This window comes from Corythoichthys intestinalis, chromosome 11, assembly GCF_030265065.1.
Source record: "Corythoichthys intestinalis isolate RoL2023-P3 chromosome 11, ASM3026506v1, whole genome shotgun sequence".
In the NCBI taxonomy this organism is placed as follows: domain Eukaryota; kingdom Metazoa; phylum Chordata; class Actinopteri; order Syngnathiformes; family Syngnathidae; genus Corythoichthys; species Corythoichthys intestinalis.
Genome location: NC_080405.1, coordinates 3,987,365 through 4,101,148, shown reverse-complemented (window position 1 = coordinate 4,101,148; position 113,784 = coordinate 3,987,365). Strand labels below are relative to the sequence as shown.

The 113,784-nt window shown below is 40.1% G+C and overlaps 1 protein-coding gene across 3 annotated transcripts; it reads left to right on the top strand.

Moving 5' to 3' along the window:
- Positions 1-2,925: 2,925 nt before the first annotated feature.
- On the top strand, positions 2,926-98,346 carry uvssa (UV-stimulated scaffold protein A). 3 transcript variants are annotated; one of them, XM_057849509.1, is made up of 16 exons: positions 2,926-2,998; positions 3,117-3,230; positions 4,425-4,549; positions 13,916-14,069; positions 14,161-14,337; positions 18,855-18,975; positions 23,055-23,525; positions 37,341-37,450; positions 39,893-40,021; positions 62,949-63,060; positions 69,325-69,526; positions 79,603-79,731; positions 79,825-80,008; positions 90,270-90,384; positions 94,400-94,577; positions 94,659-98,345. In XM_057849509.1, the coding sequence occupies exons 3-16, from the start codon at positions 4,440-4,442 to the stop codon at positions 94,750-94,752; spliced, it is 2,286 nt and encodes a 761-aa protein (XP_057705492.1). In that variant the 5' UTR covers positions 2,926-2,998; positions 3,117-3,230; positions 4,425-4,439; the 3' UTR covers positions 94,753-98,345. The 3 variants fall into 3 exon arrangements, with proteins under 3 accessions (XP_057705492.1, XP_057705493.1, XP_057705491.1); XM_057849510.1 differs by having other exon boundaries at positions 2,941-3,230; positions 79,606-79,731; positions 94,659-98,346; XM_057849508.1 differs by having other exon boundaries at positions 2,942-3,230.
- The last annotated feature ends 15,438 nt before the right edge of the window (positions 98,347-113,784 follow it).

Here is a 113,784-nt window from a genome sequence, read left to right as displayed (position 1 = left end):
GGCAGACTTCACTCCCTGCCCTTGAACACAGTAAAGTGAATCACTTTATCGGTGCTCATGAGGGGGAAAAGGAAAGATGGTACTGTTTCTCGTAGGCACCGTGTAACTGTTTGCATTACTCGAACACACGTAATATAATTAATCAAGGGATAGTATCATTTCTCATATTTACTGTAGGATTGCACTACTCTAACAAACCTAATGTAAAATAAATAGCACACCATAGTTTAAAGAAACAGAATAGATACACAACGCCATCTTATCACAGAAGCCCAACGTGTGCGTCACGAGAAAGATTGACGCACCAACTCTGGCAATCAGTTCTCCCGACAACGAACAAGGACAAAGACCAGCGCGCTTTGTCCTAAAACAAGTAGCGCCAGCCCGGATAAAAAAGTTGATAGCGGGCGCTTGTGACGTCAAGACCAGCGTCGGTCGCTGTGGCAACCACGTCCCATCCATGCATGAACCTAAATTGGCCACAGAGAGAAGGTCCCAAAAGCAATGCCCGGACACACCTTCGGCCCGGCTTCCTGCACCACGGACTTAAAAAACACTGGACACTGAGATAGGACAGACTTGCTGCTCAGAAACATTTTCGATGTAGCCTTGTTTTGGATCCAGAATTGTCCCTCCGTCGTCTGTTTTTGCCTTGTTTTTTGACCATTGTCGACAAATAAATTGTCAACCTGCTTTCGGTGAGTCTTCTTCAAAGTTTTGGAACATGGAGTCAGTACAAAGGGTTAACACAGGAACGCGCGGAGTTTTGTTTCTTCCCGGTTTGGCTCGCCTGGGCGGTAAACAGCGGAGCAACATTTCCGTTTGGCTGCCGCCGTTTCTGTGCAGCTTTGGCCGGGGGGACTGAATTCCAACAATTTATATATATATATATATATATAATTTTTAAATCTAAATCCAAAATTATAAATCTAAATATATACGTGTATGTATGTATGTATGTATATAGGGCTGTCAAAATTATCGCGTTAACGGGCTGTAATTAATTTTTTAATCACGTTAAAATGTTTGACGCATTTAACGCACTTGCCCCACTCAAACAGATTAAAATGACAGCACAGTGTCATGCCCACTTGTTAATTGTGTTTTTTGGTGATTTGTCGCCCTTTGCTGGCACTTGGATGCGACTGATTTTATGGGTTTCAGCACCATGAGCATTGTGTAACTATTGACATCAACAATGGCGAGCTACTAGTTTATTTTTTGATTGAAAATCTTACAAATTTTATTAAAACGAAAACATTAAGAGGGGTTTTAATATAAAATTTCTAGAACTTGTACTAACATTTATCTTTTAAGAAACACAAGTCTTTCTATCCATGGATCGCATTAACAGGATGTTAATAATGTTAATGCCATCTTGTTGATTTATTGTTATAATAAACAAATACAGTACTTATGTACAGTATGTTGAATGTGGATATCCGTCTTGTGTCTTATATTTCCATTCCAACAATAATTTACAGAAAAATACATATGTATGTATGCATGTATGTATGTAAGTATATATATATATATATATATATCTTTGCATTTAGCATTATATGCATTTAGCATTAGCGACAAACACAAGCTTGACCCGCCTCGCCACAATTGCTAACGTCATGAATATTAATGACCATTGTATGCCATTGTTTGCCAGGAAGCTGCTAGCAGTAGAGCGAGAATAGCACGGGGGTAATATGTGGACGTCTGGATGGCTGTACCAGTAAAAACTTGAGCAGCAGCATTCTGAACAAGTTGCAGAAGAGAAATAGAGGACCTGGAAAGACAAAAAAAGTGCATTGCAGTTGTCCAGTCTTGAGCTTATAAAGGCATGAATTGATTTTTCACTGTCATGGCGACTAAGAAAAGGCTTCACTTTAGCCAAGAGGCGGAGTTTAACTTTTTTTTGACAAATAAAGACATTAAATTTGAAAAACAAATACAATGTTTTGAGCGATTGGATTTATTTTTTTACTTTGATATGTAGACATGATATATAAAACTATTTCTTTTTTTAAAGGCGATTAAATGAGGTTTTGTTTTGGAGGATTTGCACTTCTGAACAGAGGTGGTTACTTAAGTAAATGTAGCGTTATTTCTAAATAATATTGCTCAAGTAAAAGTAAAATTAGTCATCCAAAAAAATACTCAAGAGAAGTACAATGTCTTTTTATTTTCAGCACAACTTCCTTTATGTGAACTGTTATTATACCGTACTATATAACCTAATACTTGGCCATATTAGGCCAAAAAGACGACACAAAAATCATCGAATTCAGACCAGACCAACACATGAAACTTCATCCGTCTAAAGAGCATGAGCGCACTCTAGTGGAGAAAAACATTGTTACCGCTGATGGTTATTGTCGCGACGTCTCATTTGTGAAACAGACAGCCACTGTTGACATCTCTGACAAAAAGTCACTATGTTGAATAAAGAGGAAAATAAAATAATATTATTCCTTTCAGACTCCATCAAATGATACAAAGCAAAACAAACAAACAAAGCATTTTCAAAATGAAAAGCAAAGACAGATAGGCTAAACCATTTTCCAAATTTAGACTACAGATAGCTTGCCAAAATTTATGGTAAGAGTCACATTTCTAGAACAGATGAACCAATGTTTGAGCGTCACAGAAAGCACATTTGAGGTTAATGTCATTTCTGATATTTACGAAAAAAAATATGATTCTGAAAGAAACTTCTTATTTCCCCAAAAACATTTCTGTGGGAGGGACCACACCTTCTCAAGGTTTCTCTACTGCAGCACAACATGAATGATTTTCTCCACCAAAAAGGCTCAACTCGCCGAATTCGACCATCGTGTTATGTTTATCAAATGGCACAGTGGGCACCGACGCAAAATGGCCAATGAGTGACGACGACGACGACTACCTCAATTGGCTCACAGCGCGCAAGGGACATCTAGTATTATATACGTGATATCTATGCCGGCGCTTCCTGGTCGGATGACGTTTTCCAACAAGGTTGTAGGTAATGTTTCGTAGAGTTTAGACTTTCTGAAAAAGAATTCCGATAAATATGTGGCCTTTCCGATCACTCGTATTTTCCTTTCCCCCCACTTAAAAAACGGCGGCGCCCTGGACGACAGAGAAGAACGAATAGAAGAAGAGCGACAAGGCCAAGAATTATGGACTGTAAAAAAAATAATCCCACTGAAATCGATATCTGAAACGAGGTTTAGACGCTGACTAGCTCCCACTTGGTAAGTGAAGTGAATAACTACGTAATGTCTGCGTTAACCCCACAGGTAAGTCGGAACACTAGCCTATTTGAACAGGCTGTATATGTTGTAGGTACAGTGGCGTTCCTAGCCTACATTGTGCCCCTGGCGACAACACGCTTTAGCGGCCCCCCCCCCCTCAAAACCCTTTAGATACTCCTAAATACCCCCTAAATCTCAAAATAACTTTCCCAAAACATGTATTATACGTCGTTGTACTGTCCTCACCAAGACGCTGGAGCCAGGTCCAAGCTAGACAGTGAGCTAAGCTCTGAAATGACGATGTCAGACGTCCGTGTGGTTTGCTGACTTTATTCACCTGCTCAAGACATCAACAGTTGCAGAATGAAACTAAAATTTAAAGAATGAAATTAAATCAGTTTCATCTTCATTAACAGCAATTCAAATTTGGGTTTTTAACTACCTGTTATACAGCCATAACAATCCACACAAACGATTAGCATGTATCCGTTAGCGTCCAAACATCAAAAATAATCACATGAACTCACCCCAAGTATTCGACTACAATTGAAAATTCAAAATAAACAGTACAAAAGGTGTTCTATACAGGTGTTGCCTGTACAGGTGGATGCTTCACAAGCAACAAAGGTGCGCGCAGGCTTGCTGCTGTAATCTATCCTCTCACTCGGTTGCGCAACTTCTTCGTGGGAGCAAACGCGCTCTTCCTCGTGTGTGCCTGTGCGCTCTTCGTGTGCGCAAGTACCTTCTTGTGTACATGGTGAATAACATACAGACATTTGCACGCTATCCCCCTTCAATAGGTGTAGCCGATAAAATCCAAGCTAACAACTACGGAATTTACGAGTGTGAACGATTTTAATAAAATGGTCACAAAAACACATATAGTATGGAGTACAATTACTAACCAGTACAAGTGAGGTTTCCCTTATTTTTTACTTCTAGAGAGTTGGCAACCCTACACTTAAGTGACTAGACTTGTGATGTATTAAATAAAATTGATGAAACACATGTCAACATGACTACAGTACATGAGCATGTCAATGATCACTCATTGATCAGGTTAAGTATGGCAGTGCCAGCCTGTGGTAACACATCTTAAATTGCAGTCGGGTTTTAGTTTTGGAGACAAGGTGAGAAGTGAGGAAAAGAAATCACATGGTTAACTCCAACACACATGTATATGCTTCTCCCCAGGAGTTATTGTGAAGAATGGAGTTGTCTCAAAGAGACAGGCTTTCAGAACTTGTGGAGGAGCTTACCACCTCTGGACAGCTGCAACTCTGCAAGGAAAAAACAAAGGAAATCAAGAAGATATGCAAGTAAGTCTAATCCTGAAAGTCACAAATCCACTGTTTAAATGGACTGTCACTGTTTGACATTGTTTAATACGAGACGGAGCAGTCTCCGACCAAATGTTCAATGTCTAGGTAAATTGCTGGCAACCACACCAACTCACAGCACCTTTGCTTGAACTTAAACCACTCCCAGGTGGCCGTCATGTGCCATCACCAGCACAAGAGCACGTTAGGATGGTTGGAATGACTGCACAGAGTCCCCTTGACACACACGTATCTACCCATCAGGACAACTCATGCTTAACTTTGGCAAATGGTTTCAGCTCCTCTGGAAACTGGGCTGGCCAGACAATTCTAATATATGTGCTGAGCTTGCTCAAAATTGAATCCTTATGTGATTTGGCTTGCAATTCCTCAAGCGTGACAGTAGGCTGCGGAGATATTTACAATGTCTGTATGAGGATCACTTTCACGTCCTCTGCTGGACGAGACAAGTTTGGTGGGATAGAAGGCTTTGAGGCTGCGATTGAACGAGAGAGGATGCCAGCTACTACATTGTCTCTTCCCTGGGATGAAGACAAAATCATATTTTCACTGCCGGAGGCGATTGCCCCAACGGTAGTGTTGTAGCGGCTTGTGTCCTGTGCCTGAGATGGCAAGATCTGAAGTTAGGGCTTGATGGTCTGTTGTGAGGGTGCAGTGTTCGCATGCTCCGTCACAGAAAGAGCACGAGATGCAAAGGCAGTTGGCCTCTCCACCCCATCCTGCAACTGGGAAAGGACAGCACCAACTGTAGCCACAGAGGCATGACAGGACAGGAGAGTGGGGCTGTTAATATCAAAATTAGCAAGGGGATGTCAGCAGAGAATGTCAGTGCAGAGAATGCATCAGAGCATTGTGAAGACGATTGGGTCATTCGCCATCAGTAAGCGGCGCAAGAGTGCTGTTGTGTCTGAGTAATTGGGTAGGAAACACATGTAATCAGCCGCCATCCCCAGAAATGAAGCAATATTGGATGCAGAAGTCGGCCCAAGAATGCGTTTCACTGCCCCATCACTGGACGACAGGTCCCCTCGCTGAAAGGCAGAAAACGAGGAAGTCCACAGACTCTGCTGTAAATAGGCATTTGTCTGCATTCAGAGTGACATGATGTTATCCTAGGGGTCCAATACACTGTGCAGGCGAGAACCATGGTTGGCCTGGTCCACTGCTTGGACCATTACGGTATATCATCTTTATAGACAGCTGTTCCTTGAAGCCCCACCTAAATGGTTAACATGATTTTCTGAAAGCAACTGGGTGCTGAGCTCAAAGCAAACGGCATATGTGTGTATCTGAAGACCCCTGAGTGTGCCACAAATGCAGTGAGGTCCCGACTGGTTGGCTGGAGAGGCACTTGGAGGTAGCCTTGCCGCAGATTGCGTTTTGAAAAAATTGTTGTGCCATGAAAAAGGGCTGTGAGCTCCTCCACTGTGGGCAACGGGTACTTGGAATAATGGCCTTGGTCAAGGTCTACTCTTATTCCAAGCCCCTCAGTCTTCTTTTTTGGCGACCACCAAATTGGAGACCCATGGCGAAGTGTCCATGCGCTCAATGATGCTGTCCTGTAACATAGAGGACAATTCGGCTGAGACCCCATCTCTGAGCGCAATCGGCAACTGCCTGAGAGAATGTTGAGAATTCTGTGGCAATTTTTTTTAAGAGAACGACATGGATGTGCTTGTCTTACTTTATGAACAAAATGCAGCAAATGCTATACAGATAATTAGTTATACATTTTTATTGAGAAACAACAGATATCCCAAAGTGTTTGGCTTTAAGGTTTAAGTGGGAGGCAATGCTTGTGCCATGTACCTGGTTGATTAAATTACCTGTTACTGGGGATGTCCCAACTGCATATTTTGGCACCCAAGTCTGAGTGCCCTGTTTTTAAGAATCTGCCAATACTGATTCCCGATCCGGTAGCGAAAAACTTTTTTTCCAACAAAAGTTCCAAACATGTTACTGTCCCACTGTGCTGCCTTCATTATATGAATTAAAACAAGAATAATGTAGAAAAATGTGTGTTTTTATTAAAGAGAACCTCTGACTTAGACTTGTTGGCTCTAATAAGCCATAATTGTTCTTTTTCACTAAAATATGTTACTATAAACACATAAAATATTACCATCGATTTAAAAATCTATAATATTTAGTCCATGTTTTGACCTACGGAGGGCGCCATGTTTTATGAGCGCAATGGACGCTTGCGGTGATGACGTAGTTTGTCCCTGTCACTACAAGAACCGATGTTCTGTAATACGCGTCAAGACGTCAAACACATGCGCACATCGGTTAAAAGTGGCGAGCACTTAGTATTTGTGCTTTTATTGAGTCTTGCACTTTTTGCATGTTTTTCCCTCTCATACTATAAAGCATTGTCTGTTCTTGTGGTAGCTTTAAAACAGATTGTTGATCTGTTGACCACATTAGTCACGTAGCGTGTTTAAACCACCCTTATTTGATATTACTAGTATTTTCTTAAGGCATCTTTAGTATGTTATGTCGTTATGCATCAAAACAAAACAAGCTGAAAGCGCACGGTAGTAGTTTGGGTGTCAGATTCGCCTCTTTTAGGACGTTTCACCGGTGTAGCACATTTTGGCAGAACACCAGTTTTGTCGTACTCTCGTCTCGTCTAATCTCGTCCTTCCTTTTCATTTGGCTTTGGCTGCTCGTTTTGTGAAATATCGACAGTGCTGTCATTCTCATTAATGTTACACTTGGTTTCAAATTAAAAGGGTTGCACAGATGACATGCTTATGTCACTAGAGTCATACTTTGGAAGCCCGGCAGCGTAACCCAGTGACGTCAACGCCCTGCGACGTCAACAACAATGGCAACCTACTAGTTGAACTAATTTAAAAAATTGTATAAAACAAATACATCAAGAGTTTTAATATCAAATTATTTTAACTAATAATACAGTGAGCCCTTTTTTTTTCGCGGTTAATGGTGACCAGAAGCCGCCGCAATAAGTGCAAGTAGTGCCCCCCCCCAAAAAAGTGTGTTCAATATATTTATTCAGATTTAGCATTGGAAATATATATGTATGACATGTTTTTTCACTTTTTTCCGCAAAGTATAATTAAAAAAAAACTTAATGTATATACAGTATATATTTTAATAAATTGTTTTTAAGCGCTTCAAATGTAATAATTATGATAAGTTTTAAACATGTTACTGTCCTACCGAATTACTTTTAAACAACAATAAAGCAGATGCTAATGCAAATGCTTGGCTTTACTAACTCATTTGCTCCCAAAAACGTATAAAAACATTATATTTTTAATTGTTTCAGTGTCCCAAAAACGTATTTTATACGTCTTTTACGTTTTTTTTCACAAGAGACATCTCTAGGTTCTGATGCAAGTTCGCTCCAAAGCACAACGCTCAAAATCTATTTTAAAGCAATAAAACTGACCACTGGAGGGCAGTAGCGCATTTGGTAAGAACTCGTATCGGAGCATGAAAGGAAATTAATGAGGAGAAACGGAAGTTGGAGGAAGTAAGAAGCGTGAGAAAAATGTGGAGAACATGCCCCACACAAGTTCCCTAGGTGAATTCTGTTATCAGGTACTGGTCACTCCAAAAGAAAGATTCAAAAAAATTTATCTTGATGAGACAGACAGGCAGTGATGAGGGAAAAATTTACCCCATCTGACGATACAGCCGCAGCCACAACAGCGTCATCTCTCAGTTCAATAGTTTAATTATGTGGAAAAAAAAATGTTACTTTGCTATCAAAAGCTCTATTTGTCTTGTTGTTTATGTTATTTTGTAGAAGGAAAACATTATTCAGATGTTTGGGATATCACAAAAGCAAAAAATAGCCGTGTTAAAGTCATGTTTGAAATGTATGCTTTTACAAAAAGCTCAATTTCTGTTTTTTCAGCAGAAATTGGAAAATTGCTCAAAGTTATTTTCTAATGCTGTTATCTAAAGAATGGAAAAAGATATTAACTTACTTTTTTTCCTGCTGAAAGAAGAGAGTCTACTCTTTCTTTTGGTGGGTTCCATGTTTATATAGCAATAGAACAGGATTTTCTGTGAGCCTTGCAACATCATTCAAAATCCAGTAAAACGGCCAGGAGCGAAGGGCCTTGCTCCGGTGAAAATGGCTGGGAGTGAATGAGTTAAATCCTATATTTAGTGAGTCCACTCAAATCTGCTCAAGCTGCTCACTTACACACAATGAGTTGCCACAACAACTGTTTAAAAAGTTACACGATGATTGACTGGCTTGGCTTCTCTGGCAAGCTCAAACATTGAACATCTATCAATCATCGTTAACTTTAAATAAGCAACTCCAGTGCACTCACTGCCTGACCAACAAAAAGAGCAGAGAGAGGGAGGGAGAGTGAGACTACGCGATCGGCTCGGAACAGCTCACCTGTATTTTTATTTTTATTTTTTTTAATTACAAAAAAAAATCCGCGATGGACTGAGGGAACGAAGTAGCTAGGGATCACTGTAACATTTATCCTTTAAGAACTACAAGTCTTTCTATCCGTGGATCCTTTTAAATGTTTCATTGAGTGAGTCCACACAAATCCACTCACGCTTTGATGCGCACGCTGGTGAAAACAGACTGAACCCCCACCTCTTCAATCTCTGCAGCAATGCTGACAGCACTCCTGTAACGAGTCGCATGACATTTTGGAGGGAAAATGACGAGCAGTATTCAATTTCAACATTTAGGGATGTACGTTTTTTTAAAAGGGGTGTACCCACTTTTGTTGCCAGGGGTTTGGATATTAATGGCCATATTTTGAGGGGGAAATGAATTAACTCTATTATATAAGCTATGCACAGACTACTTTTCATTGTGTCAAAGTGTCATTTTGTCAGTGGTGTCACATGAAAAGATATACCGTATTGGCCCGAATATAAGACAGTGTTTTTTGCATTGAAATAACACTGAAAAAGAAGGGGTCGTCTGATATTCGCGGTCTAGACATTATACCCATTAACGACGCTAGATGGCGCCAGATATCATTGAAGCGATGTTCTGTCATGACAGATCTCAGCTACTCTCCCCATTCACGATGCTAGATGGCGCCAGATATCATTGAAGCGATGTTCTGTCATGACAGATGTCAGCTACTCTTTTTAGTTTAACCAGTTTGCATTATTTTATTGCAATGTTTTTCCTTATTGAGATTTGTTTCAAGACTACAGTTACAGTTAGACTTCACTTTGATGGTTAATGCAGTTATTGCAATTTTGTTGTTTTATCACAGTATTTATTTACATTTAAAATTTTATTTTATATTCTATTTTTCTTATTTTATATACCCACAAGGTTTATTTACATTTCAAAAACCATAAGCCATTCATTTACGAATGTGATTGCACTTTAGTTTACATATTTAAATGTTCAGATATTAGGATTTGAACGAGGCAAAATAATATGCTTTTTCTCTCAAATATATTGTTATAATCATTTATTTCGAATGTACTGTAATTATATTCTGTATAAAAATTAATTTGGTGTTCAAAAAGTCTTTTTTCAAACTTGAGTCTTGAAAAAGAGGGGGTCATCTTATAATCAGGGCCGTCTTATATTCGGGCCAATACGGTACTTAAATATCTGCAGAAATGCGAGGGGTGTACTCACTTTTGTGATACACTGTACCTGTTACTCTTCATATTATATTATACAGTGTGGCAAATAAGTATTTAGTCAACCACTAATTGTACAAGTTCTCCCACTTGAAAATATTAGAAAAGCCTGTAATTAGAGGTGTGCATCGGCACTGCCCTCACGATTCGATTCGATTACGATGTGGAGGGCCACGATTCGATTCGATTCAGAGGGTCACGATTCGATTCGGTTCGATTCGGCAATACATCGCGATGCATTAAGCCTAGGGTGCATTAAAATTCTAAAGCAAAGCATATTTTTCGTGAATCACGAGGCAACACAAGCGGTCAGACATTAAACAACTTTTTATTGGCTCTTGTGTCACTCCTGGTTGAAGTCAAATGAAAATAGTATACTTTCAGGTATATACACTAAAAAAAGAAAAGAAAAAAAAAACATCACAGCATTTAATTTGTGCTTTGAATGAGACCAGGGCTTTCTCTTTTTGTTTTACACACAGTAGCACTCCCTCTTTTGCCGCTTGAGCCATTGTTATGTTATATCCTATCTCTCTGCTCTCTCGATTGCAACTGCGTATGTCTGTGACGTTACTCCGGTGAGGAAGCGGATTTGGGTTCCTCGTCCCCCCTGCATTGCTTTGAATGTAAAGTAGCTTCCTCTACAGGTAAACATGAGAATAATAATACAAATGGGGAAACCAAATCCGTTGCATCACCGGAATTGCGCAGGAAAGATTTTTGAACGTACCTATATTAGAGCCTTGTTCGGGCGTAAAAAATCCAGCCCGACCCGACCCGGCCCGGCCCGGCCCGCGCGTATTAAAACCCGACCCGGCCCGAGCAATTACTTACCTTGCAGGCCCGGGCTCGAAAAACCCCGAAATGTCATTTTTTATTTGTATGCACGAGCCCAAAACCCCCCCCGAAATTTTACGTTTTATTTGTAGGCCCGCACCCGGAACCCCCCCGAAAATGTACATTTTATTCGTAGGCACGAGCCCGTTTTATTTGTGAGGACTCAGGTGGGGGAGGAAATGCGGGAATGCGATGCGTGGTTGCGTTTTTTGTGACGATGCCATGTGCATAATGATAACAAATTAAAGCCCGTCTTTTGTAACAAATTCTCCCAGTTAAACAAGACTGTAAAGATGCATATTCAGTAAACATTTATAGCTTTTATATTTTTGTGTCTGTTCTATCAGGTGGATAGTTCATGCGTCATTTCCTCGGCAAAATGCAATAGACATTTATTTTAATTTCTTCGATTTGGCAGAAAAAACAAGTTATCTTAATGTTTAAATAGTCTACCTATTTTTCTGATCATTATAAATGCATTTACACAACAAAATAACGCTGGAAAGGTTTGTTAAATATATTTCTTTGTGGGATATTTTGCTCACTACGCGTCTCTATGAAAATGAGAGGAACAGCAGCATATACAAAAATAAACTAAAATACTTTTAAACAACATTCTTTATTTGAATGACTCGCATTAGAACACACAAAAGAACAACCTGCCTTAAGGAAAATGCCTGCTCAGCGTCAAGGTGCCAGTCTTTCTGCTCTCGTACGAGAGCGAAGCGCCACATTTGTTGCATTCGGCAAGGCCGACACGGTTTTCTGTAGCATCTTCCACTATCGATTTAAATCCTTTCCACACACCACTCATGGATTCTTGACTTTTCAATCCCCCCGTCTTTAGTTTGCTTTTCACCTCTTGCTGCTCTATATCGAAATTCGAAAAGGAAATACGAGGATGCAGTTGCAAACTCGCGGAGAGGCCAAAGCGCAAGGGGAAGATTAAAAGGAGGGCGGGGCCACGTCGTCACAATGCACTGGCTCTGCTGCGGCTCATGTTTGGGATTACCAAAGCGCCTTCTCTCTGTTTTATCCAATTTATTCATTTTTATAACAAATATTCCTTAGTTTAATACCCATACATCGTTTTAGTATACAAATATATATTTATTAAAAAGAAAAAAAAAAAAGCGAGCGAGAAGTCCGGCCTGACACGACCAGAACGTAAATCATTGACATTTTGGGCCCGACTCGGCCTGAAATTCGGGTCGGGTTGGGTCGTGTTCGGGCTCAAGATCTAGGCTATTAGTCTTATATATTTTAAAATGCGCTGAATCGATTCGGCTTGTTGCCCAAATCGAATTGTCCATGCCCCGCATAGGGATGCATTGCCGCATCGATTGTTGTTGACACCAGTACCTGTAATTGTCAACATGGGTAAACCTCAACCATGAGAGACAGAATGTGGAAAAAAAAACAGAAAATCGCAATGTTTGATTTTTAAAGAATTTATTTGCAAATCATTGGTGGAAAATAAGTATTTGGTCAATACCAAAAGTTCATCTCAATACTTTGTACTTTGTTATGTACCCTTTGTTGGCAATAACAGAGGCCAAACATTTTCTGTAACTCTTCACAAGCTTTTCATACACTGTTGCTGGTATTTTGGCCTATTCCTCCATGCAGATCTCCTCTAGAGCAGTGATGTTTTGGGGCTGTCGCTGGGCAACACGGACTTTTAACTCTCTCCACAGATTTTCTATGGGGCTGAGATCTGGAGACTGGCTAGGCCACTCCAGGACCTTGAAAGGCTTCTTACAAAACCTTACCTTTGTTGCCCTGGCTGTGTGTTTGGGATCATTGTCATGCTGAAAGACCCAGCCACGTCTCGTCTTCAATGCCCTTGCTGATGGAAGGAGATTTTCACTCAAAATCTCTCGATACATGGCACCATTCGTTCTTTCCTTTACACAGATCAGTCATCCTGGTCCCTTTGCAGAAAAAAATCCCCAAGCATGATGTTTCCACCCCCATGCTTCACAGTGGGTATGTTGTTCTTCGGATGTAATTCAGTATTCTTTCCCCTCCAAACACGAGAACCTGCGTTTCTACCAAAAAGTTCTATTTTTGTTTCATCTGACCATAACACATTCTCCCAGTCCTCTTCTGGATCATCCAAATGCTCTCTAGCGAACCGCTGACGGGCCTGGACGTGTACTTTCTTCAGCAGGGGAACACGTCTTGCAGTGCAGGATTTGAGTCTCTGGCGGCGCATTGTGTTACTGATAGTAGCCTTTGTTACTGTGGTCACAGCTCTCTGTAAGTCATTCACTAGGTCCGCCCGTGTGGTTCTGGGATTTTTGCTTACCGTTCTTGTTATCATTTTGACGCCACGGGGTGAGGTCTTGCATGGAGCCCCAGATCGAGGGAGATTATCAGTGGTCTTGTATGTCTTCCATTTTCTAATAATTGCTCCCACATTGCATATTGCATATTCAGTCTTCCCAGCCTGGTGCAGGTCTACAATTTTGTCTCTGGTGTCCTTCGACAGCTCTTTGGTCTTGGCCATACTGGAGTTTGGAGTGTGACTGACTGAGTTGTGGACAGGTGTCTTTTATACCGATAATGAGTTAAAACAGGTGCCATTAATACAGGCAACGAATGGAGCCTCGTTAGAAGAAGTTAGACCTCTTTGAAAGCCAGAAATTTTGCTTGTTTGTAGGTGACCAAATACTTATTCAATCAAACAATGTGATCTTCAGTTTTTTTTCCACATTCTGTCTCTCATGGTTGTGGTTTACCCATGTTGACAATTACAGGCCTCTCTAATCTTTTCAAGTAGAAGAACTTGTACAATTGGTGGTTGACTAAATACTTATTTGCCCCACTGTATCTGTGAAAAACTTTTGTACTCTCAATTAATTTTTTTTTTTTTTTTTTCCGTAGGGAGTCTATCGACTGCATAAATCATGCATACCACTCAATAATGTCCCAGCTCAACCAGGACCATGCTGAAATCCGTCTGGCAGCCTTCCATTTGGCAAGTGAGCTTTTCCCTAAATCACATCACTTCAGAACACTCCTGGTGGACAACTTCCAGGTACTGATGATCGTGGTACCTAAATCATGCTTTGTCCAGTCCCATCACGGCAGCATCTTACGTAGACTTTGTTTTGCTTCCTCTTTGATAGGAGTTCTTGGAGTTAACAGTTGAGACTAACTTCGAGCGGCCTCTACCCCCGCCTCAACCCGTCGCCAGAAAACTTCGGTCGCTCGCTGTCCAGACTATCCAGTCCTGGCAATCCTCTTATGGGTCGGCTTATAAGAAGTTGGAGCTGGGATTTCACTTCCTCAAACAGTTCAAAAAGGTAAGCAGTTTGATGAACAGTGCATAAAAGTATTGGGAAACTTAAAAATGTGCAAGTTCACCTGTTTAAAAAGTTAAGGGCTTTTCATCATAGATGAAACACATCACGCGTGAGTGACAGATTGTAAAAAGGATGAAAATCACATTGTATGATTTTTAAACAATCTATTTCTGAAAATGGCTGGCTAATAAGTAATATGCTGCCAGAAAAGGTTACTTGTAGTACTTTGTAATGTAGCCTTGGTTGGCAATGATGGGGTCAAAGAGATGCTATAGTTTTTGACCAGGTTTACACACACACACACTTTAGTTGGTATTTTATACCCATGCACTCCTCTGCACAGATCCACTCTTGAACTGTGATGTTTGAAGGCAACAAGCAGTTTCAACTCTCTCCACAGGTTTTTGACTGGGTTGGGGTCTGGAGATTGGTTAGGCCATTCCTGAATTTTGATATGCTTTTTACAGAGCCATTCCTCCCGGCCAAAGGGGAAAAAAAAACTTGTTAACAAGCCTCCAAATTTGAATGTATAAAAACATTGCTAATTACAGTGCCATGAAAAAGTATTTGCCCTCTTCTTGAGTTCTGTTTTTTTTTTTCATATGTATCAAACACAATTGTTTCAGTTCAATCAAAACTGTTTTGATAGCACAGTTCACACAGACAACCCAACAAAATACAAAATGCAGTTTCTAAACTAGAGGAGCACTATGACAGAGCAGACCTCCGCCAAGGCAACCAAATTGAAAGCATTGCGTGGGCATTCCCTTTAAGTGCCTTTTAACATTGCCAAAATGTCATGACTTTTTCCTCTTCTCATCATTATCACATTCCCTGTGAATTTGATATACTAAATCAGTACTTCTCAAATAGTGGGGCGCGCCCCCCTGGGGGGGCGCAGAGCGATGCCAGGGGGGGCGCATGTGACCTCGGGGAACATGTTTTTTTTTTTTTTTTTTTTTTTTTTTTTTTTGCCGTACTGGAATAAAGTGTACTTGCACATCCACTCAGTAGGTGGTAGTGGCGCTCTCATTTTCAGAGTGCGCGCAGTATTTTTGAACTAAGGAAGAGCACTCAGCACACACAGACAACAGATATGAAGAGCAGTGTGCCACCGCCGTTTTCGAAAGCCGTTTTCCGACCGGACTCACTCACGCAGCGACCCACTGTCTTGTCCGGTTCTCACGTCGCCGCCCGAGAAGTGCCATTTTCGGCTTGGGATCGTCACGACGACCGCCCTCACCTACGGTTCTACCTCGGCCGCCGTGAATGTGCTTTTTTCGTGCCGTTTGCCTTTTAGCTTTGACTTTTAATACAGTGGGTGATGATGAAAGACCACTGTTTACTGTGTCAAAAAATAATTATAGCAGACAGCCAGAAGCCAAATCAATTAAGACGCCACTTAAAGACATTAGACCCCAATCTCATTGTTAAGCCGCTAGATTTTTTCAGTGAAAACGTGCCGAATATTGCCAACAATCGTCCTGCTTTGTCAGTGTTATATCAGTAAACCAGTAGCATTGTTAGCATGCTAATTGCAAAATAACTCCACACCATTGCAAAGGAGGTAAATACTGTGAGCAGCAAAAATAAAAACTCTCCTGTCCAAGGACATTTTTTTTTTCTCTTTTATTCAGATTTGTTTTTTCGGTCAAATTTTTTGGCACATTGTCCTCATGAGTGAATGTTTCTAATCAATTTTAATTTGTTATTATTTACTGATTTTATTACATTTTATTTTTCTGTATCAAATGGTCAAAAATGTACCTTGAGTGTATTTTTTAGTTTGGATGTGAATTTTTTTTAAAAATTCAGGCAAATTGATGCACGTGAAGTCTTCTCTGTTACAAACAAAACAATGTTAATAAAGTTATACTTTATTATAAGTTGATCTATGTTACTTTTTTTCTTTATTAGAAAAAAAGGACACAATGTTAGGCAGATGCGTATTTATAATAGTAATTTTATAGACAAATGATACTATTTACAGTGGTGGCAGAGAGTTTGGGGGGGCGCGAAACATTTTTCTTCTTCCTTGGGGGGGCGTGACAGAAAATAATTGAGAAGCACTGTACTAAATAGACTGTTGGCATTTGAAAGCGCTGCGTGTTCATGTTGTCGTAACCACTAAGGCTGCAACCAATCGATTAAATAAACTGATTCTAATTATTTGGTAAACTCCAATAAACTTTTGTTCCAATTGCTACATAATAATTATAATATTTACATACTCAATCATTTTTGTACTGGTTTTTGTGGAATATCTCTCTTGACATAAGTGGTGGTACCCATAACCTAATGCAGTATTTTGTTGCACAACCCTTTGGCAACCTGGCACACCATATTTGTTATTTAAGTTTTTTTTTTTTTTTTTTGTAATGTACCACTATTGTTAAAAGAGCAATGACAGAATGTTGACATTTTCTATTTTGAAACATCATACACTGCTGGCCAAAAGTATTAGCACCCCTGTAATTCTGTCAGATAATTCTCAATTTTTCCCAGAAAAAGATTGCAATTACAAATGCTTTGGTAGTAATATCTTCATTTATTTTGCTTGCAAAGAAAAAACACAGAAGAGAATGGAAAAAGAAAAATCATTAACATTTTACACAAAACTCCAAAAATGGGCCGGACAAAAGTATTGGTACCATTTGAAAAATCATGTGATGCTTCTCTAATTTGTGTAATTAACAGCACCTGTTACTTACTTGTGGCACATAACAGGTGGTGGCGAAAAATAAATCACACTTGCAGCCAGTTAAAATGGATTAAAGTTGACTCAACCTCTGTCCTGTGTCCTTGTGTGTACCACATTGAGCATGGAGAAAAGAAAGAAGACCAAGGAACTGTATGAGGACTTGAGAAGCAAAATTGTGAGGAAGCGTAGTGTCATCAATAAGTTATTTCAACGAAAGATTGTGCGGATGGTGGATAAAGAACCTCGAATAACATCCAAACAAGTGCAAGCTGTCCTGCAGTCCGAGGGTACAACAGTGTCAACCCATACTATCGGTCGGCGTCTGAATGAAAAGGGACTCTATGGTACGATACCCAGGTAGACCCCACTTCAGACCCCAAGACATAAAAAAGCCAGGCTGGAGTTTGCCAAAACCTAACTGAGGAAGCCAAAAATGTTTTGGAAGAATGTTCTATGGTCAGATGAGACAAAAGTACAGCTTTTTGGGAAAGGCATCAACATAGAGTTTTACATGAAACAAAATGAGGCCTTCAAAAAAAGGAACACGGTCCCCACAGTCAAACATGGCTGATGTTTTGGAGTTGATTTGCTTGTCTGAAGACGACCAACAAATTTTGCAGCATAGTATAGGGCCCAGTGTGAGAAAGCTGGGTCTCCCTCAGAGGTCATGTGTCTTCCTGCAGGACAATGACCCAAATCACACTTCAAAAAGCCCTAGAAAATGGTTTGAGAGAACGCACTGGAGACTTCTACAGTGGTCAGCAGTGAGTCCAGACTTGAATCCCATAGAACACCTGTGGAGAGATCTGAAAATGGCACCCTTCAAATCTCAGGGTATGTTTACATGGTGACTCTCCGAGAATCCGAAAAATTTCAAATTTGCATTTGCGTCTCCATTTGAACAATGTCGCAATTCCTCATGAAAACGATGTAGTATTCATGCCAGGCCCTAGGGGGCAGTGCAGATTTACTGGGCGACGGAGAATGATGCACTTTGACCCCACCAAGTGCCCTCAGCCCGGAAAAAAATATGCCCGCCCACTCAAAGCAATGTCATTTTTCCTTTGTTCAAAAAGACACAAAAATTGAAACGTTCAACATATTTAATTTAAAAATATTAATAAAACAGTAAATTAAAGCCGACATTCCGCCATATTTGGTGTTTTTAATGTTTAGTAGCACCGCTGCGCAGAGTGCTCACACCCAATGTGACGTGTACGAGTGCTGACTTTAACGGCGCGGACTCGCGCTGCAGGAGCCTTTGTTATGCATGCCGAGGAAGCCCCCCTCAACGCCCCACAATCGGATTCTTCCACTTTGGAGGCAGGATTCAGAATTTTTAGTCTTCGCCTTCCGTTTTCGCCGACACCATATGTACGCGAGGCGAGTCCGCTACTCAGTCATTGCGTCTTTGTGTCGCAGAGTCGCCATGTAAACTGCCCCTCAGAGACCTGGAGCAGTTGGCCAAAGAAGAATGGTCCAAATTCCAGCAGAGCATTGTGAGAAACTTAGTGATGGATCCTGGAATGGTTGTTCGCAGTTATTTTGTCTAAAGGTTGTGCTACCAAGTATTAGGCTGAGGATTCCAATACTTTACCCCTTTACCCCTTTTTGGAATTTAGTATAAAATGATAATGATTTTTTTTTCATTGTCTTTTGTGTTTTTTTATTGCATGCAAAATAAATGAAGATATTACTACCAAAGCATTTGTAATTGCCATCACTTTCTGTGAGAAATTGAGCATTGTCGGACAGAATTGCAGAGGTGTCAATACTTTTGGCCAGCAGTGTAATATCTACATTTGTTTTTGTTAAGGTGGACTTTCAGGATGCTGAGGCCAGGACAATAGCAGAGCGGGCAAGAGAGGCAGAGCGACAAAGGAAAATGGAGAGGATATACAAAGAAAGACTGGAAGCAGCAATTAGAGACCTGGAAGGTAAATACCAAGCACACTACTCCAAAAAAGATATTTCATTTTTGATAACATTTCAAGTTGGATTAATAATGTACTATACCGTAACCTTTAGAGTTGACCTTAATGGGTTCTTATGCTGCCTAAATGTGGTGTCGTAATTATGGTAAATACAACTTGTCGAGTGTAAAATTACATGTGACCACCCCTCAAGTTGTATTTTCTACTGAAAAACTGGGATTTTACTATGATACCAGAACTTCTGAGATGTGTGGAGATTTTAGTTTTCAAAATGGTGGAGCGTGAACAAAAAGTTGTGAATGGTAAGAAACTTGGAAGTTTTTTTAAAATAATGTATCGTCAATTTGCACATATTTACGCCAGCATAATAATGTAGTGTACACATTTTAAAAACTTTCTTTTTTTTTTTGGAAACCAAGTGTTTGCTAAAATGTTGTTAAAAACAAAAAAACTATCATTTGAATTCTGATGATGCATTCTCTTCCTTTTGTAGTAGATGTATCAAAAGTTTTGCCTGCGCAACAATCCAAAATGAAGTCTGTGTCTGCTGTGTTTTTTGCTATGACAACAAAAGCAAGTGAACAAGACATACTCATAATGATCAACTAGGAATGGGTGAGGATAATCTTTCCCGAAGCATGTCAAGGCAGCATTAGCGCAGAATGGTTTGACATCACATGTGCCGGAAGGTTTACTGTTCACCTTTTGTGGTGTTGATTTGGTGCCGCCGGTACTGTTCATATTCACTTGATAGTTTTTTTCCCTGTTCCAAAAGTGGCACAAACAACTTAAAGCGTAAGTTAAGGATTTTTGACATTAGGCTTAATCTTCGAGTTAGCAGTGGAGTGGATTTCAACAAATTCCGTTTCGTTTGCAAGTTATTTGTTAGTTTCAGGGCTCCGGAGTGGCTAAGCTAGTCAGATAGTCAATGGCACCATTATAGCATGCCAATAAAAAAAAAAAACGATACAGATCTACGAACAGATTCAACATAGTCAGATAGATTCAAAAACAGATCATTGTTTCAAAATACTCATGCGGCCAAAACAATGTCACACCAAACTGCCGTAATTCATTGCACTCTGCAGGAGTATTTTTTTAGCGTAGTACAACCCCAGTAAAGAAGATTGCTTCGGTCAGTCGTTCTCACGCTGCGTTCGAGGAAGGTGGGAAGTCGGACTTAATCCCGCTTGGAGGGTGCCAGTTGCGACCTTAACTCATCTGCTCCCAAAAACATATAAATACATTCTATTTTTAATTGCTTCAGTGTCCTAAAAATGTATTTATACATCTTTTACATTTTTTTCACAATCAGCATCTACAGGTTCCTATGTACAGTATCTTAGATAGACTGCTCAAAGCTCAAAACCCATTTTAAAGCAATAAATCTGGCCACTGGAGGGCAGTAGCGCATTTGGTAAGACCCCCCCAACTCGATTCAACCAGTACAGCGTAGTTGTGACCGTGTTGCTCGCCGAGCAGAGACCGCTCTGCAGGCTCGCTGCTCGCGTCCCCCGCACCCTCCAGTGTCCTGCACGGAAACGCGTACTGCCAAACCAGTTCCCCCCAGGAACACAAGTTCCCCAGGTGAACGAGGCAGTGGTGACCACTTCCTCGTTCACCTGGGGAACTTGTGTTCACCACAAAAGAAAGACAAAAAAAAATCCCATCTTTACGAAACAGAGGCGGCAATGAGGGAAAAGTTTAACCCGCTGTCGCTGCCACCAAGCGTCATCTCTCAGTTATGTGTGAATAAATTGTTACTTTGCTATCAAAAGCTCTATTTGTCTGGTTGTTTATGTTATTTTGTAAAAGGAAAACATTATTCAGATGTTTGGGATGTAACTAAAGCAAAAAATAGCTGTTTTAAAGTCAGTTATGTTTGAAATGTATGCGTTTACAAAGATCTCATTTTCTCCGTTTTTTCATCAGAAATTGTAAAATTGCTCAAACTCAGCTATTTTCGAATGCTGATTCCTAAAGAATGGAAAAATATATGAACTTACTTTTTTCTGCTGAAAGAAGAGAGTCTAATCTTTCTTTTGGTGGCTTCCATGTTTATATAGAAATAGAACAGAATTTTCTGTGGGCCTTGCAAAATCAGTCAAAATCCAGTAAAAGGGCCGGGAGCGAAGGGCCTTGCTCTGGTGAAAATGGCTGGGAGTGAATGAGTTAAAGTACTCTAAGCGAACGTAAACAGCAAAGATGGCTGATCGCCACAAGTTGTTTTTTTATTTTGGCCTTCAAAAGGCATTTTGACCTGACTTCTCATAAGCGATCAAATAGTGGAGGCGTACTAATGATATTTTTCCAGATCAGAGGTTGTACACACTGACTTCCCACCTTCCTCGAATGCAGCATCGGTCTGCTGAGCGAACTCATGGCCGGCGACATGGCGAAATGTGCATTTAGAGGCTCTGGAAACATACAGAAGGAGCAGGCAAAGGACATTTTCCACAAATTCCTTATGAAGAACGAGGAAAAATATAAACTGGTCAATTGTTGCTGGCTTCGACATAAAAAAAAAAAACAATGTGATATCACTCTGCCCTGCTCCTCTGCACAGCTTCTGGATTACAAATGTTGCTGTTCATACCGCAATTGTTGACATGCAATGGTAAGTTTAAATAACTTTGTCCTGAAAATATAGCCAGTACTATTGATTGCATGGGTCATCGATGATTTTCATGTGTGCCTACAGTGGGGAGAACAAGTATTTGATACACTGCCAATGGGAAAACCCATTGGCAGTGTATCAAATACTCAATGCTGTTTTTTATTGGCATGCTATGATGGTCCAATTGACTCGCGCTATCTTAGCCACTCCGGAGCCCTGAAACTAACAATAACTTGCAAATGAATTGGAATTTGTTGAAATCCACTCCACCAACTAACTAAACCCCTGCTAACTCGAAGATTACCGTAAGCCTAATGTCAAAAATCCTGAACTTCCGCTTTAACTAACATTGATGTGTTCCAGTTTGCACATCGTCATTCTCAATGTGATTTCCTAGCTATGTTGAACTCAAGTTGAAGATCATCAGCAAAGCCAATCCTCACCACTAAACAACTGTCCACCCCACAGCTGTCGTTGCACCGAATGAACATTGAACGAAAATACACAGGAATATAATAACATGCTGTTATTGTGCACTGTTCCTATTCATAAAGAAGAATTCTTGCTCTTTCATCTATTTTTTTCCCGCCCTTCATATATATTTTCATAAAGTATTTGATATACAGTGATACCTCAAGATACAAAATTAATTCGTTCTGGAGTAGCTTTGGTATCATGATTTTTTTGTTTAATTAATCATGCTTTACATGTAATTCGCCTAATTTGTTCCAAGTTATACTAAAAACACCACATTAAATTTGCTTTCATTTGTTTTCATGTCACTGATTGCCTGTCTTTTTTTTTTTTTTTTTTTAACGTGCTTTGTAGCCCACTAGTGGCACTTAAGTGTAACTAGTTTGTTAGGTTCTAGTTTATTCTACATACGTTAGCGCATGACTACTTGAGCCTACTCTGCCTATTCATTTTGGGAGATTTCTGGGTCACTTCCTTTTCTGTAACCCCAAAAATAAACTGGAAATAACCCATAAGTTCCCCAAAATCAACAGGAAGTGACTAATAATCAACAGCAAATGGCCTGAAATGCCCCCAAATTAAACTCATTGGTTGCCATTGACGTCCAATCCGTTCATACACGTCTACTAGTGATAATCTCACAGCAGAAGGATGAAAATAGCTTGTTTTTCTGTTTATAAGTTGTTTTGTAGAATATCCTACAGTGATTTCCTGACCAATGTATTGCTAACCGTTGGATTGCCATATTGTGAGATCATCGTTATTGTGATCTTTGTATCGAAAATCGCATCGTATCGTGAGATACCAAGAGGTTCCCACTCCTACTGTAGCTTTATTATAATTCATTTACCTGCACACTTCATCAGTTTTCCCTTTGATCTGAGCTGCTGTTTTTATTTAAATTGTGTTGTGCCCAGTGATAATAACAGTGAAGTATTAGTGAAGAACTCTGATCTCTACAGTGCTAATTTGAACTTTCTTTCCTTTCCAGACTCCAGCACAGATATCGAAGTGGCCTTGAAAGAATTAGACTCCTGTTTGATGCTGCTTCTCCCTCAGTTTTCCCTTCTCGACAGCCACACAGTTAACCTACCCACACAAACTAGCGCTGGATGTTTGTTAGAAGATGAGCACCCTTGCTGTAGCAAAAACTTGATGAATGACACAACAGATCAGATAAAAGAGAGCAAGGAGATGAGGAGAAAAGGAGAAAGTGACAGTAACAATGGAGAAGAATTGGAGAGAAAAAAGAAGAAAAACAAGTGCAAGAGAAGTGAAATTAAAGAGCTAAACAGTAGGGATAAACCTGAGATGGTAATGGGACAAAGGTATAAAATGAAACGCAATGAGAACGAGGGTAGATGTAAGGCAGAAGAGGAGGATCCTCTCCATGGAGACTCATTTATCCGACACTCTGGCCTTATCTCCCGTTCATATTGTCTGGACTTGGACCTTAGTGATGGTAAGTGCAATTTTCAAATACTGCAATGTCGTGGTGCGCGATATGGGAAAATCGTTTATCGTAAAGTGTTTAATTGTAAACACTTTAGGAAAGCTGTTACAGGTAGTGCCCGGGTTATGAACGAGTTCTGCTCCTTTGCTGGCGACGTTACCTGATTTTCTGTGTAAATAGGAAGTAACCCTTTAAATTTTGAAAATAACCACCCAAAAGTCCTAAAGTATTGTATTTTGTGTAAAGGGACCCTCGATCTTAAAGACATGTAATTCCTAAACGATAAATGTTATTATGAGTTATAATAATTTGATATTAAAACCCCTCTTAATGTTTTAGTTTTAATAACATTTGTAAAATTATTTTAACTGATATGTCGCCATTCTTGTTGACGTCGCAGTGTGGTGACGTAACATGGCCCGCTGCCGAACTTTCAGCTTGTCACGCGTTAAAAAAAAAAAAAAGTGTGTCACTTGTTAGCTACCCCAACATGTCGTCGGTTCTGCCCTTCCAATTTGAACCAGAGCGGAAAAGTGAGCAGCAGGACAGCACTGTCGGTCGTTCACAAGACGAGCAGCAAAGGCAAAATGCAGAGCAGGAAATACCTGATGAGACAAGAGTCGGGCAAAACTGGTGTACTTGCAGCAAGTGCGTCTCAATGACAACGAAGCGAGAGAGTATATGCTGTCGAGAACTCCGGTTTTTGTTAGCAGATCTTCAAGGTGAGCTACTGCGTGATCAAACTTATTCCAATATAATTATGTAGATTGTTAGCATCCAGAGCTGTCGTGTGCTTTACATACAGTACAGGCCAAAAGTTTGAACACTTTGTCATTCGTGCATTTTTATTTTCATGACTCTTGACATTATAAACTCTCACTTTAGGTAATAAAACTATGAATGCACACGTGTGATAGTCAGGATCGGAATTGTTTCGTGTCCTCATTAAATTTGTCATCTGATGGGAACAAATCCTGGGATTGAGGGCGCCTCATGTATTGTACATCCAACTCACGTTTAGCTTTGTAAGGGTGGTCCATATTAAGTGTTTGGCGCGCATCAGCTGGCCACTGTACCCCTGCACTGGATGTGTCTGGATCAGTTTGAGTGGCAGCATCTCTCATATTAGGTGACTACTGAACAGACACACTTATTACCTGATGAACTGACAGTAGAGGGTGAATTTTTAGCTTCCTCTGTGACTAGCGGTACGCCCGAAACGGCCAGAGTTTCTTGTCTTTAGCGCTTTATCTCACTCGCTATCCGAGCTCGTTGAGGCTTCTTGTGAGGGAAAATAGTTGGAACAACATTTGATTTTAGTCTCTGCTTATATCCAGCTGCTTCGGTGAGCTCTTTCATAAGCCTCGAATGTGGTAGGAGAAGAATGGCGAGAACAAAGCCTTGGGTTTTTGGGAAGTTTTGTCAGTCTACAGGCTTTTTCCCAAACCTTTCTCCTCTTGTCAATAGGAAGTCTGTAGAGACTCACATCACTCCCTTTGTTTCCATTTGACTGGAAATTGCATCCAAAAGCAGCACATCGTGGCATTTTACTTAGTGAGTTTAGGCAGCTATACACAATTGTTGTACACAATTGGAAACCTCCCATTTACGTCATCACTCCGAGCCCGCAAAACATGGCGCCAAATATCGGTCAAGATATGTACTAAATATTATAAAATATTGCCATTGATTTAACATTTTATGTGTTTCTAACAACATATTTTAGTACAAGAGAACAATTGTGATTTATTAGAGCCGACATGCATTTAAGATCAAAGATACCTTTAATGATGGAGGATACACTGCGCTCTAGTGACTGTCACCTTGTATGACTCAGGAGCAGACTCGGATGTATCTGAAGCTTTTGGAATTTCTCACATTTCTACATAAAATCACCATCAAATGTGACCTGATCTTTGTCAAAAATCACAAAGATGAAAAAACTGTCTGCTCTAACTAAAACCACCCAAACATTTATAGGTTTTGATATTTTAATGACGATAGCATGCAAACAATGACGGGAGAAAAATAAGTAAGTGAACCATCTCATTTAATATTTTGTGACCCCCGCCCCTCTTTGGCAGCAATAACTTCAACCAGACACGTCCTGTAGCTGCAGATCAGTCTGACACATCGTTCAGGACTAATCTTGGCCCATTGTTCTCTACAAAACAGCTGTGGTTTAAACAGATTCCTGGGATGTCTGGCATGAATCGCTGTCTTTAGGTCATGCCACAGTATCTCAATGGGGTTCAAGTCTGGACTTTGACTTGGCTACCCCAGAACGTATATTTTGTTCTTCTGAAACCATTCTGAAGTTGTTTTGGTTTTGGATCATTGTCTTATTGCAACACCCATTTTCCTTTTAGCTTCAACTGTCTGACAGACGGCCTCAGGTTTTCCTGCAAAAAATCGTGATAAAGTTTTGAATTCATTCTTCCATTCATGATTGCAAGTTGTCCGGGCCCTGAGGATGCAAAACAGCCCCAAATCATAATGTTCCCTCCACCATGCTTCACGGTGGTTAGGGTTAGGGTTTGGGTTAGGGTTAGGGTTGAGATGTTGATGTTGGTGAGCTGTTCCATTTTTCCTCCACACTTGACATTGTGTGTTACACCCAAACAATTCAACTTTGTTTTCATCAGTCCACAAAATATTTCGCCCAAAGTTCTGTGAAAGTGCCTTTTTGCGAACATTAAATGAGCAACAATGTTTTTTTTTTTGTTTTTTTTTTTTGACAGCAGTGGCTTCCTCCCAGGAGTCCTCCCATGAACACCATTCTTGGTCATAGTTTTACATATAGTTGATGTGTGCACAGAGATATTGGGCTGTGCCAGTGCTTTCTGTAAGTCTTCAGCAGACACTCTAGGGTTCTTTTTTACCTCTCTGAGTATTCTGCGCTGAACTCTTGGCATCATCTTTGGTGGACGGCCACTCCTTGGGAGAGAAGCAATAGTGCCAAACTCTCTCCATTTGTAGACAACTTCTCTGACTGTCGAATGATTAACATCCAGACTTTTAGAGATGGTTTTGTATCCTTTCCCAGCTTTATACAAATCAACAATCCTTGACAGTAGCCACGTTTACATGCTGACTTTTATTCATACCGATTCAAATCATTCCGAATGGAAATTTCACATCAGCTGTTTACATGTCACTTCATCTATTCCGATCCAGCGTTTACATGTGACTGCCTTTATTCCGAAAGGACGTTTGACAACTGCCGTCTGACATGCGCAGATTAATCAAAACAAAGCGTCACGTTGCAAAACATGGAGATCGATCGTCAGATCAGCTGCTGTTTTAACTTTTCGAGTGGAAACAAAACTTCAGAATGATACGCCGTTCATTTAAAAAGTTGTGTGGGTGCGCTGTTCGTGTGCTTGGAAGCCATGTTGCAAGTGACGTCACTTACGTCACCAAGTGACGTCACCACGTCAGTACGGAGCATGCGCAGAAAGAACGCAACCAGACACCATTCCGCTTCCCTGTTTACATGATATAATTTTACTTCTAATCGGTTTGGGAAAAAGAATATTCCACCCCTGTGAATCGGAATGAAATTCCATTCAGTTTGGGCCTGTTCATTCCAAATGAGGTGTTTATATGGAACACATTTATTCGGTTTGAACAAATATTCCGATTGTAATTGGAATATTTGGCTCCATGTAAACGTGGCAAGTGTTGGGCACGTTACTTTAAAAAAGTAATTAGTTACATTACTCACTACTTCTTCCAAAAAGTAACTGAGTTAGTAACTGAATTACTCTGTAGTAAAAGTAACTAGTTATCAGGGAAAGTAACTATTTCCGTTACTTTAAAAAGAACTTGTTGTATGTCAAAGAATTTGAAATTTTCTGAGCAGTATTCGAGTCAGTGGAATAGAGAAGAACAGACAGGTAGTTAACTTGTTAGGTGCTTCAGCAGATTTGAATTGCTTACCACAGATGTTGACAAAAGCTTTGCCCCGGGACATAAATTACACATCACATGCAGGTTCTTGCCTTTAATTTCGACAAACTTGAAATAGTGTCTATATCTCCACCTCTTAAAGGACAATTTTTCTTCTGAATGCTCTGCCATCCCAAGTCTGTGCATCTGTTTTGCGTGTGTGTATTTGCCGCACGAGCTGTTTTGGTTTGATTGTGAAATCACCGGCTCTGATTGGCTTACCACGACACATGACTCTAACCCTCAGCCAATCACAATCACTTCCATCGCATCTCTCGAGGGGCTGCATTCAGGTAGGCTCGTTTCCCGACAATTCACGTCAAAGCGTCTGCCGTCTTCAAGATGGAAGCAGAATTATTGCTGGCTGACAGTGGGAGATGGGATTGAGGCTAGCATCAGGTGTAGCAAACACAGAAACGTTACCAAACTTTGGAAAGCTTTGTCTAATTGAATGATTAGGGACAAGCAGCTTGCAGTCAGAAGTACGTGCGCTATTTTCGAAACTGAACGCACCCCAAGTCTTGGATGACAAATCAACAGAGCAGTGAGTCGACTCGACATGGCTGGTAGTTTCTTCAATTTATTCAGAGTAAGTAATGCAACCGCTTTTGACCGTCAGTAACGGTAACGGCGGGAAAATTTAGTTAGATTACCCCGTTACTGAAAAAATAACGCCGTCACGTAACGGCGTTATTTACTCCCAACACTGATCCTTGATCGCATCTCTTAAGACAGCTCTTTTGAACGAGCCATGATGCACATCAGACAATTCTTCTCATCAAGACAATTCTTACCAGGTCTGTGTTTATAGTGGGCAGGGCAGCTTTAAACCAGTCAAATAGAGCTGAAACGAATACTCGAGCAACTCGAGTAACTCGAGTTTAAAAACTGATCTGAGTAATTTTATTCACCTCGTGGAATCATTTTATTTTGCCAGCTCTAAGCATCACATTTTGCCCGGACTACTTTTAATGTGGGACAAGGCGCTGATTTCACGTGCGTAGAGGAAGAAGCAATAAAATAAAAAATAAAAAAACATACTCCAGCCGACAGCCGCTACAAACTACGCCGACGTTGCTAAAAACTACCCCTTCATTATGCTACGGTGGTAGCAGGTAGCGTCTGATGTGTCTCATAGACATGTATGTTGAACTACATGCGAAATGACAGAGTCAGCGGCGTTAGTAAATAGCCGCCATCTTAAAGCAGTAGACTTCTCAGCGCTAATAAATAAGATTAACGTTACTGTTTCTCGCTCACATGACATTAGCGCTGCGGAGTGCTAGGTTTCTATTAATTACGACCACTGTCGATGCGTGGCTGACGTGTCTTACATACAGACTTTATTTTGTGAAAACCTAGCGCTGTAGTGTGATGAGGGTATAAAATAAAAACTTAATAATACTGCCAATTTTACCTCAATGGTCATTGCTGGAGAAAACACCAAGTAGCACTGGTCTCTAAAGTGCTCCAACACAGGAGGTATCATACTGTAACATTGTCAAAGAGTCACGCGCTTCGTTAAGTTGCAATAATTTATTTTTTGGGAAGAACGACAACAACAGGAAGGTACGTCTCTCGCTCTCCCGCACCTCCCTCACCCTCACACGTCACGCGGTGCATTCAGGAACGCATGCAAATATCCCCGCCATATTAGTATAGACCCCACTCACCAACGTCACACAATGACGTGTTGCTGTATCCGGCCGCCATATTGTCCGTCATTGTTTATCCGTTTTCTTAATGGTTTCAATTTGTCGTGCAATTTATAGTGCAATTCACGGAAGCCCTGGTGCTTTCAGACGCTGTAAACATATGGGATGCGTTGCATAAAAGGTTTTATGTGGAAAAGCTTCAGTCTATTCATTCGCCAGATCCATATTTGATGCCTAAATCGATATTTTTCGACCCGCTGTCTTCGCCGTCTCTGCCTGACATCTGCTACCCTGATGTCTACAACTATCTTGTCCACAGAAACTCAGCCTATTCTCACGAAACTTTGAAAAACTCTCAGAGCAGCACTCTAAGCAACATTACCCCGTGTGACCCTTTACTTCCAATTTTCTAAAATGGTGACAATCAAAAAAAAAAAAAAGTTGACTGCGATGGCCGACGCTTCAAGGATAGGTGGATATTGGACTATTTCTTCAATAAAATACGCAACAACTGTGTCTGCCTCATTTGCAAAGAGACAGTCGCTGTTTTCAAAGAGTTCGATGTGACGCGATATTACCAAACAAGACACGCTGACATGTACAACATTACAGGGAAGATACGCAGCGAGAAATTATGGCAACTTGAAGCTAGTTTAATTTCACAGCAGCAGTATTTCGCCATAATAGGAGGAATTTACGTAGCGGTAATGCATAAACACGACGAGCTGACGGACAATATGGCGCGGAGGCGTGGTTGTGACGTCATGTGAGTGGGGTCTATAACCTGGTATGGGAAGTTTTGATGACTCGCGGCGCGAGATCGTTTGCAAAGACTCGCCTCATGCGAAGAGCAGCTATTGCACAGGTATGCCGGGGGAGCCTGGCAGCGTGAAGCGGTGTGAAAGAAGTCCGCCATTGCCAACGGGTTTCGAGGGGCCAGTCTGCTGCGTGACGAGGAGGACGACATGGGCTCAGGAGTGAATTTGCCTTATTATGGGAGACATTGAAGGCGACAGCGAAGGAGAGACTGAGTAGGTGCGTGGTGAAGTGTATCTGAGCTAGGGCCTAGTTCGGGCCTAAAAAATCCAGCCCGACCCGACACGGCCCGCTGGTATTGAGGCCCGACCCGGCCCGATCTATTAACTAGATTTGCAGGCCCGAGCCCGAAAAACACGATTTTTTTGGAGGGAGTGACGCGGAAAAAAAAAAAATGCAGCAGCAGCAATTTATTTTCATTTATTTGAGTTGGCAGAAAAACGCAAGTTTTCTTAATGTTTAAATAGTCTACATATTTTTTAATGATCATTATAAACGCATTTACACAACGAAATAACGCTAGGAAAGTTTAATATTAAAAAAAAGCGGTTTTGCAGACACACAGAGGAGAAGATTCAAAAGGATCACATGTTGCCTTTGTGTGCATAGATAAAAGTGTCTTTCATAACGAATTCACAGTTGTCAGAAAAAAAATGCAAGTTTACTCAATATTTAAATAGTCTACATATTTTTTGGAGAATTATAAAAGCATTTACACAACGAAATAACGCTATGAAAGTTTGTTAAATATATTTCTGAGTGTGTGGGATATTGTTCTCACATGGACGCGCCTCTCTGACAAGGAGAGGGAACAGCAGCCAAAAAAAAAAAAAAAAAAACTGCAAATGCTTTGAAATAAAAAATCTTTATTGTAATGACAACAATACCAAAAATAAATTTTAAAAAATTAAAAATAAAATAAAAGCTTTTAAACTGCGGGCTGGCCTTGGCTGCAGTCTGCAACTTGCGGCCTCATGTCCTGCTCTTTATTCCCGTGAAATAAGGGAAATAATTGGACCGGCTCAGACTAAAAATGGCGATTCGAACAGCAGGATATTATGGCTTACTTACAGTGTTTATATTTTTTGGTTGTCGTCGTGCAGGAATAAGATTGCGTCCACCGTGACAGGTTTCATTGACGTTCTCTGCTGATCTATTGTGCGGCCTGCAGCGCTGAAAACTCTCTCACTGCTGCTGCTGCTGCTTGCAGGGATGCACAACACTTTGACTTTGTTGACCCAACATTAATCAGTTCTTGGGGCAGACTTTTGAAACCTTCGCTGTTTACCACTGAAAATGGTCTTAGGTCCTTGCAACAAAAGTCAACGCACTTCTCCGTTATGTTGTGCTTTGCACGAAGAGGTGCGGCCCTCGAAACAAAGGATAACAAAAAGATGTTTGACCAGTTTCTTTTTGGCGCGTACAGTTTTTAAGATGCCTGCTCAGCATCGAGGTGCTAGTGTTTTTGCTGTCGTACGAGAACAATGTGCCGCATTTGTTGCATTCGATGAAGTTTTTTGTTGCATCTTCCACGATCAATTGAAATTCTTTCCACACCTCACTCCTACCGGTGCATTCTTGCGTCTTCCATTCCCCCATCTTCAGTTTGTTTTTAACTTCTCGCTGCTAGTTATTGAAAAAGAAGTACCACGAGGATGAGGAGTTGTGGAGTTGGAAGGCGCCAGAGCAGGAGAAAATGAAAAAGAGGGCGGCGCCTCGGACGTGCGCAAGTGCTACAGCGGGAGGACAAGAAGAAAAAGCGGGTGGCGCCACGGCGTTCATGTGCGTGCGTGCACAAGCAAAAGCGCAATATAGAGAGCCTGCTCTCCATTTTAAAAAAATACAAATAATTTATTAGTCCGGCACGGCGGCCCGACCCGAACGTGAATGCTTAACATTCGGGTCGAGTCGGGTTCGGGTTCGGGCAAAAGATCTAACCTCTAATCTGAGCGTCTTCATATATGACACTGAGGGTGAAGACTTCCATGGTTTAAGTGCACAGGAGGAAGATGAAGATTGCTAACGAAGACTTTTATGTTTTTAATGACCAGCCCAATTAGTGCTGTACCGCGTGTTGATGCTATGTAACTTCCGTACCGCTGCTATATAACTGCCGTGTTTGCTGGCGCTGTTTGGAACGAAAAGTTAAGGTGTGTTATTAAAATTTTGAAAACTGTGTATTTCTTTGTCAATATCTCTTGTTACTAAGTGGGCACACTCTGCTTATAGGCAGGAGAGGCTTATGTATGTACAAAATGGTTTTTCCTTTAAAAATGTAATGGGTGAGGTTTGTAATCTGGGGCGCCCAATAGTCCAGAAATTACGGTAAATAAAGACAGATTTTCTGGCATTGTGTAATGGTAAACTTTTGGCAACAATTACTGACAGAGTAAATGCCTAAGTTGTACAAAAATGCATTTAAAAGTAAGCCATTCCTAACATACAGTGCCCTCCATAATTATTGGCACCCCTGAAAAAGATGTGTTTTTTAGCTTCTAATATATATATTTTTTAATTCAAATAATATGGGACCTTAATGGAAAAAAAGAGAAAAATTCAACCTTCAATACAAGTGCATTCATTCAGTGGGGAAAAAAATCCCACATAAAGAAAAAATTATTTGACATCAAATAATGTGTGTCACAATTATTAGAACCCCTGGTGTTAATACTTTGTACAACCCCCTCTTGCCAACAAAACAAGGTCTGGGGACTGAGATGGCCATGGGAGGAGCTTGATTTTGTGTCTGGTGAACCATTTCTGTATAGATTTGGCCATATGTTTAGGGTCATTGTCTTGCTGAAAGACACAGTGACGACCCATCTTCAGCTTTCGGGCAGAGGGCAACAGATTTTGATTTAAAATATCCTGGTATTTCAAAGCATTCATGATGCCATGCACCCTAACAAGGTTCTCAGGGCCTTTGGAAGCGAAACAGCCCCACAGCATCACTGACCCACCCCCAAACTTCACAGTGTCAGTGGAAAATCCCACAAATCCCCCAAGCTATTAGATGCTTTTAATGTTTTGTGCATTAGTTACAAAAATTGTATAAAAAGCCTCTCAAGTTTAAATAAACGACTATTTCAGTTTCAAGTTAACATTTTAAAAAAGTAAATAAACTACTCAAGTCCCCATTCTGTATCAGCAGCTTTAAACTACATTCAATTAATTCAATTTTGCGAATCAACTGTTAAAGTTGTTAAAATTGCTCCCGTTATTCCATAATTTCCCTTCTGTCTACTTTTGACATGTGAAAGTTTTAAAACTGTTTTGAAGATGGATTCAAGTCAAGAATTTGCCGATTTAGGAGTATTTTAGATAAAAAGTTAATTAGGTTCGCTTGGAAGGTTCACAACAACAGCCTACAAGGGAAGTCTCCTGCTTTAAGATGGCGACTGTTTACTAACGCACCTAGTTTTCAATGCATTTGTTGCTAACGCTGTCCAGTCTGTCATTGTGCATTTAGTTCTACATACATATGATATCTATTAGACAAGCGTGATGTTTACCCTCGGGACGCAATGCGGTCCGTTTCTGATTGCGTCCCGAAGACCCCGCTGTGTATTAGTTCCGCTTTACTTGACATATTTCAATAATCGGAATTTGGATGTTTGTGAATCGTTCTCGAATCTTCCATGGCAGAATCGCTCAAGGATGTAATGACGTCTGGGCATATTGTACCGTGGTTCTAATGCTGCGTTCCAGAAAAGTGGGATGTCGGACTTTTCCGACCTCCGACTAGGAAAATATAATTGGAACACCACTCGAACTGGGAGGTACACGTCGCGAAGTCGGAGAAAAAATAACTACCCCGACTTCCAAGTTGTTTCAATCTGACGTCACTGGACAAAATGGCGCTCAAGAAAACGAATGATAACACAATAATGAAGTAATTCAAGTTTATTTGAGACGCCATGTATTTTTTTCCTCATACAGTGAATTATCTTTGTTGTGCTATGTTTTTATATTGACGATCAGCAAAGGATGTAACTAAAAAAAGGCAGTTTACAGTGTGGGCTATAACGCAGCCGTCGTTTTTCCTCTACTATTTGATCGCTTATAGGAAGGCAGGTTCGCTGGAGGTCAAAATGTCTTTGGATGGCCAAAATAAAAAACACCATGTCGCGATCAGCCATCTTTGTTGTTTACATTTGCTTGGAACGCTTTGAGGTCGGAACTGGTACCATCCGAGTGGAATAAATCCGACTTCCCACTTCTCTGGAATGCAGCATAATGTGTTGGATGGTGCATCTTTACTCAAGAGAGATAATGGCTCGTCATCCAGAATGAATTCTTGATTCTTCTTCTTGCAATGAATTCTTGCAATGACTCTTGTTATTCCCTGGGCTTTGGGACTGTCGAGTGCCAGTTTGTCACGCATAGCAAAAGTTTCTGCCAGTGTTAGTTGCGTAGGACCTTTCTTTTTGTCTGCGGTTTTCTTAAAATACTCCTTATATTGTTTGTGGTGGTATGTCGCTAAATGCTTGATTAGGTTGGTTTGTATTAAAACTTCTTACAGCTTTACCACCACGCTTGACTTTGTGGCATATGTTGCACTCTGCCTCTTCGTCTTTGTTGTCCTTTAAGGTGAAATGATCCCACACAGCTGACATTTTTACCGATAAAGTCTCTCGGTAAATTGGGAGACGGTAATGTAGTGTGTTGAAGGTGTGCCATAAAATGCGGACCGGATTTTAGGGAAACCGAAGCAAAAACCGGAATGGATTATGTATACCGGGGCGCTGGAAAACCCGGACCGGATTTTCAAAAAAAAGTGGATCGGAAGTCTGGATCGGAATTTTTCCGTGTCTGCCGATCCGATACCGATGCGCATTTTTTTGCCCATGTCGGCGTCCGATCCAATCCAAATATCGGATCGGGACATCTCTAGTTTTAATTTCAAATTATTGTAACTCGTAGTAACATTTATCTTTTAAGAACTACATGTCTTTCTATCCAAGGTACCTTTTAACACCACTTGTTTTATTTTTAAAATGCGTGTCGTTTTGAACATAAGTGTGCATATGTATGTTACAGCTTTATAAATTGTCAAAAGTGAAGGAAGTAAAATGTTTCAAAAAGCACAATTGCTTTTTTCGCTGTCTGTAACTGAACAACTTCACGATTCGTGAGGAAAGAACACGTCATATTAATAAAGTAAAAATTAAGATACTGTGAAGTGACATAAGGTACTGTTTATGCGACAAAAAAAAAAAAAAAATACTGAAGACAAAATGGTGGAAGAGAGTCCGACATTGTAAAGTCGAAATCGCGTAAGTCGAGTACGTCATAAGCTGGGAACTACCTGTATTTCTAAATCAAAATGAATAACAAATTATCCTAATAGCACTAGTTGTTCATATACAGTGGTACCTCGACATCTGACGACATGCTCTAAATACGAGGATCTATGACAGCACCGCAATTTCTTTGTTTTTCCGCAAGACAGAGGCACGGCATATTTTCTTGTGAGAGAAAACAACATGGGTTTCAACAATGTTAGTGCAGGTGGTGAAAAAAAAAAGGAAAAAGGTGATGCTTACCATTGACATAAAGATGGATATGATACAAAAATATGATTCAACAATACAGCATGACTGTCTATTTTGGCGGTCCTCCTTCATTCGCCAGTCTTTATAAGTTAAGGTTACAATTATTATTGTGGTAACATCACCAAAGAAATCGCCAGCTTTGTCAGGTTTCTAATCATTTATTCCATCAACTTGTGCGACACAACAAACCTAGTGTCCCCCGCAGCAAGTAAACAAAATGAAAGTAAAAAGTAGTGCTGCAGCTATCAATTATTTTAGTACTCGATTAATCGATGAACTAGTTAATTCGAATAATGGAGTAATTGGATAAGGAACATAAAAAATTAAAATACCTGATGTGAGCCTCAAACGGTATTAAAAAAAAAAAGAGGATATATGTACAACAAAAGTACAATTGGCTAATTTACATAACAAAAGTCTGCAAGCTTAAATTCTGTAAAATGCCAACATTTTTTACAATGCTCTTAACATATAGTTTAAACACATATTCCCACAAAAACCAGCTAAATATACACCTTTAAACTAAATTATGAATGCATTGGAAAAAAAAAAAACATTAGCTCAAACAAAAACTTGGGTTATGTTGGTCTTAACAGCGAGCCGCTGCATTCAGCCATGTGAAATGAGGCAGACTAGAGGGCAGTGTATCCACCCAAATTAATAAAACTAAATGCAAACACTTTCAAAACAAACCATTACAACGCCACTTTAATTAAACCAATACTCGAAGCAGCAAAATTAAATTTGAATATTTTTTTTCTAATCGAATACTCGAGTTAATCGATTAATCGTTTCAGCACTGGTAAAAAGGCTCACTCCATCAAGTCAGCCACGCGATGTGTTCAGGTACACCACTCAAACACATTCGTCGCATTCGAACCCAGTATGTTTCATTATTACAGGTATTATTATTACTATTATATGATTATTATTCCAATTTTTATTCCTAATTTATTTGTTTTGCTCTTTGTAATTAATATTTGCAATAGTATTTAGGACTGCAGCTATCATTTATTTTAGTAGTCGATTAATCGATGAACTAGTTAGTTCGACTCATCGAGCAATCGGATAAGAAACATGAAAAATTCAAATACCTGAGCTGAGCCTCAAACGGTATTAAAAAAAAAAAAAAAAGGACCTACGTACAACAAAAGACCAATTGGCTAACTACGTAGCATAAGGCCGCTAGCTCAAATGCTGTAAAACGCTCTTTTTTTTTTTTTTTTTTTTTACAATGTCCCTAACAAATGGTTCAGACACATATTCCTACAAAAAACGGCTCAATATACGTATAAACTAAATAACGAATGCATTAAAAAAACATTAGCTCAAACTAAAACTTGGCTTATTTTGGTCTTAAAATGGAGCAGCTGGATTCAGCCATGTGAAATGAGGCATACTAGAAGGCAGCGTATTCACCCAAATCAATAAAACTAAATACAAACACTTTCAAAATTAACCATTACAACGCGGCTTTAAATAAACGAACACTCGAAGCAGCAAAATTTTAGTCGAATCTTTTTTTCTAATCGAATACTCGAGTTAATTGATTAATCGTTGCAGCACTAATAGTAACATCAGTATTTATTAAGAATTTAGTGTAGGTCTTTGGGTTGTGGAACAAATTAATGCAATTATAATGTATTCTTGTGGGAAAATTCCGTTCGACATAGGACCATTTCGACTTACAAACAAGGTCCTAGAATGAATTAACTTTGTATGTAGTGGTACCACTGTAATATGGCCATTTCATGAATAATTGAAGTGCAAATCCTACATTGTGCACCCTTAATTGTTGTTTTACGTAAAAAAATCCAACAGTACGTATTTTGATCATTTACACACAGGTTTTCATGTCGAGGAGACGGAGGATAATGAAGCTGTAGTTTCTACATTGTTAGATCTTCAAAGACTACTCATGACAAAGCACCTACCGGCTGTGCGTCGTTGGGTTCAGGTTTGTACAAAGTTTCGAGTCCCTGCATTTAATAGGTTGTATGTTAATATAAATAATATGAATTTATCATTACAAAAACTATTAAAATAAAATACTTTTCACAAAAATCATGATATGAATTGAAAATTTTGTTTGTTTTTATGTGATAATTTCAGTTTTGTTATGACACTTGACTCTGCTTAAAATTTTGAGTTAATGACGGGCCATTTTTTCGTCATTGTTTGTGGAAGTGAATGTAAGCTAGAGGTGCAACAATCGATTAATCAACACACTAATCGGTTAGCAAATTAGTCGACTATTTTGCTAACCAGTTAATCGTTTCGGACCTTGTTAACATTAAACTAGGGCTGTCAAAATTAAAGCGTTAACGCGCGGTAATTAATTTTTTTAATTAATCACGTTAAAATATTTGACGCTATTAACGCACATGTCCCGCTCAGACAGTATTCTGCCTTTTGGTAAGTTTTACAGCAAGGCTTTTTGCGCTGTTTAACAGCGAACTCTTGTGGTCGTTTTGCGACATGGTTTATTGATTTCTTGCCAGTTCAATATGGCTGCACGACGTCTCTGTTGTGCTTATATGATCCTTGGACAAGATTTGCCCGTAAGTATGGTTGTTGTAAAGAATGTACATATTATGTTAGTAAGCGAAATGTTATATTTTTTGTATGAGACGTTTTTTGTTCATGTTTAGTTAACCTGTATAGCGTGCTAAGCTAACGTTGTTGCTAATGCAGTGCTTGTGTACTTTTTTGGGTTGTTTTAAGACTGTCTAAAGAGGACAATGGTTTGAGGCCATTTTATTAATAAATCAGATGAAAAAGGAAGAAGTCTGATTATTAAGGCGTCGTTCACTAGCTGTCTAGCTGTGGAAAAAGTAGACGCTTCGGAGTGAGGACAGCATAGACAGATTTAAATGACAGTAGAGTGAAATGCCCACTACAGTCCTTATGTACCGTATGTTGAATGTATATATCCATCTTGTGTCTTATCTTTCCATTCCAACAATTTATTTTACAGAATATATATATACAATTCACAGAAAAATATGGCATATTTTATAGATGGTTTGAATTGCTATTAATTGCGATTAATTACGATTAATTAATTTTTAAGCTGTAATTATCTCGATTAAAAATTTTAATCGTTTGACAGCCCTACATTAAACCTGTCTAAATGATTGAAATTACAACATACAGTGCTGGCCAAAAATTTATACGGAGACTTGATTACACACAGGTGGATTCTATTTATCATCATCGGTCATTTAGGACAACATTGGATCATTCAGAGATCCTCACTGAACTTCTGGAGTGAGTTTGCTGCACTGAAAGTAAAGGGGCCGAATAATATTGCACGCCCCACTTTTCAGTTTTTTATTTGTTAAAAAAGTTTAAATGATCCAATAAATGTTGTTCCACCGCACGATTGTGTCCCACTTGTTGTTGATTCTTGACAAAAAAATTAAATTTCATATCTTTATGTTTGAAGCCTGAAATGTGGCAAAAGGTTGCAAGATTCAAGGGGACCGAATACTTTTGCAAGGCACTGTAATTCCTTTAAGGAACATGTTGATATGCCGTATTTTTCAGACTATAAGTCGCACCAGCCATAAAATGCCCAACAAAGTGGAAAAAAACATATATAAGTCACACTGGAGTATAAGTCGTATTTTGAGGGGAAATTTACTTTAGAAAATCCAACACATAGAACAGATATGTCATCTTGAAAGGCAATTTAACATAAAATTAGAGAACAACATGCTGAATAAGTGTACAGTTTGATAATGTTACATGTTGCATGAACAACAAAATGCGAACGTGGCCGGTATGTTATCGTAACTTAGCTATTAAGAATTATCCAGATAACTACAGCATAAAGAACATGGTAACAAGTTTACCAAACCATCAGTGTCACTCCAAAACACCAAACTAAACAACAACAAATAACATAAAATGATATAATAATGTGTTAATAATTTCACACATAAATCACTCCACGGTATAAGTCGCAGCCCCAGGCATACTATGGAGAAAAAAAACCTGCGACTTAAAGTCCAAAAAATACGGTAATACTATGTTGGAAGAAACATAATTAGCCTTTTAAAGTACAGCCAAAAGTTGTCTACGGGTCACAAGTGATTTTTTTCCTTGAAAATTTGCAAAAAGCAGGATAAGTGAAAAGTCCTACTGTCTAAAATAGTGGCCTCCAGGGATTTTTTTCTCTATGCATAGCATCCATCAGGCAAATTGTTGAAATAACCCAATCAGGTTGAGTTCATTCAGCAACTAAGCCAGGAAAATACAGTGACTGAAAATGTGATCAACCAAATGGTTTAGCAGAACATTTTCATATTGAGTGCTGTAGTGTGATTTCATCTGGAGTTATCTGAGGACCACAATTGTTTTTGTGTTTATTGTTACTGTGTTTGTGTATTCATAGATCTTCACTAGGTCAGGAGCTGAACAACATTTGTTGACAAGATCACTGGATATAAAAAACTCTCTCGAAGCATCCCTGCTAAAATTGAGCGAGTTGAACATTAAATCCAAGAGGGGCATTAAGAAAATGGTAAGTTAAGATCATTTTATGGACGACACTTTGATATGTAAAATGTAAATCAAATATTAAGTTTATTTTTTTGTGACTAACTGATGAGTTCATAATTTTATTTTATTTGAATAATTGTAGCTTTCAACTGTTAAATTAAGTGCTTACACACAACTGTTCAGGCCAATTTTAAAATTTTGTAGTGGAAGTTGGCCAAACAATTCATCTTACATATAAGAAATTTAATCCCAAAATATGTATTTACTTGATTATTGCTATTCTTGTTAAAGCACAAGACAACACCAAGTACAAATTACCTTGATGTAAACGGCAGTTGCTCAAAGAATCGCGAATCGCAAATTTGCTTAAACCTCTGACAGCACACAAAATTTGAAAAGTAGGCATTGCCGCTTTGTGACAAATGTGACTTCAGTCCTTTGTGCTGGAGGTAACTGCCAACCAGACTGTGGACTGATTCTAATTTTTTGGTACATTTAAACTGTAGTGCCTATCGCTACATTATAATAATAATATTTACACTCTCAATCCTTTTTACTGGTTTTGTGCAGTACATCTCTGGACATAAATGGTGGTACCCATAACTTAATATTTTGTTGCACAACCCTTTGGTAACCTGGCACGCCATATTGGTTGTTTCATGTGTAACTGGTGCAAGAGTGGGCGTTGCATACTGTGGATACAATACTTGTACGTGGCACGACTCTTTTTGTCACATTTTTTCCCGCGACTTTCTCACCCCCTCTGCCAGTTGCCATTTAATCTGGCCGGGAGTTACTTTGCTCGGCTTCGTCGCTGCTAGAACTTGGACCACCCGCCTGGCTTTCGCTCGATTCCACTTGTTTCAAAAGAAAACACCCAGTCTTCTTTTAAGGAGCAGGAAAGATTGTAAAAGCCTAGTAAAGAGTTTTACTAGTTTCGGCGAAAACGGAATTTTGTTTTGAACTACAGTTTCAGACAAATGTACATCGAGATCTCATTTAGCTTAGCAACTGGAGGCGTGAGATATTGATCGGAAATTAATAAAATAAAAATAATATTAAATAATATAATAAATCAAAATGATATATGATTATATAACTATATAAAATTAAATATTAAGTTAAAATTAAAGAATTATATGCATGTGTATTTTTTGGCCTTCCAGTTTCGGTTTTCAGGCCAGATGTTTCCAATATTCGGTTTTGGCCTAGAATTTTGCTTTCGGTTCATCCCTAGTTTTGACCGTTCCCCAACTCCCACAGTTGCTAGCTGATGGAGGGGCAGGTGCTCATAGCTCAAAAGGGGCACATGAACAAAAATTTAATACACCCAAGAACAACGTAACTTCCAGTTTAACCAGCTTTACAGTATAATTGGCTGTGACTATGACAGACTTTAATTAAGAGGGGGGGGGGCAGTGAATAGAAATCAACACTGTCATCAACACGTTCTGGCTGTGACTCAGTCTTTGCCTCTTTTCTTTCTTCAACCTCTATATCAAAATTTTCTTACTCAACTTATTGTTCATCTGAGCACAAACCAAACTAGATTTTCACTTAGCCCGCATCAGCACAGTTTTTTCAAAACTATTATTTCATTATTAGAGAACTTATAGATGTGTATCTTTCTAGGTAATGTTGTGAAGACAACGGACAAATGTGGTTGCCTGTAGAGAGTAGAGACACACGGGTCGAAATAGCCTTGGGGAGAGGGGTAATTCAATAAAGTAGAAAACTAAATAAGAGAATTTATTTATTTATTTATTTTTTTTAAAGATCCCCACAATAAACCTGGTGTAAGAATTTTCATTACAGTATTTGCTCGAACACTGTTTAATAGGGTAACACCGTTTGTTTTCAACCACCAGATGTCCTCAGACTTCTCACCACCCACCCAGGTTGTGGAGGAACAGCGTGCGGGGGGGGGGGATGATGCGCTGGCTTATCGGCACACAGACGGCTTAAAAAAAAAATTAAGGTGTTTTCGAGGTTCCAATAAAGTACTCGGTGGCGTGCCTGCACAGTCGGGCAGCAAACACATATGCACAAAAAAAAAAAAAAAAAAAGCCCATTCAAAAGGAGCACTTTGGGCATGTAGAGGCATAGGGTCTGGTACTCAAGCACCCCCCCCGCACGTGCTTGGTTGCTAGGGTGCAGTTCGTTTACATTACGGAAACACTATATGAGTATCTTTTAAAAAAAAATTTTTTTTTTTCATTTTCACATTCATAATTTCTTCCATTTAAAATGTTAGCTGTTGTTTTTATACTCATTTGCAATTCCTACAGAAGTCTTGCTTTCAGGTGCATGGAATTGAGGTGCCTTAGCAGTATACTTTGGTCATTGTCTGTATTCCTGTGGTGATGCCTCATCTCCATACAGATGGAGCAGCAGTATCTGTCAAAGGTCAATGTTTGCATATGAGCAGTTGATTTTTGCTTGGTATCTTGCCTGTATTTTATCCTGTTGAAAGTTTCCCCGTTCACTCAAAGGGCTCAACATTTAAATATAATAATGCATGTGGCCAGTAGATGGTAGCATTGTACAACAAATACCACAAAATGTTTTGCAAGTTACGGAACATTATTCTGTGATACCTTTGATTTTAACTGAATCTATAAGTGGTATAAATTCATTCTATACACGTGCAAATACGCTAACGCGCACACTTTAATGTCAAGCTGAGGCACAGGTACCATCATATTTACAACTATTGTAAGAAAAGGCAACAACTTGAGTATAGAAGTCCTTCATTGATCAGTTAGACTACTGTGACTCCCAGTCGATGTTGTCTAGATATTTCAGTGTTTTGTAGTCCAGTGTAATGACAGGTAGTAAATCTACTTCTTTGTCGATCCCAAAAATATAAATATAAAATATAGGATTACAAAAAAACAAAACCATGTATGTTATATTCCGGCCTGAGGAGGATGTTCTGAGAAAGTCTACTGGATTTTAAGCTGTATAACTGCACTGCGAACTACTGGCTGGCATTAGTTGAACTAAATACTGTAGTGTTCACTTGATATACGGTGCTGTTTGGATGGTGATTAAATTGAACCTCTAGTCTTGTTAACATATCCATACTCATTTTCAACTCCATAGAGGGAATATTAGATTGCAGCTTCTCCGTGTAAACAAAGCCGTCAAATTAATCAAAATTTTCAAGAATCACATCCAGCATACAGTTGCATTTACCTGTTACCGCAGTGCAGCAAGAGGTTGAAATACACAATTTTGCCAAAAATGATTCACTCGCAGACCGTGACTCGCTTATGAATTTAAAGAGCATACGACAGGAGAAAAAAAGTCTTAATTAGCATAATTATGTGAATTAGAATCATATTTTGAGACGATTCGACTATATACAACAATTTAGCAAAGCGCAGATGACGAGAAATTAGTCTTTTAATTTGCTGGTTAGCCACGCCAACTATTATAGGGCTCTAGCGTGCCCAACAGGTGGATGACGTCAGCGGGAGAATGGGCTCATCGGTTTTACTATTCAGCCCATTGAGGGGGAATTATTCAGAACGAGGAAAACGCGACAAAGAGAGCCGCAAAATGTCATTGTTTCAGTCTCTCTACTCCAATATTTTTACAGGATATTCTTTTTATCCAAGTATTTTTCCCCAATAGCTAAATAAATGGCTTGAGAAGGACCAGTCAGCCCGTCGATGGGGAACTATTCATAACGAAGAAAACGCGACGAAGAGAGTTGCAAAATGTCATTGTTTCTGTCTCTCTACTACAATATTTTTACAGGATATTCTTTTTATCCAAGTATGACAAATAAGTCTTGTGCTAAATGGAATATGAAATAATAAAAATGCACTTATTCAGTACGACATGGCAAAATTACTCCGTAATGGTAAAAACTGTCGACTTCACCTTTACTGTCGCACCTCCTGAACGATATTTTATGACACCTAAATCGGACATATGTCATTTCCCTTCCCCGGCTTCGGAGAATGTAAACAAACCAAGAGGCGTGACAGCTAGCCGACATGCCCGAACCGAGTGATGTTTTTAAATCTTCGAAGCGGAAAATCACACATAACTAGCCCGGATTATTTGACATGACGACTGGGTTGTCGATTGTCTTTGCGGATCGGCAAACCGCCCGGCGGAGAGCAATTTACAGTTCGTTCACCGGAGGAGGGCGGCTGCAGTTGTTGTGCAGCTAACGTGCAGTTAATGTGCACGAGGAAAGCTTTTTACATGCCTATCAATAATCAAACGTAAGTAGTCCTTTATTTAAAGAAAGTTTGTAGTGTTTACTTTGTAATCACTGTATTAATATTTGACATAATACAAAACAAGATGTTTACTCACTTCCTCGTAAGTCCAATGGTCCCACAGTAGTAGGGCTTGGCCAATATCCACGGTGAATGGGAACCTTTTGAAACTCCAAAAAGCCGCTCACGCCTCTCCCTCATAAAGCAAGATTTTTCTGCAGCCGTTTGGCTGGCGTGATGCGAAAAATAAACGTATTAATCCGCAAAATCAGCTGAATCCTTAGTCCTCATACACAACAGTACGGCTGTTTAGTAAAGAGGATGCCTTCTACCGTACACGTCACAGCGCCCTCCTCCTCAATGCAAGACCGAAGCCGGAAGTCGCTCATTTTCATGGCGCGGGATTCAAAAAACTAAATAAATAGAGCGATCGCTTCCACACACATCCAAGCGGTCCATATCATTCAGGAGCATAAAATACCGCGTGTATTATGAAATAAACATGCTTTTTCGTGTCACATGCACTTTAATTGACATTCCATCCCTAATCCATAGGGTTTTATATGATGTTTGGTCTCCTCCTCAGCAATAAGAGCTTCAACTTTTCTGGGGAGGATTTTCACATGGATTAGGAGCGTGTTTATAGGAACTTTTGACCATTCCTTCAGAAGTGAATTTGTGAGGTCAAACACTGATTTGGATGACGTGACCTGGCTCTTCTTTTTTTGTGTTCTAATTGAAGCTAAATATTTTCTATAGGGTGGGGGTAAAGACTTTTCAAAGAACAGTCAGGTTCATTGACACTAAAGCCTTTTTTAGACATGCTCTGAAGTCCGGTAATGTCCACCGCCTCGTGACCTAGTTACAAGTCATGAACATTGATGTCGGCGTGATTTCTGATGCTGCGTTCAGACCGGCTGCGTTTTTTTTTTTTCTCGTCGCGCAATGGGTTGCCGTACAAAGTCAGTGTCATCGTGCGTATAAGGGCGACAAGCAGCTTCGCGACAGGCGTTGTCGCCATTTGACCAGATTGGCTGCAGAGGAGTGGCCGGGTTGATGGCTGCGACAGATTTCTGCGACGACAAGGGAGCAGCCAATCAAATATGCTTTCTCATTCACATGACTTCAGTTGCTAAAGTTGGAACCTTCCTCAACATCCAGTTAACAAAAATCCAAAAGAATAAATAAAAATAGGACTTTGAAAATGGTCCAAAAATTGGAGGAGATTAAAGTCGCAAGATTGGAGAATCAGTGGTGGAAGAAGTACCCACTTTTTTTTACTTAAGTAAAAGTACAGATACAGATGCAAAACAATACTTATGTAAAAGTAAAAGTATCTGAGAAAAAAAATTACTCAAGTAAAAGTACAAAAGTACTTGCTTGAAAATTGTCTTGATGCAAAAATGTAATATACATATGGATCATCCGTCCGTCCATCCGTCCGTCCATGGTCAGGAGCAGAAGTATTTGCACCCCTTGTGATTTTGCAATTCCACCCACTTAGAAAATAGGTAGAGGTCTGAAACTTCAATCATAGATACATTTCCACTCATAGAGAAATAATTTTTTTTAAAAATCCGGAAATCACATTGTATGATTTAAAAAAAAAAAAAAAATCATTTGTAGTATTTGTACCCCTGAGAATCAGCAATAATTATGAAACTCAAAGAGTTGTCAATCGACTCAAAACAAAAAAAGTCCACCTTTAACCCATAAGTAACCAACCACCACACGTTTGAGCTCAATATTGTCACCTGTGCATCCCACAGTCAGTCACAATCCAACTGTTACGGTGGGCAAGACCAGAGAGCTTTCGAAAGACACCATAGAAAAAAATTGTTGAGCTCCCAAGCTGGGAAAGGCTATGGGACAATTGGAAAGCAGCTTGGTCAGAATAAATCAACAGGTGCAGCAAACGTTTTTGTGTGTCTGTATGTGGAGTGAAACAATTTAGACAATTGCTTCAAGCATAGTCAAAATATTTTTAAAAAATCAAAATATTGTCTGGTCACAGTCTCCTATCATTTGCTGACAATGTGTATTGATTTTTTTGTCCATCGGTTAATGACAATTGTTTTTAATGAACCAAATCGGAGTTTGTTTGGTCTGGTTGTTGTCTATTGGTTTAGTTTTTTGGGAGTTTCTTGTTTTTTTTTTCTTCTCTCGCTTTCATTGTGTGAACAGGCGTATCCAATGAAATAAGGATGCTGGACATTGAGATCAGAGGTGGAGTTGAATAAGTTTTCTTCTTCCCACTCCCTTCGAGTGCAAATTGTTATTTTGAATTATACTGTATTTCTGTTTCTTTTGTGCATGCTCGAAATAAAAAAGCTTCATCATCATCATCATCATCATATATATACGGATATATGTAGTGTATATATAATATGAGCTATGCAGAATGGAAAAAAACAAGCAGTGTAAACAGAAGCGTAACAAGCTCAAAAACTCCCAAAGTATAGCTTAATGGCGGATTTCAAGCAACTATCAGGTTCATACCACCACCTACTGTTCAAGAGTGTGCTGGTTTTAATTGGTCAATATGTTATCGCTTTTGTGAAGCACTTTGAGGACCTTTCAGGTTTTTGTAAAGGGCTATAAAAATAATGTGTTCACCTACCCAATCTTGCTTGCTGCCTCTAGTGCAGGGGTGCCCAAGTCCAGCCCTCGAGAGCCCCTATCCAGCTTGTTTTCCATGTCTCCCTCCTCCAATACATTTGAATCAAATAATCATGATCGTTATCATGCTCCTGCAGAGCTTGCTGATGAGGTGATCATTTGATTCAGGTGTGTTGGAGGAGGGAGACATGGAAAACAAGCTGGATAGGGGCTCTCGAGGACCGGACTTGGGCACCCCTGCCCTAGTGCTTAGTTACGGTATCGTTGCACGGCTTATTGATTGTGCCGGAGGCATGAAAACAAAACTATCAATTCGCATTGAGGAAAAAAACAAAACAAAACAAAAAGTAACGTGTAACGCAAGTGACAATTTGAAAATTAGTGGTGTAAAAAGTGCAGATACCTGCAGTAAAATGTAGTGAAGTAAAACTAAGAATACGTCATATTTGTACTCGAGTAAAGTACAGCTACACAAAAATGTACTTAAGCACAGTAACGAAGTACTTCGTTACATTCCACCACTGGGGGAATTGGGTCATACGTCGTAATATTACAAGAGAAAAGTTGTAATATTACACGAATCAAGTCATACATTTTAATCTTACATGAGTAAAATTACGAGATCAGACTCGTTATATTACTTATTTTTACGTTACGTAAGCCGGAAGTTGTTAGGGTACACAGACTTCTATTATTGGCGACGTTTAAGGTCCATTTGAACTAGTTTTTCGACAATATAACGTTTGACGATATATCACCATATGAAACGTCACAGTTTAAATTGTGTTTGAAAATATTTGATCACAATATATACTGGACTGTCTCAGAAAATTAGAATACACAATATTCTAATTTTCTGAGACAGTCCTGTATATTGTTCTATGTAAAGGATGTCAGCCAAGGTCGGCCCCCCACATTTTTACCACGCCAAATCTGGTCCCCTTTGCAAAAAGTTTGGACACCCCTGCTTTAAATGGTGGATTAATGTACAGGACTGTCTCAGAAAATTAGAATATTGTGTATTCTAATTTTCTGAGACAGTCCAGTATAGAATAGATGCACCGTCAATTGTAGGATTATTTTTATAATCGATTTGTCGGACGATTATTTAACGGGGTTTCCCCTATGATTTTTTGAAGCTGTGGAGGTGGTGGGCTGCAATGGAGTTGGACAGCGTGCTGCGGTGAAATTGTTTCATATCATGACAAATAAGATTTGTTTTTGCAACATTATATTTTTTCCAAGAAGAACTATAACAATGACCTATTTGACCTGTATAACAGTTTACAGTTTGAATGGGAGCTTGTGTTGAGGAGACTCGAATCTGTTAAATGAATGGGTTTATGTGTGTGGTTTCTTAATAACATGAAATGAGACAACTTTACTATCTAACAATAACTGAAGTGCTAATACGCCTCTCCAAAACACAATTCAAATGGACACTTCAGACATTGATTAGCATAATCGCTAAGTAGCTTAGCACTCCGAGCTAAGTAGTAAAGTCTAATCAACTTAGAATACAAACAATGCAATTGGCTTCATTTACTCACTTCTGACTGTGGCACACCGGATCGAACAACACAAAAGAAAATCTAACTCTCAACACTTTGCAATCTAACTTGAGTGTAGCAGTGAACTCTCTCTCTCTTGCTTTAATCACTGGCCTGTGCGCTGCCTCAAATTACACGCAAACAAAAGCCCAAACAGAACTGATCATAGCTGCCAGCAAAAATCGATTATTAAATTTGTTGAGATCTAATTCATTAATCCATTTTAATCAATTTAATCAATTAGTTGTTGCAGCCTTAAATTTGAAAAATATGAATATGCTGTTTGTAGGTAATTTTTCTCTAGGGATCTCTGTACTTTATTGTGAGTTGATCTATATATAACTTTTTTTCTTTAATGTTAACAAGGACAAAATGTTATGCGAGGGGTACTTGTAATAATTATACAGTATAGACAAATGATAGAGAGTTGGAGGGGGGCACGAAATGTTTACTTATTCCTTGGGGGGCGTAACACTAAATAATGGAGAAGCACTGCATTAACCAATGGCAGTCTTCTCCAAAACGCAAAAGGTGACACTTCAAACATGAAAACAAATGATGCAAAAAACAAAACAAAAAAAAAAAGTGGCTTAACGCTCACTTCCGGTGAACATTCCAAAGTATAATGTCATGTTCAACATGTAAATGCAGTTGACTTCAGTTACTCTCACATATTTCTGATTGTACATTAAGGTAGCTTTTAAATGACACCCCCTTTGAAAAATCACCTCCGTGAAGTTGGCCCCCCATCAGATGCAAATTTATATTAAAGTGATGTCAATCGTTTGTGCCATGTTTGTACTTGTTTGTGCTGTAAAAATTTTCGTTTGTGGTGCTGTCATTTTATAGATATTGTGATATTAATTTCGTGTTGACGGAGCGTACCAACTCTCTCAATAACAGAGGGGTGTCCCAATAACTAGCGCAAACATAGCACAAACAAATGGCACTCCTTGGGGTACATTTTGCAGGAAATAGGGGGCTTCAGCTGTTAATTTTGAGTGATGACGTGACTCGCACCCCCCCATTTACTGCAAATGGACTTGAAGGGGTGCCGTTTGGCTGTTGGATATGGAAAAGCTGTGAGTGACATCATCACTTGAAATTAATATCTCAATACTTTTAAAACAATAGCAGCACAAATTACTTTTTTTACAACACAAACGTAACATAAACGAATTGCACCATTTCGGGTCCATTTTGCAATAAATGGGGGGGCTGCATGACATCATCACTCGAAATTGATATCTCATAAACAATAGCAGCAGAGATTTTTATAGCTCAAACCACAAACGTAGCACAAACGATTGACACCATTTTTGGCCATTTTAAATCAAACTGGGAGGCTTGTTGACCTCAGATTGACCTATGAAAGAATTGTTAGCATCTCAAAAGCGATAGCAGCACAAACAAACAAAAATTCAGCACAAGCGAGCACAAACCTAGCACAAACAAATGACAATTTTTTTTATTGATTTGCGTCTGATGGAAATAATTTGGCTTCAAATTTTTATAACCTGTGCACCTTGCAAGTCAAAATAGATGACAGTCATTTTAGATCAAATCAACAGTTTTAAAGGGCTCTAATTGGCAGAGAACAAAAATTGCTTTAGGTTTCTCACCTATTTCATGTTCTGCACTAAGCAAGCTTTCAAATGATACTTTACTTTTTATATGTAATTATTTTTAATATACACTAAAACGCACCCATTTAAATGCTATAAATGTTTATTCTTAAATAGGGCTGTCAAAATTATCGCGTTAATGGGCGGTAATTAATTTTTTAAATTAACCCTTGAGAGTCGAAGGACGCGCCGGCGCGTCCTCAGCGCACGTCGTCTTTGAAGCGCCCTCACGTTTTAATTACGTCACCCACATGCCGTTGGTTGGTCTCGTTTTAAAGTGCGGAAGTTGCGGTTTACTCTCGTTATTATTTGAAGTCAATCGACCAACTAAAACGTGAGATATTGTCATTTAAGTTTTATAGTTTTATTGTCCTCTCAAAAAAACATTAAAACGCTGCATGGATCATTTGTTTATGTCTATATTTCCATCATTTCTTGTCCTTTTTCAAAACGGAAGCTCCATGAAAAAAACACAAATCAAACGAACCCTTTCGAAGTCACAGTGGAAGCACAAAATGCGTTTTTTTAAATAAATATAACGGCCGTGCGAGGTTCCACCGAACGAGAGGGAGGAGTGTTCTGAAGCAGCGAGGTGGCGAGCGACGGCCGTTTGATTCGAGCGAGCAACTTTGTGTGACTTAGAGAATGAACAGAAAACTAAATTTAGCACAAGCAATTGTGCTTTTTGATCAACTTGAGGAAGAGGATGGTCCAAATTCGTCATCATCGTCTTCTTCGGAAGAGTCCGTGAGTGAATATAGTGACGGATTTGAACACGTGGGTGACGCCATCGACGAGCAGAGGTAAGCCAACTCACTTTTTTTTTTTTAATGCTGAAAACGTTTCTTTTGAAAGTTTCTTTTGATATTCCAAGACAAAGTTAATTTTGATGCAATATAAGTGTGTGTTTGTGTATATAATAATAAAATGTGCATATCAGATCAAAGTCGTACGTGCACGGTGTGTATCCCAGGCAGGAATTTATAATTTGTGGTGTTCTTCTTTCTATATGAAGATTAGGGATGTAGCACATATTCAGCTATGGTATTCTATTCGAGGCCTCAACTAAGCCAAAGCAGCAATGCACAATCCATGTGCCAGTCACCATCTGTGACGGGTCAAAAGAGAGAAGCAAAGCAACTCAAGGCCGGAGGAAATGCCAGCAGTGGGCAAAGGGTGGAAAGAGGACCGACACCCCATGGAAGTGTGGGCTGTGGGATGTAGCCCTGTGTCTAATTCCAGGACGAAACTGCTTTTCGGAGTGGCAAAAAAAAAAAAAAAAACTTGTTTATTGTAAATATTTTTGAAAATACTTTTTTTCCCAATGTTATATATTTTTTTTCCCCACAATCAGTCTTCTCAATTTGTGTATATAAATGTGTGTTCAAGAAGCTTGATTGTGTGTACATAGTTTTCATCAGGTGATGGGCCGCAATACCTAAACTCATAAAGAGATGGCCTCCAAACACTTTTTGTGTTAGATGGTATATATTTTTTCACTGTTCTTCACTGTTTGGTCTGCTGTATATAACCTGTTTTGACTAGAGCATGTATAAAGGCAAAAAACGCCTGTGGCTATACCTGTTGTTTATGTTGAATTGTCAAATATAAGACTATTTCTTCTAAATTTTTTTGGTTGAATGTTCATCCTAACATGTTGAATAAATATTATAAAGTTTCAAAATGGTTCGTTACGCATGTTTGGTTGTCAATTGGACATCAATATTAAAAATTTTGACAAAACGATTTTGGAATTTTTGGTCTTTTTGGGCCCAAAATGATGATTTATAATTGGTCAGTGAAGGAAACAACAGTTTGGACATGAAGTTCAAGGTGTCACAAAAAAAGGGACCAAACCAGGCCATCGTAAACAAATCTTTCTTTGAAATATAAAGGCAACTTCAAAGGCATGCAAAATCAGACAAAATAGGCCCAGACCTTAAAGGGTTAATCACATTAAAATATTTGACCCATTTAACGCTCATGCCCCACTTAAACAGATTAAAATGACAGCACAGTGTCATGTCAACTTGTTACTTGTGTTTTTATGGTGTTTTGTCACCCTCTGCTGGCGCTTGGGTGCAACTGATTTTATGGGTTTCAGCACCATGAGCATTGTGCAATTATTGACATCAACAATGGCGAGGTACTGGTTTATTTTTTGATTGAAAATTTTACAAATTTTTTTAAAACGAAAACATTAAGAGGGGTTTTAATATAAAATTTCTTTAACTTGTACTAACATTTATCTTTTAAGAACTACAAGTCTTTCTATCCATGGATCGCTTTGACAGAATGTTAATGTTAATGCCATCTTGTTGATTTATTATTATAATAAATAAATACAGTACTTATGTACAGTATGTTGAATGTATATATCCGTCTTGTCTTATCTTTCCATTCCAACAATAATTTACAGAAAAATATCGCATATTTTAGAGATGGTTTGAATTGGGATTAATTACGATTAATTAATTTTTTTAGCTGTGATTAACTCGATTAAAAATTTTAATCGTTTGACAGCACTTTTCTTAAATAAAACACACAGAAAACATGTTTTTGACAATAATATCACATCTCAGGAATAATTTATGAGACATTGTACCGCCGACATACTATAATTTGTAACCGCGACAGGCCTACTCTTTATAGTTTGTCATCTCTGATAAGCCTGATGACCTTTTACAAAACACATTTTTAAATTATTTCCTCATAATGGAACTTTGAATCAATTAAAGGACATGTTCATGGAACATTCAATAAGCCAATATTGTATTTGACCTAGTGAAACAAAATTTTTCAGGGTCCATCTTTGCCATTTCTAACTCATTTTGCTATCCCATGATCCTTATGATATGGGTCCTAGGCCCTGCAAACCAATATTACTTTTTGTAAGGTTGGTCCTTCCAGAATCATGATTTTTGTGTCTTCAGGTAGTTCAATGTGTCCCATGTAAAATAAAGAAGCGGGGAGTCTAATTTCATGATCGGAATGGTGAGAATGTACGATGACATTTTTATGGCCATCTGGACAAGATAGAATGGGGTAGTTAACTAGACAGCTGAGAAAACTCTCCTTGACAGAAAATGGTTTGGGAAGCTGCTTGGTTGGCTAATAGACCTGCCACAGAAGATTAGTGATATAAAGATGTCACTTTACAGATCATATGAGCTGACGACTCCCTTGAGGCAAAGGAGCCATGTGTGTTTAAGCTGGAGAAGTACAATTCAACAGTGAAATCAAGTGTAGCTAGGACAGACTGGGAAGGAAGCTTTTTCCCCCTCATTAGTGTCGGATGAATTTCTTGGCGGACAAACGGAAATTAATATGAAAAGGGTAGAATGACGTTATTTTGGTGATCAATTCTTACTATGCATAAAGAATGGCCCTTGTTCATTTCTGCCCTGTGCAGAATTTTCATGTTGTTCATTGTTTTATCTGGATTCCAGTCACCTTAATTTCATCGTCTAAATAAACATGACCCTCAACCTATGGACAACACATACGAGCAAATGTATATTTGTGGGAATTAATAAAAATGTGTGTACAGATAGTGTACTAGTTGTGTTTCTCGCATGTGTACGAGCATACCAAGAGCTGAGTCACAAACTGTAATCTTTCCCCATGATTCACGGGGCACACAGATATCACTATTCACCAGAGGTGGGTTGTAATATTTCTACTTGAGTAAAATTTTTGGCTACTCCTCCCACCTCTCCTATTCACATACCTGGAGGAAACGCATGCGAGCACAATGAGAATATGCATACCATCCAAACCCATCAACTTTGACTGTGAGTAGGAATATCAAAATATTCACAACTCACTTGGAATGTTGTGATCAGGGTTGTGTGCTGCTGATTCTCATACAGATCTTCGATCCCCGCGTGGGCCAGCGTGGCTCAGTGGTAGAGTACTTGTAGTCGTTCCCCACCCCAACAGTTCCAGGTTTGATTCCCCACCCTGATAATCTTGTCTATGTATGCTTGTGCAAGGTGCTGAACCCCACGTTGCTCCTGATGCTGCATCATCATCAGTGTTGTTAATCTTACTTTTAATAAAAGTAATTAGTTACGGTTACAAACTACCGTAATTTTCGTACTATAAGGCACACCTGACTATAAGCCGCGACCCACCAAATTTGACACGAAAAGGGCATTTGTTCATAGATAAGTCGCACCGCACTATAAGCCGCAGTTGTCCTCGCTGTATTATGAGATTTTTACACCCAAAGATATTAACCGGTAACACTTTATTTAACAGCGGCATCATAAGACTGTCATAAGACCAAATGAAGTACCATGAACCAATTGGCTGCAAAGCTTCATTGCTTCAAGAAGCTTGATTTGGCCATCACTGCTCCCTTGGGGGAGACAGTCAACCTCTGCTTCCACCTGCTGTCGACACTGTTGTTGTCCAACACGCCTCCTAGTATGCATTGAAGCGCCACAGATGTAAATGAATGCTTACGACACATGTCATTTTGTGTCATCCGACAAATTATCTCTTTTGAATGGATGTAAAGATCCGAGCTGGACATAAATGGATTAAGCGACATAATTCACAATGTCATTAATGCCCATCCGCTGTCAAATACAATTTTTGGTAATAAAAAAAAAACATGTTCGATTGTAGCATCTACAAGGACAACGCCAACTTGGTGATGATAATCCATACTAAACAGGAAAACAGTCCATTATTTTCAAGTCATGGTATCTACCTGGATGCCATGCAAAAAAGAGTTGCCCTAGAGTATAAAATGATGCTCGCCACTCTAAATGCTAATGCTAACGAGAACGCGAATGCTATGCCAACGCACTGAGCCACCTAGCATCACGTTTGCAATTATCATTATCAGGCTATTGGAAAGCCTGCTAATGAGTTGATCTTAGATACATATACATATTGACTGAGTTTTGGTGGCCTTTAATGGTTGCCGCTATTACTGGTGGTTTGAACTCACCTCAGTAGCAGCCCAGCGTCAGTCAATGTAAACAGTAACTTAGCTGCTGCTGGCAATGTGCTGCGGGCGGCACACCTCAGCAATGGGGGATGGAATACTTCCTGTCGTTTTGCTCTAATTAGTTAAATAAATACCTACTTAAAAGCTTCTCCCATCTTTCTGCTTCCCATCACATGCAACGCGCTCAATCACACTGTTGTGCATCATGTATGTGTGTCCCATAGAGCACCACAGGGTGGGGGTGGGGGGGTGCCGCTCAGTTATACTAAAGGGCGAAACATTTGACAATACTGTACGCCATAAATGATAAGTTAATTAGAAAATAAGGCTAACGGATCAAATTAAACCACATTGTCACCAGCAACTCATGTTGGTATGCTCTGAAGACCAGCTAGCTTTTAGCTACGGTAGCTATCAGCAATGGCTGTTAAAAGCCAGGGATAAAATATACTCAAATATTTTTACGACAGGGCTTAGTAATTTAACACGCAGCATACCAGGATTTTTAATGTTTTTGCATTGTCCATTTTATAAGAAACAGTAACTTACCTGCTACTAAACAATGCCATCCAAGTTGCAGTGTCCCGCCAAATGAAATGTTTTCGTTGGCGCAATATTTTTGGGTAGATATTGTCTTGTTTGTTCAAGTTGAAGTTATTACTGATTAAAATTAGGTAAAGAGAGTTAATTAATTTAATACAGTTATATTGCTCACCTAAATACCTTAAGTATAATTGATACAATTTAAATCAAATGTACTACCCACAAAAATAATTTATTATAGTGTAGTGTCAACGTGCTTTGAGTACCTTGAAGGTATAAAAACGCTATACATGTGTAGGTCCATTCATCGTGCTGATCATGATACCATTGCGGATGGTGCGGATTAGCTCTGCTGTGCGTGAGGGCGATGTTGCCTTTTATTTATGGCGAGTGCTGTTGCCAAAATCATCTGGGAGAAACGGAAACAATAAAGCATAATTAAGACAAAAGCTTAGGTATGGTTTTTTTTTTTTTTTTTTTTTTTTTCAAAAGAACACGGGGGCCGCTCCACAGAATGTGACTATTACACTCCAGTGATGTAAAGTCGAAATCACTGAAGTTGAGTACGTCATAACCCAGGTACTACCTTTATAGTATTTTATTCATTCATTACACAGAGACGGACATATTGCAAGTATTTATTTTGATATAAATCTTTCTTTTTTCTTCTAGATGATGTATTTTTTTGGGCCAGCACCAGTAAATGGTAATTCCTTGCAAGCACAATACAGCAACTATTCCATCAAACTAAATAACTCGAAGAACCTATATCTTTAACATGGTATATGGATAAAAAACCAGTGGTACCTCAAGATACAAAATTAATTCGTTCCAGAGTGGCTTCCGTATCATGATTTTTTTCGTATAATGTACCACGTTTTAAATGCAGGGTTCATACCCTGCATTTAAAATGTACCCTAACCCTGAATTTCCTTGAAAATTCTTGGATTTTACTGTTGTGTTTTCAAGGTTTGAAAAAGGCTTGAATTTTCCACATCCTGTCCTTGAAAATGCTTGGAAGTGTTACGCACACAATATTTCTCAGCACCTTGTATAAAAATATAATTTGTAAAATGAAGGAAAATAAAATGAATTTCCTTCATCGCTGCTCCACGCTCGTTCTGTCATTGCTTTCCCTTGATGTCCCACATCACATCGTTGCTCCAAAGACTACAGTGCATTTCAGTTAGTGCATAAGTAGTTTGAAGTTTAATCAAGCATACAGTAGACAAACAAAGCAGCATTTAAATGCATACATGTGCATTTGCTGTGGTTTAGTACAATACTTTCATTGCACAACCAGTTCCTCTTTTTGTCACATTTTTATTCCGGCTGGGAGCCACTTCGCTTGGCTTAGAGCTGGTAGTGCTTTAGACTGCTGTTGTCTGATAATGACTTTTTAACCCAAAGCCGATATCCAGATATAGTCCAACTCTAAAAATCCGATACTAATATCAAACCGATACCGATATATGCAGTTGTGGACTTAACATATTATGGCTAATTGTGATGCCCCACTGTATGCTTTAATAATGATAAATGTCACAACTTCAAGATTTTCCAAATAAACATTCTGTGAAAAATAAAGGATAAACTTCAAATGAAGTCATGGGAAAAGTGCCTGCAGAATATTGCACCAATAGATTTATTGTTGAAATCAAAATAGTGCCAACATCAGTTTTTTTTTTTTAGATTAAGTGCAAAGTGCCAATAAGGCACTTATTCTGTCCTCAATGTATGTGTGGGTACAGAAATCGAGAGATTGTAAACAACTCAGGCTTTAATGAGAAGTCAGTCGCTGAATTAAAGTTGAATGACGTACCGCACGCAACATGTCACTTTTGTTCATTAATATTTAGCCATTGTTGCTAGGCGGGTCAAGCTCGCGTTTGTCCCTGATGCTAAATGCAGGGAAATAGTGTTTGAACAAGATGTTTACTGAACTAAACCTACCAGTTCTGTCCGAAAATGATGTCCCTGGTGCCAAATTCACTGGTAAAGATGTAGAAGAACATACAAATGTTCAGTTAAAAAGATGGCTTGAGTGTTGAGGCCTGAAAAAGAGTAGACCTGATCCAGAGGTAGCTTTTTTGTCGACACCTTTTTGTTGTGTGCTTTGCCTTACGCCACTGACAATGACATTCTCCTGTATCAACAGTCTATCTTTTACCAACATATGTCTGTCTTTCTTATATATTATATCCTCTGGTTGTCTTACGTCTCTGACCGTTCTTGGGGGTAATTTACATTGCTATTTTTGTGTAGTGATCGCAAATGTTATCAGTGATAGCCAACGAACATTTTTTGTTTGTTCATTAATGACAAATCTTAATTAAATAATTTATTTACACTTCCCCCTTACTAAAGTTTTTATATATTTTTTAACAGAAAATGTAACAACAGTGTCAGTCAGATACCATTTTGATTTTTTTCAGGTCATTCATCGTCAGACAGAAGCAGCACGGCAAAGCGCCACGCTAAAAAATAAGTAAAAATATCAAAAGGACTTACCTCTTCGTCCTTTGTAGGACCATGGCCAACAAAAAAATGTATTGCATGGGAAGGTGAAAGGCTTCACCTTGCTGGCGTTAAACTGGTCTTTTGGACGTCTGCACAAGTTGATCCATTGTTCACATTTTTTCCTTTTTTTTTTTTTGGCTTCGGGAAACATATGAAGAAAACATCCTTCTTATGTTGTAATGTTGAGGGTCGTTTCTACAAGTTCCATAGCAGCAGTGTTCACTCGACATGTTCTTTTTTGAAAAATTACCGGCAGAAATCAAGCAGTAATAACATGAGTTGTATGCGAGGGCGTGTCTATTTTGACCCACTTCTGAGTTACGATGGCGACGTCACACTCTAAAAATATCATTCGTGCGATACGCTATTGTATTTACTGTGGTCATCTTTCTCTTGACAAAGGCACGGAGACTTTTTTGAATAACTGAAAACAACAAAACATTGTGTCAATAATATGACATAAAGTCACAAAATAAATCAAAGTGTACACCACGTGTCAATTTGAAAAGCAACTGGTAGTACAGCTTGCAAGCAATAAAACAATGTAACCACATTTTACCACAAATGCAAAAAAAAAAATACACACATCTGCAATATACTACAACCTGCTCATGAATATAAAACAAAGGAAGATTATAACATAGATGTGATGCTTCTATGAGGCACAAACAATGTGGTGAGATGGCAAGAATTGCTATGGTCCACTGGCTGCAGACATTAGTGCGCGATATTATAGACCACCCGATAATACCGGACAACTCTAGTTTAGGCTTCGGCATGTGAAGAAAAAAACTTATATACACGTGAGGAAGAACTCATTTAGCACGCAAAGTAGTCACATAGAAGAGAGATTGAGAAAAAAAATACTGTTTCTAGCCTACGCACGCCTTTTAATGATTTTAAAACATCTGCAGAAGAAACGCCTGTATGTACCATGCTTTACATTGTTCGCCGTGTGTTTTCACTCATAATCAGACACTAAAAGCGACTTATGTAGTTGTTTTGGACGATGTGCGGAGGGTAGATAATGCATTATATCCGTATGTATCGATCTTATTGTTGTTTTAGCAGCTGATTATGATCGCAGATTTACGTTGCTGTGAACATGTCTGTCATTGAGGAAGAGACAGATTTATTTGATTTTCATTTTTGTTTCACTAGGCAAAGTGTTGGTGTTAGGAACAGCTCAATAAAGGCAGCAAAACACAGAGACTTCTGTCATCACCCTGTCAGAGTGTAGCTCGCTGTCAACTGAGCACAAACGTGTTAGTGAGGACAGTGCAGGTGCATTTATGGCGCGACTTTGAAAATATTCTGTGAGGGGAAATTACATATCTTCTACAGTATGTAATATCTTTCGTGTTTTGAATATGTTTTCGTAATATGCAACAACAACAAAAATGTTGAAAAACATTTTGCCAATTGAACATTTTGGTTACAGCAGCGTTCCTGTATCAATTTGTTTGTAACTGAGCAGCATTTGACCTCAATTCAGGGCATTTTAACTGAGTCAAAAATCCTGGGCATATTAAACTGCAGCATCGTGTCAATGTGTGAAAAGCAACATGTGCTGAAGCTGGCGCCTTGCCTCAGTGTGGCAGAGATGGGAGTAAAGTACCAAAAGGGCATGTGTTTGAGAAGCAGGAGTGCTAAAAACATTACAAATTGTGATGGAGGTGGCGAGAATGAAGGGAAATGTAGAAGTAGTGGCAGACGTGGTGAAGGGGGGCAGAGCGACTCGGGGCATAGCGTCCGGAGTTGCTCCACGGGCCTTAGTTTGTTAACTAGGATTGTCCTGATCCAGTCACGTGACCAAAAATAAGGCCGATCAAGCAATTGGGTTTTTATTTTATGCTATGTATAATTTAAAAATAAACTATTGTGTTGGCTGGAGTCACCATGGTTTAGAACCAGTTAACATTTTACAGTATGTTACTGCTACCTTGTGGTCATAATAATTCACTGCATTCATCGTGCAATGCTGTTTGGAACACATGCAATCAATTTTACAGTACACAGCCTGTCGGTCGCATTGATGATGTTGAGTGCTTTGTTACGTCTTTGCCTTGGAAACTATATGTATTTTACATCTATATCGACCTGTGAGTATGCAAAAGACTGTCTCAAAAAATTAGAATATTGTGTATTCTAATTTCCTGAGACAGTCCAGTATGTGTTTATGGGGAAAGCTGTATGAAAGAAATTTGTTAATAATTCCTGCTCACCTATACTTATAGCTTGTAGCTCAAGTGAAGTGTGGTGTCTACATGGTATTTATATACCGGTGTGTATTGTGCAGTTGGTTTGAAAGCATGCATGTTTCTTTGTTGCAGCTTCACAAACTTAAAACTAATTACTCCATATAAAAACAGAAAAGACCAAGCCTTGTGTTTTATTGGAGAACAGACATTGTTAGCGGGTACACTGGTATAGGCAGTACACTTACATACTTTTTTTTAAGAGATAAAAATTATTAAAATAATCCAGAAACACAATGGCATTGCCAAAAGTATATCTATATATAAATATATATATATAATATGTTTTATCCCCCACCACACTCCCAAAAAAAGAAGAGGAGGAAGTACTCCAAACAGTACAGTACTGTAACATGTTTGGAACTTTTGTTTAAATAATAAAGAAATTGGTATTGGATCGGGACTCTGTATCGGCACAGTCTCAAAATCAGGTGACTCGGACTCCTGTGCAAAAGTATGCCATTGGGACAACCATATTGAACACCCATGCATTAAAACCATATTTTCGCTCAACTAAGTCTTGAAAGCTAAAATCACAACTTGACTGTTCAAACCACTGTAGTTGTTCATGCTAAATCATTTTTTCCACTTTCTTCCTCATCCTTTCCCCCTCTTTGTTTGCCCTATTAAGTGGTATGATAACCCCACACACCGACTATATTGTACCTCCTCCACCCTTTCTCTTTCTTTTGCTTTTTTGCTTTCTCTCTCATCCACACCCCCTAGTCTCCCATTCCTAGGCAGTAATCATTTGCAAGACCTTGGCAGGCCAATTTCACATTAGCATATAAATAGCCAGTGCACAGAATGCCCATCACAATCTAGTACATTAAAATCTCAGGTCATAAGATTGAATGGGTTTTTAAATATAGCCCCATCTAACTTGTCCAGAGACAATTTAAGTCAGGGTAGCAGTTGTCCAATACAGCACAAAATTGTTTCTTGTTTCCAAAAACGGCACATCATTTGACTTTAAAAGTGCTATTTTTTGTGATTGGGTGGCAGGTGTACAGTGCATGTATGTGCGTATCAACGTACATAGGCACGCACATACATGCAACATAGAACATAGATACAACATGGAACATAAATACAACATAGATATATCTACTTCATACTTACATAGATTTACCCAGTACAAACAGTACATACATGAATATGTATGTACATGTACTAGACGTCGACTGATAAGGGATTTTCAAATGTCGCTGCCAATACCGATATCTAAAAACATTTTCATTCATTTTTTTAAATCATGTCATGCATGTGTGTATGAAAAAGTATCTGAACCTTTTGGAATGTCTCACATTTCTGCATAAAATCACCATCAAATGTGATCTGACCTTTGTCAAAATGACACAGATGTAAAAACAGTGTCTGCTTTAATGAAAGCCACCCAAACATTTATAGGTTTTCACATTTTAATGAGTATAGCATGCAAACAATGACAGAAGGGGGGGAGATAGGTAAGTGAACCTTCTGCCTAAGGAGACTTAAAGAGCAATAGAAACCAATTTTTACCAAACAATTTAAGTCAGGTGTGTGCCCAATCCCTGACGAGTGGTTTAAAGCTGCCCTGCCCACTATAAAACACACACCTGGTAAGAATTGTTTTGATGAGAAGCATTTTCTGATTGGCATCATGGCTCTGTCAAAAGAGCTGTCTGAAGACCTGCTATGAAGGATTGTTGTTGGTTTAAGGCAAGTGTGTCAAACGTACGGCCCACGAGTAGTTTTCCCACACTGTACTTTCTACTTTACTTGAGTAGATTTGTGAAGACAAAAAACTACTCTTATTCCGCGATTTTGGTCTACACTACATTCGTTAGTTTGCCTCTTCATTCTATATATTAGATTTGACTTAATTTTTGCCAGAGATGCCCACAGTGGCTCTAGCAGTTTCACCATTGAAATGTCTCAACAATAATCACATGACTCAATTATACCAATCACACGTAACAATACAGTCACATGACCACTCACAAGGTTGCAGTTAGAAGTCCTATGATCATGCCGGCCTTTGTATTCACAATCAATAACCCCCCCCCCCCCCCCCCCCCAATAATCGGCAAAAGCTGCTAAATACACAAAATAAAAAGAATATCCCCTACAAATCATAAACGCACACACACCAAAAAAAAAAAAATCACAAAAAAATTGTCAATTTATTCGATATTTTAATTTTGCCTGCCATTGACAGTGCTAGACATCCAATGAACACGCGCCCTCCTAGTCGACATGGACTGGACATCTAGTCCTGTTTTTGGTAGCGATTAAGTTAACAAAGAAGTGACCCTAGCATGCTGCAAAATTTTTACGAACCATGGGAGAAGGGGCAAAGCATGCCCACTCAATTTCTCTTGTAATTGCATATTTTAGTTATTGAAATACAATTACACTGAGAACTTCATTATATTACAGTATGTCCAATTAATGAAACTATCCTAATTTAACTGAATTAAGTACTTCAGATACCACCTCGGCAATATGATCTGCTCCAATGTTTAATCTTGGCATTGTTTAAAACAAAGTTTCAGTCAAAAGATATTTTTTCACTTTAATCCATGTAAATGTTGTGTTACATTTCCTTATTGCATTTAAATGTTCTAAACACATTTCCCTCCTACATTAAGGCTTCACCATTTGAAGAAGGTGATGATGATGACACCGATGAAGATTTCATTGAAGTATCAGAAAAAGAAGGATATGAGTCACATGTCCCTACAAATCTACAAGTGAAAGATGGTTAGTTTAACACACGCGTTCCACATACACAAACACTATTCACTTATTCATTTTGCATGTATTGATCATTTAAAGAGGTCAGGAAATCCGGGTAATTAAATTCCTATGATATGAGCATTTCGCATATTAGTAAATGGGGGAAAACACAGACATGGCTGAGAAAGCAGTTTCTGCTCTTGCAGCCCTCTTTAAAAGAAACTGCTTTATTTTAAGCTAAAAGAACTGTTGTGTTTGATAGAACAATATGCCTATATGCTGCCATCGCAAATTCATGGCGCATTAAGCCCCCGAACAATTTTTAATTTGTCCATTTTACCCCGGAGACACCCATTTACAGACGTCACGCAACCGCTTTTGTTTCAATCCAGCCATAAAAGGAAGGTAAGTACCGTATTGGCCCGAATAAAAGACGGCCCTGTTTATAAGACGACCCCCTCTTTTTCAAGACTCAAGTTTGAAAAAAAACGTTTTGAACACCAAATTAAATTTTATACAGAAAATAATTACAGTACATCTGAAACAAATGATTATAACAATGTATTATAGAGAAAAAGCATGTTATTTTGCCTCATTCATATCTTAATATCTTAACATTTAAATATGTAAACTAAAGTGCAATCACATTCGTAAATGAATGGCTTCTGGTTTTTGAAATGTAAATAAACCAATCTATTGTGATAAAACAACAAAATTGCAATGACTGCATTAACCATCAAAGTGAAGTCTAACTGTAACTGTAGTCTTGAAACAAATCTGAATAAGGAAAAACATTGCAATAAAATAATGCAAACTGGTTAAACTTGAGAGTAGCTGAGATCTATCATGACAGAACATCGCTTCAATGATATTCAATTCAATTCAATTCAATTCAATTGTATTTGTATAGCCCTGGATCACGACAACATTGTCTCAAAGGGCTTTGCAGAGGCAATATGATACACAATCAGAAACAGCAAACGAAGCAACAAAGATGAATAAATAAATTCAAGTCCTGGGTATCCCCCATCCTTAGACCCTCCATGTCGGCAAGGAAAAACTCCAAAAACTCCAGAGTCTTCGGGAGAAAACGAGAAACCTTGGGGAGTACCACAGTCAGGAGAGATCCACTCCTAGGACGGATAGACAGGACCGCTAATGGGAATTAGCAGGCGAAGTTACAGTCCCAAAAAATGCGGTGGAGTAAAGGAACAAGAAGAGGTCCATCTAGCCAGATGAGATGGGGGTAGCAACGAGGACGTCCATCCAGCTTGGGGTCCGGACAGTCCGGAGGCTGCAGCTGAAAAATAGCCCCTCCCCAGAGGGGAGGGGGGAAAGGGGACACCGGGTGACTAGTGATGAAGAGACTAGACAACTAGATATTAGCATTGGAAAATAGAAATAAAGTAAGGTAATTGGTAGGTCGAGTGAGAAAAAGGAGATAGAACTCAGTGGCTGTATTTCCCCCAGCTTTATAGCTTCTAGTGCAGCTTAGACTAAACTTTGAGTCTACTCCGACTTCAACTAGCCTGACCATAAGCTTTGTTGAATAGGAACGTTTTTAATCTAATCTTAAATGTGCCGACTTTCTCAGCTTCTTTAATATTACCTGGAAGCTGATTCCATAAAACAGGGCTAAAGTGGCTAAAGGCTCTAGCCCCGACAGTACTTTTAGAAACCCTGGGAACTACCAGTAGACCTGCATTCTGAGAGCGGAGTGTTCTGTTGGGGCGGTATGGAACCAGAGCATCGGAGAGATAAGATGGCCCCAACCCATTGATGGTCTTAAATGTAAGAAGGAGGATTTTAAATTTAATTCTAAACTCGACTGGAAGCCAGTGAAGGGCCTGGAGCACAGGGGTGATGTGCTCTCTTCTATTGGTTCCTGTTAAAAGTCTTGCTGCTGCGTTTTGGACAGGCTGAAGACCTTTTAGGGAACTTTTAGGACAAGCTGCAAGTAGGGAGTTACAGTAATCCAATCTCGATGTAACGAACGCGTGAATTAATTTTTCTGCATCGCTTTTAGATAAAATATTTCTAAATTTTGGCTATGTTGGGCAGGTGAAAGAAGGCCGTTCTGCAGGTTTGTTTAATGTGAGCTTTAAATGATAAGTCAGGGTTGAATAAAACTCCTAGGTTTTTAACTGTGGTGCTGGAGGCTACACTTACATTGTCCAGAGTGACTATCTGGGCAGCTAAAGAGTCTCTCACACTTTTCTGGCCTATTAAAAGGACTTCTGTCTTTTCAGGATAAAGTAGAAGATAGTTAGTGCTCATCCAGGTATTTATATCTCGGACGCAGGTGCTTAGTTAGTCTACTTGCCTGATCTGCTCAGGTTTAATTGATAAATACAGTTGTGTGTCGTCAGCGTAACAATGAAAGTTAATGCTATCTTTTCTGATGATATTACCTAGAGGAAGCATATACAGCGTAAACAAGATGGGCCAGAGGACCGATCCTTGCGGCACACCATAACTAACTCTAGAGTACGGTGATGATTGCTGGTTTACATTGACAAACTGGTACCTATTAGATAAATATGATTTAAGCCAGCAGAGGGCTGCTCCTCTAATGCCTATGTCACATTCTAATGTCTGCAATAAGATATTATGGTCGATTGTGTCAAAGGCTGCACTCAGGTCCAACAGAACCAGGATCGAGACTAATCCAACGTCAGCGGCTAGTAACAAGTCATTAGTTACTTTGACTAATGCAGTTTCAGTGCTACGATGAGCTCGAAAGCTAGACTGGAAATGTGCAAATAAACTATTGTCCTGTAGGTGCTGACAGAGCAGCTTTAATTACCACTTTTTCAAGGACTTTGGAGAGAAATGGTAAATTAGAGATAGGTCTATAATTGGCCAATATATCAGGATCAAGAGTGGGTTTTTTCAAAAGCGGTTTAATAACTGCATATTTAAAGGACTGCGGCACGTGGCCAGTAACTAATGAGGTATTTATTATATTTAAGATAATATCAATCGTTAGAGGCAGGGTCTCTTTAAAAAGTTTGGTTGGGATCGGGTCTAGGAGGCATGTTGATGGTTTGGAGGACATTATAATTGAATTACATCAATTTGGTCTACAGTGGTAAAGTTATTTAATATTTTAGAGGGGTTTATAGGAGATTCTGATTTTTTTGTCTGCACTTTATCAGACCTAATAGTTGGAAGTAATTCATTTATTTTATTTCTAATAGTTGCGATTTTATTGTTAAAAAATTTTAGGAAGTCATCACTGCTAAGGGTAGTTGGGATACAAGGTTCTATTGAGCTGTGACTATTTGTCAGCCTTGCTACAGTGCTGAACAGAAACCTAGGATTATTTTTGTTTTCATCTATTAAGGATGAGTAATATCTGGTTTTAGTCGTACGCAAGGCTTGTTTATAGGTCACTAAACTGTGTTTCCAGGCAGAGAGAGTGTGCTCTGTGTTGGAACGGCGCCAAAGTCTTTCTAATTTACGTGCCGATTGTTTAAGAGAGCGTGTTTCAGCATTATACCAGGGAGAGGCTCGTCTCGGCTTGACAAACTTTAATTTGGGGGGAGCGACAATATCGAGTGTAGTACGAAGAGTAAACGTAAAACTATCAACAAACTCGTCATTAACAGCAGGGCCGGACATTATTCCTTCATAATCAGATGACATGGAGGCAAATATTGGCTGGATTATCTGTTTATACTCTGAAACAGAGCGATCACATAATGTCCTTTTCATCTGAGTTCTAGTCACTAGTGACGGATTAACTTGAAGCACAAACTGAAAGGTAATTAGAAAATGATCAGAAAGTACAGGGTTATGGGGATGGACACTAAGATCACTAATCTCCGTACCGTAGGTTAAAATCAGGTCAAGAGTGTGCTTGTGACTATGAGTTGGGTTATTTACATTTTGAATGAAGCCAGTCCCATCTAGTTGGTCATTAAAAGCCTTACCAAGAGAGTCGCCGTCATCATCAGCATGTATATTAAAATCCCCTACAATTATAATTCTTTCCCAGCTTAGCAAAATACTGGATAAAAAGTCAGAGAAATCTAACAAAAACTGTAAGTAGGGACCAGGGGGACGGTAAACCACTATGAAAAGAACTGGTTTTTGGTTCTTCGAGTTAGCATCTATAATTGATAGTACTAGACTTTCAAAGGAGTTATAAATGTAATTAGCTTTACTTTTTGGGCTCATACCTAATCAAGAGTGTGATATTACTGCCACCCCCCCTCCGCGGCCCGTGCTTCTAGCTGTGTGAAAATTCACGTGACTTGGGGGTGTGGATTCATTAAGTCTAACAAAGTCATACTGCTGAAGCCAAGTTTCACTCAGGGCCAAAATATGAATATTATAATCCCCAATTATGTCATTAACTACCAGAGATTTAGGCGAGATTGACCTGATGTTTAATAATCCACATTTTATATATTAAGTTATTTTATTTTCACTGCTATCAGGGGCTATATGTATTAAATTCTTTGGTCTCGTTCTTATAGTACTCTGTTTTCTTCTGTTCACTATACGAGGCACGGACACAGTGCCTCTGCCACAGTGATATCTGGCGCCATCTAGCGTCGTGAATGGGTATTACATCTGCACCGTGAATATAATACGACCCCCACTTTTTCAGTCTTATTTCAATGCAAAAAACACCGAATTCGGGCCAATACGTTAATTATATTTATTATTTGAAATGTCTGTCATTTTTAGCTTAGAATCATTAATTGATGTCAAATATTTAGTTAAAAAAAAAGACTTTAAAAAATTATTCACTCACATAATTTAAACTTTTAAACAAATTACATCACAATGAAAAAAATTGTGTCCGTAAATGAGTCATGGATATCTACCTCTTAATTATTGATTAAATGTTTTTTTTTTTGTTGTTGTTGCTGTCGCATTTTCCCCAATATTGTAGATGATAAATAATCAATACAAACAAACAAAAAAATGTTTAAAAGGGTAAATTTATGAAAAAGAAAATCTGGACCACTCCTTGATGTCTGCGATTTCTGCATCACGACCCTTTTTATATTACCATGTTTCACCCATAAAATCCCCCAAAATCCAGCTGTGGTCATTCACAGCTGTTTCTTGACACTCGGTGATACATGCTACATGAAGTTTTTGGATCGAAAAGAGGTAAGTACGTGATAGTATCTCGTTAAAATCATGGCGTTTTTAATTATGCTTACGCGTACTCTCACCTCCAGTTAGGATTTTGCTGTTTTTTTTTGTTTTTTTTTAAATGCCCTCCTGTTCAAAATTTTTCATCCCCCACAAAATTGAGATTTTAAGCTTTCCAATGATATATCACACATGCAGAGAGGACAGTTTTGAAATTTGGCCAAATTAGGGGTCTCAACTTCAAGTCACCTGACTGTTTTCCGCCATATTTATATAAATCCAATATAAGCGTGCCAAAAATGAAAATTATTGCACTAATGTTAATTTTACATGTAGAAACTAATCTGGCACTCAAATCTACCTGATGAAGTTGGCCCCCCATCAGAAGGAACTTTATAGACAAACTATGTCATTTGTTTGTGCTTGGTTTGTGCTCGTTTGTGCTGCTTAAGTTTTTGAGATGTTTACAATTCTTTTATACGTCAACCTGAGGTCAACCAGCCCCACATTTTGATTAAAAATGGCTCAAATTTGTGTCAATCGCTTGTGCTGGTTTGAGCTGTAAAAATTTTTGTTCGTGCTGCTGTCGTTTTTTAAATTTTGAGATATTAATTTCGAGTGATGACATCAATAGCTTTTTTTTTTTTTACCATTCCATAGTAATTCCGCCCAAAACAATGGACCAGGGAACACCCACTTTACCTCAGCAATTCTGGTTGCAAAATCACAACCAGAATTTACGATCGTTTCTAGATTTCTAGTGTTATGCTAGCTAGTACATGATGACAGAATGACAGAAAGGTCTCATGGCAATTAGAGAATACAAAGCTTATTAGTAGCATGCAGGAGACTGCAGAAATCTGCGGCTCTTTCTGGGTGTGACATTATCTTTTGTTTGGAATTTTCCGTGGGCGGGGCCGAGGCAGCTGAGAAAGGAAGACTAATTATGATCTAATTTAATTATTGAGCCTTTTCTGTCACTGTTTGGATTGATTTGTGTCCAAAATGGTGTCTGCTATTATTATGAGGTCACTTGCTGTAGTATTTCATCGCACCTTAAAGAATGGAGGTGTGTAATTAAAAGTTCTTTCAGTGATTAGGTTCTGGCATACTGATAATAATTTGGAAGGCAAAACGGATATTCATTTAAACTTCGCCATGTTTTGCTGCCAGGTTTGAGTCCCTCTTCATCCACTCTGACGGCATCACAGCGTACCACTACAAACATAGCAGAAACATCTTCCCCTGGTTCCCAAGCTTCCACCTCCTACTACAAGAGACTGAAAAGACTGAAAGAAGATGAGAGGGATCCAACTTGTGCCGCTGCAACACTCCACCTCCTCCGAAATAAACTTTCTTTAACTGCAGCACCCAGGTGAAAAAGACTTTCAATTTTATGCTGCAAAGTAGATATTATTACTAGGGCTGTCAAAATTATCGCGTTAACGCGCGGTAATTAATTTTTTAAATTAATCACGTTAAAATATTTGACGCAATTAACGCACATGTCCCGCTCAGACAGTATTCTGCCTTTTGGTAAGTTTTACAGCAAGCTTTTTTGTGCTGTCTAACAGCAAACTCTTGTGGTTGCTTTGCGACATGGTTTATTGCTTTCTTGCCAGTTCAATAGGGCTGCACGACGTCTCGGGCTGACGCCTACGTTGTAATGTTGTGCTTATATGATCCTTGGACAAGATTTGTCCGTTAAGTATGATTGTTGTAAAGAATGTACATATTATGTTAGTAAGCGAAATGTTATATTTTCTGTATGAGACGCTTTTTGTTTATGTTTAGTGAACCTGTATAGCGTGCTAAGCTAATGTTGTTGCTAATGCAATGCTTGTGTACTTTTTTTTGTAGTTTCACTACGGTCTAAAGAGGACAGTGGTTTGAGGCCATTTTATTAATAAATCAGATGAAAAAGGAAGAAGTCTGATTATTAAGGCGCCGTTCACTAGCTGTCTAGCTTTGGAAAAAGTAGACGCTTCGGAGTGAGGACAGCATAGACAGATTTAAATGACAGTAGAGTGAAATGCCCACTACAGTCCTTAGTCCTCAGTATGTTGAATGTATATATCCATTTTGTGTCTTATCTTTCCATTCCAACAAATTATTTTACAGAATATATATATAATTTACTGAAAAATATGGCATATTTTATAGATGGTTTGAATTGCGATTAATTGCGATTAATTACGATTAATTAATTTTTAAGCTGTAATTAACTCGATTAAAAATTTTAATCGTTTGACAGCCCTAATTATTACAATTAAAGCCTGCGCATTGACTAGTGTGAGGAATTTATTGTATATATAGAAATTCAGAGTTTTTAACACCTGAATACTGACTGCTCCAATCAATTTATAAATATAAGAAAAAAACACTTGGCTGAGAAGATTGCGGCCTTTGGGAGGAAAAAGAACCACATATGAGGTCCCCAAACTCAACCCTCTCAACGGCTATGTTGCACCACGATTTGTTGTTCTTAACCTTGGTAAAGATACCCAACCCCACAAGTTTTACATACACTGCTGGCCAAAAGTATTGGCACCCCTGGAATTCTGTCAGATAATGCTCAATTTCTCCCAGAAAATGATTGCAATTACAAATGCTTTGGTCATCATAGCTTCATTTATTTTGCTTGCAATGAAAAAAACACAAAAGAGAATGGGGGAAAAAAATCATTATTATTTTACACAAAACTCCAAAAAGGGGCCGGACAAAAGTATTGGCATCCTCAGCCTAATACTTGGTAGCACAACCTTTAGACAAAGTAACTGCAAACAACCATTCCGGGATCTATCACTAAGTTTCTCACAATGCTCTGCTGGAATTTAGACCATTCTTCTCTGGCCAACTGCTCCAGGTCTCTGAGATTTGAAGGGTGCCATTTTCAGATCTCTCAACAGGTGTTTTATAGGATTTAGGTGTGGACTCATTGCTGGCCACTTTAGAAATCTCCCATGCTTTGGCTCAAACCATTTTCTTCTACTTTTTGAAGTGTGTTTTGGGTCATTGTCCTGCTGGAAGACCCATGACCTCTGAGGGAGACCCAGACTGTGGGGACTGTTTTCTTTTGTTTGAAGGCCTCGTTTTTTTCCCCCTGTAAACTTGATGTTCCCGAAAAGCTCTACTTTTGTCTCATCTGACCAGAGAACATTCTTCCAAAACATTTTTGGCTTTCTCAGGTAAGGTTTGGCAAACTCCAACCTGGCTTTATTTAATCTCTGGGTCAAAAGTGGGGTCTTCCTGGGTATCCTACCATAGAGTTCCTTTTCATTCAGACGACGACGAATAGTACGGGTTGACACTGTTGTACTCTTGGACTGCAGGACAGCTTGAACTTGTTTGGATGTTAGTTGAGGTTCTATATCCACCATCTGCTCAATCTTTCGTTGTCCGTCCACATCTAGGGAGGTTAGCCACTGTGCCATGGGCTTTAAACTTATTGATGACACTGTGCACGGTAGACACAGGAACATTCAGGTCATTCTCAATTTTGCTTCTCAAGTCCTCAGACAGTTCTTTGGTCTTCTTTCTTTTTTTCCATGCTCAATGTGGTACACACAAGGACAGGACAGAGGCTGAGTCAACTTTAATCCATTTTGACTGGCTGCAAGTGTGATTTAGTTATTGCCACAGGTGCTTTTATTACACAAATTAGAGAAGCATCAGATGATTTTTCAAAGGATGCCAATACTTTTGTCCGGCCCATTTTTGGAGTATTGTGTAAAATGATAATGATTACATTTTTTTTTCATTCTCTTTTGGGTTTTGCATTGCAAGCAAAATAAATGATGATATTACTACCAAAGCATTTGTAATTCCAATCATTTTCTGAGAGAAATTGAGCATTATTTTAACGAATTGGAGGGGTGCCAATAATTTTGGCCAGCAGTGTATGTAAAGCCCTCTGCGTGTCTCAACATTCGCTGAACCCCTTATATCCAACCCTCAGAGTGACTTCAACCCCAGAGATAGGAGAGCCCGCTCTACATTTTAATGGGAAGGTGTGTCCATAGAGGTGAGGAGGTCTTCCAAGTGTTTGGCCCACCGACTCACAACATCCGAGTCGAGGTCGGCAGTGCCCATCTCCACTATATACAGTGTTGATGGTGGCATTGAGTCCAAGTGGACCGTGTTTGACCGCTGCTGGAGCTTTGTTTGCACCTCCACATTGAGAGGAGTAAGGAGAGTGTCAGACCGAGACAACGAGGTGGACTCAGTTGCGGAGTTTTGGACAAAAAAACTTTTATTTTGAAAACAGAGGTTCTTCCGCTGACATGCGGGGATGAGAAAAAGTACAAACAGAAAGCGCTCCAACGGAGGAATGAGTCAGAATGACTAGAATCAAAATAAGGTTTCAAACACAAAGCACTCCAAAAGGGAGATGAGGCAAAAACATAAAGCGCTTCTGATGGAGGAAAAAGTCAAGCTGTCTAGGATCAAAAATTACAAAAACAAAGCGCTCCAAATGGAGGATAATGCACAGAATAACTATGATACAGTAGCTATGGCGAGAGGCTGACATGACTGACCTTAGATGAAAGACACTTCTGCACACGTCAAATGGAAACTAAGGCAATATATACACAGGGGGTAATGGGGAACAGGTGGAAACAATAGGTGATTAGGTGACCAGAGGAAGGGCAAGTACGCAGACACGAGGAGGGTGAAGCCTTCAAAATAAAACAGGAAATGACATGACATGACAGAACCCCCCCCTCTAGGACCGGCTACCAGACGGTCCAGGCTGGTCGGGGTGGTCCCTGTGGAAGTCCCTGATCAACGAGGGGTCCAGGATGAACCGCGTGGGAACCCATTGTCTCTCCTCCGGGCCGTAGCTCACCCAGTCCACTAGGTATTGACGGCCATGACCTCGGGGTCGCACCGCCAGCAACCTCCTGACCCGATAGGCAGGGCCGCCGTCGATGTCCAGAGGAGGTGGAGGGCGTGGCATAGGCACCATGGAGCTCTCCACCACAGGCTTGACTTGGCTGACGTGGAAGGTGGGGTGGACTCTCAGGGAGCGTGAAAGACGTAGACGTACCGCTGCTGGGCCTACAACCTTCGATACAGGAAATGGACCCACAAAGCGGGGGGCCAACTTCCGGCAGGTGGCCCGGAGGGGAAGGTTTCGTGCGCTTAGCCACACTCGCTGTCCTGCCTGGTAGGCAGGTGCTGGGCGTCGGTGGCGGTCTGCAGCCCTTTTAACTCGATCCCCTTGGCGGACGAGGACTTGGCGAGCTGCTTCCCATATGCGTCTGCTACGGCGGACCAAGGCATGGGCAGACGGGACCGAGACCTCTCGCTCCTGTGCAGCAAACAAAGGCGGATCGTAGCCATGGACGCATTTAAAGGGTGACATACCTGTGGTGGAGGTGGGAAATGTGTTGTGGGCATATTCGACCCAGACCAGGTGGTTGTTCCATGTGGATGGGTTCTGGGATACCAAACACCGGAGGCCGGTCTCCAACTGTTGGTTGAGGCGCTCGGTCTGGCCATTGGACTCCGGATGGTATCCTGACGTGAGACTGGCCTTAGCCCCGATGAGGCGGCAGAATTCCCTCCAAAAGAGTGACACAAACTGTGGCCCCCGGTCCGAGACAATGTCCCGAGGGAAGCCATGAATGCGGAATACCTCCCGCATCATGATCCCTGCAGTGTCTTAGGCAGAGGGCAAGGCAGGCAGGGCTATGAAGTGGGCCATCTCGGAGAAGCGGTCAACTACGGTCAGGATTGTGGTGTTTCCCTGGGATACAGGAAGCCCCTTGACAAAGTCCAAGGAAATTTCAGCCCATGGTCTGGAGGGAATCGGGAGGGGTTGAAGAAGGCCCATGCGTGGTCTGGTGGACGTCTTGTTTTGGGTGCAGACCGAGCAAGCCTCGACATACTCCCGGACCTCCGGCTCCATGCCTGGCCACCAGAACCTCCGGGAGATGGCGTGCATGGTGCGCCTGACTCCCGGATGACAGGAAAGCGGCGTGGAGTGGGCCCATTGGATCACCCGGGGGCGTAGGTCAGCCGGGACGAATAGTCGGTTCTCAGGGCACCCCCGAGGTGTCCGGACCCCCCCTAATGCCTGCTTAACCTCCGTTTCTATTTGCCAAGTTACCGCCCCTACCACACAATTCAGTTGCAGGATGGTTTCAGGTTCCTTGGCTACAGGCTCGGGGTCGTAGAGGCGTGAGAGGGCGTCTGCTTTGATGTTCTGGGACCCCGGCCTGTAAGAGATAGAGAAGGAAAATCTGTCAAAAAAGAGCGCCCACCTGGCCTGGCGAGAATTGAGTCGCTTAGCTGTCTTTAGATACTCAAGATTGCGATGATCAGTCCAGACTATGAAGGGCTGCTCTGCCCCCTCGAGCCAATGCCGCCACTCCTCCAGAGCGGTTTTGATGGCGAGTAGTTCTCGGTCGCCAACGCTGTAGTTCCGCTCCGCTGGCGACAGGCGGCGGGAAAGGAAGGCGCAGGGATGCATCTTCCCATCATGCTCAGCTCGTTGGAACAGTATTGCCCCAATGCCCTCACAGGAGGCGTCGACCTCCACCACGAACTGACGATGGGGATCAGACATGGTCAGGATGGGGGCTGTGGTGAAGCGGGTCTTCAAGGCCAGGAACGCTGCTTCAGCCGCAGGGGTCCATTCGAATTGCACCTTGGTGGAAGTAAGAGCGTGGAGAGGGCCTGCAATTTTACTAAAACCGCGGATAAACCGCCTGTAAAAGTTGGCGAACCCGAGGAACTGCTGAAGCTTTTTTCGACTGCCCGGTGTTGGCCAGTTAACTACTGTTTCTACTTTTGCAGGGTCCATCTGGACACCCCCAGGAGTTACTATAAAGCCCAAAAACGAAATTGGGCTAACATGAAATTCACTTTTCTCAGCTTTGACAAAAAGATCGTTGGCAAGAAGACGCTTTAAAACAGATTCAACATGGTGCTTGTGGGTAGTTATATCTGGGGAGTAAATAAGGATGTCATCTAGATAAACAAAAACAAAACGGTCAAGAAAGTCTCGGAGAACGTCATTGATCAACGCCTGGAAGAACGCGGGGGCGTTAGTGAGGCTGAAGGGCATAACTAGATACTCATAGTGGCCATCTGGGGTGTTAAAGGCCGTCTTCCACTCATCTCCCTCCCTAATGCGGACTAAGTGGTAGGCGTTGCGTAGATCTAATTTAGTGAAGACCTTGGCCTGCTGCAATTGGTCGAATACCGAAGACATGAGGGGGAGTGGATAGCGATTCTTGATGGTGATGTCGTTGAGCTGGCGGTAGTCTATGGTGGGACAGAGTGACCCATCCTTCTTTCCTACAAAAAAGAAGCCCGCCCCAGCAGCGGACGAGGAAGGACGGATGAGCCCTGCTTTCAGGGAGGCTTGAATGTATTCACGCATGGCGACTTTTTCAGGACCGGAGATAGGATAAAGGCGCCCCCTAGGGATAGTGGAGCCCAGGATAAGATCAATAGCACAGTCATAGGGACGGTGGGGTGGCAGAGACTGGGCTCGGGTCTTGTCAAAAACCTGGCGTAAATGGTGATAGCACTCTGGGATGGTGCTCAAGTCGATTTCCGGTTCTGGAGTGACAGAGAGAGAAAACTTGTTAATTGCAGTCTCACCATTAACATGACCTTTGACCCCAGGGTTCTTTTCTCCCAGACAACGTCCCCTGCAGTCCACACCCCACCCCAGTATGGACCCGGAGTTCCACTCAATGTGGGGTTGGTGTTTGCGAAGCCATGAGAGTCCCAAAACTATTGACTGAGCTTGAGCAGGAAACAAATGGAATGACATGGTCTCAGTGTGTCCTTGGACTGTGATTTCTACAGGTTCGCAGGAATGGGTGATGGTAAACAGTTTCTCTCCATTGAGGGATCTGGCCACCAGGTGTCGGTCAAGTGGGACAGCCTGTAGACCCAGGAGGTTGCAAACCCCCCATGGCATCAGACAGTCATCAGCGCCGGAGTCAATGAGGGTGGGGAGTGTATGTGAGGAGGACCCGTGCTTTACTTGAATGGTGGTCGTAGAGCGAGGAGTCGCACACACAGGTTGACTGTTATGGCTGGGCTTAGCTCTGCGGGCGGCGCAAACTGCCACCAGGTGTCCCGAGCTCCCACAGTAGAAGCACAGTCTCTCCTGGTGTCGGCGTCTGCGCTCCTCTGGGGATGTACGTGTGGGTCTGAGTTGTATGGGTACGGTATCGTTATGGTCCCTATGAGGTGCGAACGGCGGGGTGTGAGCGCGGCGAGGTCCGGACCGCTCCAGCGACTCGGGAGGCGGTCTCACAGCGTGGATAGGTTGGCTTTTGCTAAGCTCCTCAAGACGGTGGTCAGTGCGTATGGCTTGGGCGATGAGGTCGTCCAACCCCTGCGGAAGGTCGAGCGGTATGAGTCGATCCCGGATAGTAGGAGAGAGTCCCTTGAAAAAAGTGTCATACAGGGCAGTGTGGCACCAGCCACAACCCGTGGTCAGGGTACGGAACTGAATAGCATAGTCGTTGACTGAGTCTTTACCTTGATGCAAGCTGCTGAGTTCTCGGGCTCGGTCTCTCTCAGAACAAACAGGGTCAAACGTCTTCTTTAGGGTGTCTTTAAATGAGGACAAGACATGGCAAGATAGTGAATCGTGCTCCCACTCCGCCATGGCCCAGGTCCGGGCCCGTCCCGACATATGGGATACCATGAAGGCGATACGAGAGCGATCCGAGGTGAAATCGTGAGGCGAACAATCAAAGTGCAAGCTGCATTCAGTAATAAAAGCTTGGCTTGTACCTGGATCCCCACAAAACCGCTGCGGCGGCGCTAACCTAGGTCCTCTTCCAGAGACTGTGGGGGAGGAAGCAGGAGAGGGGCAGGCGGGGGATCCGGTAGTGGGGGCTGAGTGTGCTGAGAGCAGCTGGGCTGTGAGCTCCATCATCTGCTTGTTCATGTGGACCAGCTGTGCAGCCATCGCGGCCTGGAAGTCCTCCTGGCGGGTGAGGCGAGCCGCTTGCTCTCGCAGCGTGGCAAAGAATTCAAAAAACTCCGCTGGGTCCATTTCTGGCAGAAGTGTTCTGTCAGACCGAGACAACGAGGTGGACTCAGTTGCGGAGTTTTGGACAAAAAAACTTTTATTTTGAAAACAGAGGTTCTTCCGCTGACATGCGGGGATGAGAAAAAGTACAAACAGAAAGCGCTCCAACGGAGGAATGAGTCAGAATGACTAGAATCAAAATAAGGTTTCAAACACAAAGCACTCCAAAAGGGAGATGAGGCAAAAACATAAAGCGCTCCTGATGGAGGAAAAAGTCAAGCTGTCTAGGATCAAAAATTACAAAAACAAAGCGCTCCAAATGGAGGATAATGCACAGAATAACTATGATACAGTAGCTATGGCGAGAGGCTGACGTGACTGACCTTAGATGAAAGACACTTCTGCACACGTCAAATGGAAACTAAGGCAATATATACACAGGTGGTAATGGGGAACAGGTGGAAACAATAGGTGATTAGGTGACCAGAGGAAGGGCAAGTATGCAGACACGAGGAGGGTGAAGCCTTCAAAATAAAACAGGAAATGACATGACATGACAGAGAGGTGGATTGGGCATCTGGACCAGATTCCTCCTGGTCGCCTCCCTTGTGGGATTTGTTCTGCGCACATCCCGCTGCGAAGTGGCCCCGAGAAAGACCAAAGACACGCTGGAGGGACTATATCTCTCAGTTTGCCTGGAGATGCCCCCAGAAGAGCTGGAGGAAGTGTTGTGGACAAAGAAGTCTCGGCATCGCTGCTCAGACTTTTGCCATTGCAACCCACCCCGGATGAAGCGGTAGAGGTAGAGATGATCGATGAATGGATGGGTGGATCGATAGGTGGGTTGTTTGGGTGGGTGGAATTGCCCGACTCCCACAGCTGATGACGGTGCTTGACACCTTATCAGGGTGCCCAATGGAACTACATGGTAGGCTTCTGTTAGTATGGGCGTAATTTATATGTGTGGATGTATGTATTTTCTAGTCTATTGAGATTAAAGGCAGGGGTAAAAGTGGGCCAGAACGGTTAGGAACGCAGTTCCGGTATAAGATTTGGGGCCGGAACTGCGTTCCGGTATACGGTGCTTTGATTCCGAAAAATATGCCGCCAACGGTCAAAACACTATGTAAAAAAAAATAATAATACAAAGCTGCCAGACATGCATTTCATCTCCAAGGAGAAAACAATCTACCAACATCAGGTTTACATACCAAAATGTTAACAACAAGCATAATAAAGTACTTGTGTAGCGTAATTCGTTTCCACCAATATTCATTATTTATTTTATTCCACGGACGGCATGGAGGTTTTCCCAGCTGCTGCAGTTATCGGAGTCTGACGATGATGAGTCACGTCAATGTGTGAATACACGCAGCAAAGCAAAACGCCTGGACTCATTTATCCGTTCAATTGGCTGACATAGTGACATGTGATCAGCAGAGACAATTGGCTCTGAAATGTGCATGTTTTCTGGAACAGCAAAAAACAACAAAAAGGTTGTTGAATTGATGCGACAAAAAAAAGGGCAATGCAACATAAAATGGATCAAATCTTTAAAAGCAAGGAAAGAGTTGAGGAGGCTTATTTATCATATTTAGTTTTATTTGCTCTGATGGGGAGGTTCTGAACATCTTAGCTGTCAAAGTGCACTTTGGACTTATATTTGTTCATTTATGTCAGGCTACTTGCTCATTTCCTTATGATTTAGAAAAATCAATGTTTCTCCTCAAAATATATTCCATTTAACTCTGCATAATATTAGTCATTTGTACTTATTTTTCTGAATGTATGTTACTTATATCTTAATTTTTTTTTTTTTAAAAAGTAAATGTTTACATTAACTTCAATTTTAATATACATCCTATGTTCTTAAGTAGTTAAAATTGAGATTTGGCATTTAGTAAAATTAGGAGATGGAGGTTGTGATTATTGCTGTTTTTGTTAACTTTTATTTTCCAAATAATTGAAAAAATACAATTTTGAATGAAAGTCAGTTTTAGTTTTTATATGTGTTATAGAAATAACTGCTAGAACAGTTTTCTTTGCATTTCAGTAGTTTAAGAGGTTTGAAAATGAAAGAAAAAAATAAAATAAAATAAAATTTCTGGCTCCGTGGCGACCCTCACGTCGGGGAGTTCCGGCAAGAAATTCTAGCCACTTTCACCCCTGATTAACGGTTGATACTGTTTGATTGACTGATAGCCCAGAGAATGAAATATTGATTTCCATGTGTATGGTCATTTTATGAAATCAGAAATACAGGTTTAACAATAGCTCAAAGTTCAGGCAAAGCCGTTTACGGTTGCACTAACTGCCCAACATTACGCTCTGTTTAGTAATCTAAGTAATATTTTCTTTTGCTGGCAAACACCCTCTTTGTGCTTTGATTTGAACCAGGTGCACAAAAATATCATGAATTCCATTCTTTTTTTTTCTTGCAGTAGCTCCTCAGAAGCATGTTCAACTCAATCTAACAATGACCCATCAACCTCAAAGGCTCCGGTGGTTCCATTTGGTTTGGATCTGTATTACTGGGGCCAGGAGCAGCCTAACTGTGGCATGATCACCAAGTAGTATACCTCCAACACATAAATTTTGCTGGATGTTATTAAAATGTAGCCTTCTTGTCTACATGAAAATCTATGAATGTGTTTCTTTCTCAGAATGACTTCTCAGCATCAGTTCTGGGTACCAGCTGAGGTGGAAGAGGAAGTGCAAAACACAGAGCTGATGGCTGAGAGCAAATGCAGATACATCTCCTTCCCTGGACAATTCACTCCTGTTCGCCATTATTGCAATGCACCATTAGAAAATGGAAAGCTGTGTAAGAGACAGGACCGAATAAAGGTAACCGTACAGAAGGATTAAAAAAAAAAAGTTGTATACTGTAAATCATTTATATTGAAAGCAAAGTCTGCTGTTGAAATTCTGCACTTTCATTATCTTCCTCTAATTTTGGTGGAAGACTTAACAGTCACTGTAGTTTTTGTCCACTCACTCCTTGAGGCTTACTGTGTGGGTCACACCTAAGGCCCTTTCAGACTTATATCCCATTAAATTCCCTGGCATGGTGACACAGGATTTACCCGTTTCGTGGCTTTCAGACATGGGGAGATGTACCGGAAATTACCCGGGTTGGACATTTCCAGACTTGTCCCGTGTTGGCATACGTCGAGGGCGGGGGACAGTATTTTATAAACCCGGGCATTACATCATTTTTGGTCACCACCGGCAACAAAATATACCACATATTTTCAAAGATGGACAATGGACTGTCTCTTCCTTCGTTATGTTTCCAGTTTAATTTGGCCATCTTTCCAGTTTGCCATGTAGATAATTGTGATGTTTGTTTACCGCTTTCTGTCTTACTGCGAAGAAAGAGGAAATGACGATCGGCCTGCCATGATATTTACGTCATCAGCCTTCGCGCTGCACAATAAAAAAACATTTTTGTGGGTAGTAATTATGATCCATATAAATTGTATAAATATACTAAAATTGTTTAGGTAAGCAAGTGAACTGTATTGTCTTTTCGGGTTATAAAATCACGCCAGCCACCCTGCCCGCACAGACGCTACTTTCACACATACAACCCGCTTTATTCCAGGGACATTTTCCCATGTGGAAAGCCATGACATGACTAAATCCCACGTCAATCTACACGGGAATTTACCGGGATTTAAGTCTGAAAGGGGCTATTGTGACTTTTTGGGGGTTTGCGATATATATTGCATATTAAAACTAGAAGAATTTTCGCCAGATGACTTAAATCGTTCTGTTTGAGAAGACTTTGGCTTACTCACCATACCCAAATTGTATTCCTATAATACCGTTTAATACCAATTGATAACTAGGCCTGCAAGCAGGACTGAACGGGCCCTCGCAATCTAGCGCAACTTGGACGTCACGCAACTCGGACTGTGTGCAGGTCAGGATGGTGGCAGATCCTCCTCTCTAATCATCTCATTAGAACCTAACATGCTCGAAAGTCGCCTATTTACATTCCCACACCCAAGAGATAAAAACCCCTATTGGAGAGAGTACTACAAAAAAGGAGCCACTGCTGAGCTGTGCAGCCAAGCCCTTATTCAAAACTAAAATTAATCTTCTAACTGGGCCAATTCGACCAAGTGTGCCAAATATTGTGGCTCTATAAGCTGCCTGAGTCTCTGAAAAAAAATATTTCCTTTAAATGACGAACAAAGGGTCGTCACGGCAACAGACAGAGACACGTGGACATGGGCCGTAAATAAGTATTTTAATAGGTCTTGAAACTACAATGACCAACCTGAAAAGAACTGGACATGTATTGGAAAAACGAGTGACTTTCTATTGCCACTAGTTGGCGCTGTAGGGTTGATGCAAATGACCCCTACAAGGCCCTTCAGGGTATGACTCTCAACAAGCACGGGAAGTTTGGCGCAGATATGTTGTATATCTGCCGAGTTATGACTGTTCAAAGTTTTTGGAGAGAAAAATTGTTGACAGTCATTTTCACTTTCCTGTTTGGACCCCTCCGCTTCAACGAAACTTCAATATTTTTCATCAGGCACCTGAAGACAGGTCTTAAGGCTTCCCTTATGCAGGTTTGAGGTAGATTGATTTTTTTCCCTTTAGAGGAGGAGTGTGTCCCGTAAAAAAGGGCATTTCCTGTTCCCACTAGGAGGCGCCAGGCACAAATGGTAAATTTTCAATCCAGTCCTGCTCAGGCTGGTATACCTCACACACATGCAAGATTTAAAATAGATTGAACGTTGTATGAGGGAGTTATCAGTCATTTTCCGAATTCGGTGTTTTGACGAAAAAATGGCCGACTTTGGCACCCCGCCCATGTCAGGCCCGTGAATGAAAACACACCATTTTGATAACTTAAGATTTCATATGCCTCATGAACAGTCTCGCCAATTTTGAGAATGATCAAACTAATTCCCTAGGTGCCAAGGTGTAAAATGTGCACACTGTAAATCGATAAAAATTTCACATTCAATCCAAAATACCCGATTTCCTGTTGGGTTTGGAATACGCATGCAAGAGACTTTTTGGAGCAGTTTTGTACAAGGTATCGACTCTCCGAATTTCATCCCTCTAAGTTGAAAAAACCTAAATGGAGAGGCCTTTTTGAAAATTTCAAGGGGGCGCCACTGAGCCATTTTGTTGCATGTTTTCGTAACGTTGCAAGAATATTGAACGTTATGCAAAGCCACATGTATGTCCAAATTTTTGTGAGTTTTCGTGCATGTTCAAGCCTCCAAATGTAAACTCCTACTGTGAACCGATAAATATTTCACATTCGATCCAAAATACCCGATTTCCTGTTGGATTTGGAATACGGGTGCAAGAGACTTTTTGGAGCAGTTTTGCACAAGGTATCGACTCCCCAAATTTCATCACTCTATGTTAAAAAAACCTAATAGGAAGCGCCGTTTTGAAAAATTCAAGGGGGCGCCACTGAGGCATTTTGTTACATTTTTACGTAACATTGCAAGATTATCGAATGTTATCCAAAGCCGCATGTATGTGCAAATTTTTACGAGTTTTTGTGCATATTCAAGCCTCCAAATGTAAACCCCTACTGTGAACCCATGAAAATTTCACATTCGATCCAAAATACCCGATTTCCTGTTGGATTTGGAATACGGGTGCAAGAGACTTTTTGGAGCAGTTTGGATAAGGTATCTACTCCCCAAATTTCCTTGCTCTATGTTGAAAAAACCCAATAGGAAAGGCCTTTTTTAAAACTTCTTTCTGTCGCCACTAGTTGGCACTGTAGAGTTGATGCAAATGACCCCTACAAGAACCTTCAGGGTATGACTCTCAACAAACACGGGAAGTTTGGCGCAGATATGTTGTATATCTGCCGAGTTATGACTGTTCAAAGTTTTTTGCGTGACAAATTGTTGACGTTCATTTTCACTTTCCTGTTTGGACCCCTCCGCCTCAACGAAAGCTCAATATTTTTCATCAGGCACCTGAACACAGGTCTTAAGGCTCCCCTGATGCAGGTTTGAGGTCAACAGATTTTTTTCCCTTGGAGGAGGAACCAAATGTGCACCCTGTAAATCGATAAAAATTTCATATTTGATCCAAAATAACCGATTTCCTGTTGGGTTTGGAATATGCGTGTAAATGCTTTTTTGGAGCGGTTTTGGACAAGGTATAGACCCCCTAAATTTCATTGCTCTACGCTGACAGACCCAAATGTTATAGGCCAATTTTAAAATTTCAAGGGGGCGCCACTGAGCCATTTTGTTATATTTTTTTGCAACGTTGCAAAATTATCGAAATTTACAATTTTCCGGACGTATGTGCAAATTTTGGTGACTTTTCGTGCATGTTCAGGCCTCCAAATTGGCCGTTTTCATTTGCCCTGAAAAAAATAATAAAATAAAATAAAAAATACAAAAATAATCCTTTGCAAAACAATAGGGCCTTCGCACGCTTAGTGCTCGGGCCCTAATAATAATAACTAGGCCTGCAAGCAGGACTGAACGGGCCCTCCCAATCTAGCGCAACTTGGACGTCACGCAACTCGGACAGTGAGCAGGTCAGGGTGGTGGCAGATCATCCTTCCTAATCATCTCATTAGAACCTAACATGCTTGAACGTTGCCTCTTTACATTCACACACCTAAGAGATAAAAACCCCTATTGGACAGAGTACTACAAAAAAGGAGCGAATAAAGGGTCGTCATGGCAACAGACAGAGACGTGGACATGGGCCGTAAAATAAATATTTCAAAAGGTCTTGAAACTATAATGACCAACCTGAAAAGAACTGGACATATATTAGAAAAATGAGTGACTTTCTATTGCCACTAGTTGGCGCTGTAGGGTTGATGCAGAGTATGACTCAACAAACACGAGCTGTTTGGCGCAGATATGTTCTAGAAGTTATGACTGTTCAAAACTTGTGGTGAGACGAAATGGCTTCAGTCATTTTCACTTCTCCTGTTGGACTCTTCTGCTTCAACCAAACCTCAGTATTTTTCATTAGGCACCTGAACACATGTCTTATGGCTCCCCTGATGCAGGTTTCAGGTGAATATATTTTTTTTTCCTTGGAGGGGGAGCCTGTTTAGTAAAAAAAAGGCATTTCCACCCCCATTCTCCTCTTTCACTGGCCAATTGGCCCCCACATGGTGTAAACCGGAAATACATCTCGCTGACAAGAGCACCAGCATATTAGTAACTAGTTTAGATGTTCAATGTATTTCTTGTTGTTGTTTGTGTATGTGTTTCTTTTCTTTCTTCTCTTGTATTTCTTTTCTTCTGTCCCCCCATAATCCCTTCCTGTTCGCTGCTTTGTCATAATAAAAAGGTATTTTGAATGATCACAATGGGAGTATGTCAGACTCTCCATGTGAAACATTAAAACTGTTCAGAATCCGGGCACTTAGACTTCCATTCTCTGTGTCAAACAGCTGAACAGGACAGGTTTTTAAAAAAAAAAAAAAAAAAAAAAAAGGCATTTCCTGTTCCCAATAGGGGGCGCTTGGCCTAATGGGTCATTTTTCAATGCACTCTTTTTAAGGGTGGGATCCCGCACATACATGCCAGATATGAAAAAGATTGAACGTTGTGTCAAGGAGCTATTAGTCTTTTACTGAATTTGTCATTTTGCCGAAAAAATTGCCGACTTAGGTCCACGCCCAGGTCAGACATGTCAATAAAAACATACCATTTTGAAAATTTTAGATCTCTTATGTCTCCTGAATCGTCTCACCAATTTTGAAGATGATCCAACTAACTCCCTCTGTTACAAGGTCTCAAATGTGCACCCTGTTAGTGTTGTATCGGTCGCGAACGATTCGTTCTTTTTGAACGAATTGTTTTGGTGAACGAGACCGAACTAATCATCATCTGCACTGATTCGTTCTATGAAGGTGGTGCTTGTTCGCTGCGTGGGAGGGCGTTGAGCAAGCGGCAGCGTCTTCTGACATCGCACACGACCAATCAGACGCCAGCCTCATCGCGGGCAGGGGAGGGAGCGGAAACAGAATCAGGGCGTTTGTCACTCACGTCCACGTGTGGCCAATAAGCAGCCAGCGTGCAGGCAGGGGGGCAAGACAGTTTTGTCACTTCCCGTTCAGTGACTCGGTCCTCCGGTTCCTGACCTAGCTTGCTGCTAACTTGATTTTCCAGTAATGACTATGCGGTGAACGAATCAGAAAATGAAAGGAAATGACTTTGTCACATATTTGTTAACGTGGAGCCTATCAAATGCTGCTCAAACAGACAAAAACACCACACAAATCTAGCGAGCATTGTTTAGAGTAGTACTTTTACCAACAAACTCGTGACTGCCTATGACGACATACTATCAAATTTACAGTAATTTAAAACACGGGTAGCTACGAGGCAAGCAAAAGCTGAGCTGCGGTCGCGTGACGGCAGTGAAGCGGGCAGAGAACTGTCACTATATGGAGGCTTCATGGCAGCGATATTTACCTCATATGTGCACAGAAAAAAATATTTAGTATGATCACCATAATACTGATTTGCAATGAAACTGTATATACATGTCAATTTTTTCCCGAGTGTTTTATTTTTTTTTTTCGTGTCAGCGTGTCGGGTGTTGGTTGGTTTGACAAATTATGTCAATCCGTCCATCATGTGCTACTCAAGCGCCCAAAACAATGCACGCAGACACGGGAGATGTCGCAATATGTCTACATTTTTCTTAACAGACTAATGAGAGTAGAAAGGCGACATCGTAAAGAGCTAACAATTATTTCTCGTCAGCATTTGACGATCTGAGATGCGGGGACGACAGGGGAGCTGACCGGATTATTTTATTTATTAATACCAGTGCAAAAAAACAATATGATCACCATAATACTGATTTGCAATGAAACTGTATATACATGTAATTTTTTTCCGAGTGTTTTTTTTTTTTTTTTCGTGTCAGGTGTTGGTTGGTTTGACAAATTATGTCAATCCGTCCATCATGTGCTACTCAAGCGCCCAAAAACAAAGCACGCGGACACGGGAGATGTCGCAATATGTCTACATTTTTCTTAACAGACTAATGAGAGTAGAAAGGCGACATCGTAAAGAGCAAACAATTATTTCTCGTCAGCATTTGACGATCTGAGATGCGGGGACGACAGGGGAGCTGACCGGATTATTTTATTTATTAATACCAGTGCAAAAATTCAACACGATCATCTTAATACTAAAAAACAAAAATACAACAGAGCGAGATGTAAATATGATGTGTTGGTCGTTCCGTATTCAGAAATTAAATTTTCGATGTATTTTTATTTTCGTGACAGCAAACATGCTGTATATGTATGTGTGATCAAGAACCTGCTAAAGAAAGTCCGTGCGCCCCCGCCCCCTACTCCCCTCACAAAAGGAAAATGTTTAACCGTGTCCTAAATCGAAATGCAAGCACGAGCCATGACTTTGAGCCCATAGAACTAGGACAGACGACGCGGAAGTTCTCCCTCGCTTTTGCAGCAGCAGGAGGGAGACGAGGCTGTCTGTGAAAGCAGAATGATACCGCCTGTCACTCATTTCTGAAACTACGACGAGTGGTCAATGTGGAAGAGAGGGAGGGACCAAGCAATGTCACTTCCCGTTCAGTTATACTGCGAAGCGGTCTTTGGTGATTCGTTCGGCAACGTCACTTCCCGTTCAGTAACCGAACGATTCGTTTGGGCGGGGAGGGAGATGAGGGGGGCGAACGATTCGTTGAACGATTTGTTTGAACGAATCTTTTTACTGAACGAACCGGAATGGATTCGTTTACTCAAGTGAACGACAAATCTCGTCACTACACCCTGTTAATTGATAAAAATTTCACATTCGATCAAAATACCCAATTTCCTGTTGGGTTTGGAATATGGGTTCAAGAGACTTTTTGGAGCAGTTTTGCACAAGGTATCGACTCCCCAAATTTCATTTCTCTACGTTAAAAAAACCTAATAGGAAATGCCTTTTTGAAAAATTCAAGGGGGCGCCACTGAGCCCTTTTGTTACATTTTTTTGTAACGTCGCAAGATTATCGAAATACACGCAAAGCCGCATGTATGTGCAAAATTGGGTGAGTTTTCGTGTATGTTCAGGCCTCCAAATGTAAACTCCTACTGTGAACCGATAAAAATTTCACATTCGATCCAAAATACCCGATTTTCTGTTGGATTTGGAAAATGGGTGCAAGAGACTTTTTGGAGCAGTTTTGCATAAGGTATGGACTCCCCAAATTTCATTGCTCTACGTTGAAAAAACCCAATAGCAAAGGCCTTTTTTAAAACTCCTTTCTGTCGCCACTAGTTGGCACTGTAGAATTGATGCAAATGACCCCTACAAGACCATTCAGGGTATGACTCTCAACAAGCACGGGAAGTTTCGTGCAGATATGTTGTATATCTGCTGAGTTATGACTGTTCAAAGTTTTTTGCGTGAGAAATTGTTGACGGTCATTTTCACTTTCCTGTTTGGACCCCTCCGCCTCAACGAAACCTCAATATTTTTCATCAGGCACCTGAACACAGGTCTTAAGGCTCCCCTGATGCAGGTTTGAGGTCAACAGATTTTTTTTCCCTTGGAGGAGGAAACTGTCTCGTAAAAAAAGGCATTTCCTGTTCTCACTAGGGGGCGCTAGGCCTAATGGGTAATATTTCAATGCACTCGTGTTAAGGGTGGGATACCACACATACATGCCAAATATGAAAAAGATTGAACGTTGTGTCAAGGAACTATTAGTCATTTACTGAATTTGTAGTTTTGCCGAAAAAATGGCCGACTTTGGCACCACGCCCAGGTCAGACCCGTGAATGAAAACGCACCATTTTCAAAACTTAAGATTTCATATGTCTCCTGAACAGTCTCACCAATTTTGAAGATGATCCAACTAACTCCCTCGGCGAAAAAGTCTCAAATGTGCACCCTGTAAATCGATAAAAATTTCATATTTGATCCAAAATAACCGATTTCCTGTTGGGTTTGGAATATGGGTGTAAATGCTTTTTTGGAGCGGATTTGGACAAGGTATAGACCCCCCAAATTTCATTGCTCTACGCTGACAGACCCTAATGTTATAGGCCAATTTTAAAATTTCAAGGGGGCGCCACTGAGCCATTTTGTTATATTTTTTTGCAACGTTGCAAAATTATCGAAATTTACAATTTTCCGCACCTATGTGCAAATTTTGGTGACTTTTCGTGCATGTTCAGGCCTCCAAATTGGCTGTTTTCATTTGCCCTGAAAAAAAAAAAAAAAAAAAAAAATCCTTTGCAAAACAATGGGGCCTTCGCACACTTAGTGCTCAGGCCCTAATAATAATAATCCTTTGCAAAACAATAGGGCCTTCGCACGTCTAGTGCTCGGGCCCTAATAATAATAATCCTTTGCCAAACAATAGGGCCTTCGCACGCCTAGTGCTCGGGCCCTAATTAAGGGGGGGTCATCTGTAAATGATGAAGATTCCTGTCCAAAAGGTATCTTGGAGGCAATGTCTTTGACACTTTATTTAACACTGTATTTCAAACTTCAACAGCAGCAAAAATATGAAACACATTTTAAACAAAAAAATTAAAGCGCAGCTGCTCCACACATCCTAAAACACACTAAAACATACAGTACTTGGGCAGTTTTCATATACCTTAATCGCGCAGATGTGTGACACAAACAAACAGAAAAAAAAACAACAATCTCACGTCCTGTGATAGGAATATTGCACATGTGCACATCGCGATGGCAATGTTGAAACAATATATCCTGCTGAGATTCATTGTCTATTTGGAAAACCCATTTGCATCCAAGTAGGGCTGCAGCTATCGATTATTGAAGTAATTGATGAATCTATCAAATAGTTAGTTCGAAAAATTGAGTCATCGGATCACATTTAATACATTGCAGAATAAATAAATTTTAGCCGATGTAAAAAAAAGGCTTGCTAAGATTGCACTTTCAAAAGAGAATTAAATGCGACAACAAAATAAAATTCCAAATTGTTCTTTTCCAGTTATCCAGAACTGCACTTTCATTTCACAAGAGCAACGATTAAACTACCTGAAACGCTTCAAACTGCCTCAAATGGTATAAAAAAATAAATAAATGAGGATCAAAGTACAACAAATGAACAATTGGCTAACTTGCACAGCAAAAGTCTAGCTTAAATACTATAAAATGCTAACGTTTTTATTACAATGCTCTTAACAAATCATAGAAAAACATTCCCACAAAAAACTGCTAAACATACCTCTAAACTAAATAACAAATGCATAAACAATCATATTAGCACAAACAAAAAATGACAACCTTATGCTGGTCTTAACAGGGAGGAGCTGGATTCAGCCATGTTAGATGAGTTAGAGTTAGGTCATGTCATATTCACTGTTGCCACTAGAGAGTCAGTGTATCCACCCAAATGAATAAAACTATATGCAAACACTTTCAAAACAAACCATTACAACACTACTCCAATTAAACGAATCCTCGAAGCAGCAAAATTTGATTCAAAGCTTTTTTTCCTAATTGAATTACTCAAGCTCACTGATTAATCGTTGCAGCACTACACCCATTTCCCGGCGGATGTCTTGAGATGTTGCCTAAATATCCCCATGTAATGTTCTTCCTTCATAAGGCCGTCTATTTTATGAAGAGCCCCAGTTCCTGCTGTGGCAAAAAATCTCCACGTCAGGATACTGCCACCTTCATGCTTCAAAGCTTGTATAGTGTTCTAAGGTCTACAAGCTTCCCCTTCTTTTCTCATGAAGTAACGTTGTTCATCACGGCCAAACAGTTGCACTTTAGTTTTTATATGTAACGGGTGACCCGGACGAGGGGGACAGATCATGTCACCAGCGCGGTTTCAGACCGGTTACATACGGCATGTAAAACCCTTGGCATGTCATCAACACACAAAACAAACCAGATGCCAAAAAGAAAAGAAAAACGGACAAAAACAGCGGTTGATCTGTTAATGGAGGTCAAATGTCAATGACAGAGGCAGCTTTGTCATAGTTTTTAAAGTAAGATGTGTGGAGGGTGAGATATACAGAATGTTGAATGACGTTTATTTAAAGAAAGTCAAGTAGCTGGAGTGAGTGTTTATACTGCTAAGTTTTTCAATTTGTCACTCTATATACTGTGTTGTTTAGTGCCCTTTCCATGGGCGGATTGTCCCGCGAGATCAGGCGGGTAGGCCATGCAGCCAGGAGGACCGTCAGAGAGAAGAACAGGATAGAAGGAACAAAGAAGGAACAAAGAAACATGGTAAGTACTAAGCCTGTAACGATACGCATATCGAAACCAAAACCGTGAAACTGGCCCATTTCAGAAAAATCCTACAAGCGCCACCTATGGGGTTTCAGAAGTGGCACTTTCATACTAAATTTCTCGAGCCTTCAGGGTTGTAGAACCAGTGCCTAGGCAAAGGCCAGTAATCGGAAAATATTGAAATAAAAAAATGAATTATATACATATGTATTTTTCAGCCTGTTTTCGCCCAGGCGTTTCCAGTTTTCAGTTTGGCCAAGAATTTTGCTTTCGGTAAATCCCAACTTATTGGCACTTTGCACTTGCAGTTGATCTAAAAAAACTGATGTTTTCAGTACTTTGATATCAACAACAAATACTAGTATAGTGGTGCAACAAGGCACTTTTTCCCCATAACTTCAGTTGAAATTGTTCTCTTATTTTTCACAGAATGCTTATTAGAAAACCTTGAAGTTGTCCGTTTAACATTGTTAAATCATCGAGTGGGGCATCACAATGGCGTACCGCAAGCAACACGTCACTTTTGCTCATTGATTTTCATGACGTTAGCAATTGTTGCTAAGCGGGTCAACCTCCGGTTTGTCCCTAATAGTAAATGCATGGAAATAGTGTACGAACGAGATGTTCACTGAGCTAAACCTACCAATTCTGTCCGAAAATCATGTCCCTGGTCCCAAATTCACTGGTAAAGATGTGGAAGAACATACAAATGTTCAGTTAAAGAGATGGCTTGAGTGTCGAGGGCTAAAAATGAGCTGACCTGTTCCAGAGTTAGCTTTTTTATTGACAACTTTTTCTTATGTGCATTGCCTTACGCAACTGACAATGACATTCTCCTGTTTCAACAATCTATCCTTTACCGCCATATGCCCTGTCTTTCTTAAATATTATATCCTCTGTTTGTCTTATGTCTCTGACCGTTCTTGAGGGTAATTTACATTGCTATTTTTGTGTAGCGATCGCAAATATCTAAATGGCTTACTTCTTCGTCCTCTGAAGGACCATGGCCCCCAACAAAATGTTTACTGCATATACAGGTGAATGGCTTCACCTTGCTAGCGCTAAACTGATCTTTTGACGTCCACACAAATTGATCCATGCTTCACATTTTTTCCTCCCGAGTTTTTGACTTCGGGAAATGTATGAAGAAAACATAATATGTCATGATGTCTAAAGTTGTTTCTACAAGTTCCATAGCAGCAGTGTTTAATCAGCATGTTCTTTTTTGAACGATTACTGGTAGAATACAAGCATATTAACATGTATGTGTGGCTATGTCCATGTTGACCCACTTCCGGGTTAAGATGGCAACGTACGGTCTAAAAATAGCATGTGTGCGGTACGCTATCAGCCATAGTATGTTAAGTCCATGACCGCACATATCGGTATTGGTTTGATACAGGTGAAGGATTTTTGGACTTGGACAATATCAGGATGTCAGTTATTTGTTAAAAAAACTCATTATTGGACAACTCTTCTTCAATTTGTGTGCATGAAACTTTCTACAGTTGGGCATGGGCATTAAATTAGTTTCAAAGTGGCACTAAAAATGGCATCAAAAAGCATTAAATGAGATTTGCTGATACATGTGTTAACCCTGATACTTGTTAACCCAAATTAATATAGGTTGAACATGATTTGCAAACCATTGTATTCAGTTTGTATTTAACACAACATTCCAACTTTATTAGAATTGGGGTTGTACATATTGGACAAAAACATTTGTGTATATAACCACTGAATTTAAACCAAAAAAATGTAATACAGTTTAATTTATTGCTTGTGTTAAAAATACACAGAAAATTACCTATATATTGTAAATTAAAATATAAAATATTTTATTGGATTTGCAAAATGTGCCACTATTTCTTAATTGAATATTTTGAAAATGAAAGAAATCTAGAATCTCGACATATTTGCGTTGCTTCTTGTAACATAAGCTGATTGTGTTTGACAAATAACAAATATTGACAATTCAGTATTTAAAAAGTAATTGAATATTGTGAAGATGAACTAAAAGAAGATTGACAACAAATGTGAGGGGGAGAAAAAACTTCAAAGGATAAATATGAGCATTGCGTATCTGGTATCAATGTTGCAGCGGTGCGCGTTTCTCTGTCAACACTCTTCGGTCATCCCAGATGGAGTCTGTGTGTTTGTTTTTAGAAGTTTATGTCTGGGCTGGGGGATAAAGTGCAGACCACACACAACTAATAACTCACATGGTGTCTTGTTCTGTTCAGTTTTTCAGTTCATTACCATTTTAGCCCTAAAAAAAGAGGGCTTAATTGAATTTTAAATCTATAATATTTAAATAATGATCCTTCAATGGGAAAGTCAACTTACACACTGCTGTAGATACTGTGTTACACACCACACAAAATCAAATCTTACACACAAAAGTACATCCACAAATACATAAGAACATGAGAGGAGCACCTCTTGAGCTCGGAGTCTTGCACACAAAGGCCACAATATTTAGTAAGGCAATAACGATATGCGTATCGAACCAAAATCGTAATAGTCAAGAGTCACGATCCTGTCTGGCAGTGTTAAACGATAGTATGGTGGCGCACCTTGAAGGCGAGTTAACACGAAGCCAAGCGTTGACATCTTCTGTTAACTCACAACGAGACAAACCGAGACATCGACAATGACGGGTGAGCTCGCAAAAACGTTAAGTGTAATATCGCAACGAAGGAAGAAAACACCTGCGTGGCGAGAGTGAAAGGAACAGCGAGCAAGAGACGGTATCCCCTCTCCATACCCTGCATCCTTGGTCCTGCTATGTTTTATATGGACAAATTGATGCTGCCTTCATGTAATGTTGTAATGAGGGGCGCCGAAAGTCACTCACAGCAATGGGTGTTGAGGATATTTTTTAGTGTTTACCATCCAAAAACTGCTGTTTCAGTCCAAATTAGTTCTGCTTGCGTGTTTTCTCCATACAAGGCGTAGGTGAACCAGAATGCTGTCTTTGTAGTAGCCTAGTAGTAGTACAGTGGTATGAAAAAGTATCTGAACCTTTTGGAATTTCTCACATTTCTGCATAAAATCACCATCAAATGTGATATCATTTATAGGTTTTCATATTTTAATGAGGATAGTAACAATAAGATAGTGAACCCTCTGACTAAGGAGCAACTGAAACAAATTTTTACCAAACAATTTAAGTCAGGTGTGTGCCTAATCACTGATGAGTGGTTTAAAGCTGCCCTGCCTACTATAAAACACACACCTAGTAAGAAATGTCATTGTTAAGAAGCATTGTCTGATGTGCATCGTGGCTCGGTCAAAAGAGCTGCCTGAACACCTGCGATCTGACTAATATGTTCCACAGCCCAAAAACCTACGCTAAATTCTTCATAAATACAGCGGGTACAATTACTAATAGCAATTACAAATAGCAAAACAAATTAATTATAACTACACCTATAGTTGGGGTGAAAGTGGGCCGGAACAGTTGTACTGTACTGTACGCCGGTACTGTAATAGATAATTCCCGCTCGTAGCAATACAGTAATGTAACTAGTGCGTTGTCTGTCTTGTATTAATAAGCAGATGAGACTTCCATGAAGTTGGCTCCCTATCAGACACAAATTTATAGAAAAATATGTCATTCGTTTGTGCTAGGTTTGCACATTTGTGCTAGTTGTTGGGACACCCTCTGTTATTGAGAGAGTTGGTACGCTTCGTCAGCTGCGACGGAGGTGCTGCGATTGACGTCATCACTCGAGTCTAGTATCTCAAAAACGATAGCAGCACAAATGAACATTTTTACAGCACAAATGAGCACAAACGTACCATAAACGAATGGCACCATTTTGGGTCCATTTTGCAGGAAATGTAAACGTAAAAATCGTGATACGAAAGCTACTCCGCAACAAATTCATTTCATATCTTGGAGTACCACTGTTGATAAAGAATAAAAGGTGAAAATCAATACAAGTGAGAATCTTTAGATATTATATTTCCAGTCTGTTTTTTATCATATCTTTGTTATACTTTGCAGACTGGCATGATGCAGAGCTGGTTCGAGACATTGAAATTCAAACAGGAGAAAACCTGGGCTCTGACAGAATGGACAAACGGGGTAAAAGAAAGAAGAAAAAGAAATACCCCAACCTCACCAATTTGAATGAAAGCAACAACACAGCAAGATCTCGGCTTGAGAAGCGGATATTCAACAAGTTGGTTATTTTCCAACCCCACCACAAGAATTAGATTGAATTTTTTCTCATATTGTCAACCTCTCCTTTTTGTCCCTGTAGGAGTGCCATGCGAAGAGTTGCCCAGGCGATGACTAAAGCTGACAACAGAAAACATGAAAAGTTTTCAAACCAGTTTAACTATGCGCTCAACTGATCTTCGGAGTTGACCATCTACATTATTTTAATTTAAAAAAAAAAAAAAATAATAATAATCACTCTTCCTCTTGCTCAGAATACGGCAACATTCACACTTAATTGAATTCCTGTATTTCACTGATTTCGAAATTTTTGTGTTCTTGTGCATAGACTTCATAATATATTAACAGGATACGGGGTGCGGTGCTGTTTAATGGGGGCCTATCTCCGCCAAAGCTGACCGAGTGGAAACACGAACAAAGCGTTATACGTTGAAAGTTCTTGTGAATAAAAGCCTAAATCCCTGAATTCTTTATAGATATGGACGTAAAACAGTCCCGATTCTTGGTTAAAAGTAAACAAACTGGGCAGTCGGCACTTATTTGACGTAAGTCTGTCGAATGTGCTGCTGGTCCTTAAGCCACTATGGCGCCGCTTTATCACCACAAAGCGCTTTTTACGTTGAAATCTTTGGGAAAAATGCTTAAATCCCTTAATTCTTTATAGATATCTATGTAAAACAGCCTCGATTCTTGGCTAAAAGCAAAAAAAAAAAAAAAACTGGCAGTTACCATTTCTCATGTCTCATTAGACCAGTACTTCTCAAATGGTGGGGCGCGCCCCCCCAGGGGGGCGCAGAGCGATGCCAGGGGGGGCGCGAGTGACCTCGGGGAACATGCTTTTATTTTTTTTATTTTTTTTTGCCGTACTAGAATAAAGTGTACTTGCACATCCACTCCGTGGGTGGCAGTGGCGCTCTCATTTTCAAAGTGCGTGCAGTATTTTTGAAGTAAGCAAGAGCACACGGAAGTAGTGACGAGATTTGTCGTTCACTTGAGCAAACGAATCCATTCCGGTTCGTTCAGTAAAAAGATTCGTTCAAACAAATCGTTCAACGAATCGTTCGCCCCCCTCATCTCCCTCCCCGCCCAAACGAATCGTTCGGTTACTGAACGGGAAGTGACGTTGCCGAACGAATCACCAAAGACCGCTTCGCAGTATAACTGAACGGGAAGTGACATTGCTTGGTCCCTCCCTCTCTTCCACATTGACCACTCGTCGTAGTTTCAGAAATGAGTGACGGGCGGTATCATTCTGCTTTCACAGACAGCCTCGTCTCCCTCCTGCTGCTGCAAAAGCGAGGGAGAACTTCCGCGTCGTCTGTCCTAGTTCTATGGGCTCAAAGTCATGGCTCGTGCTTGCATTTCGATTTAGGACACGGTTAAACATTTTCCTTTTGTGAGGGGAGTAGGGGGCGGGGGCGCACAGACTTTCTTTAGCAGGTTCTTGATCACACATACATATACAGCATGTTTGCTGTCACGAAAATAAAAATACATCGAAAGTTTAATTTCTGAATATGGAACGACCAACACATCATATTTACATCTCGCTCTGTTGTATTTTTGTTTTTTAGTATTAAGATGATCGTGTTGAATTTTTGCACTGGTATTAATAAATAAAATAATCCGGTCAGCTCCCCTGTCGTCCCCGCATCTCAGATCGTCAAATGCTGACGAGAAATAATTGTTTGCTCTTTACGATGTCGCCTTTCTACTCTCATTAGTCTGTTAAGAAAAATGTAGACATATTGCGACATCTCCCGTGTCCGCGTGCTTTGTTTTTGGGCGCTTGAGTAGCACATGATGGACGGATTGACATAATTTGTCAAACCAACCAACACCTGACACGAAGAAAAAAAAAAAAAACACTCGGAAAAAAATTACATGTATATACAGTTTCATTGCAAATCAGTATTATGGTGATCATATTGTTTTTTTGCACTGGTATTAATAAATAAAATAATCCGGTCAGCTCCCCTGTCGTCCCCGCATCTCAGATCGTCAAATGCTGACGAGAAATAATTGTTTGCTCTTTACGATGTCGCCTTTCTACTCTCATTAGTCTGTTAAGAAAAATGTAGACATATTGCGACATCTCCCGTGTCTGCGTGCATTGTTTTGGGCGCTTGAGTAGCACATGATGGACGGATTGATATAATTTGTTAAACCAACCAACACCCGACACGCTGACACGAAAAAAAAAAATAAAACACTCGGGGAAAAATTGACATGTATTTACAGTTTCATTGCAAATCAGTATTATGGTGATCATACTAAATATTTTTTTCTGTGCACATATGAGGTAAATATCGCTGCCATGAAGCCTCCATATAGTGACAGTTCTCTGCCCGCTTCACTGCCGTCACGCGACCGCATTTCAGCTTTTGCTTGCCTCGTAGCTACCCGTGTTTTAAATTACTGTAAATTTGATAGTATGTCGTCATAGGCAGTCACGAGTTTGTTGAGAAAAGTACTACTCTAAACAATGCTCGCTAGATTTGTGTGGTGTTTTTGTCTGTTTGAGCAGCATTTGATAGGCTCCACGTTAACAAATATGTGACAAAGTCATTTCCTTTCATTTTCTGATTCATTCACCGCATAGTCATTACTGGAAAATCAAGTTAGCAGCAAGCTAGGTCAGGAACCGGAGGACCGAGTCACTGAACGGGAAGTGACAAAACTCAGTCTTGCCCCCCTGCCTGCACGCTGGCTGCTTATTGGCCACACGCCCTGATTCTGTTTCCGCTCCCTCCCCTGCCCGCGATGAGGCTGGCGTCTGATTGGTCGTGTGCGATGTCAGAAGACGCTGCCGCTTGCTCAACGCCCTCCCACGCAGCGAACAAGCACCACCTTCATAGAACGAATCAGTGCAGATGATGATTAGTTCGGTCTCGTTCACCAAAACAATTCGTTCAAAAAGAACGAATCGTTCGCGACCGATACAACACTACACGGAAGAGACTCATGCAGAGCTGGACTCACGCAGCGACCCACTGTCTTCTTCGATTCTCACGTGTCCGGCCGAGAAGTGCCGTTTTCGGCTTGGGATCGTCACGACCACCGCCCTCACCTACGGTTCTACCTCGGCCGCCGAGAATGCGCTTTTTTCGGGCCGTTTGCCTTTGACTTTTAATATAGTGGGAAATGAGGAAAGACCACTGTTTACTGAGTCTAAAAATGATTATAGCGGAGAAGCCAAATCAGTTAAGACGCCACTTAAAGACATTCGACCTCAATCTCATTGATAAGCCGCTTGATTGTTTTTCAGCGAAAATGTGCCGAATATTGCCAATTGTCACAATCGTCCCGCTTTGTCAGTGTTATATCAGTAAACCAGTGAGCACTGTGGTGAATCAGCGAAAATAAAAACTTTCCTTTTGTCCAAAGACTTTTTTTCCCCCCTTCTATTCAGTTGTTTTTCGGTCAAATTTTTTGGCACGTTGTCCTGAAGAGTAAATGTTTCTAATCAATTTGAATTTGTTATTATTTACTGATTTTATTACATTTTATTTTTCAGTATCAAATGGTCAAAAATGTACCTTGAGTGTATTTTTACAGTTTGGATGTGACTTTTTTTTTTTTTTTTTTAACTTCAGGCAAATTGATGCACGTTAAGTCTTTTCTGTTACAAGCAACACAATGTTAAAAAAGTTATACTTTATTATAAGTTGATCTATGTTACTTTTTTTCTTTAATAGAAAAAAAGGACACAATGTTAGGCTGAGGCGTACTTATAATAGTAATATAGACGAATGATACTATTTACAGTGGTGGCAGAGAGTTGGGGGGGGGGGGGGGCGCGAAACATTTACGTCTTCCTTGGGGGGGCGTAACAGAAAATAATTGAGAAGCACTGCATTAGACCAATGGGATATGGTTCCAGTAATCCATGTGCATTGTTGACATGTCTTTAGCAAACTGTTTGCGGGCTTTCTTGTGTGCTGTTTTCAGAAGAGGCTTCCTGCTGGGGTGAAACCAATTTGATGTAAAGTGTGGCGTATGGTCTGCGCACTAACAAGCTGACCCCCCACCTCTTCAATCTCTGCAGCAATGAAGGCAGCACTCGTGTAACGATTTACATGACATTGTGGAGGGAAAATGACAAGCAGTACTCAATTTGGACATTTTGGGATGTACATGTTTTTTTCAAAGGGGTGTACTCACTTTCGTTGCCAGGGGTTTAGATATTAATGGCTATATTTTCAGTTATTTTTAGGGGAAATACATTAACTCTATTATATGAGCTGCACACAGACTACTTTTCATCGTGTCATTTTGTCAGTGTTGTCCCATGAAAAGATATAGGTACTTAAATATCTACAGAAATGCGAGGGGTGTAGTCACTTTCGTGATACACTAGATATGGACGTAAAACAGTCTCGATTCTTGGTTAAAAGCAAAAACACGGGCACTTAGCACTTATTTTCCATAAATATGTCGAATGTGCTGCTAGTCTTCAAGCCACTGTGGCGCCGGCTTATGCCCATAAAGAGCTTTTTATGTTGAAATTTTTGGGAATAAATGCTTAAATCTCTGAATTCTTTATAAATATGGACGTAAAACAGTCTAGATTCTGGGTTAAAAGCTAAAAAAAAAAGGGCAGTTAGCACACTTATTTTACGTAAATATGTCGAATGTGCTGCTCGTCTTTAAGCTACTAGGGTGCCGATTTATCACCACAAAGAGCTTTTTACGTTGAAATTTTTGGGAATAAATGCTTAAATCCCTGAATTCTTCATAGAAATGGACGTAAAACAGTCCGTTCTTGGTTTAAAGGGCAAAGAACCGGGCAGTTAGCATTTATTTTATGTAAATATGCCAAATGTGCTGCTTGTCTTTAAGCCACTATGGCGCCGACTTATCATCACAAAGAGCTTTTTACGTTGAACTTTTTGGGAATAAATGCTTAAATCCCTGAGTTCTTTATAGATATGGACGTAAAACGGTCTCGATTCTTGGTTTAAAGCAAAAAAATGGGAAGTTACCATTTACTGCAAATTATGATGCCAATGCTGTAAAGGTTAATTTCTGTCATTTTTTTTTTCCACAACGTTTCAAAATGCATGCATGGTACGAAAAATATAATAATTACCTTGAATGCTCTAGCAAATCACTCCCGAGACAAACCTTCCTGTTTGTATGCAGTACATCTTTCGTACCTTTTCAACCTAAACCCGGCGTTGGAGAATAACTGCGACCGACTGCAAATAACTGAAGCGGAGTGTGGACGACCCCCTACTTGAAGTCGTGGCGCAGTCTCTGTGGAATGTGTCCCGTTAATATAATTATGAAGTCTATCCATGCTCTTTGGACAAATGATGCTTCATTTCTTTTTTCTCACTGGAATTTAATGATATTTTTTGTATTTCTTTGGCTTGATGTGGTCATGTAATAGTTCTTTGTAAAGTATAACAATAACAGTTAATATAGATAACTGCTGAAAAAAAACATTTTTTTTTTGTTTTTTTTGTTTTAAATAAATCAATAATCATAAGCAGTTACACACAATGTTACTCATTACTTATATATATAATATTCTTTTCACCAAATACTTTTTTTTTTACTTGTACTTGTGTACATTTTTTTGATGACTACTTTTACTTGAGTAAAATTTGTGGCTACTCACCCCACCTCTTAACATACAGCATGCCCTGAAACTCTTCAATGATGAGGAAGCACTTGAAGAACATCTTTGTCCAAGGAGGAGGAGAGGGTCTAGGTCGAGCCATCATTTTGGCCCGATGATTTCGCCATGAAGACATTCATTGCCATCAAACACTAGCGCGAGAATTGTGAACACAGCAGGCTAACTGACTGGCGTGCTGTTCATTATCTTTTCGACCCTTGTTGCCGTTTGGATTGCTTATTATGGGATGATATTGACGAATTAGGTACATTAGATGCTTAAATCATAAACCCTAGGTCGTAGGCTTCAAGGCTAAATACAACAAATAATGTTATGTACTCACATTTATACAGTGCCTTGCAAAAGTATTCGGCCCCCTTGAATCTTGCAACCTTTCGCCACATTTCAGGCTTCAGACATAAAGATATGAAATTTAATTTTTTTGTCAATAATCAACAACAAGTGGGACACAATCGTGAAGTGGAACAACATTAATTGGATAATTTAAACTTTTTTAACAAAAAACTGAAAAGTGGGGCGTGCAATATTATTCGGCCCCTTTACTTTCAGTGCAGCAAACTCACTCCAGAAGTTCAGTGAGGATCTCTGAATGATCCAATGTTGTCCTAAAGGACCGATGATGATAAATAGAATCCACCTGTGTGTAATCAAGTCTCCGTATAAATGCACCTGCTCTGTGATAGTCTCAGGGTTCTGTTTAAAGTGCAGAGAGCATTATGAAAACCAAGGAACACACCAGGCAGGTCCGAGATACTGTTGTGGAGAAGTTTAAAGCCGGATTTGGATACAAAAAGATTTCCCAAGCTTTAAACATCTCAAGGAGCACTGTGCAAGCCATCATATTGAAATAGAAGGAGCATCAGACCACTGCAAATCTACCAAGACCCGGCCGTCCTTCCAAACTTTCTTCTCAAACAAGGAGAAAACTGATCAGAGATGCAGCCAAGACGCCCATGATCACTCTGGATGAACTGCAGAGATCTACAGCTGAGGTGGGAGAGTCTGTCCATAGGACAACAATCAGTCGTACACTGCACAAATCTGGCCTTTATGGAAGAGTGGCAAGAAGAAAGCCATTTCTCAAAGATATCCATAAAAAGTCTGGTTTAAAGTTTGCCACAAGCCACCTGGGAGACACACCAAACATGTGGAAGAAGGTGCTCTGGTCAGATGAAACCAAAATTGAACTTTTTGGCCACAATGCAAAACGATATGTTTGGCGTAAAAGCAACACAGCTCATCACCCTGAACACACCATCCCCACTGTCAAACATGGTGGTGGCAGCATCATGGTTTGGGCCTGCTTTTCTTCAGCAGGGACAGGGAAGATGGTTAAAAATGACGGGAAGATGGATGCAGCCAAATACAGGAACATTCTGGAAGAAAACCTGTTGGTATCTGCACAAGACCTGAGACTGGGACGGAGATTTATCTTCCAACAGGACAATGATCCAAAACATAAAGCCAAATCTATAATGGAATGGTTCAAAAATAAACGTATCCAGGTGTTAGAATGGCCAAGTCAAAGTCCAGACCTGAATCCAATCGAGAATCTGTGGAAAGAGCTGAAGACTGCTGTTCACAAACACTCTCCATCCAACCTCACTGAGCTCGAGCTGTTTTGCAAAGAAGAATGGGCAAGAATGTCAGTCTCTCGATGTGCAAAACTGATAGAAACCTACCCCAAGCGACTTGCAGCTGTAATTGGAGCAAAAGGTGGCGCTACAAAGTATTAATGCAAGGATGCCGAATAATATTGCACGCCCCACTTTTCAGTTTTTTATTTGTTAAAAAAGTTTAAATTATCCAATAAATTTTGTTCCACTTCACGATTGTGTCCCACTTGTTGTTGATTCTTGACAAAAAATTAAAATTTTATATCTTTATGTTTGAAGCCTGAAATGTGGCGAAAGGTTGCAAGGTTCAAGGGGGCCGAATACTTTTGCAAGGCACTGTATGTTCCCTTAATGCGTACGGACCTTTTTTATTCTCAGTATCTTGCATTCACATTCTTTAATCATTATTGAAAAAATATTTTAAAAGCCCACTGCAAAAATTAAAATACTGTATTATGGTATTGGAATTTAACCCCTAAAATTGAATGAATACATGTTTTTTCTTTGCACAGATTAAAATCAAGACAAATCAAAATCTGTATGCAGTAAAGTTATCATTAACTATACGGCTAACTCCCATGTTTATTTACAAAATAAAGCAAAGGGCCAAATTAAATCTGCATTTACTCACACACCAATTTCCTTTCATGTTGTGCATCCACCCACATGTCTTAGTGCATGCATATTTATTATTTAAGACTTGAGTAGACAAAAGGGGATCATCTTGTAAGTGTTCGTTATTTATTATGTACCAGGATGGGTGTCCAAAACTTTTTTTTAAATGAAAAACTTAGAGAAAATTTTAAGTCTCCAAAATGTCTATTTTTCACTCACGTGATTTGACCTACTTTTTAAGTGTCAAAAAATGCCCTCAGGTTAAAAAATTGTCTTCTACCAGAAAATAAAGATTTTAAGCTTTCCAGTGATATATCAAACATGCATATCGGACAATTTAGACATTTGGCCAAACTGGTGGTCTCAGAGAGGTACTTCAACCCACCTGAGTGTTATATATACAATATACGTATATACAGTGGTATGAAAAGGTATCTGAACCGTTTGGGATTTCACATTTCTGCATAAAATCGCCATCATATGTGATCTGATCTTCGTCAAAATCACACAGATGAAAAAACAGTGTCTACTTTACTTAAAACCACCCAAACATTTATAGGATTTCATATTTTGATGAGGATAGCATGCAAACAATGACAGAAGGGGGAAAAATAAGTAAGTGAAGCCTCTGCCTAAGTAGACTTAAAGAGTAATTGAGATCCATTTTTACCAAATGTTTTAAGTTAGGTGTGTGCCCAATCACTGATGAGTGGTTTAAAGCTGCTGAGACTGCTGTTATGAGCATTATGAAGCATTATTTTTGCTTAAGTTTTATTTTCATGAGATGAAGATTAAGACATCTTAGAGTCATTTATAGAGACCTTAGGGCCACAAAAGTTTTGTTTAATTGGCACAAAAGAAGCTAATAAAAACAAACAAACTGAGAATGAACAAACCATTTTTTAAAAAAAACACATAAAATAAATTATATCGTCTAAGAGGCATTTTAGCTGATGAATTTAACAAAATTAGCGCAATTGAAAACATCAGAAAATATGACCCATCAAGGGATTTGGCCAGCTGTAGGTCCAAAATAATGTGTCAGAATCAACTAATGTAAGATCATTTCTGGCAGATAGATGGGAACAATATACATATACAGTGAAACCTCGACATATGATCGCTTCGACACGCGATCTTTTCGACATCCGACGTAAAATTTGACTCGCTTTGACGACATGCTCGAAATACGGCGATTTATGACAGCGCCGCAGTTTCTTTGTTTTCCTGCAAGACGGACGCATGACTGATTTTCTTGTGAGAGAAATCAACAATGGTTCCTTCCAATAATGTGCAGGTGGTGAATAAAGGTAAAAGGTGAGCCTTACCATTTAAATGAAGATGGAAATGATAGAAAAAATATGAGTGTTGGTTGCGCGTCCGTGAACTGGCTCAACATTACGGCCGTAGACTATAGACCCTACTCACCTACGTCACAAAATGACGTGTCGCTGTATCCGGCCGCCATATTGTCCGTATTTTTTAGACCTTGTCACGTTATAATGTTTCTGTCACGTATTAATGTTTCAGCCATTAATGTTTCATCATCTTGCATGTGTAATGTTTCAGCTAGTAATGTTTCATCATATTGCTTCACACTCATGCATCACAAAGCCCTTTATTATGTCATAAAGAACAACTGAGAACACCATATAAGCCTCGAACAGACAACATCCAGTGTCAGGTCGTCAGCGATTCAACATATGTCTGCATGTCAACTTGCCATTATCGCTTGACCTGATAGTTTTACCTTGCCTGTCAACATCAATAAAATCCTGTGTCTGCGATACGCAACTGGGTCCTCCGTCTCGTACATGACAGACCTATTCTCATTGTTTTCAATTAGTCGTGCAAGTTATAGATCAATTCATGGAAGCCCCGGTGTTATCTGACGCTGTAAACTCATTGGATGCGTTGCATAAAAGGCGTTATGTGGAAAAGCTTCAGTTTATCCATTCACCAGATCCATATTTGATGCCTAAATCGATGTTTTTCGACCCGCTGTCTTCGCCGTCTTTGCCTAACATCTGCTACCCTGATATTTACAACTATCTTGTCCACACAAAATCAGCCTATTCTCACAAAAGTTTGAAAAACTTTAAGAGCTTGGGGCTTATAAATACTTCGTTGCTGGTTGGGTGAAACAGGTCCTCGTCCACGAAAATTCGGCAGGAATCTATCTTGTGCTCGGGAAGGTGAGTTACGAAATTTTCAATTCAAAATCTTTTGTTCTTGCTAACATTCATGTCACTTGTCAATGGAGCTAGGGCTTTTAATGTTTATATGGTTTAGCGATAGCACTCTCACTACATACATATATAATATGCAATAAATATGAAGTGCGATAGCACTACTCCAGATTGTCCCTAATTGAATTTATTTTTTGGCTTTTGACCTCAATAGTGAAATTGTAAATTAATTGTTTAACAACTGTCTTATTAGCCCCTTATAATTATATATTTTCAGGTAGTTCATTCACAACGTCTGAGTGTATGTTGTCGGCGATTAGCCTAGCAATGATCTTAATTGTGGTTGTCAGCCCAAAACTCTCTAAATATATATTAAATGCATCTTACCAGATATAAAATGACTACTACATAAGCTGTGGTAGTCGTTTGGAGCCCAGTTTTCTCGTCGAATTGCAGCAGTCCATCTCGCTCTCCTCTCTGGGTCTCTCGGAATACGGTAAAACTTCAAGTCTCTCCGTCTATCTTCTCTGTTTTTGCAACCGACCGCCACACACGACTTCACCATTTTGATTATTAATGTTAACGAGCAGAAAAACACGCCATAATAGGAGGAAATTACGAAGCGCTAATGCATTGACATGACGAGTAGACGGACAACATGGCGTGGGGGCGTGGCTGTGACGTCACGTGAGTAGAGTCTATATATGATCTCGGCGGTCCTCCTCTGTTCGCCAATCTTTATAAGTGAAGTTGACAATTATTATTATTGTAACATTGCTAAAGAAATCGCCAGCCTTCTTAGGTTTTTGTTCATTTATTTCACAACGTACAACACAACATGCCAACTGTGTCGCAGCTGAACATTTAAAGTGAAAGTAAAACGTCCTCCCTCACTCTGACACGTAAACCACGCGGTGCGTTCAGGTACACCACGCAAAAATACTGCCACATTAGAAACCGATTCGTTACATTATTACAGGTATTTATTATTATTACTATTATAATATATTATTCCAATTTTTATTCCCAATTTATCTGTTTTGCTCTGTGTAATTGCTATTTGCAATAGCTGACAGCAGTATTTATTAAGGATTTAGTGTAGGTTTACGAGCTGTGGAACTAATAAATGAAATGCTAATGTTTTCTTATAGGAAAATCCTGCTCGACATTCAACCATTTCGACTTACAAACAAGGTCCTGGAACGAAATAACTTTGTATGTAGAGGTACCGCTATACTGGGATATGTAGAAATTTTAAAGTAGTGATTTGTTAGGGCCTCGGCCTCTTCCTCCTAAGAGCTGGCCCACCTTGGGCAGGTGTACGTGTTTTTATTGATTGCAGGTTGGACGCCAGACGGGTGGAGCGGCTACAGCTGCTGGCAATGCCCATCAGCCATCTTTACAAGCCAGTGAATGCCACCATCTCGTCGCCCGATCAACAAGTCTGTTTCCCACGTCCTGACTTTGAGTGCCCCTGTCCAGGGGCGCCGTATAGGCGTGAAAAGTGATATTGATTCTAAGGGCCCATGCCCTGATGGGGCCCACAAAGAAAATTAGAACATTAGGTAATCGTTTGCATTTTTCTTGTTTTGTTTTGGGCAAAAAGTAAACACCCAGAGAGTATATTTTCATTAAATGGTTTGGTCCACCCTTCCTTCAATCAGACCGGGAGCAGCGCTGCACATTTACACTAGTCAATGACTTGGAGTGCGCGGTACTGCAGAAATGTTTTCAAAACAAAAATCGGGTCATCAAAAGAGGAAAGAAAAGAAAGCGAAACAGAAGAGGGGTAGAAAAGGCCAACAGGATGTGACAAAGTACTTCACAAAGGAAGGTTGGTGTCTTTCTTGTGTTAGTATCTTAGCCCACTCCAACCCCATGTGGAACCTCACGATGTCTATTACAAAGCTCCGAAGCGAGGTCCCAGCTCACTCAGTAAGAAATACGGGATTTTCCCGGCGTCAATGAGCAACATTCACCTATTCAAAAATATGAATTCCAAATAATGACTGCATTGTTTGGTATCCTACAGATATTGAAAGTTGGTGTGGAAATTTTCTTTTTTTAAATCGGCTTGAATCCAGTTTGTCAAGAATTTATTGAATTTAGTTTGTTAACAAGGGACCTCGCAAGTTTCCAGATGGGGCTAAGCCTACTCCACAATGAAATACAGTAATTGTTTGCTAGCTAGTGTTTGCTCCACTTTTAGCTTACATTTAATCATTACAGCAGGCAAACCCTTAGCAAGCTCTTCATACTAAAACAGTTGTATACTTTAATGTATATTGTAGTATAGTTAAGTTAAAACAAAACATTTATTCTAAGTCATTCATTATGGTATTTGCTTTGAGAATATTTCTAATAAAAATATATTAAGATTGTAAAAGATGGCCTTCAGTACATTTCTTATAGATGATATCAGTCTATTCATTATTGCTCTATGCGCTGTATGTTTACATAAATATATTTTCTTCTTAAATCAATGCAGAGAATGCACAAATTAGGGTGTAAAGATTCACCAGAATGCAGGAAATGACGTAGCTTATACTTTAAATGTGTGTGACTGTCCTGGCACTGGTGGTGAGGCCCAAAATCCCTGGCAGCGCCCCTGCTCCTGTCGGATTCCACACCTGCCTTCCTTCCGAGCTGCCACGGCCCACGTCTGCTCAGCTACCCCGAGCAGAGCGACCCACACCCACCACCTTATTGCTTGTGCTCGCCAATAAAATATTACTCACCACAACCCTTGTTTGTCTGCATTTGGATCCCCTCTCGTCACATACCCTAACGGTGATTAAAACTATTCAGTTGTGCATATAGTGGTAAGGTGAATGTGTGGATATAGCTTGTTAAAAAAAAACAAAGTTGAATGATGTCCAAAAAAAAATAAAAAAAATAAAGTTTAAAGCTCCCCTGCCCACTATAAAACACACACGTGGTAATAAATGTCTTAATGAGCTGTCTGAGGACATGCGATCAAGGATTGTTGATTTGTGTAAAGCTGGTAAGGATACAAAACCATCTCTTAAAGTCTGGATGTTCATCAATCGACAGTGAGAGAAGTTGTCTAAACATGGAGAGAGTTTGGCACTGTTGCTTGTCTCCCAACGAGTGGCCGTCCACCAAAGATGACGGCAAGAGTTCAGCGCAGAATACTTGGAGATGTATAAAAGAACCTTAGAGTGACTGCTAAAGACTTGCAGAAATCTCTGGCACAGTCCAATATCTCTGTGCACACATCAAACCAAGGATGGTGTTCATGGGAGGAAACCACGGAGGAAGCCACTGCTGTCTAAAAAAACATCGTTGCTCGTTTAATGTTTACAAAAAGGCACTTGGACACTCTTCAGATGTTTTGGCAAAATATTATGTGGACTAATGAAACCAAAGTTGAATTGTTTGGGAGTAACACACAACATCATGTGTAGAGGAAAAACGGAACAGCTCACAAACATCAACGTCTCATCCCTACAGTGAAGCATGGTGGAGGGAGCAATATGATTTGGGGCTGTTTTGCTTCCTCAGGGCCTGGACAACTTGCAGTCATTAATGGAAGAATGAATTCAAAAGTTTATCAAGATGTTTTACAGGAAAACCTGAGGCTGTCTGTCAGACAGTTGAAGCTAAAAGGAGGATGGATGCTGCAGCGAGACAATGATCCAAAACACAGAAGTAAATCAACTTCAAAATGGTTTCAGAAGAACAAAATGCATGTTCTAGAGTGGCAAGGTCAAAGTCCAGACTTGAACCCCATTGAGATGCTGTGGCATGACCTAAAGACAGCGACTCATGCCAGACATCCCAGGAATCTGACTGAACTACAGCAATTTTTAAGACAAGAATGGGCCAAGATTAGTCCTGATCGATGTGCTAGACTGATATGCAGCTACAGGAAGCGTAGGGTTGAAGTTATTGGGGCTAAAGGGGGTGGGGGCATGAAATATTAAATGTGATGGTTCACTTACTTATTTCTCCCCCTTCTGTCATTGTTTGCATACTATCCTCGTTAAAATAAAAAAACGTATAAATGTTTTGGTTTTAGTTAAAGCAGATACTGTTTTTTTTCATCTGTGTGATTTTGACAAAGATCAGATCACATTTGATGGTGATTTTATGCAGAAATGTGAGAAATTCCAAGAGGCTCAGATACTTTACTTATACGTATTATACACTGCAAAAAAAAAATAAAGGGAACACTAAAGTACAACATTGTATACCTGAATGAATAAAATATGTTTATTAAATACGTTATTCTTTCCAGAGTGATTTCTAAAATCACACCAAAAATATCAATGGATATCAAATGTGTCAACCCATGGAGGTCTGGATTTGGATTTATACTCAAAATTATCATTAAATCATTTTCTGAAGCCTATATTACCCTTATCCCCCAAAACAGGCAAAGATCACACGCATTGCGCCTCGTATAGGCCCATCTCTCTTATTGACACCGATGCAAAAATTCTAGCTAAAGTTCTCGCTCGCAGACTAGAAACCATCCTTCCAGCTATCATATCTGAGGACCAAACCGGTTTTATAAAAGGTAGGCACTCGTTCTTTAATGTACGCCGACTATTAAACATTATCTATTCTACTCCTGATGACATCCCTTAGTGCAGGGGTGTCCAAACTTTTTGCAAAGGGGGCCAGACTTGGTGTGGTAAAAATGTGGGGGGCCGACCTTGGCTGATGTCCTTTACATAGAACAATATATTTAACAATATATTTGAGCAAATTTTAGCAAGCAATTCTGTGTGTCACATTTGCTTTATTATAATTTTTTAATTAATAATTTCAACAATCTTGCAACTAGCCTTTGTGGCGTTCTCTTCAGACTCTCGGGATCTTGCGAAATACTGCTACTGTGAAATTAAACTAACTTCAAGTTGCTTCAATTTCTTGATGCGTATCTTCCCTGTAATCTTGTCGTACATGTCATTGTGTCTTGTTTAGTAATATCGCCTCACATTGAACTTTTTTGTTGTTGTTGTTGTTGATTGTTGCCATTTTAGAAAATTGGAAGTCAAGGGTCACACTGGGTAGTGTTGCTTAAAGAGCTGCTTCCTTTTAGTGGGTAAATGAGGAGCAGTGAGCTACTTCATATGCTGGTAGCAGTACTGCTGACCAATTTATCAAGTCTGTGTGCGGGCCAGACGTTATTGATCTTATGACAGAGGCTGGGGGCCGGATAAAATTTGACCAGGGGCCGCATTTGGCCCCCGGGCCGCACTTTGGACATGTCTGCCTTAGTGTATAGTTTCCATTGATGCTGAAAAAGCATTCGATCGCGTGGAGTGGGTCTACCTGTGGGCAGTGCTGGAGAAATTTGGTTTTGGGCCAAATTTCATTGCGTGGATTAAATTGCTTTACTCTCATCCTACAGCCTCTATCCGAACCAACTCCCAGCTGTCTAATCCTTTCAGACTGCATCGTGGTACTCGCCAGGGGTGTCCTCTCAGCCCCATGCTATTTGACCTCGTTATCGAACCTCTTGAAATCGCCATCCGTAGCCGGGATGCAGATGACCTTATGCTCCTTGTCTCAAACCCGATTACTGCTCTCCATTCGGCTCTATCACTACTTAATAACTTCAGTCAACTATCTGGGTATAAAATTAACTTTGAAAAAAGTGAGCTGTTTCCAATTGGCAATATTATTTCTGCTTCAGACTTTACCAACTTTCAACACCATTTACCATTTAAAATTGAAACTCACAAAGTTTCTTATTTAGGCATCACAATGACCCGGAAGCACAAAGACCTTTTTAAAGAGAACTTTTTAAACCTAATAACTCAAACCAAACAAACACTCACACAATGGTCACCACTCTCCATGTCTCTCATTGGGTGAATAAATTCCATTAAAATGACAATTTTACCAAAATTCTTGTACTTATTTCAGGCACTACCAATTTTTATTCCCAAAACCTTTTTCGATCATCTTGATTCGATTATCTCCTCTTATATTTGGAAAGGAAAAAGGGCTCGTCTTAATAAAACCCACTTACAAAAGACGAGGGCTGCCGGTGGCTTGGCTTTGCCTAATTTCCGTTTTTATTATTGGGCGGCCAACCTGCGGTGTCTTACATTCTGGTCTCACTTTCATTGTCGCCCAGATCCTCCTGACTGGGTGACAATGGAGTTGAGATCAGAGGATGATGTATCCTTGGTGGCATTGATTGGCTCCTCTCTTCCACTCTCATCCAGATCTTTAAAGAACCCAGTGGTTAAACACTCAGTGAGGATTTGGTCTCAGTTCCGAAAGTTTGTCATTTTACATGACTTCTCACCATCAAGCCCAATACTACGTAATCATTTTTTCAAACTTTCACTCAATGACCCCGCCTTCAAAGAGTGGAGTCAGAGGGGAATAGAAAACTTCAGAGATTTATTTATTGATGATAATTTGGCATCATTTCAACAATTATGTAACAAGTTTGCACTTCCACAGTCAAATTTCTTCCGTTATCTGCAAATTCGACATTTTATACTTTGTAATCTGCCCGTCACGCTAAACTCCGACAGAACTATTGTTGACATGGTTCTTTCCTCAAAACATAACCAGAAGAGGCCTATCTCTGTGTTTTACAGCACGATGTTGGCTCTGAAGTCTGCATCTATGGATAGAGTCAGGGCGGAATGGGAGGAGGACCTTGGTACCCCCTTCTCTGAGGAAACATGGTTATCTATCTTAAAACGAGTCAATTCCTCATCTCTGTGCGCTCGCCATAATCTAATCCAATTCAAAGTGGTCCACAGAGTTCACATCTCCAAAACCAAACTGGCCACTTTTTACCCTGACATGAGCCCACTCTGTTCCAAATGCAACATCTCAGATGGCTCACTCTTTCATATGTTTTGGACTTGTACTAAACAAATTCTGGACAGAGGTTTTTCATTCCCTCTCAAAGATCTTAACAGTGAGGGTGGAACCGAACCCTCTTATTGGTTTATTCGGAGTTACAGAGGACTCTTGACTGTCTTCTGATCAGCGCCGCACTCTAGCCTTTGCCTCCCTCCTGGCCCGTAGGTCTGTCCTCCTCAGGTGGGTGGACCCCCTCCCTCCCACACACACCGAATGGCTGACGGCCTTAATGACATGTTTGAAAATTGAAAAGATCAGATACTCTCTCTATTATTCTAATGGGAGATTCCTACGTGCCTGGGGACCTTTTTTAAACATGTGTTAGTCCTCTTAAGCCCTTGGCATTCCACAATCTGACATATCTTTATTGTATTGATACTTACTATCCAAAACAATTACTAAAACTCAATGTGCAATGGTCATGAAGCTCACTGGCAGTGACAGGGATTAATTTCATGGTTTATTTTTGGTTTATTTATTTTATTTTATTTATTTATTTTTTTAAAATTTATTATTTTTTTCCTATTTTTATTATCATTACTTCTCTATTGTATGTGTGTTGGATGTCAGTCCCATTTCTCATCCCATTTTGTGTTTTTTTTTTTCTAACTGGAAACCAACGCACTACTATTGTGAAAAATAAAGAGATTTTGATTTTTAAAAAAAATTAAAGTGGAAAAACACACTACAGGGTGATCCAACTTTTACAAAATATCCTTTAAACAGGGCAAAATGAGGCTCAGTAGTGTGTATGGCATTCACATGCCTGAATGACCTCCATGCAACTAATGAGTATGCTCATAATGAGACAATGGAGGATGTCCTGGGGGATCTCCTCCCAGATCTGAAGCAGGGTATCACTGAGCTCCTGGACAGTCTGAGGAGCAACCTGGCGGTCTCAGATGGACCTAAACCTAATGTCTCAGAGGTGCTCTATTGAGTTTAAGTCAGACAAATGTGGGGACCAGTCAATTTTATCAATTCCTTCTTCCTTCAGGAACTGCTTGCAACATGAGGTTGGGCATTGTCGTGGACTAGGAGGAACCCAGGTCCCACTGCACAAGTGTAGTTAAAGACAATGGGTCCAAGGATTTCATTGCGATACCTAATGGTATCTAATGGTGCCATTATTTGATCGAATCGAATCGAATCGAATCGAATCGAATCGAATCGAATCGAATCGAATCTAATCTAATCTAATCTAATCTAATCTAATCTAATCAGGGATATGCCTCCTTTGTCCATCACTGACCCCCCCCCCCCCCCCCAATCACACATGCTGAATGATGTTGCAAGCAGCACAACGTTCTCCGCAGCATCTCCGGACGCTTTCACGTCTGTCGCATGCTTTCATCGGTGAAGAGCACAGAGCCCTTGGCATAGTTGCAAATTCTGGTGGTCTATGGCAAACAAGCTCTACGGTGCTGGGCAGTGAGCACGGGGCTCAATACAGGACGTTGGGCCGTCAGGCCATCCTCATGGAGCCCGATTCTGATTGGTCAGAAACATTTAAACCAGTGGCCTGCTGGAGGTCATTTTGTAGGGCTCTGGCAGTGCTCATCCTGTTCATCCTTAAACAAAGGAGCAGATACCGATCCTGTTGAAGATTTAGGGACTTTCCCTGTAGTAACTACTGTACCTGTCTCCTGGAATCTCCTACAGGCCTCCAGGTTGCTCCTCAGACTGTCCTGGAGCTCAGTGATGCCCTGGTTCAGATATGGGAGAACATCCACTGCCTCATTAGGAGCATTCCCAGGCATTGTAGGGAGTTCATACAGGCACATGGAGGCCACACACACTACTGAGCCTCATTTCGACTTGTTTAAAGGACATTACATCAAAGTTGGATCAGCCTGTAGTGTGTTTTCCACTTTTTTTTTTTTAAATGACAGACCTCCATGGGTTGATACATTTGATTTTCATTGATAATTTTTGTGTGACTTTGTTGTAAGCACATTCAACTATGGAAAGAACAAAGTATTTAATACAAATATTTCTTTAATTCAGATTTACAACGTGCTATATTAGTTTTTTATTTTTGAGCAGTTTAAATGCATGTGTGTGTGTGTGGGGGGGGGGTGTTTGTAAATGTATACTGACCATCTCCCACTTTATTTATTATTCACTGTTTATTATCAAAAACATTACCATATAAGCTGAGAACCAGTTCAACCATGTCTTCATGGCCAAAATGGCCAAATATAAATAAAAACCTCACTGAAGTTACACAGTACTTATAATAAATTGGGCCATTTTTTGAGTCATATACAACATTCA

What these genes read in the sequence shown, in the direction of transcription:
- uvssa (XM_057849509.1), top strand. Translation starts at nt 4,440, where the DNA reads ATGGAGTTGTCTCAAAGAGACAGGCTTTCAGAACTTGTGGAGGAGCTT. An exon ending in AGCAATTAGAGACCTGGAAG is followed by an intron (nt 18,976 to 23,054) that starts GTAAATACCAAG and finishes TTTCCTTTCCAG; the next exon opens with ACTCCAGCACAGATATCGAA. An exon ending in AGAGGGGCATTAAGAAAATG is followed by an intron (nt 40,022 to 62,948) that starts GTAAGTTAAGAT and finishes TCCTACATTAAG; the next exon opens with GCTTCACCATTTGAAGAAGG.